A 144,179-nucleotide genomic window follows, 5' to 3' on the forward strand; every position below is an offset into this window, starting at 1 on the left:
CAAAATACCATTCTGATGGTATTATATTTATAGAATTGTTTATATTTATAAATCAACACTTATGAAATTCCATTATGATAGCTTTAATCATTTGAATTCTTCTAATAAAATCATATTTATATCTTTCTGTTAAAAAGTCTGTTGAAATTTATCTTATTGTTACTATTATATGAAAATTTGGTATCTAAAAACAAGATAATGAAAATTAGAATAAGAATAACGGAAACGTGTGCATACTTAGACTTAGAATAAGAGATAGAAAGAGAGAAAGAAGACGATAGAGATAAAGAGAACCAAAGATCACCGTAAAACAAGAACTGACATTATGAGGACTCTCAGGTCTTCCTAACCTTTGGAGAACTTGATAAAGTATACGCATCCAACGATCACACAGATTTTACGGCGATTGCCCGCTATAACAAAGTTCCACTGCGTGTTGGAGGGAATGTCAAGCCATCTCGAGGTCTGGAACGCGATCATAAAAAGCTGAATGAAAATCCATTACTTCGACATTCCTCTTCGATATCCGTGATATTCGAAGAATTAATCGGACCGTTTCATTATTTCTATCGATAATAACGACGTTCTCATCAGATTTCCTTTTTCTTCCTTCAAACACAATTAAATCGTTCTTACTTGCTGACTGCTAGCGAATGTGATTTAAGTTATCTTGTGCATAAAATTTATTGCATAATATGTATTACGAGATGCAAAAGGTTACACTAGCAGAATTAAATTTGCAGTACAGTAAAGAAAGTTTTTTAGAGCCATCCATTAATTAAGGAAGTAATCAACGAATAACGCTAAGCCGTATTAATTAAATTTTTTTATATTAAATTCTTCTTTGCTCCAAAATTAATTTATCTATTTAATACGAATAATATTAGATATTCATATTCAGGCAATGTCATATTTGCTTATCTTGAAATTCAATTTGTAAGTAATGAAAAATACTCAAGATTTAAAAGCGATGACCATTCTGAATTTTTGAACGCACTGCTTCTTGACAAAACTCTGAGACACTTTCGATCGCAAGTCGAGAGACATATTCAACAGACGCAGAATACATTGCTAGAATATAACGCGAATATCGATACCGAATGCGTTTTATGTTCTCTGAGAGATCGGGCGAAGCAACGAAATCACGTTCTGTCGTGTACATAAATAACCTTACGTGCACATTATTTCGTACCAGTTGCGCAATGCAGCTGAACTTACGGTCGTGAATTACGGGATATCCAACGGTTGAAATGGGCACTAAGACTTACTGAATTACTAGAAAGAGATGTTCAATAAGAGGCCCACTTTTCACAGCTATGTGTCTTACGTCGCTTTTCTTGCACGTAAACTCTATTGTTATAAATATATACCTTAAATTGAACAAATGTTCTATCTAAATGTTGCATCATTAATTTAAATTTAAATTTTGTAATTTCTTCCTAATGTTATGCCACAAGTCATATTTATCATCACGCTACAATTATCTTCCGAAATCTTCTAAAAATTGCATGAAACAATGTTACTGTTTTGTAACAAAATTATTTTTCTTTTAATCTTAGCGTAAATCTTAATAATAAACATTTATTTCGAGTGTCTCCATGGCTGTTTCCTTTTTAAAGTGCTATAAGCTTAGCACTGACGTAAATGTTCCCTGTTTAACGTTTCCTATTACAATCTTAATGAATACTCAGCTCCTAACTGACTCTTTCTCTCACTCTGTTATCTCTTCTATTTTCTCTTCCTTAATCCATTTTACTATTCTTAAACTTTACCGGATATCGATACTTTTTTCGCGATTTGCTATTTGCAAATTGCTATTCTTGGCATTTTGTCAGTGATAAAGCTATAGAATTTTGAATCGTGCTCTATGGAAAGATTAAATAAAGCACTGCAGAAGAATATGAAGCAATCGGTAGTTAATCTCAGAAAGTATATGTGCAAATCACACGATCAATCTCGGATAAACACAATATTGGTAAACAAATCGGACTATGCGCAGTTTCCTCGTTTAATTAACAGCGAGAATATTTGATTCTGACCTTTGTTTACAGTGCATACTATATTTGCAATCGTACCAATGAGACTAATAATCATACTGCGATATAGCAATGCAATGTACCTCGAGTGAGCACTCCTGTAATATTTCCGTCGTAAAATTATGTGACACATTTACACAAATTCCTACATTATATATAGAATATTCTCGCCTCATTACTCTGTCTAAATAGGTCATGAATATGACCTTGTACAGACGGGATTCCGATCTTTCTATTTATTCTGCACTGGCAGATAAATCGTTCATTGACTTTCTTATGTTACAGCTTTATGAAAGCAAAATGGCGAGTAGTTCGAAAAAAGTAATTAAAAGTAGAAAAAGAAGTTATATAAATAAAATAGAAGGAAAAGAAAAGTTAGATGAGCGATCGTTGTTATTGTTGCATCGCGTGCGTGCACGTACATAAAACATATAATAAAATATAAAGTACGTGAAAATGTACGCATGCAACTGATAAAGCCGAATAATACATTAACGTTGAACGTGTATGCATATTCTGCAAGCTGCGCGAAACGTGACCAATCTGTCTAATTGTGCAAAATATGAAATCAACGATATAAATCACTATGACATGTATCCACATGATGTATCTACTTTTGATAACGACAGGAATCACACAATAATTTGCTACTGCACGTTCGATATGTAATTTATGATCATTACAAAGGAAATTTAGTAGTCTATTAATAACAAATAATTTTGCATATCTGAAATATGGTATAAGGAATACCTTACTCTCGTATAAAAATAAACAAAATATTAACATAAAATTTACACTCAGAAAAATTGAAATTTTTTGTAATTTATCTATTTGTAAAAAAATAACAAAATGTTTATAAAATATAATTAATTTTTAAATATTTTAAATTATCTATTAATTATATATTTATTGTCATATAATAAAATTCTGTAAAGTTAATTGTCAAATTCGATATAATTGATGCAAATTCCAATCGTCTAAAATATTCTAAAAATTCTGATAAAAATCCGCTGATACATTAAAAGTGTAAAGCATTTTTATACAAAAATGTTTTTTTACATGTTATAACAACATTGTGATATCGTACAACATTTTTAGGCATCTATTATACATCTTTATTGGGCATGTAACATTACTTGATAGCGTGAAACTAGTGTGGTTCTCTCAGCGCTATAATAGTTTAACGTTTGCATTAATCTTTCATGAAAGTCCAACCGCGCTGTTTATTATTGACATGCATACTCGAAACGTATGCTGCCACTTTGCTGTCAGTCGTACATTTGGGATTGCAGTTAGCCTGCGTAACTGTTGATGTAGCGGAAGCTGGCAACAAAATGTCACTTACACCGAACTTTCGAGGTGACCACGGAAGATTCCACCGCAATTCTCAGGAGTGCCGAGATGTCGGGCAACTTGTAGGATTCCACATCGTGGATCCAGACATTCGCGGAAGTCTCGGCTCAACACTCCGTGCTCTCCGCCGCGAATTGCCATAATAAATTCATAAGCAATTCTTATGCGGCTGAGAAAGGAATGGAGGCCGCATGACTTTTTTATACGCGTATAAAAATTGCAGCGGTAGTTCGATTAATTTTCAGCTATTCTGAAATGTCGTATTTCCATCAGATTGTTTGTTCCAGAGAAAATTTGATTCCATCTATTTTGCTTGTTGCCTTCTTATTATAGCTATTTTATGTATTAGAGTTAAGTTTCAAACAGCTAAGTTGAAAACGAAATATATAAAGAAGTCAAAATTTTCACGTAAAATCGTAGACTTTATACTGAAAGTTTTGTTTGAAGACATTGCTTTACTTAGGTAAATGTTCAGTATTGCATTATGCATAAGAAAATCTCACGGTTCTCATTAACATCATCGTTAAATAAAATCCCTTATCTGAAATTCTTCAACCGCGTCGAACCGCGGATCTCAACATAAATTAATCATTCCCTTCTTCGCTTCACAACACATTTATCACATTTTGCGAAAGAACAGATTCTTCCCACTCAAATGTTTTTAACTCTCCCTCGAAACGACTTGCAGATTTTGTTGAAGTCTTTCCTTTTCCTTAAAAAAAACCGACTAATCTAGAAGCGCATCTTACTCTGTTCAGCTTAATTCTCTTAATTGAATTAGTAGTTAGTTCTTATTACATACATTTCTTCTTACACATACGTTGCACATAATTTTTATATATTTTATTTTTCATATTATCTGTGATTATATACATAATTATACCATGGAGACTGCTAACATAACGTCATTTTGAAATGATAATGCGGTAGCATAATGTTTTAATTGTATAATTTTTAAGAATAGTAATGTTATTGCAAATTTTTTTAGTTACGTATTTAAAAATAGCTTTTCCATGTAAAGCGTTCTCTTTTCTTGTTTTTTTTTTATATTCTACTACATGTATTTTGTTTTCTTAGGATGCACTTATCTCAATTAGATCATGAAATATTGAAATAGAACGCTAGATTTTTCGATAAAGTAGTCAAACACTATAATTTGAACAGAAAAGAATATAAAAATAATGAAAAACATTAGAAAAAGGAAGAAAAGACTGGCTCTAAAAAAAATACGACTCAAATGTTATTTAATTTGATTTAAACGCATTAATTTTATTAAAAGAAAATAAATAATTATTCTAGTACAGTTTCCATAAATTTTTAAAATAATATTCAAATTTTTTAAATAATATCATTATTTTGTATAATTTTGTAGTATAAGATAATTTGATAAGTATCATTCTCCTGCTAGCTCAGTAAACTCCATAAATTAACATATGATTAATAAATCAATTGTGCTAATGAATTAATTAGTAATTTGATTAAGTAAACAGTATATGTATACGATCAAGCAAATAAATAACTACTATTCCAATATGTAAAATATATGTAAAAATATTTGTTCCTTATTTTCTATAACTTCTCTTATTAAATAACTTCATAAATGCGAAAATATTACGTTCTATAGATTTTAGGATATTATTATTAGACAAATCGTTTATAGCTTTGATAATGAAATTATTACATGATTTCAATATTTTTATTGAAAAACTTTTTGATTGAATTAATTTTTATTTTAATAACTCGCGAAAAAAAGATATTTATTTTTTGCTTCATAATTTTTTACGTTACCAGAAGATGCGCCTCTGCTCTGTCACAGTTAGAAACGCTTCATTGTGCGGCAAACAGAAGCGTGAACGGCAAATGTGTGCGGTTACCATATGTCAGGAGATTTCGAGTGGACGTTGTACCTTCCCTTTGGGAACGACGATACAATCTGAGCTCTGCTGACAGTTTCCCTTGCTACCGACCTCCCCGCCGTGAAAACCACCCCTTGTCTGATATCTCGCAACCCCGTACAGCCTCACCATTTCCACCACCGTCCGTCATCCCTCTTCCTCGTCTTCTTCGCCGATCTCGTCCTTTCCTTCTTTCTCTTCCTTCGGTCGGTTTTTTTTTCTTTTTCTTCGGTTCCGCGACGGTACCTCTTGCCGCACGGGAATCCCCTCTGACACGCAGAATGGATGACTTGAGAATTTCATCTCGTAGCCTTTCGCTCGTGCGTTCTCGCTATCGTCGTCTCTCCACCGGCATCCTCCATTTCGTCTTTTTCTTGCAGTTTTCGCTCCTTCCTTTTTTTTCTTTCTTCCCGGCGGCTTCCACCGTTTCCACGAGCTAACGCGCTCACCGTCTTCTCCTTCTTATCGCAGGCAACGTCGATGTCCTTTGTGTCGTGATGCCGCACGCTTTGACGAACGAGTCATCCGCGTTTGGCGTTCCGGCAAATAAATAGTCGTTGTCGTCGTCGGAGCGACGCAAATTCATCGCGCGCACGCGGAAATTCGTATCGCATCCGCCGAACCGCGCGCAACCATTACAGTCGATTCTCCCAAATTCTCCTTCCGCTTCTCTCTTTTTTTCCTTTGCCTTTTTCTTTCGACGCGGACGTTAAGCGTCCGCCCCGCTTTAACGTGCACGAGATTTTCCTCGCAAGCTAAAAACGCTGCAACGTGATAAATATTTATAAATCAAACGAAGTATTCCGCGCGAGAACGTCGCGCGAGTGTACTTAGAGATTTACTGGAAATAGAGAAGAATCTTCTAGTCGCGATCTCTCACACTTAGTTTGATATTCTTAGCATTAAGCGTCTTGATATCAGTAAAGTAAATCTGTACTCAAACGAGATCGAAATTGCGTTACATGTGACATGTATACGTTACGTGAGCTGTTGTTGAATATCTCACAAACGTTGGAATAAAATTGGCGAAGTTAAGTGACATGAATTAATTGGAACTGTACGTCAAATAAACGTGAATTGGCAAAACTGTAATATAAAGCTTTCAAAACGCATGAGGATTAATGTCGCGTCGTGATACCACATAAAGATTGCTGATCACGATTGATTGATTTAAAAACAGTGAAAAGCATCCTTTTCATCACGTACAAAATGTCAATCCTGTAGCACGTACATACGTCGAACAATATATTACATATGAATTTATGAGCATAAAATTGCTATAAATCAATTCCGGAGCGTTTTCGCATTTTCTCCGATGGAAAACGACGGTCGCCCACGCGCCAAATATGCGGAACGTTTGGGCATGCCACCCCGGATTTCGTAAACGTCCTAGGTATCACGTCGGATACGAAGATACGTCGACAGTCGCATCGTTTTACGATGGAAAGTCTATGTACGTTGAATAAATATGTATGCCCGCGTAATGCAATATAAGGCGGAAAGGAAGTGGAAGAAGAAGCTTTTCTCATTTCTCCGGCTCGTTTAAAGAGAATGACATTACTGTTTATGATTCTTCCGAAGATGCACTTGTCTGCAAAGTTAAACAGAGTCGCTTGCAGTTAAACAAATCGAAAGAATCAAATCGCGGTATCAGATTAAGATGTCTCAAGTATGTATATCAATTATTGTTCACGACGGCGCCCTGTCGCGGATGAAACGCGATGAAATTGGAAAGAGATGAATTATAGACCGCGCTCATTAGATCCATGTCTGGCTTGATTAATTTATATCGCCAAATCTCATGTTGGAATCAGACGCGACTTGAGTTATATTTAATCATACAAAATCGTTTCATCCTAGTATCTGATAAGTACAAACACACTGAATATTTATAAATGATTTATAAATATTTCTCTATTTGTATTTCTGCTCGTAGAATTCAAGATTAAGATCAGAATCTTAAGATCATAAATATCTAAATGTCTAAATATAAATAGAAAGTTATCGTCAATTATTTTATATATTGATATATACACATACAAAAACTAAGAAAATCTTATAATTAGTTATATACTTTTATTTCACAAATATGTCCACATGCCTGAGGCATAAGATTTTTCTAAATCATTATAAGACTTTTCTAAAATAATTTTCTCAGTTTCTGTATGTGTATATCTATGTATAAAATGATTGTGGTTGAATTGGTAAGACGCCTGTCCCGGAAAATCGGAAGTTCCAAATTCAAATCCTGGCTGAGATATGATATTTTTTTGCAATATATTCTTTACAGATTTTCAAGATGCTTATTAGTATCAATATTAAATCGATAATCAATTTAATTTGAGATATTACACTGAAAAAAAAGATTGCTGCAGCAATTTAGATGGTAAAATATGGCATAGCATTTTTAATTGACTGCAGCAGACAATTTTTGATTGCAGCAGCCAATTTTTGGTTGCGTTAGCCTATCCGCAATGTCAATATACGATTTCGATAGGCTAACGCAACCAAAAATGCTATGCCACATTCAACCAATCTTTACTTTCAGTGTCATATTTCAACTTTAGTTTGCAATTGAAAATGATGTTTCAAATCTAACAAATCAAATCGGCGCGCAATTGGTAGAACTGAAAAATATATTTGCAAAAATTTGGAGATGAATATTATTAAGCATCAAAATTCGCTTTAACAAAAATTAAAAAATAGGATTATTTCTTTTATATTTAATACTTATATTTATTTAGAAATATCTGACTTTACATATAACAAGAAAAATTATGCAGAATTAATTAAAGAATTAATTAAAAAAACCTAAGTTTTGAAAAAATATGCGATTTATAAAAAAATATTACTTAAAAACGGTAATTCCGTTTTCCAAATTATTAGGAATTTTAGATTGTTATCGTACACTCCTTGAAGCGTGATAATTGACGATTGAACAATAACGAGTGTGTCTGTAAGCAGGAGTTTAGTTAAGCTTTGGCTTAAGCACATGCAGTTGTGCCCGTGAGCAGGTTCGTGTAACTTGTTAAATAAAGGTATTTAATGCCGCATTAGATGCAGGTGTTTGAAACAATGTTGTAGATGATATTTAAATGCATTTCGTTGCATACTTATATTTATTGCAATGAAAGTTATAATATATGAAAGTCTTGTCATATTAAATTCTAAATTTGATATAACAGTCATTAATAATTTATATACGTGCGCCATTCATTGACGCTTAATTGCGAAATAGTTTGATTAAATTATTTGTAAATGATTTGATATATTAAACTTCAGCTTCATTTTTTTATCTTCCCTGCAATATCATGAAATAGATAAGAATTTATTTGGAAAGTAATAAATCAACTTTTCCATGGATTTTCAGCCACAATTTGAAACACCGATCATCAATGCAGGTAGCCGTATCGCTTAATCGCTGTATGAAGTGATTGTTACAGTTTGATGCGCATGTGGTGTATTCTCCGATATACTATCCATAGACTAATGTTTAATTCAAACGCCAGTCTTTACTTTATGAGAGCGAGCCTGGCTTAACCTCGCTTCTACGTGAATCCCCGAAAAAACTTTCAGCAAAGTTGAATCGCCTTTTTCCCGACGCGGTTATCCACGAGGTATTAACACGGATCGTAAAGCCGAACGTGCCCGTCGGCGATATAACTGCGATACGTTTTCTGTAGAAATGAGCGAAAAGAAGAGAAGAGAAAAAAACGGTCAGGGAAACAAAAGGGAACGATCTCAGAGGGAGGAAAGGAAGAACTCACGATGCGGTGCATCTATTCGAAGGCTTAATAAACCGATTTAATTAAAGGAGCGGCGTATCGCGAGAGCGCAGGAGCACGAGAGAGAACGAGGAGAGAGACAAACAAGGAGAGAAATGCGCAATTAATGCCACGGACAGTGGAAGAGGTGAGACAGCAGTGCTCGGGTGAGTCCTTCCGTAAATACCCGCAATATTGATTCCCAATTCCTTATTCCAATGTCCATAATCCTGGACTATTACACGCGCAGCCGGCACGTAATACGTTTGCCAATCTCCATCCACAAATCCCCAGCCGAGCATTGATGACTAGGCTCGGCTTCGTATGGTAGTAGAGAGAATTAGGAATTATTATTCTCTCTCATTTAATACCTACGGCGTACGCGCTTGTGGGAATTAGCATGCCGGAATAGAATGATGGATAGGTGTACGGGAAAGATGGCGGATCAAGAAGTTGCAACGTATACAGTAAACACGATGATAACGTAACGCGTGAGAAAGGAGGGTGGATGAACAAAATTGGAAAGTGTATCTTGTACCTCAGAATTTAAGTTATCCGCCGTAATATATGAGTATATACCTAAAGTAAATTTACAACTAGCCAGACATGTAACAATAAGTGGTATGAGTCAATTTCTTCCTACATGTAGCCTCCCTCGTTGCTGTTATTACATCCCGTGTTTACATAAATCTTACCTTATCGATACATCAGCCGGGCGATTTTATAAAACAAGTTAATCGGATTCCGTCCTGCGACGGGTAGTGGCTTAATTCAAGCATAATCTATAAGGCTGCAAAAACGTTCTGATAGATGGTCGAAGCAATTTATTACTGCACGGCACGACAACTTATCACGATGGATGACGGTTTAATGACAACGCCTTTCCAGAGGCTTGCAAATGCGAGATCGATCCCCAATGTTCTTGGATCGCACTACATAAAGGGGATAGTACGCAATGCGTACGGTCAACATCTTTACACACGTGGCAAACAACTCCTATACCAGAGATTAGCGTGTAAAGTACTCGAAACTCGTATAACACCATTGCTGAATGAGATGCGCTGAGATTCTCTCACTTTGTTGCGGACTACCAGGATGCGTACTAAAGTGGGACGGCAACGAAAGGAAGGAAAGAGGATGAACGCCGGGTCTAAACAAACTTTCTGTTGTCTGCTACAAGAATGATAATGCGGATAGCGTTCGGCACGTTTTGGATTAGGTTTCGAGTACGGTACCGCGAGGGATCGAAGGAGCGAGTGAGAGTACTCGCAGGGGGAGAGAAGATAGAAGTAAGGAGATTGAGTGGGGATGAGCGAGGAAACTAACGTTTTGGCACTGTGTAAGTGTGAAATGTGGCGGGATCGAGCTTGCAGCCACGTGCGAAAGAAGGAATGCAGGACGTGCGAAAACGAGAGGGTGGTAGTGAGAAAGAGAGAGCCAAGGGGGTGAAGGGATAGCGAAGAGGTGACGCCAAGTGCGTGTGTATGAGAGAGATGGGATGGAGGAGGAGATGAAAAGAGAAAGACGGATATGGCGGGAATGATGGAAGATGGGAGAAGCGAGCATGAGTTGATATTAGGTATTTAATAGACAGCTCTAGGGAGTTGCTCGGGCGAGCGAGAACTGAACCGTAATGTTAGCACGCGGCAGGAGGGATTTCTCATAAGCTGACCTCGGCGAGCCGAGAATATAGTTGAAAGGGTGTCGGAGAGGATGGAGAGTAGAACGAGACTCGCTGACGGAGACTGAAGGCGATCCTAGCGCCGCGCTGATGCGGAAGCTGTTGGTGGTAGTAGAGCGATGGTGACGGAGGGATACGAAGAAGGGGGCGGAGGTGGCGGCGGTGCTACTACTTGCGGTAGACGAGGAAAAGAAAGAGGGATAACTTGAATCTGAGTTTTCTTCCAGTAAACCCACGGATTACCAGCCGCTTTAACTTAGCGACGCCCCTCGTTTCTCAGGTGTCGTTCTCGGGGTGTCACCATATTGGATACTTTCGGGGCGCCCGGTATGGTGCGCGGGCCACCATGCCGTTATTAGAAAGAAATTTGATATATCGTCGTAGTTGCCAGGACCCACGCGCCGGCTGCGGGCACTTACTCGATGAAGGCCGAAATCAACAGGGGAAGCGTTTTGTGCTGGATAAAGATGACAGTTCGGAGAATGAGAAAGCAAGAGAGAGAAAGCACTAGATAATGATCGCATATTCTGTAGGTCAGAAAGATGAATAATTTATTATCGCGTTGTCGAGCGGATGACGTCTAAGATTGACGACGCGCAACGCATATCTTTGTAACAATAATAAAAAAGACAAATATACGGTCGTGATAAAACTGTATTAATAGTAAATCGCTGAAACGGTGCCAATTGTCGGCTTGTAAATTTAACACCCTCCATGTCGGAAATTGAACAATGGTTTAGATAGCTAACGGATAAGCACGCCAAATATTCTATTATGATACAATTCAATAATGGATGGAATTTTCAGAATAGCACAGAAAGTATGTCTGCGCACATTTAATTTACAATATTCTCAATTGCGGATTAATTATATTGTAATTTAACAATGCTAAATTTTTCATTTTTTATTAGTGTCGCGTATTATAAGCACAAAAACTATTATGAAATCAAATATGTGCAATAATTTCTATTGATAGATGATTTATCCATTTGATTCTTTTCATTTATTGACTATGTTAAATTAAAGTAGTGATATATAAATTTTAATAATGGCTTTATTGTAATATTTCTGTATAAAATTTTAAAACGTTTCAAATTATAATATTTTGTTGAAATAACATATGTTTAAAACATTTTACAATGAATTAAATGTTTATAATTCAAAAATATGCTTTTTATTTCCATTGTTAAAACAAATGTCATTTCTTTATTCATTCTATAACATTTAACAATATTTCATATATAATTTTGAAAAATCGTATTTAAATTATTATCTTTTTAATTAAGCTGCGTCACGGATTTGAACGAATATTTACATTCCTAACTTTCCACGCAAAATTAAGCGATTCGCTACAAACAGTGGACAAACCATTTTTCCTTCTGCGCACCTTCATCGCTCTGCATTAATGAAAATTTATATTCCTTCCTGACGACTTGCGACAGCACGGGACGTTTCTTTTTCCCTCGCACTTGAAATTTTTCTCTAAGAGACGCTCTGCGCGATTCATTCCAAGACAGCCCTCCGTTCGTCACAAATCTCCCGCTTCCGAACTCACCCCACGCGCTGACGATATGCCAAATGCATATTCAATTTTGTAAATCCGCTCGCCCGTTGGATATCTTTGTACGTGACGCGGATGACGTACAACGTAAAACTTGACGATATAATCACAAACACACGACACTGTGTCTTTTGACCCAAGTGGTTGCACTGTCGAAACATCACACTGTTATATGATCCGTGAGCATCATGTCCTGATGTACTATTTCAGTATTGCCTAATTTTATCTCCGAATGAATAATTCAAGTATCTGGTAACAGAGCTATATGTAGCAGGAAAAGAGGAAGGAGAAAAAAATTTTGTATTCACATTTTAGAAACGCTTTATAAGGTATTGGAAATTGTCATAAATATTTCCTATGGACTATTAGAAATAAAAATAGCGGGGTTTTATTCTGCACAATGCGATAAAAATAATTCCTCACTTGAATACAACCCTCGTTGCCCGAATTCAAGATGTAAGGCATCTACAAGACTCTCCTGAATTTCCTTGATACGTTTCCTTTCGTCATCGCACAGCGACATGCGAGAATGCCCACGTGCCATAAGGAAGCAGCATATCAAGAATAGCTAGGCTGCATTCGTGCCATCGTTTGATAATCGGGTAAACTGCCTTACGTGTTCTCGGGCACGTCAGCGCGGTCTTCCTGAGCTGCAAGAATGTCGGGATGTATTTGCATTGTCCTCATTCTCGGCGAAACTTATTAAATCCTTTTTCTGTATCACGTATTGGAATAATGGGCGAATGCGAGAAATTTAGCTAGGATATTCCCGCTCTGCTATCGGACTGAATAGCTTGGCGTTCGCTTAATAAAATGATTTTGTCTCTGAAGAATTCATTCGAATAAGAAGACGACTGGCGGAATATGATTAGGACAAAACTACCCTCTTATCGCCCAGTATATCGTGGAGAGCACAAAAGACTGAGCAAGAAACGCTCGCCTCCCTTCGTTCGAATTATACGCGTCCATATCAGATTTTTCGGAAAATTGGGCACGGTATTCTGTGAAGAATATTTATGAAAGTATAGACATACCGGCATTGGTATTCGTATCGTAAAATAGTAAATCCTCAAAAGATATTATTTTATTAGAAATAATAATATTTTATTAAAATAGTTCTACTAAAATATTTCGAAGTATGGCGTCGACAAGAATCGAATTGCATTCGAGAACATTTTTAGGTAACTAAAATATATTCAATGTTATGAAAAATTGCAAAGAGAACACATGTATTACGATTATGTAAACTTGTAAGATATTGTATAATATGCAGAAATACGTAATATTACATTATATTCCCGTATGGAAATATGCGCATATTTATGGCACAACTATTACGCTTAATAACGACTGCAAATATGGCAAAAACTTAAAATACTGTATTTATCATCAATATATCGTCAAATATGTTGCAAGCAGTAAGCAAAACATGATGTGAATTAATATCAAGCTTAATGAGAATTAATTTCCAACGTATACTGATGCATACACGGGCATATTACTAGTAACGCATAAATTTAACTCAGGCCTTTCTTTCAGGACCATCAACGATGCAGTACGTGGAAGAAAATTACAGTCACCACGGAAGGCAACCGCTTCAAAGCCGAGCCATTGCCTTTTGTTTTTGATTAAATTATCTTAAATAGCCAAACAATCTTCGTTGCAGGCCAATGTTGTGGAAGTCCCCGCGAGGACTCGAATTTTCTCTATCGATCAGCAATGATGTCGGACGCTACTGCATCGAAGTTCCGATCATTCATAAAACATGAGTCTCCATCAGGTAGTATCCCATAAATTTTCAAGCAGGAACTACTGCGCCTCCATTTTCTTCGGCAGTCTTCGGAAAATTCGACGTGGATTCATGGTCAGATCGATAAAAAATAATTATCTCGTACTTGATTTGCGGAACGCAAATAAGTCTCATGTCAGAGATCATTCGCTCTCCATCAAAAGGTATAGATTTGGAGTGCATGGTAAATGCGCGCATTTGCATCGCGCAAATATAGTCTCTTAATCGCGAATATGTGAATTCATTGAACACGTTATTTATAGAAATGCATTTGGCGATTGCATGTTTATGTTATTGTGTATACATATTGCTATCTTTTAGAGAATTAAAATATGTTATTACTATTTTTGTGCTTTATTCAATCAAGAATTTAAAACTCACATATGTGACGAATACACGGTAATATTATTAAATTAATTTATATACCTAGCAATTATCTGAAGATGCGGTTTACGCAGCTCTGCATTAGTCTATGTAACAATTTCATCTTTCATCGATTTCACAACTAAAATTTCAGTTTAATATGCATTCAGTCGAGTCTTCCAATCTCTGTAACATCATCTCGATGCAGTGTTATCGTATCGACCCAAAGCATCGCGCTACCAATATAATACACCTTCATCAAAGAGAGCTCTAAATTGCATCGATATTTAGATCGAATAAAATGTACTTCATTATGTCGACATCTCGTTTAAAATAAGAGTAAAGTTTCCAGCTGATCGTTAAAGTTATTTCCAACAATTGATGAAGTTGGATATTTTACCTTCTGTACTGTGTACTTTCATATTTCCCTTTCTAAGACATACGTCTTTTATACGTTCAACAATAAAAGCTCGAACATAAATGCGAGCACGCAAATCGATGCGACGTTTTCCCTCTACTTTCATGTCTCATTACGCTTTTAGCGGAGTATCATTCGCTGAGAGCGACAGAATTTCAGATTAGAGCATACGTGGAACGCATTCCGGATGGCTTGAGCGTAGACGAGTAAGCGCATTAGCAAAATCTTACCCCACGACCGCGGATATGTAGAAAGGATCCTTTATGTCTACTGCCTGGCGGTGATACCCTCCGGGCAATAATAAAACTTTCCGAGCTCGAGGACCGTTCCACGCGAGGAGTAAGGGAGACACGTTCAAGCAAATACGAGGGGGAAATCGTCGGATAGTGATGGTGGTAGGAATGCCTGCGGCAAGGGGTACTCCGATTCGAGATGCTTGTTTCGCGAAGCGAAGCGCGGTGGTTCGCCAGAAAAGGCGAGTTGAAATCAAACGACATTTGCTACGAGCTTGCAATAAATCCACTCTGCGATAAATTGTAATCACCATCAGACTGCTGCCATTTGACGATATTATCACGATGTCCTGTTGAAGTGGCGATAGAATTCAATTAATTCTAAAGGTATCAACATAACGCTTATTTTATATTTTCATATATATGGAAAAGGTATCTTATGAGAGATATGTAATCTAATGTCATTTAATAAATAATTTATCGTTATTTCTCATTAAACAATTTATATAATTTATTAGAAATACTACCTTGATCAAAAAGTTCCCGGAATTACCACCAGGTGATGCTTTGAGTCAGCTGATTTGAGTTCTATTTTTTTGGTTAGGTTGCCACATCTATCATTGACATTTTCACCAAATTTTATCGCCATAGCTTGACATTTGTAAAAGTTACACCGTCTTGAGTACATCTACCTCTGCACGTGTTTTCGATTTTTTACAGTTTTAAAAATGGAATTGAATTTGCAACAACGAGTTTGTATTAAATTTTTTGACCAAGAACGAAACGAATACCATCCAACAGCCATCGAATTCACCCGATATGGCTCCCTGCGATTTTTTTCTGTTCGCTCGAGTCAAAAAACCATTACTAAGAGATAATGGAAAAATCGAAGACGACTCTGATGGCTATACCGACAATAGAGTTCCAGAAATGTTTCGAGAGCTGGATCAAGCGCTGGCATAAGTGCGTTGCAGTCGATGGGGAGTACATTGAAGGGAACAATATCACTTTTGATGAATAAACTTGTATTTTGAATTTTCTGAATGAATTCCGGGAACTTTTTGATCAAGGTATATAGTATATCTGAAATCTGATAGAATTGCTCAAAATATATAATTTCTAACATTATTAATATTCGATATTAAGATAAATTACGATTATATCGAATTACCAGTTAATTTTTAATAATTTCCCGAATATGTGTAATATAACTATATTTTTCATGTGACTACGCAGCCATGCGGAGAGTATTAATCATGCCGCAAAATAAAGGATGTGTTTAATAATCCACTTACACTAAGATATAAATCCTGGAGATGGTGCAAGATATGACGTCGAGAAAATTCAAGATACGACCTACTCTAGCGTCTACTGTCGTTACTAATATACAAGCGAAGATGGTCCGCGAAAAATAATGGTGGGCGGGAGATAAATAAGCAGCGAAGAAATAAAGCTGAGGCTGCTGCAATCCAGCCGAAAGGTACGAGAGGCAGAGCAGGCGGTGGCGGTGGTGGAGGCGGAGGAAGTGGTGGAGGCGCACCGGTGTAATAAGGTGCATCGTGCAGGCAGAATAAAAAGATCATCAATTACCACGTAGGGTCCTGGAGCCGCCTATTTTATACGACCTCGCGAGCTAGGTTGCGGAATATTATTCAGAGCATTAGGCATGCTCTCGACCGCGAAGAATTTCCATAAAACCGCTATCTGCCATCTAAGACGCCATAGTTCGCTCTCCCCGTGTCTCTGTTCGTTTCCCCTCGTCTTTGTCTTCTGCAATTCCCTTCCGACCCTGCCACCTGCATTCTCGCTTTTCTTCCCTTTCTCGCTTGTCGCTGTAAAACAGGAAGAGATGCTACTAAGAGGCGGGCGGATGCATTTCCGTAGCCATGTTACACGCCGTTTACGATCATCCTGAAACGTGAACGTCACTTACGCTACATCCTTAGATTGGTCTTTGAAAAGGCACTTCAGCATGTTTACTGATAACATAGCAAAATAGAGGCAAATATTGTGTCATATAATTTTTATATCTTGATAATATTTGACCAAGATAAATATCAAATCTTTCAAAGCTTATAAATAATTTGATCGATGAATTATATCACTTTCTGTTCATGTTTATTCTGAAAAAAAAAGACAAATAATTAGAAAAAAAACCATAATCAGAATTAAAATGATTAGGCTTTTAAATTACGAAGGTATGCAATGATATAAACTTTTGTCGTCTTGAATCTCGGTTACTTTAACCATTCACAATGAAAAATGTTTCAATTGAAAAATATTATCGTGAACAAAGGCCAAAATTATCATTTCAGATAAATTAAAAAAGAATTATTTTTCTCTTTCATGTAGCAATTTATTCGCAAAAATGGTAAATCCGCTCGCAATCAAATTGGCTAATGGAAAAGTTTATAAATTGAATTAATTTCTCATCAAAATTTGTCATATTTTAACTAATATCGAATCAGAATATTTTTTAATTTCTCAAAGAAATACATCGTATATATTATAATATTATATTTTACGCGATTTTTTTATAAAGAGGCGGTAAATTTTGCTTTGACCAGTGAATGAACAACGGAAATCGAATCAGTTTCGCTTACTTGACTGTTTCTGTATAGGAGAATGCCGTTGCCTTGGCTTAATGGCGAAAATTACCGCTTTCGATTTATATAGAGAATACGTGCTATTTTCTTCGTTCTGCGGCGTGCTTCATTACGCTCCTCTTAAAAGAAAAGCGGTTTAAGAACCCTCTTTACCTAGCCTTTCGTCCAGCGAAAAAAAAACCTGAAAGCACGAGTTTGTGTAAAGTATAAGCGGTTAATTAACACGCCCGTTGCTGTTATACCAAAAGCGGATATAAAAGGATTATAGAATGTAGATGTTGTCCTTTTTAGATGTCATTCATCCGCATCTTTTATGCCCGACAATAAGAATCACTGAACTAGATTTTTCGGTACAATGCAATAAACAATTTGCAAATTTAAGTTACGAAGGAACTCACACAATAGCTAAACAGACAAACACTGAACGTGATTTATCATATTTGTGTGACATACATCATATTTAACTTTTACCTTTGACTCATTTTGAAGATGTTTTATTACTTTAACTATAAGTATACATTTTTGACTGATTATCCCAATTTGTATTCTAAGTTATTTTACTTATTCTTATACTTATGCTGACTACGTTTTTAACTTTTTGTCTTCACATTTGAATGGTTATTCCTACTACTTGCGATGCAAATTACGGCTCTAACCAGAAATTATTCTTACGTAGTCATCTAATTGTTTGTGAGCAATTTTTTATCATTCTAAAAGTGACTTATCTGCATGGCTATTATATAGATATTATATATGTATTTATTACGTATACTGTACATTGTACATAGTGTACACACATCTTGTAGATTCTCGTTTATTATACGTTGTAATTTGAAAATGGCTCGATAATGCTATCAAAACATGTAACTTTTATTGCTAGATGTAATTTTATTTAATAGATGTAATGTGTATTTTTCAATGTATGTCATAGTTTACAACGATAATCTCATGTATTAAATTCTTTGTTCGTTTTGCGCACCTACTTCTGCACCTACTTGACTCTTACATGACCCTTTTAACTTATTGAATTTTATTATTGTTTAATATTAAGAGTCCTATTTTTTGCTTATTTACAAATTACATTCTCCAAAATAAATTATAACCAAATTAATTATATTATGCATTATTAATTCTAAATTTTCTAATCAAAATATCTCCGAAAAACGAATTTTTAAGTTATATGTTATATACATATAATGTTATGTAATGTTCAATAATTCATTTATTGATTTTATTATCTATTTTGATTTCTATGCGTTTACTATGTCTCCTCCGTAACAACGTATGCTCATCATAAAATTATTTTTCACGTTGACAAACTGTTATTTGTAAGCAGCGTTCGATAACGGGCGGAATAATTTAGTTTTGCACGGTTTATATCGCCCTTCTACGAAATCCACCGTTAATACCATCCTTTTCGTTCATATTTTTAATGACTTCGTATCTGAGTCCGTTAGACAATACCTGTAAAAAAACTGCAGTGCAATTTTCGATTTTAATTACTTTTCTGCACCTTTGAGTATAAATGTAAATGTGAGAAATTATTTTAATTTTTCAACCGACTTATTCATAGAAAGGGGACTTATACAGAGAAAGATATCACCTTTTAATTTAAGTATGTCAAGTGATTAAATTTATGTCATTAAAATATTTCATTTTTGCAGCGATTATTATATCTAAAAATTTTTATTATTATTAGATTGATAAACTCAACGTTTTATTAAGTCAAATTTATATAACTAATGTTAATTAATAGTGATTAGTTCTTTCATTCTATTATAATATTTCAAGAGATTTCATACGTGGCTGTCATCGCCTCCGTTATTTTTAATTATTACTCATTGACATTAGAAGAGCATTTTATCCTCAGCAAAGTGAGAGAACATATAAATCTTAAATCGAAGCGTAACCAAACTAACCACGTTTAGCAACATGGTCTGCCAATATGGTAGTTTTCTACGGGAAAAAGAACAAGGCTGGACAATTTATCCCTATGGTGCCGCGAGGAACAGTTACAACCGTTACGACTTGGCCAAAGATATCCCAAGCTCTCGAATAAGAGAAAGGTCGAGTTTTGCAAACGAGGCAAAAAGATTACTCAGTGAAGCGGTATGCACATAGCGTACGAAATTAAGCCGCACACAGATATTATACTCTTGTGCCGGTAGTATTTGCTATTACACGATGTTTGTAATTGATTATCTTGAGGAAAGTAAAACTAGAAAAAATAGCGCTAGTTAAAAAGTTTATTAAGTTTTATTTAATGAATTTAAATAAAAGTATTTTCTGTTATACGATGTTTTCGTAATTGATCATCTTGCGGAAAATAAAAACGACAAAAATAACGTAAATAAAAAACTTTTTGCATTTTATTCAATAAATTTAAATGGAATTAAATAAAACTATTATTAAATAAAACTATTTGTGTCTCTCATTGATCCTTCATACGATTATTCAGCAATTAATTAGTTGTAGAAATAAATCATAGATATTTCGATGAAGAATTTTAAAAAGAATCGAATCATCAAATAAAAACCAAATTTTTCTTTATTTTCAGATAGAAAATTTGTCTAATCAATTAATTTCAATTTAAAAGTAACGCAATAGATAAAATAATCTTGGTTTAGTATAACTAAAATTTTATTCAAAGAGAAAGAGGGCTGAAAATTTTTATTTAGTTCCAAAATATTTATGTATTGAAAGTAAAAATAAAAACTATTGATTGTTTATTATTATTGACTTACATCGCTATTCATATTGTGATTTACAATTAGTTGTATAATGGCTATTAGTTAAAATAGGAAAAAAAGTATCAATTTTTATTATCAAAAAGTCAAGATTTGATTAATATAAGAAAATTAAAAAGGTAAGGTAAACTTAAGAATAAAATTCGTGCTTTACTTATTACTTACTACTCTTTGAGATATTTCATAACATTGATTAACATTGAAAACGGAACGCTGCATAAATGCTCCATTTCATAACCAGTCCAATACTACTTGGTATTCGTTATGATGATAACAGGTTTGCTTTCATTCAATTAAAAACTTTTCACATCCCTTTATCTTATGGACAGAAAGGAAATGTTACGGGTTCCCGGAAGCAGCTTGTCATAATCCAGCTACTTTGACGATTTTCTTTTCCGCAAAAGACCGGAAAAAAGGAGGACTGCCTAATTAACTGATCTTAAAGAGAGTCGTGGAAAACTTCTTGGAAAAGTGGTTGCGGCGAGGGGAACGTCGAGGCGAACGTTGAGAAAAATACGTGAGTACGAGATAAAATTAGCGAACCTTGGGCGAAATATGAAAACACACCGTAGGCGATAAAAATAACAACTCGTGTTAAGGGTCTGTTCCTTCGAGCGCTTTATACCACAGTTCTGTGTACTTACGGCGATATGGACACGATGGCGATCCGAGCGTGCGAGTTTTGTGATAATACTATCGAAGAATAACACGTCGAACGTGTTTAAGGGATGTCCTTTTACAATTGTACGGATGGAGAAATCGCTACTAGATAGAACAGTGGATGAGAGGTACAGATTCTTATCATTTCCTGTTATCATTTGCATTTAGACTATGTTTCCTGAAGCAACAGCGAATAACTGAAATGTCTGCGTTAAGCTATACCGTGACTACTGGCAATCCGAATCCGAATAAAACGGTACTGCTTACAATAACGTTGCAATAGAATAAGAATATAAACAGAAAATTATACGACAATATTTTACGTTTTATAATTATTTGATGATTGTTTAAATATTATTATATGCACAGCTTGTTTATTATAATACCGCAATAAACAAAGCTTTAATAAAGTACTTTATTAATGCTTTGCTCTTTTTTATTTTTGTTAATAAAATATTTTGTAAAGTGATAACCTGATTAACTATTTATTTTAAAAAATTAATAAAAAAGATTCGCAGATGTTAAAAGCTATTTTTGCATATCCGTTTGTAAAATCTGTGCTTCGCTTGCTGAGTCACATAATTTTGTCGATAAATTTATTATAATCATCGTCGATACGGTATCGACTTTACATATGTATACAGAAAAACAGGTAACGAGCATTTTCATAAAATTACTGAAAGAAACGTACGGATTGGAAAAGTTATAACTTCGTTTTCTATCAGTAAATACATGACACCATTAATAAAACGACAAAAAAAGGAAACGATCGGATATGCTAGACGTGAAATATAAAAATAGCTACAACAGTTATAAATGTATAGAAATTGTAGCGGAACAACCGATATCCACAAGTCGCTAAAATATATAATAGGCTTACGATAAAATAGCAAGTGAGGTCATAGATATCCAGACATATTTTATTATACTATCTAATATTAGAAGACTCGTTTGTTTACAAAGCATCTAGTATCGCTCGACGTAGACGCCTTTGTTATCGCCATCTCTTTCGTTCTATAACCGTCCGAAGGGATTCGTGCCGATGATGTACGAGCTGGCTTATGGAGAAAAGCCCTTTTTTCTCCTCGTTACTCCAAAGTGCGCTGCCAAGTTCCATAATAATTCTTTCCCGAATATCATTATTATACCGTCGGGTCTTCGTTACAGTCGATCTCCCGAATTTTACGCTTCGGAATGAACCGAAGAATGTAACAAAGCGGAATGAGAGAGCTGAAGTGCCAGCGCGCAAGCTGCACACATACGCAAGTAGCTTCTCTTTGCCATTATAATTCGTTAATACTTGTATTTCATGAAATAGTGAAAGATGAAAAGAAAAAGAAAAGTTGTGAATTTATTGATAATGTGTTAACTTTTAACAATGTTAAGTACTGTCAGTTATATACCGTCTCAAAAGCTTATTTTGGTACTTTAAAGTTAAATGTTTTACTGATAACCGGATCATACAACGTATTTTTTAGTGAGAAATCTATTTCTGAAAAATAAAACTACTTTTATATTAAACTCAGGGTTGGCAAGTAACGTCGTTACCGTTACAAGTTATTTTTTTCAATAACGATTGGATAACGATGTTAAATTTTTTTCTGAGTAACGTTCATGGTAACGCAGTTACATTTTTGGAGTAATGGTAACGATTTCACTAGTTACTTTTATTGTTACTTTATTTCTGTTTACATAAAAGTGTTAATCGTAACTAGAGTATATATACATTTATCAGTTTTTGAGTTTAATTCCTCTACGAAAAAATAGAATTCTGACATCTTTTTTGTATTTACCGCAGGAATTTAATTACGCATATAATGGCGTTTTTCATTGACAAAACTAGTGCGCATTCAGTGCACTTTAAAGCTGCTGTACAATCGACGTAAAGATGTATGGTTAATAAAAATAGAAACGAGTTAAACCGCGAAATCCTCAATATTATATTATTTGATAAAATATACTTTAGGAACTTCATCAATTGAGATATCTTATTTTTATATTTAGAGTTGTGTACAACGACTTTAATGTGCACTGAGTGCGCACAAGTTCTGCCAATGAAAAACGCTATAATATTCTATTAGTCTAAGAAAAGAAAGTAACGAAAAAGTAACGACTCCTTACATTTTGAAGAACGGTAACGATAACTATTTATTTTTTAGGAAAAAGAACGGTAACAGTAACGAGTTATTTTTATGAGGTAACGTTGCCAACCCTAATTAAACTTTACTGCAATAAATCTGATACAAACTATCAAGTATCTATATATTACGCTTACACTCTGTTAAATCTGTCAAATTTAACTTGAGTCGCCACTGCTCCTACTAAATATCGGAGCAGTATGGCGACTTTAATCCTTATAAAACGTTATTTCATATTAAAATGATCATTAAATTTGACACTATATCGTGTCAACTTGACACTATTTAGTATCAAATTGACACTGTATAGTGTCAAATATAATCAAATCAATTTAGCAAGAAACTGGTAGTTTTAAACAAGCTTTTGTCAGGAATTTCCTTTCAAAGAATATTCACCACTCTCTGTAGTTCCTAAAATAGTTTATCGATTTCTTAAATATTTTGTTGAGAAGAATATAGTCAATTCAGAATCGATCGATTGGAGGAGTGAACTGTGTCTGTACCTGCCCTCTACAAGGGAAGTTTGTAAGCTATAACTACTATCGATATACTTGATACTACACGCATGGATACTATCCTGCATTTTCCCAAGGACCTTACAAAAATTATCACTTGTTGGTTTACAAAAATATCGGCTATTGATACAATAGTAATTATATATAGATGTTGTACCTGTTATTTGAAATTTATATTCAAAGGTAACTTTACATTTTTAATCACCATACAATATGTAAGAGAGAAAAAGTACTTGCTTATTATTATCTATTAGATTACTCTGTGTATATAAACTTAAAAGCTTTTTTTATTCATTATTGATTTATTATAATATTAAATAATTCAAAAATTTATCCATGCATTTGATTTCTTACTTACCTACAATTTCTATGAAGACATTCTCTATACAGATTTATCATACCTTCTTTTATCTACTATTAATAATTCTCTGTTAATAATTCTCTAATATAATAACATAAAATAAAATACTTTTATAAATATAAGTATCAATTGATATAGTTAAATAATAAAACTTTAATTCTTATAAAACGTTAAACGCAATTAATTTCAAAGAAATTTTTATGTAAAGTAAAAAATAATCAAACTATTTAATAATATATCACAAAACAATATAGCATTGAATAATCTAATGAGAAATAACTTATTGAATTTATATCGAATTGATTTTGATACGTCGATTTCGGCGTTGATTCAACATCAATTCTAATGAATTATTTCTCATTAGGAAAATCTTATTCTCAGTTCTTAAAATTAAAGTCTATTCCTATTTCTTGAAATTAAAGACTTCAAATTGATCAGATATATCATAAATGAGTGATGTGGTGAATAGGAACGGGGGGCCTGCATAACATCTTTTTATTGAAATACAGTCTTCTTTCATTCAGTCTATAATTTAACAAATTTTGCTCCGTCGTAAATCAGAAGTTTCGATGAAAAGAATGGAATGACCTACAACACAAACGTAACAATTCGCACAAAGAATTATCACGATTGTCTAACATTTATTGCCCAAGTACACGATAAGTTATACATTATATTTACACGGGAGGGAAGAGTTATTGTGACCACCAATGCAAAAACTAATATAACTTACAGCTTAGCGTATATACATGTCCCTGAGGCTTATTCTACATTATCGTACACACACTATTATTATACAATACCAATAGCTCTATGCATTGAACAAACGCGGCGTCATATAGTATAATTTATATATAATATATATATATATATATATACCGGTATCACACGTCTACGTATATGTACATAGCACATTTGGGGTCATCACAAACATACGCACCGCGAAATTGATGGGTTCATTTGGAAAGCCGAACTTGCAATTTATAATCGATTGACGAAACAAATTGATAACAAATTCGTTAGGAAATGAAATGAAAGCTCAACTGATGAATCGGTAGTATTGCTTTGACGACTGAAAATATTGCACATTCGATATTTTGTGCAAGAGCGATGTTAAATTATAATATACAGCAATTTACAGATTTATTTTTTCGCTCAACACACACTGAAAAAAATTAAACGTCTCATATAAAAAAAATTAAAATATATAGATGTTCAGAAATTATATAAAAATTGCGAATTTTAGCTTTAACTTTTTTTCAAATTTAACATTTCCATATTTTATATATATACTAATTTCATGTACAAATATATTAATTATTTGAAATAATGTTACATAAATTGTCAAAGTAACAACATAACAACATTTATACGAACATTAAACATAAAATCTTTGTCATTAGTAAAATTAATCTATAATTTTCTAATTTTTTAATGGTTTATAATTTATAGTTCAGAAAGCACTACGTTAAGATATAACACTGTTCATTAATGTATGTACTTTGTATAATAATCATCATTTATCTAAAACACTAATCACTAAATTATAGTGTACGGATGAAGAACTGATGATTTCTATAGATAAATGTTACTTATATGTACAATAAGCCTGTTATACATTACTATATTTGTATGATCTCGAGATATTTGAATAAAAAATAGTTTATTGATCGTTCCGTTGAATAACGGAAATTTTCATAAAATTATTGTCATCCTGTAACATAAACAATAATTACATTAAATCAGCATTTTTATGTGCGAAACTATAATACATAAAAAGTACTCTACATGAATTAAAAACAAATTCTAAGAAATAAAAGCGCGATCAGTAAGCAAAACTGTACTTTTTATCGTAAAGTAATGTTTTATATATGGCTTTATAAATTTATGTGTTGCTATTAACAATATCTGTATTTAAATTTGTAACAGATTAACTAAAAAATTATTGACGTAATTATCGTTTTTCTCTTCGATGTCACAATAATTAATACGCCATCAATAAAGGATATTCGATCGGATCTGATCGGATCCCTTACAAGGTGATATAGGCAGGTTTTATAAAGTATTATTACATTATCCGTACCCTTGACTACAATAAAGAACACATCCACTATCAATTTGAATAAAATGGAAAATGAAACACCTCTCTTTACAGCTATTGTATAGAGAGAGATCATTGGAATAGCCACTTATAATGTAATACGGTAGATCCGTTTTACAATTCTCCCTGTTTAAAAATTATTGCGACATATTTAAGCGAAATAAATTTCTTCTCGATGGAAATATTTCCTGTGAGGCACATTACTTTGTTTCAGCGATATAATTTATGTGTCCGAGAAACAAACAAAAGGCTGAGTAAATCAGTGAATTGTAATTCTATATTGTAAACATAATTCATAAAGTAATGATAATTTAATATATTGGCATTATTATGAAGTATTTAATATTTAAATTATCCATTTATATTCATTTTATATTAATTTCTTAATAAATAAATTTCAATCTATTATTTCAGATTTCTTATTATCCTTGCTACATATGTACAAGAGGATTTATTTATTCTTATTTTCTATATAAGACATAACTAAATTTAGCACTCTCTAACACATTTACATTTTCTATTATAATAAAAAAAGATACTGAAATTAAATTCCATATATACAAATACTTTGAAATCAGACGAAAAAGATAACTGCAAATTCTAAAAAATAATAGACAACTTTTTACATTTAAAATTATTTGAAATTATCAGCTACGCATAACACAATCACTCTCATTCTTTGTGTCCTTGTACGTTTAGACATTATTAGCAAATTGCAAGCTATGCACGCTTAATATTTTTAAATGCAAAAGTAACGATGACATATATTCACATCAACATCATTAGTTATATGAAGGGATTACTGCAGCAGTAGGTTAACCTACATTTTGCGAAAAATAAATATATTTTTCCAATCACTTTAATTTTAATTATTTATTTTCCTTGTTTTTACAAAATGTGAGTTAACTCACTATTGCAGTAAACACCCTTCATGTGTGTTTGTAAAACAAATAATACAGCATTAAATTTTTAACAAAAAAATCAAAGTGAACATTTTTAAATATAACATTAAATATAAAAATAGAAAATATGCTTGCACGAAGTAAAATTTTTTGAGTGAGCGCTGAAATATAATTTTTATGTCAATATTTGTTTTGGTAACTAATTAGAAAATGAGATTGCAAATAATATGTCCCCCTTTTTACTGGATCTACAGACTTTCTTCTTTAAGTGATGGCGAGGTCAACAGAGTTACCGCTTGAAATGGAAACGGTAAAAGCCAGCTACTCTGGCACCTTCAGCGCAAAGGGGTTAATAGATTGGTGGTTTTCTATGTCTTTAGGGAAGGAAAATCTATTAGTACACGTTCGGCTTGCAATGTGTTAATTACGCTTCTCACGAAGTACCCTGGTCACTCTGGCCTAATCAGCCAGGTATTCCGGACTCCATGTAAAAACGATTCTTCGCTCTATGCTTCGCTCTACGTTTCGCTTTATGCAAATTACATGTACAACAGGAAGAGATCTTTTACGGAGAGCAGCGATCCTACGCAGCATCATTCATATCGACATTCTTTCGTTGTGACATTCTCCACGATACCTAGTCTCGTATCTGGAGAACGCTTTCTACATTGCATTAATCTTCGCGTAACAGTTTCTACACAACGGTGGCCTACGTGGATAAACCACCGGCCAATATCACAGTCATGGTGGTTATCCCAAAATTCATAAATAAATGACGATGAAACGACGATGAGGCCGTCGCCGATTGAAAATCGATCTGCTCGTCACCAATATCGTCGCCCTTTAACATCGGCTCGTCTTTCATACCGATAGCTTTCTTCTCATGATTGTGATCGATCTTCCATGTTTTCTTCGATTCACGCCTCGAGCCTGGTTTGCGCGTTGTTGGCGGCTTATCGATCTCTGAAAATGGCGACACAATAAATTTGGTGATTAGAGTTAATGTTACCAAGTAACGTATGAAGTGTGCTTTCGATAAAAAGTGAAATAGCTTGAAGCGTGCTTTTAGTATTGCTAGTACGGACCTTTTTGCTATTTAAGAGACTAATATGTATCTTGCTATTTTCTTCCATATAGATTCTGCAGAGAGTTACTTTTCGTCTTATTTATTTTTTGAACAAGTTAGTTTTTATCTTTAGCGATCCTTTCTCATAATATGATAGTTTTTAACTAAACATTAAAATTTACTGTGTGAACATAATATCGTTAATTAATTTACTCTTAATTCCAGAAATTATTTGTTTCAAATAATATAATCGGAAAACTATTATTATCTAAAAGCAAATTTAAATAACAAATTCTTTAATTGGAGCAAATGGAATTAAATATGTGTGAATTTAAATATGTGCAATCCATTACGACAAAATAAAAACATCGCGACAAAATAAAAACAATTTCAAAGTTAATTATACAAGCTAAAAGCTTGCATTTATGTATTAGTTTAAGCCATGCTCATCTCTCGTCATGTTTACTTGCATTGGTTTTTATCAATCGGCTTCAATATAAAATTATTTGCAACAGATATCGAGATAAACACATACAGGCTTTCTATATATTAAATAGAAATATTTATAGGATGGTAACATTATAGGTGATCATGAATTTTCACAATTACGGTATCGATAAAAGTCAACGATAACGAAATAAAAAGTACATTAGTTAATTGAAGGATCAATGACGAACGTTGGCGCTTAAAAATCGGTGTGATCGTTTGAATAGAGATTGAACGTCCGTCGCAGTATGCAACACAGTAGAAAGCCGCTTTACGTCGAATAGCGTTTGAAGCGAACGGGCGTAAATGGCGAATCGAGATATCGGTAAAGCCTGTCCGCGAGTAATAACCGGAAAAATAATCGGCCAGGCGGTCGGACTTTCCGCGCGATGCTCCCCGGTTTGACGTATTGGAATGTCGTCCATACGGTGTTCCCGCAAACCCGGAGAGCTCTTGTCACTTGCACACTCCGTCGAAATGTCGAGAGTTCGGAAGCTATATTAATTCTCTCGTGCGTGCATCGACATTTCCGCACGAGACGAAAGTAGACTTTTTCTAATTAATCCGCAGGATGACAACGTGCAAGCCACACAATATACTGAGGTGACAATCGCTAACAGTTGAGACTACAAAACAAAGGTGAATATCGATGGATTGCGACAAGAACGTTGCAAATATAAGCGTAAAGACAATTGTACTTTTCCTTCATTTTTGACGTAGTGGACATATCTAGATTCATGTAAGCTGGTTGAAAGGTTACGAAAAAAAAAAGGATTTAAAAACTTATACACTGAAAAAAATACTGATTTAAATACTAAATTTTAATAAATGTTTGTCTGAATAGTTCTAAGTAAATATTTACTAAATATAAACACATATTTATTTAATACAAATCATTAATTTGATTAAATATTTATTCACTGTAAATAAATGTTTACTTAATATCTATTAAAAAATGTCTTTTTAGTATAAATTTCTTTAAGTATATACATTTATCAAATGTATTTCTGCTAATGTAATATTTTCAAATATGTTTTAATCATATAATTTTTGTGAGAGAAGAGAAGTATATTTATATAATGAATTTTTTTAAGTGTACTTACATACTTCCCTATGTTTTATCCTTTAAAGACTCTTTTGCATATTTCAGTATGAAAGTTACCTTCGTGAACAGATGTGAGCCAAACATTGTTGAAATAGTAATCAACTTTCGTTCGATGTGCAGAAGCTTATGCAACGTTGATTTCAATTCGCGAGCGACAATTGTGTTTGTACTTCTGCAAGGTCAATGCGTTTATATTTACTCGTAGTAGTTGTTTGCAAATCTCGGAAAGCGTACGGTGCACAGTGTATTCGGAAGTGCAGATGCAGAATGTGTGTTCTCGGCGATCCTGACAGTTCAACAGTGCAACAATTTAATAAATACATTAATTAATACGCTCGGACACTACGTTCCGGTTGAATATCGGAATTGTGGTCGGACCTGCGTTACCGCGCCGTTACCGAAAAGCCGTTGAAACAGCCGTTCGTCTCGAATGCTTTAAATTACGAATTTACATTTATTACCATGCCGTTATATCATCGCCTTTGATGCTCGCTGTGTCTGCGGTAATGAATATTGCGACTGTGGTTTAAGATGCTCAGAGCTCTTCCACTTTACTGCAATTAGCCAGTAACGTGTTCCACCGTAAGATCCGTAATTCTGTTCACTTCACTACTGGTGATGCCTGCCATTTTGTGATAACGCGCTTTATAGCGCCTGATGGTGAACAATGATCAACCGTAGGGCTAAAATAATTCAACTTGTCTTCTTTCCATTTATCTTTTCATCTGTCTTTCGCAAAGAATTACGAATAAAGCGAAGAATGGATATACCTTTAGAAGTTTCATTCGCACCGTCAGTTTCAAAAAGGTAAAAGCGATGGAAGGACGCAATTGGTTTACTTTTAGAACTTTATATATACTATACAATCATAGAAATTAAGAAAAACCTAATAATTCTACGCACGGCATGCGTATTGTGTCTGTATATTCAGATAATTTATCAAATATACAATTTAACGCAACTATAATTTCAGCATTGTAATATACCAAGTACATAGATAATAACAAAATAGTAATTACATTACTAATTGCTAATAACTTCTAGAAGTTACTTTACCGTATAATAGTAGCGGATATTTCGAAATCAGATTTGCTAGGCCAATTGCGACTTAATTCTTTCTCAAAGAACATCCGCTTCTACCGGCAAGCGAAGCAAAAGTGAACTAACGACCATGGCTACCAAGGCACGTTTATCGGTCACATCTATACGCGCGCGCGCGCACGCTCCCTCATCCGGCGATATAATGCAATTTGAATATAGGCCATCATGCACAGACTTTGCATGCCATGCGTGCACGTCATTGTACAGACTCGGAACGAGCGACGCGGTGGCGCAAAGTTCCTTAGTCTTCAGTCTTAGCTGCTCTTAAAGCATCCCCTTCGCGACTTGTTCTCTTTTCGCACTACGTCCGTCGATAATTCGTCCTTTCTTACCCTCCCTGCCCACCAATCCCCCTTTAGTCAAGCTCAAGTAAGATTCCCATCGAAGTTAACCGACTTTAACGGAACATGTAATCCACAGACCAGCGCACCCCCTCCTTGCAGTAATTATTGCTAATATTGTTAAACGTGTCGCGCTGCCGGAAAAAGCTCTCGATAATAGCGACAGAGAGGCATGCTAGTCAACTGACGTTTCAACGGAACGCAAGCCCGTTGAATTAAATTGCTGGGCTAATTATTGGAGAAGTGATTCGCGAGAATGGAAATTCGTGATGGTCTGTAGGCGTGCGGGCGTATCCCCGGGCTTTCCCGTCGTCGCTTCGACCGCAGCATTTTATTTGCAATTGTCGGTAATTAAGTGCCTCACTATGGCCTCTTCTCCCCCTCCCCCTTTCCGTTATCCAATCATCATGAACGGTGATTTTTGTTAAAGCCATCGTTTCCTTCCTCTCCCTTCGAACGCATCGCTTCCGTCCGATCTCGCCACCGTCGACACTCTAATTGGAGAGACGACCAATTAACATCAGCGAGATCGAACGGAACAGACGGGTCGTGCTTTACGCATTTGGCGTGCTTGCCACTTGAACCTCATGCATGAGATCCAATGAAATATAATGACGGCGAGCGGAATGGACGCGTGACGTAGTGACGCGAAGATGAGATGACATGACGTGTGACGCGACGCAATGCGATGCGACGCGATACTACGACTCGGTCTCTTAGTCCTTATGGTTGATTTGCAGCGACGATGCCTCCTAATACGCCTCCTTATTGGGGTTTATTTTCTCTTTGCTCTTCTTATATTTTTTCTCGTGAAAAAAATGGCAAAGTTAGTAATGTTGTTACCTAACGAGCAGTAACATCTTTCACGTCCTGCAAGATCGCTACTCTTTTACCCTATCAACGCGACGAGGGTAAGTGGTAGTACAAGGGTAAACAGGTACGGAGGTTGTCTAGCTTCCAAAGTTCATATGCATGGAACGATGATAGAGATCAAGTGATGGCATCGTGGAACGGCGCGGGGAACAAGGGGTATTGGTACACTGAGATTGGGGCAATTACGTCGAGTAGGCAATATCGATCGGCGATAAACCGATAAGTTATCCGTTTAAGAATCGTGCCCGCCTCTGGTTAAATTTTGAGATAGGAGAGATGTTTCGTTGCTGTTGAAATAACTTTGTCGAGATACATGTAAATTTTTTATTCATCTCGCTACGTACGCCATTACGCCATAATGAGTTTTAATCCATACATACGTTTTCATGAAACATGTTTGACTACAAAATCCGTATCGTATTTTCCAGTAATAAGCAAAACTAATTTAAATCCCTTATATAAGATTAATGCGATTAAAAATAATAAAAATAATGTAATAATATTAACGTAAGACTCGAATTTGTGTTATCCATTAAAATGTAATATTTATTATTTTTAACTATTTATATATAAAATATATGGTATGCAAGTAATTAATCCTTTTTTTGTACATGATACGCACGATGCAGGTAAAATGGGAAGTAGAGAAGCAAAAGAGAGTATAGCAACATTTACAAAATAAAATTTAATTATCAGTAAATTATTTGTATCGCGTAATTACGTCAGATAATCACTATGAATATTAAAGCAGACATACAGATAATATACGGAATAATATAATAATATACATATTATGAAAATTAAAAGAAATATTTTTAGTGCATGCAGTTTTTCGTACGTAGCACATGCAAAGTGAACAAAGGAATTAGAAATCGGCTTGAAGTAACAAACGATTAAACGTTTCTTTATGCGAAGATAAGCAAGTAATATACATAGCGCAAAAGTACGTTACGTGCAATTTATGCAAATTAATGAGTTCATAAATGTTACTCACTGTAAAGTTTTATCTTTCCATCGGTCTCTCCAAGGGAGTTCGTCGCCACGCATCGAAAGGTTCCGAAATCCTGTGCCCGTACAGATTTTATCACGAGCTTCATAAGTATTTCATATAATCCTCTAGGAATTGTTTCGACCTTATAATTTTCGTCTGAAAAGCGTTGAAAATATCGGTGTATAGATTAAGTGCGGTAAATACGCATACATCGAAATCGCAAACGCTAATTTCCATAGAGATTTACGTGATCGATCAACGCGTACATATAACATTAAATGTATAGTTTATAAAGAAACACACACTCATTATATCAAATTGTTATATCAAATGCGCGAGCCAACAAAATCAACAATAATTAATAAAATAAAGTTTGTGAAGCGCATGCATACCTAGATGAAAAATAACTCGTTCCTCCTAATCGAAGTCAATGATTCAGAAGGTTGTTAACGGGAAACGCATGACGCACAAAACCAGCTTTTTCGCGTTGATGCAATTGTACTTGTCTCTCGTTAAAAAGCTAATTCGCTTCGCGTGTTTGCCGCGAATGGAGGAGCACTAACTAGACAGGCTTCCATGGCGGCCCGGAATAACAGAAAATTCCGGATCGATGCAGCAGTAAACTTCATATTTACGTTCCAAGCCGCTTAAACATTATGGAATCGCACAAAGTACGCATGAAACAAACCATGTTATTCGTGCAAATGTCGTTTTCATTCTGGCACGTGGAAGACGACGTGAATGTCGATTTTCGTGTTATTAGTTCCAAGCTATATGACACTGTCGATGCGGAAAACAGTTATTTCAGAGGAAAGTTTACCCGCGTTCATATCGGTATATCTTGTGTTATTCGAAGCAATAAAAAAATCATGCACTTCTGTAAGAGTTTGTTCGCTGCATTCTTCGATTGTAAGAGTATACGCGATTTTATAAATATGTATTAAAAAATCTGTGTAATATGATACACGTAAAAGAAATTTTGTTGTAGAAACATTTCGTCGAGATATTTTTGATAATGAAAAAGAACACGTAAAATCTGTGCATCTATGTAATAAAAATCTATAAACTTAATATGTGTCGACTGTACATTTTAATTAATAAATTCGATTTATTATACATTTATAATATTAATAATAAAACAAAACGATTCAAGGAAAAATAAATTACCTAAAATAACACCAAAAATTTCTTCATAATAATAATAATTTTTGGTGTTATTTTAGGTAATTTATTTTTCCTTGAATCGTTTTGTTTTATTATCTGCATTTAATTAATGTCTTCCTTCGATACTTTTATTGTATTATTAAAATATTAGTTTAGTAAAACATAAAATAATATCAGCTAGTAACTTAATATTATTTATGCGTACGTATTATATTTGTACAATGTAAAGAATACAGAGTAACACTGAATTTAAAAATATCGGCTACATGCTAACAAGAATGATCTCTTTATAACTAATTGATAAAAATTTTAATGTTATATATTATATAATATTATCCATCGATTTGTGAGAAACTTTCGTCAAACGTCAATTAAACTACTAACAATCGACTTTGCGATAGTAGATAAAAATTGCCATCTGCATAAAAAGAATTTCGCGTGTTCTTAATTAATTTGCAGAGCATTCATTATAACGCTTTAAGAAAAAATTTTAGCCTGTACGAAGGGTACTGTCACGGATTAACGACCCGACACGAGATGGCACGCACATGTCTTAAGTTTTAATGTAGCTGCCCTTGCCCTTAAACCCTTGCATATCGCAAAGGTGCATGGTAGCAATTAGAGTGAAACGACCACGTTAGCGCGGTGTAATTAAGGCGAATTGCATTACAGCTGCTCGTGCGTGCATCTCCCGACATGCGCAAAAAAAGGAAAAAAAAAGAGAAGAAGAAGGAAAGAACTTATAACAATTATTTCATAAATTGGAATAAAACACGCTTTCGGTTTCATTAAAACTCTTATTTTTTTCTACTTTTGAGACAATAAGTATCATTCATGTATTCTTCAATGATAAATATTATCTTAAGAAGCAAATTTAATGTTTGTATAACTTAAGAAAGAAATAATTAAAACTTATTTTATCTCGCAATAAGTGGAAAAAACTTAAGAATGGAATTATTAGTGTCACTGTCTTAATATCTATAATAAAAATATTAATATTATTTTGCATACTTGTGCAAATTCTATTCAATTCACTCTGACTGAATTAATTTTTATTTTTGCTTAATAAGAGAATAATTTAAATATAGAAAATATAGAAAATAATTTAAAATATTTACTTTTCATAAAGTTGCCTTAATTTAATTATTCTTTTTCTGTGCACTATTTCTATATTACTGTTAATAAAAGTGAAAAGCATATTATATTTGGACAAACAGAAATATATGCTCACCATTGGCAATAGTTTCGTTCGATGGCTTCGTCCAATATGTGATAGGACTGGGATGAGCTTCGCTACGGCATTCCAACGTAACAGTTTGTCCTTCGTAACCACCCACTAGCTGATTCTCAATCCAAACCATTGGCTGAACTGTGCAAGATGATATATTTCAATAAAATATCCATTAAAACACAAAAATTACATTAATCTCAATCAAAGAAAACATTTTTTATTTTTATTTTATAAAAATTTGCTTTCTCATACTTTATCGAATTTTTTTATTGCCGTGAGATAAGAAATCACACAGTATAGCACTGACTGTATATTACTTTATTGTGTATAGCTTTACAAACAACTATTTTTAATGAACAAAGTTTAACTGACAATATAACGTTAAAATATTTGACATTAAAAACTATATAAAGCTGGGAAAACATAGTATAGAATTTAATGAAATATCCAATTTTACGAACTCATCACAAGGTATAGCATTTGACGTTTGACGTAAAAGTCTTACTAAAACTCCAGCTCCCATTTTTAAAACATGTTCCCTCGAAATAGGGCTCTTTTATTTTTTTAATCAATCCAAAAACGTCACTTGTCCTTTTAGTAAGCGACTCATTACATAGCGTAGCAAAATTACGTAGCCAGCGGCAGGAAAGATTTAACTCCGTTTTCAGGAACAATGGCCCTCGGGATCAGATATTCACCATGCCTACCCCGAGAGGCGTCATTACGCGAGATCGCTCACACCACACGCGAGTACGACAATTTAAAATATATTTTGCGACAAGCGCCCGACGCGCGTATAAGAAAGAATTTCTACTACCAGGACGGGGCAGAACTGCATAAAATATCATTCGTATGCATTTTCACAATTATATATGCGTGAAAAGCAAAGGACGGAAACGGAACAGTTAGAGTTTTGATTGAATTAAAATTTACGAACTGAAATCCTAATAATATTACATTGCGTATGGTATATTATATAACATTCTGAAAAGATTAATTCTGGAAAATTAATTCACGATGATTGTGTGAATAAATTTCGATTAATCCTCGTTTTTCCAGGAAGATTAAATAATTTCATATAATATTTTTTTCCGCCTTGCAAAACGGAGAGAAACGCATTTAATTATATTTCTCTCATCGTAATGGAAAAGCCATTTATGCAATGTATTCACCACGTTTCACGCTGCCGCTTGGCTGGAAGTGTTCCTTAGCGCTGGTCATAAAACGGAATTTAGGATCACGCAGCAAAATTACGTACAATGAACAGTGAGGAGGATCCGTTTGCTGACTGTTGGTGGCACCCCGTTGGACGCTATGCAGAGATACGGTCCCATATGGAGACGCGTGATTCGTGTTATTTCCAACTCCGGACCCACGATACTACCCGCTGTAACAGTTTACATATGTAGATGCGGGCATATAAATTCATATGGACATGGATTACGACGCATTATTATATATGCTTCGTTCAGTGAAACACACCTATGACACGATCTGACCAATTGCACATGTTAATACCGCCCCGTTAATTTTTAAGCATTCCAAATTACGAGCATATTTTTGAAATTACAAATCATAAATTTAATCATCTCGGCTTATGGTTGACATTATCTTTTATAATAAAAGATAATAATTTGAAATGTTTAATATTACGATATAATTTTCAGAATCAAATAATAAACAAAGATATGATAGAAATTATGTATTATTATAATATAAGTATATTAAACTCGTTTTTTTTTAGATTAAAAGAGAGAAGATATATTTTTATTTGAATTTTGAAAAATACATATGTATATAGCGACAAAAAAAACGTGTTTGTTCAAACACGTACATTATCATAAGATTAAAAAAATTTCAGATTATATAAATCGATCATGATCATATCTGCACGTGATTTGTGGAAAAAACAAAACTCTTTTTGCTAGCATTATATCAATAAGATAATACATTTGTTTATTAGGAATAATGAGTATATTGAAGAAAATACCCATTGTGCGACATGATATTTTTTTGTAAAAATTCTTTTCTAAAACCAGAAAGTTTCTTTAAATCTTCAGAAAGATTTTTTAGATTATTTTCGGTTATACATACATTTGATGTTTAAACTTATTGTTATCAGAAATTGTAACCGCAGTATTTAATTAGTAATAAATTTAATCAGTAATAATCAATGCAGTAGTTAATAATAAATGCAGCTTTGTCATATAAAACAATGAAATATACACGTATCCAATTTTAACAAATAACTAATAACATTTAAATAATGCTTCTTCTCATTTTCTTCGTACCTTCTTATGACATATACCGTATATAAGTACATTGCATGTAACGTATAGTGTGACCAACTAAGCGTATGCACGATAATTAAGCGGTAAGCAAGTAGCAACATGAAGTATACTTAAACTTATGTTCTGAATTTTGCAGAATATTGAAAATACGCAAATTATAATACAAATAATACAAATATGTATCCTTCTATGCATGAAAAGCAATTAAAAGATTTCGCAATATAACAATGAAAAAATGGGACGTTGATTCACTAAATGACATAATTTCGTTAGACTGCACATTGTATTAAATGGAACGTAACATAAATATTAATATGCAAAAGTGGACAAAGTAGCACTCATTACGTCAGCTGTAATTTCATATGTTGTAAATTAATATTTGCTCTCTGATATTTTCCAATAATTTCTGTTTCACATGTTGCAATACGGTCGACTAGCTTAATATTGCGAAACAATTGATTTCAAGTTTAATTAAAATGTGTATTTCCTTAATTTCGATATTATATAATTAATCGTGCTAATCGATTTGTACATTGAAATTACAATTAGTTCCGCGTCGCGAGTGTGTAATGAAGTTAAATTGACAATCTAGCACATTCATTTCGAGATTGATTATCATATAATTTACATAGTTCCTTTACAGATCAACGGCCTACCGATGTGTAGGTATACACATATCGTATTATTATCAGAATGATAGTTTCATAATTTACACAATATGAGAATTTACAACTTATTAAATAATATATTAATATATTTAAATAATACATACATACGTACATACATACATACATAATAACGTCTTATTTTAATAAAATCATCATAAAACTTATGAAAGTAGAAGTATACAAATATATGTACGTAATAAGAAAATTTTAATGTTAAATATAGTAATTAAAATTTTTCTTTGAAAAGCTCAAGTAATCTAATCAGCTTCCAATCACAATAGTATTACGTATTATATTTAATTATTAAGATATCTATAAAATATTTATAAACTGCTAAATATGTAAAATATAATTATCGTTTTTTAACGATTTTATAAAAACTATAACAACAATTTTATTGTCAATTATCACATTTACTTGAGAGTAAAATTCCATTTGTGTTCGATTTGCTTTTATCATTATTTTATTTATTGTTAGACAGCACTTTGTCAATAGCATTTAAATATGTATCGCGAAATTTGTGTGTAACAACATCTGCATATTTTGACAACAGTTTGAAAAGCGCTTTCATTCATGTACCTGTTGAGGTTTTCGAGGTAAATTCGTACTTCAAACTTTTATCATGTGCAAAAAGCAAAATCTCTTAGTATGAATTATCATACAAATAAGAAAACGTCGAACACTTTCCTCGACTATTATGGGAAGTCAAACGGAGTGCGCGGATTTCGATTACGAAAATCGTAAGACCGATAGCGCGTTGCCGAATACTCCATTCTACGGTACTTATCGTCTAATGGAATCACGACTGAATCTTTCCGCAAGACCGATGTAAGACGAAGAGACGAATAGAGGGACAGCGAGACGCGACAAATTAAAGTGGTTTCTTAAAATCGGCTTCGAAAAAATTGAAATTTCGTCTGGTGAATAAATCATCAGAAAGAAGTCGGTCACAAATCGATATTTCACTACAGGGAGACGTCTTCTCGTTTCTGACCCTTGGCACGATTTCACACGAAAGGATGAAAATATATTACGTGTGTGTTGCACGTCGGTTTGTTGGTCTTTGAGAAGTACTCCGAACTCAGTATGGACTGAGACGAATAGAAAAGGAAGGGGATGGCAGAAGAAGAGAAGAACTTTTGAAGCCGTATAAGAGAAAGAGACTAAAACGGTACTTCAGCTATCTGTCGGATGTACAATCGAAATGTCTCCAACACTTGCTTGCGCAATTAGTCAGCAAAAGGTCTAAACAATCTTGATGCGGGTGGCGCGTAAAACAGGAATGAGGTTATCATTAATCTTTTGCCTCAATCTTACAAAAATTGAAATAACCAATTGTGAAATCTGTTTGAATGTATTACCAAGCCTCGTAAAAAATTATTTAAAATATATAAATAATTAAAATATAAATATTTAAAAAATGCATCTAAATATACTGGTATATTCTTATAATTATAGAAATAAAATCTATTTATAAAAATTAAATTTTTATAATAATAGTTTCTTCAAAGATTACTTACAGAACGGTTTTTGCTAAAGTATTAAAAAATTTAATTGGATAGAGATCCGGAAATATAATTCTGTTAAACCATCAAAATAATGTAGAACACAACCTGGTTACCAGAATATCAAAACTTTTTACAGCGTTGCTCATTATACTTGAGTGTCCGATATAATTATTTTGATAGTCCAACAAAGTTTTTTTTCAGATCTGTATCTAGTTAAATTTTTAGATACTTCAGTAAAATTCTTCTTTCTGTGTAATAATCAAACTATATCTTCGTTGAAGAATTGTCATGTATTAATGGAAAGTTCTCGTTAAAATATTCTATCGAATTTGTATAACATTCCTTTTACAATAATTAAGAAATTAAATTACATGTTGATTACTAGTTCCTGCTAGATTTTACTCAAGACGGCATAACGACAGAAATTCGTTCGGAATTGTAAACAAAATTAATTTCTCACCGAATGGGTTAAGTAAATGAGTTTATATTATAAATGCTCAGCAATTTCATTTCGATGGACATTACGCCGACGGCACTTTGCTGATAATAACATCAGGAAAGAAACCATTTTGTGTAACGAATCGTTAAATTCTTTCGTCAATTGCAAAAGACTGTAGCAGGCGGAAAGATACTAAGGGAGAGACAAAGTAGAAATTACTGTTGAAAGTACTGTATCATCAATGCAATAAGGAAATAAATTGAAAATCAAAAGTTTTGTAAAAATAAAAATATATAATAAGCAAATGGACTAGTAGTACAGAATAAAATTATATTAGAGAATAAAATATATTTCTTTTACATTCTTTATGATATATAAAAGTTCATTATCGTCTATTTTGTTTAAATTTTTCTATTCATTTCTCTTTTATCTTGTTTAAAAAAATAAGAAAAATTTGTTTTGTAATTGAATCGAATGTATGCATTTGACAATATATTAGGTAGTCAAGAAAGAAATTTGCTTTGTTTTTATTTTATTTAAGATCTAGCCGATTATCAGACATGTTCAATGTACAATGAATTCAACAAAAGGCACATCCGTATCGGTTCAATGCCGTCCATCAAAACTCATTCAATGATACGATCCGAGAGCACAATAAACGTCTCGTTCAATCAGCGCGAAACGAGACGGCGAGCTTTCTGTCACTCTGTTTTGGAGTGAGATCGAGAAAAAGCCTCGGAGCTGTTCTATGAGCAGCGGGTTATGTTCAATATACGCGAAACAACGCGAGACAACGATGCTGATGGGGTTGAAAGGAGACGCGGAGATTGAGAGGAACGAGACTCTATCTAGAGTAACAACCGTCATTCGTTGTACGATGGAATACGCGACAATCGGCGACCAACGAAGCGGTGCACCGTATGGTAATAGTAGTAGTACTAACAATAGTAGTAGTAGTGGTAGCAATATGCAGGTACGTACCCTGCCAGTTCGACAAGCTGATCGTGCCACCCGCTTCACGACGCCACGTGACCGTCGGCTCCGGTGTTCCTGTTGCCGCGCATCGTAGCGTCACGTTGCTACCTTCTCGCACCACCATATCCGTGCTGGTGGGATAGTCCAGGATGTCCGGCGGCACTGAAACAATAACCACATTGCGACGAGAACGTCCCAGAGGTTACGTGGGTGCGAGCACGCGCGGGACTGTACGGGATGATCATTCGCGCGGACCAGATAGATGGTTATCTCGCGACGAGCGGATCATGCACCTCCGCCGCCCGTCGTGCAATATCCCGCGTGCATACACCGCACACGCGGGAGCACGCGCGGCACCGACGCATCCTGGGGTTCGCGCCCCATTTGTTCGCGCGGATGGCGGATTCGCTCGTAAAATCTCGATTCGCTCAGTCGATCTCGCGTTCGTTCGAATTTTTGCCGAGTCCCGGACCACGTCCGACCAGGGCTCACCCTTCGCTTCCGCCCTTCCGTAGGGAAATACCTTTTTGTTTCATTGAAAAAGCGACTTCTTTCTGTTTTCTTTTTTTTTCACCGAGGTGATCTTTTGCGCGTGACTTTTAACGGTTCGTAAAATCCACGTTACTTTTGTCCGAGCTTTTGTCGCAGCCGAAAGCTCGACGGGGGTGTAGTACAATGACGCGTAGTATTAGGGTGAATCTGGTTTTTACGGCACGTACGTGCCGTCGGGCACGAGAGCACAAGCTGTTGGATAAAATTTGGATAAGGCTTACTTATCAAGCAGATATGTAAAATTGTCATGAGCTAGATTACCATACGAAATAACTGTATATAACTATTATAATTTGTACGGCTGTGCACGCTTTAAAGCACGAAATTACAATTTTTTTCATTTATGCATACATAGGTCTTTAATATATTTACATAAATATCTGCAAAATGTATATGTTGTTTTTACAAATTTTACGGAATGTAAAGAAGTTACAATTTATTAGTTCTATAAATTATTGCACGCGAATAATATAAACAGGATCTGAACTAACTAAGAGAGCAATATAAGTGGATTACTCAAAAGGAACTACATAAGCAACTAATATATCATGCAAAGTAATTCATCACGTCGCTTTATCTGAGTTTAGTAAATGACAGCTGGATTCGATATGGCGAATTGTTTTGTACTTAGACGATATATTAGATAGTTTAGAGTTACCGTCTATTCTGAAATTCCTCTAATCTGAATAAATAAATCAACTGAAGCATCAAAATCAATGCTAATCCAGGTATTTTAGATTGAGCTCTCTTGTCTCATTTGCATCATCTTTTATATGCTAATCTGTCTCGTTTTTAACAATTTAAATTTGTTATTCGGCCATTTTACACAAAAGTGTTCTTCAAAAAGATATGATGACATAAAACGTAGAAAAAATGCATGTATTTGAAAATTAAAGCAGCTGACTACAATCGTTAAAATTTCTCTCTTGCTTTAACAAACGCAACAAAATATTTCAGAGAAAAACCACTCAGCATGATAGGAACAAAAATTTGTAGAAATCTCATCCCTCTTGCGGTTTTGTATTTGTAAAACGATTGAACGTTATTTATCCATTTGTTTTGAAATCCATTCATCAAATGAGTTTAAATGTAGAAGAATCGTATTATCGTATTCAGAATGTGCTTTAATAAAGAGAGTTTCATGAAAGGATGTAAATTCAATTATATCTTAATCTGCTGTGGCGATTACCGTATTAGTTAGTAACGCAAAAGCTGTATTTTCGGACTACGGACTACGGATTACCATATTAGTTACTAACGCAAAAGCTATATACTCGGACATTTAAATAATTAATTGAATTTTTGATAATTTAAGTATAGCTTCTCTCGTCCTCTTTCTCTTTCTCTGTTTAAAAAAAAACGTTAGTGAAGAAATATAATTGTTATAATTATATATTTAAAAACAGGAGGTTATTATAAATCTGTTTTATCTCCTTATGATTTAATTTTTACTTTATAAATCATATAAATATGAAATCTACAATCAAGTAATGATTATTATCTTATGTCTTGCATATAAATTATACATTATCTTCGGTCTTTAAATTCACTTCACGTAAAAAGTAATTAATAATATCAGTTTTACTCAATTTTTAAAAAAAATTTATTTTAACTTAACGCGAGATATTCCTTTCTCGATGTATTTAGGATGACATATTTGACTGTCTGTAATATATCTAATAAGATATGTTAATGATAAAACATTATTTTTATAAATGCGGAAATAGAGTACTTGACACTTTTTGTTATATGATTATATGATAATAATTATATGAATAATAAAAAATTTCAAAAATGCTAAGAATCTTTTTGAGTTCTTCTTTACTTACATGGAAAGAACGACTTCGAAGTATTTAAAAATTTAGCTAGACACATCTGAAAATAATTTTATTTGGACCATCAAAATAATCATGTAGAACGTTCAAACTGGTTTCTAGAATGTATTTTTATGAACCAACTAAATTATTTTCAGATCTCCGTATCTCTACCTAACTTTTTAGATACTTCAAGAAGAAACCGTTCTTTCCGTATAAATATATGTTTTACATTGAAATTCAGATGAATTAATAGCTTGCAAAATTTTTACACTAGCATCGGTATAACACGAAGATTATTCGCGTGTATATGGAAGCAATCTTTTCAAAACAATTTAGGATATAAAATAAGTTTATTATAAAATATCGTCGGCTCTTCACACACACACGATGATCGACCAACGTACTCTTTGCGAAAATAATCTTCACCGCGAATGTAAAGGCCATTGACGTGATACATTTTTCGTGGCAACAATGCGAAGAATTTCGTTATCGAGTTGCTTTCGAAACGGAATAGAGCCGAATATGGCTGGTGCACATGCAGTTTGTACACCGGAAAGACGGCTAGTCGGGAATGGTTTCCCACGGCTTACGCGGACTAAGTTCTTTCCCGGTCACGAAAGAGGCTACCTTCGTGAATAGTCCTCTCTCAGAGACCGACGTCGCGTCCCCCTGGTGAGTTACGAAAGACGTGTTCGGAAGGCAAAGAGGTTCCAAGACGAAGTTTCCGCGGATGTGAAAAAGCTACCAGCGCGAATGGTGCTTTCGTGTGCTAACGAGACGACGAGGGTGGATCTAGAGCTGCGATTGCATAACAGCGTAAATCCGAGAGGCACATTAGGAATACAAAGCTTCTCTTTACGATAATCGATAAATAATTTCTTTTTATTGCCGATAAATAAATATAATTAACGATAATTATACTATAATGATTACTTTTTTTTATAATAAATCTGAATAATTTTCCATCGTTTTCAATATACATATATTTCGATAAACATTTTTTATAATTCATCATCAAATAAATCGGTCAAATTTATTTTATATTTTAAAATATTCAATAAACATTTCAAAGTATAAAAAAATCGACAATACGCAAAACTACAGTTAAAGCAGCATCTGCAGTAACAAAGTATTTCTGCAATAAATGTTTGTGAGGTCCAACAAAGAGAAAGTCAGAATGATGTTCTCTGACGACACAGCAGGACCACGGCAGAACAGTCAAATACCGAGGGCAACCGTACGGCAACGAATTCTTCCAAAGAATTAAGCGGGCATCGGCCATCGAGCAAAAAGCAATTCCATGCTGGCATCGCTACACCCGCCGCCGTCACAGGTCACAGAGATATCACCGGGTCCGGTGCGCAATTCATTTCGCGCTTTGCCCCGACTGCGTCGGGCGCAAACGGGGCGAAAAAAAGCGCCGTATCCGCAGATAGTATATTTATTGATACGGGAAAACAATTGGGTCGAATTTATTATTTCACGCGTGCTCGTGCACCGACGCGCGCCGTTGTTTTTGTTTGCCCTCACGGGATCGCGTTTTATTCGCGCGGACTGTACACAACCACGTTTCATACCGCCGGTATCTTCGAGTGTCCTTTTGAATGGCCGCTATATTTTGCGACGGTCCGATAACGTTTGAAAAGTTCGATCGGTCGAAAGCGAGCTAGCGTTTAGACCAACGTGACACTAAATTGATGCGTACGCGCCGATCTTCGATGATCGAGTTACGCAAAGGTGCAAGCATAAACTATCAATCCTTTGCCATCTGAGATAATTTCGAGTAATGCGATGTTAAATCTTTTATTTCTATCGCTATTAACACTATATAATAGCACAATCGATATCCTTCCTCAGTTAACGTTTTACATAAAGTTCGAAAAACTTATTTTGTAAATTACATTAATTTATTTAGAAAGATGTAGATATATGTTATAAATAATAAATATCGATTATAGCAACGCGATTAATCTTCTTGATAATTTTATCACATATTTTAAAAATCAATTGTAAAAAAATTTGAAGTTTTTTGATCAATATAAATGAATGCATCAAATTAGGGGAGAAGAAAGAAAAAAAAGTAGATTTTATTATCTTTTAATGACAAAATAAATTGACTTTTTTTCTATGTAACTATAATATGCGTTTAAATCCAATCTCTCTCTCTCTCTCTCTCACTTTGAATTAAATACGTATTAAATAGTTATACATTTGTGTTGCATTCACGAATATTTTACACAATCGCGTATGCTCACGTAGCGATAATGTACAATCAAGTAATTGGTCACATAAATTAGTACATGTAACATCATACTAAGGCAAGTTGACTAAACTAGTAATTTCACTACAATAAACAATAAATTTGGTTGGTTGCAATATAAGCTCAATATTTTATATATTATATGAATATTCTATATACACTGATAAATCAAAGTAAAAGTTATGATGCACATATTAACATCCATAAACCGTTATAAATTTAAAAAAGAATTTATAAAATTAATAATAAGAAAAATATCACTTATATAATGAAGACCCGCACTCCAATTGCAATACGCATTCAGTAATTGAATTCGTGCAAAATAAAAAATAAACCGAATGATAAAATTTCTGCAAGTCAATATTTTGAACCGCGCTACGAATCTATATGCAATATTTGCTATTTCCATATTTCAGCATTTTGCTATTTTTATATTTAAAAAAAAAACTTGGAAATTGAACTCTCTCAACAAGTTTGATTATCCAAAGCTGATTATCGTAAAAGTGTACAAACAAAACGGTACAATGTTACAATTTACATGCTTGTGTAAATTTATATTCCGGCATAAGGAGAATTATGGTTATTACCGTTATAGAGTAGTTACTTTCTCTTACATTAGTATACATTTTTTTAATATTTTACGAGTTTTATTCCCATTTATGATAATTTGTTAAAAAATTAATAAAAATTGTTTACAAAATTACAACAAACTTTTCACTCACATATCGTCTAAAAAATAATATCGCTGTTTCGACGAATAACACATGCGTTCTGCGTATCAAACTTTTTATATTCTGCTTGTTGAAATCAGAAGGGACAAATTCTTATAAAAACGAATATCAGGAAGATGTACAGACAAGATCAAGGTCAAGACAAACAAAAAAAATAGAAAACTAATTTCGAAATACGAATAAATTCGGAAATCAAGTCAGAATATTTACAATTTAAAGTTGCGACATGGATAGTAAAATGTTTAGAATTATTACCAGAATTTTAGGAATGTACAATAAAGAGTAATAAGTACGTACAAATATAATTTCTATACCTACACCTTATTCCTTTCTATTAATAAATGCAAATTAGAGCAAACCATGATTGACGGCTCAATAATACAAGAGAAGGAAATAAACAACTAATTTCTTTGTTTTATTTCACCTTTATTTCATGTTTAATCAAAGCGGTTATTATTAGACAAAAGCCAATAATTCACTATTATATACCAATCATTACAAAGCATGTTTCAAAACTGTATCAAAGGCTTTGCTTTACAAATTAACAAACGAAAGATGCAAAATTAATTAATATATTGATTACGTTCCCTGACACTCATTTATATCATAATAATTTTGCGTTATTTTGCCATTTTCGTTTGTTAATTTGTAACATGCTTTTGAAACATGCTTTTCCTGTTCGAACGATGCAAATTACCGAAGAACACAATGTCCGCATATCATCCGATAAAGAAAGATAAAGCAGAATAGCCGACTCTTTTCTTTTCTCTCTTAGTCTTGGCGATATAGTCGACGATAGGACAGACCGATAAAGAAGAATCTTAACGAGGGGTTGCGGTGAAGTTAAACTATACGCTCATACGGTGGCGGTTTGCGGCGCTGTGAGGAGGCCGACCGGTTATTAGAACGAGGAGTACGAGTTGCCGGGAAGGTGTCTAATAGCCCGCCAAGAGTACAATCGCCCTCGAAGGTTTCGGGGCGCGGGGGTACGTACTTTACATATATTTGCATCCCGCCGCCACAAATCCAGCCGATCGCGAAAGGCCGAGGCTGGTAACGCGGGGAGGCGTCTCTATCTTGGCAAGCCCGAAAGGATTTGCTGAGGTGTGAAATCTTTAATCTGTTCAGCTGCTTTCTCGTCCGACAAAACGTTATTTCAGATTTCACTGCAAAATTCAACGCAACGTTGTTTTAAATTGACTATCGTAGAAAAACATCAAGCACACGCGCGTATGTGTATGAAGAGTCAACCAAGATAGACCGCAATCGATATAGTACATTTATACTACTACAAAATAATATAAATATTTTAATACTGTCCACACAGGCGCAATTGAATTTTTTATATTAAAAATTTTTTTATAAAACGTTTATTTAAAAAAATTTTTTTATATATATAAAACTTGTATTTAATCGTGATTTTGTTTTATACTTATTAATGTATAAAAATATTAAACTTGTGCTTGCGTGTACAAAGAGATGTCCCAGATAAACTGTGATCGATATTAAAATTGATTTTAAGTAACGTCTATTAAATTAATTTCTTAATTCAAGAACTTTTATTACATCGTCCTATTAATTTTTATCACGGAAGTTTTCTTTACGTAGACGAATTAAAGTTTTTCTTCAAAATGGATATTTAGCTGTACATCCGTTCATGAATGTTCGCTCGTCTTACTTAACTTCTAGTTAACGTGAGCTTTGCCATGTATCAATGGGATACTATCTGCGAGCTTGTTAAGAGATATAAATCAGTAAGCTTAGCTGAGGTATTTATGGAGATGCATTAGCTTTCCGCAAGAGTATAGAATGCCAGCATTTATTTGGTAATTTCCGGCAGTCTGATATTCATCTCTCGAATACTATTGCGCCGAAGCGCGATAGAGCCGATCAATGATCTCTAGAAATCAAGAATTGTGTCAGACCTTCGTCAAGCTAACCGATAATTAATAGCAGGGTAGATCCTTTCATTAATTTGAGAAATAAGAGATAAGCTGGTTGTATCCAATCTATTAAAAATAACAAGTCAACTGTCAAGCGTATATATAACAAAAAAATTTTAGAACGTTTAAAAAGAGAAACTGTTTTATAAAAATAATTTTAATGTATACTTACTTATAAATAAAACAATAATAATTTTACTATTTTGTTAACAAACATTACTTACGTAACAATTATTTAATGTTATGTAATATTTGGTTAGTCAATATTATAAATCAATATTTTATTAAAAAGTATTTTATCACAAAAAAGGAAATGCTATGATTATTCTAAGTTAAAACAAAAGTAAAAAGTTGCTACAAGAATAATGTAACGAAATTCATAATAATATGTTTTTCTATAAAAAATGGGTTAATTAAAATAGAGATAAGCCTGCGAACACACCACGTTATTATGTTGTACATATGTTTCCTGGGAAGCCGCGAAACAAATAATCAAGGATTGAATATCGGTGTCTTGTAGTAGCAATCACGGCTTTCTCTAGAGGTACTACGATGTCCGCTAAGACGACCGTAGTTGGCGAAGTTTGACAAGTTGGCGGTAACAGGGACGGTGGTACCAAGTGCCAAGAAAGTTCCGAGGAAGGATCAGTTGATGCATAGTCACGGGAAGAAGGATGCGCCCTGCCAGCAAAGGACGTGTTCCGCGGGACAATCGCGAGTTACGTATACATGGAAAATGCTGAATCCGCCTGTGCTTAGTCGAGTTTCGCAAGGACTAGTCAAGGATCCCGGACTTTCTGGATAGCGCGGGTTACAAATTCACGAGCAATCTCGAACGTACGATTTGCTCGCAAATATTTGTCGGCAGCGGTCTTTAAATCATTCCGAGATTCTCATTCCCCACTCAATTTTCCGCCTTTTAGACGTTATGAAAACTGAAAATTGCATGCAATAAATTTAATGCCAGTTTTAAATTATGTGTGCGTAATATATGGTAGTTTTATTTTGATTCTAAGCAGTATATACACATACCAGTTAACGATTATTTAAAAAAAAACTTACACATGTTTATACTATTATTAAATAATCAAAAATGTATAAATTAACGTTGATTATGCAAATGTAAACGTATTTATCCAAATAAATATAGTTTAAAACTATGCATTTCTATAATGACATGAAAATAATTGTCATTATATAGAATTAAAAAAAATAAGTACATGTAAATATATAAAAGTAATGAATTTGGGATTGCATTTTCCTTAAGTACCATTCTGTTGGTGTCTTTTACAATCATTTTAAAGTTAATAATCAAAATTACAAAATATAAAAATTTCATCAAATATGAATAAAAGAAACACAAAAATAAAAATAGTAATGAAATAAAATACGCAACGAGTATTTGAGTGATTTTTTTTATTAATCAAAATAATGCGTTTGAATAATTATAAATAAGTGATAGAAATTTTAGCAATAAATTTCATACAAGGTAAAATGAATGGACCGCGCAAAGTTCATACATTCAAAGCGTCGCATCTCACTGAGATTGCACGAGTTACATTTGCCAGATGTGTCAGGTGTGACGCGTTAATCTATATTGAGTGTAGAGTGGAAATTATTTGTAATTTTTCAAACAGACCATAATGAAGCTACACATGGTATTATATTCATTCAGTGTATGTGACACACGATATTCTGGGCGACGAATACGAAAATGTTCTGCTCGACAAAACTTGCAATAATTATGATTTGTCATTTGTTTAATAGGACAATAAAATATTTGGATTTAACAACGTAAATAAAAATTAATGTTACGTAATTTAATTTAATTTATATAATTTTTACATACGCAGCAGATTTATATGTCTGCTCTGTTAATGTAGTATTTATCAATATACTGTATGCATGTTTTAGAAAATCTCTCTCGTTTTTCTTGCTGTCTCTTTTTTCTTCTAACATCTTACTAATGGCTTTAATTTAATATTGTGTTAAATATTATTGAATAAATAATATTTTCTTATATTAGTATTTAATAATCTTTAATTAATAATTTTTTAATGTAATTTTAATATAATTTTTAAATATAATTTTATTGTTATCACAATGTATAAAATTGTTTATATCGCGGTAGATTAGTTCACTCTATAATTTCATTTTGCGTTCTCTCCTTATTTCTTTCGCAAGTGCAATACATTATTATCATTATATTTCGTAAGATATTAAATGATTTTATAAAATATTATATTAATTGTACAATAAAAACTATTTTTTAATTAATTATTGATTTTAACTGACTTTAGAGAAATTATTGTATTTATCGGCAAATAAAAAGTAAAAATTATTTCGATGTATGGTAATATTTTATATCACAAATATTTATGGTACGTATATAGTATTTCAATTCAGTATATTTAAATATATTTAATATATTAATATATTAATATATTAATATATTAAATACATTTAATGAGAATTTAGTTATTGCTTTCTCTTAAATTATATATGTAAATTTTATATGACATTGATTATTCTTTTGTTTATAATTATCCTTCTGTTGATTCATTGATAAAAATAATTATTTTTCAATGGTAAACATAATATAGCAAAGAGGCAATTTTTAAAGGAGAAGTAGAAGATCTGAATCTTTACCAACGACTTCGAGAAATCCAGTGATGCTGGACATCGGGTCAGTATTAACCTGGCACATGTACCAACCGCTGTCGGTCTTGCGCGTTTCTCTTATGTGAAGAGACCACGCACGATGGCCACTATGTGTCACAGCGATCCTATGATTCTTCGTAATAACGTGAGTCGCTATCGTCAGAATCGTCTGCGTATCGACTCGTAGCCACGCTACCTGTAACATAAAATCAATGATGATAGATCAATTGAATAATCTATTCAAATAAAACATTGCATACAGCTTTATACGCGTTACGCTAGTCTAAATGCCTGGTTTATATATCGAGTTTTTAGACAGTAGCATGAAAAGAATTTCAATTTAATTATAATAAATGCTAAAAATGCGACGTAATGGGAGATATGTATTAAATAAAATAGATAAATTAATTCATATTGACAGACAAATTGTTGTAAAACAAGGAAAATATCGAAAAAAATACAAAAGTAGGAACGTTATTATACAATAATAGAATTTTTATTTTAATTGGCTTCTATCAGCAGTCGGCGATGCGTACATCAACATTTTAAAAATCGTTTTTAAACATCTAGAAATATTGTTATTCCGGGATTATTTCTTTCACATTTTGAATATAACAGTTTTATTACGATCGTTATTTCAAATTGCGCTTTATTAATTCTTATCTAGAGTAATTAAGAAAATGTCATTTAAAATTTAACGAAGCGATTTCTTCAATTAAAAATAAAAATGATCATGTTTGCTAAGCGTTTTTGAGATATGCATTTCGAGAATATATGGATGGAATTAAATTTTCGAGATGCACATTCCATATCCAGCTTCCCCACAGCACTATCATATTCAGAGTGATAACAGCTAGTAGGTACTTTGTACCACTTTAGCCTGTTGCAGGCCGTTAGCAGAGTTAATAATGTACCATATCATGTTGCAAAACGGATTTACATTACAAGTTTCGTTCGATAAGAAATTAAAAAAAAAAGAAAGCATTTAGAAAAAAAATTTCAATTAATTCCGATAACCTAAATAAGTAATTAGCAATTGCGAAAAACATATTTTTCTTAAAATTTTTACCAAGTAATAATTTTGAAAAGGCAATACATAAACTTTATTTACTATCATTAACTGTTTTTTTTTCTAAAAAATAAGAATTTATTTATTATATGATAGATACATTATATCGATAAAGAAAAATAAAAAACAAATATTAATTATTAAGAACTTTTATTTTTCCGAAGCAAATTGTAAATACAATTTTTTAATATTGCAATACTGATTTTAATCTTGATATAACAAAGAAATATGTTCTTATAACTTAAGTTATATACCATGATTTTGCATTTAATTTTATCTTTACACATGTCTACATTATATATTATTTTATAAACATACAACACGAATTTCAATATTAACAAACAATAATAAAAAAGTGCCAAGCATTTTAAGTAGAATTACAGCTATATTATCCGAATTGGGATTTCATAATTGAAACAATGTGTTAAATTCCTCGCCAAAACGTTCAAGATGTTAAAGCTATAAGTATCAAAATATAAAGCTATCATACACTGAGACGGCAAATCAACGGGAATAATAATGTGTACGACCTAGTTACCGCTTCATATGTCGTGTACCATTTCCTACAAAAGCACACACAATCCTTTTATCTGATCCAATATTCGCGAAATACAGCAAATGCACTATGAAACATGTCTATCACTTTGTAGATTGCATCACGACCTAGCCAGGATCTCTCACTAAAAAAGTAAATAGTATTCTTACTCTTTGTACTTATTCTTCGTAAAAAAAAAAGATAAATCTTTCTAGGACAATGTCTCACGCGGTTTTACTTATGGATGTCCGTTGCGAGTCTTCCGTTTTCCGTGAGCCATATCCCTTCTTCCCTGTTCTCGACCATCGTCTTTCCCATCCTCGTTGCGGAAGCTGTCAACGCGTCTCATCGCCCGAGTGCTACCGACAATGTACTCGAAGCTTTATACCAACTACGCTCGTAACATAAAGAAAATGGGGATAGAGAGAGAGAGAGAGAGAGAGAGAGAGAGAGAGAGAGAGAGAAAGGGAGAAGGACAAGAAGAGAAAAAGAGAAGCGGTGTGTGTGTGTGTGTGTGTGGTGTGTGTGTGTGAGAGAGAGAGAGAGAGAGAGAGTCCGAAAGAAAAAAAACGGAAAAAGGAATTCATTGTTACGCCAAATACTCCGCGTCGTTTTAGAACACGCAACGTACATCCGCTTCTTTTCCGCAACCACGCGGCCCGTAGGCAATGTGTCGCATACTCCGGCGCGTGACGCGTGTGTGCCGTATGTGCTGGACAGGCATTGCTCCAATCACGAGGAACAGCGAAACGGGTAAAAGGGAGAACGTTTTTCAGAGAACGAAAGCGAGGGCGAGGACGAGGACGAAAGCGGAAAAGCGGTGGTTACGTCCGTCGAGAAAGAAACCCGGAAAAGAAGGTGACGGGGTGCACCAGAGCGAGCGGTGAAGAAAGCGGCGGTGAAGCGCGGACGGCGAAGGGAGAGGAGGGCAGAGAGGTGTAAATTGTGTGCTCAAGACGGGGGTGCGAGAGCTCTCGAGGTTGATAAAAGAGACGTGTGCACCGTGACCGTGCGCGCGTCTATATGCATATATATATATACTCACTCCATTTTCTTTTTCCTTCTCTCTCCGGTGGTATCGGTGCATATACACCTATTACGTACGCATGATGAGCTCTATGAACGCACGTAATGGAAGCGCATCCTCCCGCCCGGGAGCCGCCGTCGGCTGCAATTACTCAAGCTCGTGTACGACCGAAATGCAACCGCCGCGAACGTGCCGTGGTGCAGCGCGGAGCGGAACGGCACGTTTCGCTTTTACAAACGATCCGTTTCGCGGTAACGATATAATTGCGCTTGTCGCAATGTAATCTCGCCTGGTGCGTCTCGAGCGCGTCTCTGAATAAACGCCACGGAATTCTCTTCTTCCTTCTATTCTCCTTTATCTCGCATCCACAACCACCAACAGCGGAACGCTTCCGTATCCACTTCCTTTTTCTTTTCGTTTCGGCCACTGTGTTGTGTTTCCTGCCTTGGACGTGCCATGACCAACCAGTTTGCCAGTTGAAAGCGGCGAGAGGAAATCAGAACTCGGCGGCAACTCTTTATTTTCGTTTACGTCAGTCGGTTGCACGAGACGATACCTGTGTATACCTACCCTTTCTTATTCGGACTCTTTCCTTAGCACCCTAGCCTTTCCATTCCTCTCGGCAACCACCCGTTGCACCGTTCCTCTCTCGCCTCATCTCTTTTAGTTGCGGTAAGTACGGAAGGTATATCCGCGGGTAGTTCTTTAATTTCGCGAAATATCTTCCCGAGAGGTACGGTCGTGCTTTCGCGACTCGAACTTGCGCGGTGAAAAATGACTCGGGTAAGTTTGCCTCGAGGGTGTACCATGTCCTGGCCCTCGGACGATCGCTCATTCTTTCTCCTTCGATTTCTCTTCCGTTCGCCCGCGCTCGCGCAATCGTCGCCGGATGTAAGTGACGATGGAGAACGCCGTGCGATGAATACGCCGAGCCGATGAATAAGCGACGGTAAATGCCGAGATCTCGATATATGTTCCAATAACCTTTAGAGTGTGAATATTTTTTACACGACATCCTTACAATTTTGAAGCATTCTGTATTGGATTAACAAGATTTATCGGTTCTCTTAATTATTGTCAAGTATCGCTTCTAGTGATGGCGCTAGTTGACGTAATTCTATTTATTTAACAAATTGGATGACACAGAATCGTGTTCGCGTTACCACGAGTGCTTTTAAATAATTAGATTACACATGTATACACACGTATTCATATGCACTAATACCCTGCGGCAAAGCTAGTACATATCTCAAAAATGTTTCGCTCGTTTTAAGCGGACATTATTTAAAATTACGTTTTCCAAATATACAAGTTAATTTTACTTACTAGCACTGTTATTGCGATTAGAGTTTGTAAAACATTTAAAAGGAGTACAAATGTGGCAAAAAGAGGCAACATAAACATGTAACTCGTAATGTTACACACACATATATCTGCAATACACAGTGAGAAATTAAAACTACATTACGAGTTATATACGAGCACCTCTTATATACGACACATCGCTTGAATATCGTTATATCTTTAGATGTGCGCAACGTCGTACGTGGTATGAATAAGAAATAGTATTTTTTTCCGCCAACGCTATGTGTACTGTGCCTACATAGCGGCGTAATTACTCTTAGCTGGCGACCGATGGCTTACGAAGAAAAACGAAAAGACAGTGATTCGTATTTACCTGTCTGTGCAGCTCGAAGGTGCTCAAATATTTTAACAAGATACGAGCGCGGCCAAGCGATTTTCCGATATAATAACTTATCCAAGAGAGGGAACTGCATTCGACGCGCTGCTTCGACTACGACCTCGAAGGTATCGCGTGAAATTTTCAACGTAGCTTAATAGCCGAGCATTGTGCTTTATCTAATTTAACGATGTTAATCAGTTAAAGATAATATCTACCTTATCTGATACAGCAATTAAAATTTAAAGAAAATTGCTAAATCAGTGTTTTATTATCATTTAAATAAAAAACTTTGTTACACATTATTTGCACCTTCAAAATATTTTGTTGATTAGTAATCGGAAAGTGTCAGAAGAGAAATAATTTGATAATGAATTTATATTCTATAATCAACGAATTCAAATAAAATTTTTGCATTTGAATGTAAATCATGGATGTTACTCGTGCGCTGCAAAACAAATTTCAATCATTTACGGATAATGTAATTACAGCATTTTACTTTTTTCAATGTGAAATAAATAAAATAAATAAATGAAAAATTTCAGTTGCTTCCTTTTTGAAGCAAGTGATATATACTATTGTGTACATAGCATGAGAGGGAGATTTACTGTTTGTCATATCACGACGTACGACAATGTATGTCATGTTGCTAATTCGTAAAACAAAGCGTCATTGAACGAAAATCGGCCAGCTTGCGTGGAGGCGTGTTTGCGTTTATTAAAGGCAAATATATTAAACGTAACCCAGCAACAAAACAAGTATTGGTTATTCAAGTTTTCTAGCAGCATGCCGAAAAACGTTGAATATTCTGTGTATAAATATTGGAAAATTCTAAGCGTGGCAGCGGTTACCAGTGAACGGCCATGATATGGTAATAATCACGCCTGTATAATGCTTGCGGTTGAAACATCTAACGCACGTCATTCACTCTTCGATCGTTGTATACATATACGATCGTACTGAAAATTAAAAAAAAAAGTGATGTCTGTAACGAGGAAAATGTTCGCTACGAAAACTAAAGCGCGAATATAGCGCGCATAATTTATAGCGACAAAATCATTTTTTATTTTCTTGCCTATATTTTCCACGAAACAAAAGTACGCTGCTGATTACATTTAGGAATAAATTAAGATACACATACATATGCGATTTTAATTTTTCTAATAATATATTTTGATAAACTCATACACAATATTTTCTGTATTATAGTCAGTGTTTGTGTTCCATTTGGTTTCTAATTCTATTAATTTATTTAATAAAGAAAATTTCAGAATTGTTTTAATACACAAAACTCGCTCATGTTATATTCAATATGTTTTATTACACTGAATAAGCATTGTTCTGTTAAAAAGGATTTCATTAATTTCCAAGCTAATAATTACCGTATTCACACGAAGGACAAATTCAATTAATATTTTGTTTTACCTTGTGTTACAATTAAAAATTTATTTTTCCGTGAATCTTTTACAGTAATATTGGTACTTAACTGCATTTAAAATTATGTTGCATGTATGAATTACCCTAGAATTGTTTATATTTTAATAAAAAAATGATTATAAAATATGCACAATCTTATACAGTCGTTTTCAAGGTTCATATATTATCAGATATGTTGAATATATAGAAATTATAAGTAATTACGATAAAGTTTGACAAATAAAATTTCAACGATGTAAATTAACGATAAAAAAGATTTTATTGCCTGTTTAATTTTAAACAGATTTTTGTTAATGTAATTTGGAAGTTATTACTAATCATTTACTTAAAACTGAAGATTGGGAAATAGACAATTTGCCAAGAATTTTTACTGTAGAAAAATTTAGTTCTATTGCATAAAATAAAATATGGCTTGACAGAAAGGTATTGTTTTAATTTAATTAAAATATCGTTTATTAAATTGCATTTGTTTCAGAAACGATGTTTACGATATGCGCAAGGAAAAACAAATGCAGCAGACTCATCCAGATTTTAAACGTAACTCGCTATGAAACAATCACGATATTTTACCTTTGTGAAATATATACTTTATGCATGATTATAGACCTGTTGCTATGATATTCACACAACAGGAATCTAATCCTATATACGGTATCGGATTACAAGTTGATACCATCGCATTATCAGAGAACGCAAAGATAAGCATCTGTTCGCAGCATCAAAGTTTGCTGTGGACAGAGGACGAAATAGTCGGTAAATTCAATGCAAGTTGTACAGACGGATAATTAGTCCCCAGTGGTACAATTGGCATAATTATTGTTCACTGCGGCTTACCCCCGCACACTTTCCTCTGGGAGTGCTTCACTCTGATGTACATTCCTCTCTCTTTCTCTCTTTCTCATACCTTTCCATCACTCTGTCTCTACTCTGTACTCTCTTTGGTTCGACATTTTACAATCACCATCAAACGCTCCAACCACCGACAAAACACACGATCGTATTAATGAGCCCAACAAGAGCCGATTGAACCGGTTTTGCCTAAACAAGGAATGCTCGGTTAATTGTAATCGCTCGTCAACCACGGACGCGCTAATTACAAAGGCAATCATCGTAACGAATGTCAAATACAGATAACGGTATCCCCGGTCGTTTGTGTTCCTATGGACGGACAGATACGTAATTCCTAAAGCCCGCGTTCTACGACTTTATTTGTCCAGCGCATTACCATTAACCTAGTTATATGCAATAAGAAGTGCCTCCCACTTACGTATAAGCTGTAATGTGCACCTCCTGTCAACTGCTGTGCTGATTACGAAAACAATCGTTGTAACAAATGGCACATGTATAATCCGTTGAATGTCTTCTTAGGATTAAATACGACACAAAAATCTCTCGTATGCGGCCGCGTATTTTTTGGAATTGTTACGAATTATTAGATTTGTTTCCTGTAGTTAAACCAGTATATACTTTTGAAACTTAAAGTAAAATAGATACATGTTTGGTATTTGGCGAAAGCAAGAAAGAAAGTTGTAGTGCAGTCTAGTACAGAAAATAGAAAAAAATAGATTTATAGTGCAATCTACTTGCTTTTTATTTCAATACCACAAACATATAGAAACAAGGAGAGTATATTGTTTATAAAAATAAACAAAACAAATCCACTTTATTTTTTATAAATTTTGACATCTTTGTTCTATTTAGAAACTGAATTTGATAAAGAGTTTTAGAGTAAAAAAGTATACATATATTAATAAATATTAATATATCTATAAAATACGATAGGTCAGTCAATGAGCAACCTTAATTCTACCCTTATCAATTAAGGCGGTAAAAATGAAGGTTACTGACTTTCTCATTGATTCTCATCCACATATATATTAAGGACTTTCTATATTTAAATAGATTTTATTCATTCCGCTTTGTGGACTCTATTTAGTTTAACTTGTCGCGATCTATTAAAAGCATTTGATACCCTGAACCATGTATTCATCATAAGTTGCGTACTTAAGTTACTCTCTTATAACTCGAAAGCTTCTGCTTGTTTACAACAAATTTGTAGTTTTGCACTAAATTCTAAACTGCTTCATTATTCAAAACAAACAATCCTTTCATCGGAGATTGCATTACTTTGCGCTAAAGCGATCGAAACTTATCAGCTTCGAAAATAAACGCACTTCCGATATTGTTGGCTGTTAAGTTAAGTAGGTCAGTAATAGCCTATGGTGTATTCTTGTTACTTTCAAAACTGATAAGTTATAAGTTGTCGTGAAGTGACGTTAACATATATTTTACACGTATCTACTCAATTACGTCTTTTCATAAGAAAAGATCACATATGGCACGTAATTAAAGAATAGCTTGTCATTTGTCAGAATGAAAACAACTAAGAATGCCGTTATATCGCAAATACTGTTGGACATGCTATATCTAAAATTGTCAGTTTTCTGTTCGTTAGTTCTCTTGTATTAAAAAAACAACCTGCTAGTATTTATCGATTAAAAGCTAGCTAGTCTACCACGAACGACAAAAAACAATCGGTACATAAAGAAACTGTGCACACATGTTATCCATGTCGCACAGATTGCCAGGTTTTCCTTTCACTAAAAAAATACGAGTGGCAGTACAGTTTCGATCGACAATATAAAATTGTGAGAAATTCTAGTGACCACTATGTAAATCATACAGTTGTCCTCCAAATAAAACAATTTTACTCAGAGATATTTGGAAAAAAAAAAAAAGAAATAACCTTAGGGATTTCATTTGTGCGTTTTCGTCTATGATAAATTTTTTAAGTCTGTTGATTGGCTATAAGAAAAAGAGATCCGAAAACCTCTCTGTCCTGCAGTCATTTGTCGTACAATAAAAACGTACAAATGAAATCCCATCCTTAAGGTAAAAATAATTTTATTTAGCATCTTATAAGATACTCTGAATAATGTAACTTTACATTTTAATCAGACTTATTTAATATTTAGTGTATCGTTTACCGACTTGGGTTTTTATCACCATTACGTAACATGAGGCGAAACGAAGAGCTTCTTCGGAGATTGTTCGAAAAGGATACGAGAGGAAAACCTTCCTTTTCGTTAGTAAATAAAAAAAGGATTGGCGGAAATAAAAATCGGATCAATTTCATCATGCAACGTTCGGTTGTCTCGCTAGCTGATGTATCGAGACTAATACACGCTCGCTGCTTATGCGCCCTTTACATGAACTCACAGACATCGCAACACGTTCGCGGGCTAGCGCGTCAAGATATCTGTCAAACATCCCTCGGCAGAAAGAGTCCTATAACGCGTATTCTTCCCCATCTTCTTCTTCACTTCCCCCATTCTCCGTCAGACATCATTTTTCATATCTCGACCTCCAAGAATATCCGCCGACGGGTGACGTCCTCCAACCTCTGACGTCGACAATGTGCTGCGTTGATTGAATCGTCGAACGTCAAGGCGTTTCCCGCTCCGACCTCTGCCTCCTTTTCTCTCCTCCTTCCGTTCTATCTTCCCTTTTCCTTAGTCATACTACAACTTCTCTCTCTCTCTCTCTCTCTCTCTCTCTCTCTCTCTCTCTCTCTTGTTCCAGTCCATTGCCTTATTTCTAACCGAGATTCAACCTCGTGGCAAGATCCTTAGTGAAATCCGCTTAGTAATTCACGCGGCGCAACCGCTCGTGTAACGTCAATTGCTTTGATACGCCGAAGACTGCGCGGTCAATCCGGATATTTGCCGCATACCAATGTTGCCGACCCCATCGCCGTAAAACGCTTTCCAATTTCAACTTCGACGTTGACGCAGTAGTGAACATCGTAGTTTTGGTCTGGGTCAGACACGGTGTTGATTATCTTTGCAGCATCGACGGACGTGTTTGTACGTGTATGAACGCGATATTTAATAAAATTAAGTATGCAAAAAGCAATATCGAATATGTGAAATACGAAATATTTACAAAATACGTAATTGCGTGGTTGGAAATTATATTTTTATTAGCGAGAATTTTTTTTAATAAAGATAAAATTTGATTTTACTCTTTGTTCTACTTTTTCCTTCATATTTTTTATTTTATTTGTACGATTATGTTATTATTATTATTATAACAATATGAAGCACACAGTTGGAAAATTTGTGTTAAATTTAATACGTTTCATATGTCCCAAACTCAGTTTACTCAAATATATTAATTTAACACAAGATGAATATGTTAAAAAGTAATACAAGTGTTATGTAAAAAATTAACACAAAAAATGTAACAGACACAATTTATAAATCATATTTCTTCATCAAAATTAACATTTATAATAATATGTTAAATTAACATGTTTCAATAAATTTAACATTTATACATATATTAAATTAACACATTTTATTTATTTTAGAATTTACATTTTAATAAACATTTTTATATTACTTGTTTACTTACTCATAAATTGTGTTATTTTAACACTAAGAGATGTTGAGTATTAATTTAACACGAAATATTCAACCAACACAAAACTTGACACAAAATTTTAATAGCTTGAGTGGATCGTTTCTAACACAAATACAGAACGTTTTTTACTATACAAGATAAATTTAGTTATAAATCTTTTTATTATTTTGTTCGTTTTGTAATGTAATAAAACAATGTATTTTTTTATATAACGACATTCACTTCGAAGACCGTATGAGAAATTCAAGAAATTCGTGCATATATATCTTTTGTGGGGTGTCTACATTAATTTTCTCTTTTGACCAGAAAAGGCAAGCTTTACGACGTATTACTGAAGAACCAGTTAAGTTGACCAGTTGAGTTTGGATCTGCCGCGCCGGTACGTTGCGTGGTCTGTCTTTGTCAGAAGGAAGCATTAATGTCTAAGTCCGCGCGGGCATTCTTCTAGATTTTGATTCTATAGTGGAGCGTTAAGCGTTTAATAATTTGTAATCATGTGCGCGCGGGACGCTGCATTATGTAGCGGAAAGTCTGGTAGACATAAAAATATATCCGCTCTTATTCCGTTTTGCTTTGAACGTAGGTAAACTCGCCGTGCAAGCACTGCAGTCGAGCGGTTTAGCACAGGAGAAATTCAAAGGAAATACTTAAAAGCGGTGAAAACTGACGCTAATGGAATTTCGTTGTAACTGACACTTTTTTTGCGCCTTTGTAGTGCGGCGACTGTACTCAGAATTATGAACCAGATCGGGTTTTGCGGTCGAAATAAAAACTCTGCGAGTAATATTCCAGTTAAGTGAGACAGCAGGAGAGACATTTTTTTTTATTAATACAATATTCACAGTACAATACAATATATTGACTACACTTTGTAAATTTTAAATTTGCCGACTTTGATGAGTGCTGTTTATTTTATTTATTAAATATTATTTTAAAGTATCATGAAGGAGGCTATAATGATATGTGAGACTATCTTAAAGATATCTAACATGAATAAAACTCATCACGACTGTATAATGCTATATATTGACTACACCTTTGGAAATTTGCTGACTTTTATGACTTTTACATTATTTATTTCATTTATTAAAATCTTGTTTTAAAGTGAAGTAGCATGAAAGTGATACGCGAGATTACTTTAAAAAGATTTAACATAAATATAAAACTCATAAAGATTATAATGTCAGTTATATAAGGAGTTGTCATTCCGCGAGCAGAAATAAAAATACATAAGTAATAAAAATTATTTAATATGTATTTACAAATTATGAATAAAGTGGCATGCAAATTTCCCTTTATAGCAACCACGAAAGCTAATGAAATATACGCATATGTAAATCAGCATGTTTTCTTTGAAACGAGTGCATGCCGTACACGAAGTTCCTTTGGCGTTATTCTAGTTTAATGATGTATGAGTAGAAAAAACTGGCATCGCGCGCGCTGGTGGACCATTTGGTGCACTCTTAATTTGTCTCTCGCGTAGACGAGTTAGAACGCGACGGTGACGCGCAAAATTTCACAAGGAGACGGCAATTACTGCTAGCATGGTTAATAGCTAGTACATTCGTCGTTGACTTATTTTATTTTCATTAAAAAATTAGGTTTATAATTTTATGGAATGTAATCAAATTTATCCAGATAAGAACTGTATGTTATTTTTTTTGCTTGTTTCGACGAACAAAATTAATATCGGCAGATAATTCTTGATAAAAGCGTTTACATTGCATTAGTATTTATTTTTCCTCCGTTTGTTATTACAAGTGTCCATTGCACCATATATTTAATATTGTTAATTGTGTACTTTTAAAGATAATTTCAGTGCTAACTTGATTCATTTAACTTTTGCAAAATTTTGATAAAAATTGTTTTAAATATTATAATAAAAGAAGGAAGAAAAAGAGAAAAAAAGAGAAAAATTATAAAGGATAAAATAAAAGCAAATTATATTTCTAAAATTTTTTAAACGCAAATTTGGACTAAGCTATAAGATTTAATGATCGAGATGACAAAACAAAAATTCTTAATACGTGATTTACATTTGTATGACTCTGAGTATGACTAATAATGCAAAACTGAGTCAGCAATAATGCACTTGTCTATACATAATAGAATTCTTTTATTTTTAGAACTAATTAAGATTCTTTAATCTTTCTTTTTTAATTCAAATGCGTCGTCAAAGTGCACTGTTAGAAAAAATGTGTCAAATTTAACATAAATCGCATGTCCATTCAAATTTTTGGGTTAATTTAATACAAGATGAATATATTAGATGGTTACATTAATTATATATGTAAGAGTAGAAAATAAATACAAAAAGGTAATATCAACACAGTTTGTAAACAAACAGTAGAAGCATATTTTTTAGTAAAATTAACATTTATGATATGTTAAATTAATATTTTATTCTCAAATTTTATTTATTCATCTTACAATTTACGTTTCAAAATATTTTATTTTCATGTTGTTTGTTCACTTACTCATAAATTACGTCTTTTTGACAATAAGAAATGTTGAATATTAATATGACACAAAATCTTTAAATAATGTAATCACATTATGTTATAACTGACACTCGACATATTAAAAAATCTAATACAATAATACTATCAACAACAAAGTGAGTGAACCAAATACACGATGTCTTTTATTGTGTAAATGCATTAAAACGTATTTGACAGCAAATCATATTGATTATTCTCGTCACGTAATTATCTTTATTATATTTCCATTTGAAATTCGTACTCGGTCGTTTTCCAAAACTGCCGCTTATAAATAGTAATGTTCAATAATTCATTAGATCGTCGCTGACGGATAATTATCGAAACTCTACTTAATGTTTTAGTTGCGTTCTTCGTGTTTCGTGTTCCTATCGAACTTTCATTTTATCGTTCGCTCGCTTCTCGGTGGGATCTCAATGAGCATATGACAAGTCGCGACAATGACATTTTACTTTACTCGCTGGCTCGTTGTCTTGCCATTTCACCCACAAAATGTCACCCGCAACTCCGACGCGCCGTGCGACGAGAAGCTTACGAAAATGTCATACCTTCGTCTCAAAGTCCCTACCGCGCCATCCCAGCCAATGTCGTTTCGCATTTTTCGAGCTCACTACGCTTCAGCCTGGGTTTATTTTCAGGCGCGGTTGCATACGTCTTTTACGAAGGTATGCCGCCGGCATGATGCACTTGCATCCAAAAGGAGACAGAAAATAAACGGTAGAAGAGTTTCAGATATTTGCTTTCTCATAGGACAAAAGGCAACAACCAGTGGCTCGCGTATTAACATGTGAATTATTACAATGAAGCAAATGGAAAGAATTTTCATTAAGCTTTTTGTAGGCGTTACGTTCGATAAAAGAAACGATCAAGTCATGATGTAAAAAAGTTAAATCCATACATTCATATATAATATAATATTTTAAAATATAAAACTAATAATAAATATTTTTTGCAATCTCTTCTTTTCTGCATGCAATTACCTTAATCAAAATTGATCGTAATAAAATGTGGTCAAATTAAAAAATTTCTTATTTTATAAAATTACAATCGTTTAATTGTAATATAAAGTTTAACTAATTGTAACAAATAAGTACATTTTATTATATATAAGTAGATAATGTCAATTAGCATATTAAATTTTGTAAGACATGACGGTCTGTATTCAGAACACGCTTATAACGATGTTACCTCTTATTCAGCATATTGTTTACGTTACGTATATACTATATATTATAAAATTTCAGAGATAAAAAGTGCATTTATCGCTAAAAACGTGTTCTGAATACGATTTACGTTAAAAAAAAGTATTTTATAAAAAATACATGCATAAAAATTTCTCCTAAATTTGAATCAGTATTTAATATTAAAATGCAAATTTAAATAATAAGCCAGACTTTTATAAGCTTGATTTTTCTTGTCGAAAAGCACTAATGATAATGACAACTGACAGAGTACATACTTATTCAAATGCTTCAACAAATAGTGCAATTCACCATCATTTCGAGCTTTATCGATTTTTCTATAAGCACATCTACGGTCTTCAGAGTGACGATAAATTAATGTGAGCTGCAATTCCAAACGGTACCGTTAATCCTCCTTATGACGAAGTCGGAGAATGCATTCATTTGGGAACGTCAGAAAAATTATGAAGTTTCTTAATGTGGAAGCTTGGCGCAGTGACCTGCGGATGATATTACAATTTGCTCATAGTGATGCCGTTTATTTCGCCGACCGATAACCATATTTTATACGTATGCGACGCGGTATAGTTAATGGCGGAATCATTAATCAAGCGATTATGACGTATAGAATGAACCAATCTGACAGAGTAATTTATTCTCTCTCTACTGAGTTTCCTTACTTATACACAGGCAAATTTTAAATAGCGAGCTAATGAACCTCCGTCTTCCTGAATATGTTCTAAATGCCTGTTCTTACCGGAGAATTCATTACGTTAACTGAAATTTATGCTTCTGTCTCATTTACACTTATTTCAACTACAATTTGTTACGACAGCTAAATATATGTTATTTTGATTCTTATTCTTACTTAACCTACCCTTAACTAGACCCTTAACTTTGTTCATTATGTGCATGTAATAGTGTAAGAACAGCGTGTGAAGCTTACGATATAACTCGTTTTCTTTCGTTACTTTTTTTATCACAACGAAGTAATAACGACTAGACGATTCTTTACCCCATCAACCATGTATCCATTACCCAATATTTTTCATGGACATTTATCTTGCAGTTTCTTGATCGCTCATTATTCATGCGTAGTTCGACCAGAGAAACATTACACGCACGCACCCTTTCTGTCTAAAGATTTATTCCTCACGCGAATCTTTCCTAATCTTTTTAGCCTCGGCAAAATAATTACCGATGAAATTGTAATAATACCAACAGTCTCCATGGCTAATTTGTCTTGAAATATCAATAAATACAAAAAAGTATATAAAAATTTATATCAGATTATTGCCGAGAAATATACGCAAAACTTACTATACATTATATTAATCTGTTTATTTCATTGTAATATAATGTCTATTTTTTGTTATACGTAATATGTTTAAAACATGTTTTTTCAGTAGAGGAGAAGGTGGTATTATGGCAAGCCAGTTACATTTTACACAATAACTTTGTTAATAATCAATATTTAAGTTTAAAACTTGATAATTACATTCGTTAAAATGTTGTTGTTGAATCGATTCTGGACTTAAAGTTACGAAATATTTATTACTTAGGATACTATTAATAAAAATGTGACGACATTGCATAATGACTCGAAGAAAAAAAATGGGTGGTAATGTGGCCTTCCATAAAAATAACCTTAAAATATTAATTTTGTTTAGAAAACAGTATTTGGTTACAAAATTAACAAAAAAATAAAATATTTTAAAATGTATGCAAATGAATGTATATACATTCACATAACTTCTGCATATAAGCTGCTCAGTACTAAAGATAATATACCTACTCGTAATATAAAAAAAGCTATAGATTAACAGTACAGCTACAATCGATTATCAAATAATTATTTTGATATGAAAACTTCAAAATCGGCAATTAGGCAATTTTATTCGTAGTTAATAATCAGAATTATATTGCTCGACTACTAATTTTATACTTTATGTATTTCAATACTATTATATAAGAATATTAGTTAAAATACAAGCAGTTTATTAGAAAAAAAATGGTATAATAAAGATTCCTTGAAAAAACTGTGTTTGATGCTATTGGTATTTTAACGTATAAATAGAAAAGCTGCCGTTTATAATTTGTAGCATCTTTATCATCTATCTGACCATTATTGCGAGAAATAAAAGTAAGCTAATAAAGTACTGACCATTTTTTAATTTTGTAATGTCATTGTGCAAATAGTGCAGAAGTAAACCAATTGCTTATATTTAGAATAGCTATGTATAATCTTATGATAACGAGAAAAACTTATTTATAACTGTTTTAATACTGTTACAGTGCGCCTTTACACGAGAATTGAAAATTGATTCTTGAAAAAGTACTCTCTAAAAATACTAATCAGCGACTTCAGTGCTATACTTATAACTGATGTAATATTATTAATAAATATTTATTGTTTTTTAATAATAATATACTGATTCACTTTTAGAAAGAGATAGTGTTGATTATACTGTCTTGTTTATATTGTTTTTGAATATAAATTTAAATTATAGATATTTAAATTTTTTTATTAATTTTAATAATAATAATTAATAATTCGGTATCCTCTCATAATGCGAGTTAATATATTGGCGCAACGATTAAGAAACTAGAAAATAACAAAAGATCATTGCGATACCTGTATTGAGATTTTATCTGTATTGAGCTAACATTGGACAAGACCAAATTTTTTTACGATCTTTAAAAAAACTCTCACCGGTCGTGCAATAAAATGGCAGAAAAGCTGCATCCATCGCGGATGAATATAACTGGTCTATTGATAGATAAACCACATTCAATCGATTCTATCGTTCATCCACGCGATCCGAAACTAAACAACTGTGAAGTAATTTCGTCGAACCGAATCGTTTGACGTGATAAAGTTCAATTAACTCCGGGCGATAGCTGCGAGCACGTGGTTTTACGACAGCGTAGTTGCTTCAAATTGAAGCGTATTTGGGGACAAGAGCGGCACGGAGATTCCTGGCATGGCTAGGAGAGAGTAAGAGAGGCAGGGAAAAACAGTAAGCGGGATGAAAGGTCGGAAATGGGGTAAGCTTCCTTCCGGAGCCAGTACCTGTTTTCGTACAAACAGCGACTGCTTTGCACGTGTGCAGGCGCGTGTGCAGAAACTATGTGTATATAGATTTGCGTCGAGGAAACGATACCCCACTTTCCTTGACTACTTCCGCGCTTCATCTTCACCCTTCGATTCTCACGGTTCTCCGCTCCTAGATTACAAGCTGCAGTTGCCGTTGCTGCTGTTGCAGCGACTGCTGCATCGTAATGCACGAGAGAGAAAGGAGAGAGAGAGAGAGAGAAAGAGAGAGAGAGCAATACCGAATGAAATTGAAGCGCGTATCCTATCACGTGCACTCGTGGGAGGTGGGAGCAGGAGGAGGGAGGATAGAGGAGGAGGAGGAAGGGAAAGATGAAAAAGAGGGCAAATTGATAACGCGAGTTTCTTCAAATATTTCGCATCGATAATATCATTCCGTCGTAATAAATACGGTTGCATCAAGTGCGGCCAATCTTGTCGAGCATGTTCAACGATGCATGAGTCCATTAGCAGAGGATTGCTAGTGTCCGCTTCGTTTGACTGAAGTATCAGAAATCTTTTTCGTGTAACCCGAAGCTCTCAAGAGGTACCGAAAAAGTTACCGAGACCTAGAAATGGATCGGGAGACCTGAAAACCTATTTCGTGAAGTATATTTTTGTTTGATAATTTAATATTTTAACATCTCCGAGACACTTTTTGTATCTAGACTAGGGTCTCTTTTTCTGCGATCGGAATCGATTATATCTATTTTAACGAATTCCAGAATTTCTCATTCATTTGTGATAAGTATTCTGTTATTCTCGGCCCACATCATGCCGCCCACATCAAAATTTGTAATAGCATGAAACAATAAAAAGTTGTTTTCAAAACAGGCAGAAAAAGCCTGTGAATACAAATAGACTGATGTAAGGCAGGACGACAAATCCTAGAAAAAGAAATCGATGAAGCGATTCCCAAGAAAGAAAACAAATATAACGTAATATAACGTAAAAATGTCCGACCAGTGTTAAATTGGCGAAAAAATATATAAAAATTAAGTAGATGTTTATAATATCTCTCTAAAATATAAAGAGTATTATTTAATACTTATTTAATATTTATAGAATGTAAAAGAATATTGTTTAATATTTATTTATTTGTTATTACTATTGTTTTATTATATTATAATTTAATAGTAAAGCACTCTGTAATTTATTTATCTTTTTTTAAAAATACCGAATAGCTCAAAAACGTGTAGACGTTATTATTATATAAGATTACGTGAAGATAAGAAAGAAGAACATTCGCCTTTCAACATAAGAAACAAAACCTATATTATATCCTAGCTATACGTACAATACTTGAAACAGTTACTTCAGATGACCGATCGTATAAAAGTACGATCTCTTTCAAGCAGCTATACACGAGATTTGAACTTTACAAGTGCCATCTCACACACCCATACATACACACAACATCTGTTGGCGAGAGCCAAGAAGAAAGCGCCGCCGTCTTTTTCGATTTTGTACACGACTATTGCAGAGATAAGTGAGACTTTCAAAATGCATTCTGCAGAATATTAGCCATATACGTTTCTCTCTCATAATCTATGGCAAGAATCTGCGACATTTTTCCGAATATCACGACAAATAATGGAATTATTTTGTTATGCTAGCTTTTTAATCTAGTTCTATAAAATAAGTATTCATATTTTGCGTTAAACAGACACTATATGTCCTACCTAAGCTTTGTGATTTATTTTTAATTTTTTGCTAAGTCCAAAATTGAAAACTAATGGTGAAATTTAAAAGAGAAAACATTTCTGTATATTAAACAAAAATATAAGCCATTTTCCAACATTTACAAGAGTGCAATGAAATGCGACTGCTAGTTTTCGTTGCCAATATTACAAAGAAAATATTAATAATAACGTAAATTCCGTATCGCAATATTTAACATCCAATTTAACTGTATTATGCTAACGGACATTATATATTTTGGTATGCTAGCTCGATTAAGCGCGTATTACGGGCGTGTCGACTTTATTGCACTTTTATGTAGCGTATTCTTGTACGTAGCAAGTATTCCAAGCATCACGATAGTAGCACACCAACAATGCTCCTGAATCTAAGGGCAAATTCAAATTTGCATCTCAGACCGGTATCCGTAAGCGGAAGGAAACGCGTTTCCGATCTCGCCCACTTATAATCCAGTCCAAATATAATGGTTTCCTCGATCAATGGCGTAACACACAACGTGCATGTAACGCAAAGAGCATCTCAGAATCTCACTCCGCGAATTTCACGTATTTGGCTGAAACAATTATAGTGCTCTCGCGATATTAATAGTCAGTGACCTGCCTTCGTGCAGCAGAGAGTATCAAACTGAAGGAATGCAGAATCGTTGTGTGATGCGGTAAGCTTGAAAAGCAAGGAAAAATAGCAAGTAAGAGAGAGGTAATTAAACCTAACTAGAATTCTGTATCGGTCATTCTCGCTTATTCCGCTCGCGTGGGATTAAATCATCATTGGACTATCACACTAGCTATTCGCCATATAAGACTTCTAACTTGCGCAAATAAGTTTACTGCAAATTTACTCATTCAGTGTCGCAAAAACTTATCGCAAAAAAGCGACAATGACTACATTGAATCATCGAAAGAGGTGCATGCACGAAGTGTGAAGAATGAGCGGACGAGGTAAAAGTTCATGTTTGTACATGTGCATCGGAGAAAATAGAGCTGGTAATAGGTGAAAGGATCGAAATAGAATCGGCGACCCTGACCATTGATGCGTTACTCTCGAGCGGAAATCACAGCCGACTCGTGTAACGTCGTATCCTCCCTCGGGATTCAGATATTATCATCGACAAGATCGTAACTCCTGCAACATCGGCTTCTTAGTAGGATATCCGGCCTAGGCTGCCCCGTTCAATGCAACCGCCGGTATCAAGAATAATTAATACTGCGGTTTGTTTGCACGAACAATCACAGAGGAAAGCATGAACATGGTTCCTCTCTCCCGTGTTCGTATCAGCATCGGCTTTCTCTTTCCAACTATTGACCGTGAGAGAGACGTCAGCATTCTCTAAATGTTAAGCACCTTGATCCAAAATCCGTCATATTAGAGCCGACGTCAGATATATACAGGAAATCGCGCGTCATGTCGGTAAGGACTAGCGAGTAATCAAGGATCGTCAAGGGATTGTGGAATATTCCGCGTTAGCGTGCCTCTTATGGATGCGCAATTTACCGATTGCTACAGCAAGGAAGTACACAATACCTTTGCAACGGGCCGTAATGATTTCGAGTTTGCTCTCTCGAGAGAATATTAGTCATAAACGTTGCATTACTTGACGCGCGAAACAGTCCGTATAAGATCGCAAGTTCAATGTCTTATTGTAATGAAAAGCGGAAATTAAGGATATTATACATTTTTTATCGAAGTACAAAATTTTGAAAGACTTTTCAAATCGAATCGTATATACATATTTTCTATTAATTCTACGTAATTCGTATATTTTATTATATTAGTTATTATAAATGTGTAATTTTATTTGATGTAAATACTGGCTCCACAGAAAATTATGCTTATTTCCAACATCTAATTTCGAAGGAAATAAAATTTTGTCTGGAAAATCAAATTTGTTCGCAGTGTAGCAATAGATGGCACATGATGGTGTATAACCATTTGGCAGCCTCGGTTGGCTCTTGCGAGATCAAACTCGTAATCTGATGGGGCAGTTGCAAACATTCACAATATAACATAGACGTTTTGCCAATAGATACAAACAAAAGTTGAAGTAAAAGTTATGCAACGAGGCAATTATAGAAAGTTGCAAAATACACAAATTGCCTCGACATAATAATATTAACTTTTTTTTTATTAATATCAACAGAATATAACTTTTAGAAGTTGACAATTTTTAAAAATCTGTTCAAGATACAAATGAGTCATTAATTTTCGTATTTTAGATACAGTTGTTGTTCAGTTCAAATGCCATTTCGTATATTATATCGCATATATATATATATATATATATACGAGCGCTAATCTCCACGAAATCCAACGAGTTTTAAGGACTAAGCTTCAATTAGGTTTAGGACCGTAAAAATACTTTTCTGGGGTGCCTCCTTTCCTTACTGGTTACACTTCCGCAGGAAGTAATTTCGGTCCTTTAATAAAATTTTAAAATTTGCCGGAGAGTCGGGATAATACATAAATCGTTTTATTCCTAAAGCACGCTTATTTCCGCACTTCATAAGGCGTGGTAGAAATGAAAATATTATAGCTGGAAGCACATTGAAGTTCTTCTTTTGCGATAAGATTTTGGAAAAAATATATTATTTCTTACGGAAAAAAGATAATTAAGTTTATTTTGTTAACTTAATTTTAAATATGTTTATTAATAAACCAATTAATTTTCTAATTTCTTAATATTTTGAAATTACTCGTATAATAAAATTATAATTTAATAAATTATAATAAAAATTATATTATAAAAGTATATATACGTAACCAATTGCAAGATATCACATCAGAATACCTTTTATAAAATTTATATAACTTTTCTTCAATAAAAATTTGTTTAAAAGTATTTCTAAGCACTAGATATATTTTCCTGAATATTCGATATATTAATTGAGATTTTTTACGTCTAAAATTTTGTATAAATTAATACTGTTTAAATAAAAAGTAAAAATTAGCAGTAACTTATACTACATAGGCTGCATAATAAGCAAAATTTATCATAATGGATCACTGACGAGCTGTGTGCATGATTAATTCTGAAACATCGAGTTTGAATAAAAAGTTTGCAACGATTTTTTAATTATAATCAACTAGGCGACATATATATAGTACGTTCACGTCAAGATTTTATTTTTACTTTGCAATTTTATGTAAATTTCATTATTTCTAAAATAAATTTTGATACACTTCTTAAAATATTTATTTTCCAATTGTTCTCTAGAAATAATACTTATTTATGTGTTGTTAAAAATTAGAAAATTTTTTATATTTCAACAATTAATTAAATATATTAATTTAACGTATCAATAAATATAACGTTAATATTTATATAATGTTAATATTTATAAAATATTTTAATTATTTATATTTTTTCTTTATATTCTTCTTTATCTTATATTTCAGGAATAAAATATTGCCGGAACTTTAATTTCTAAAATTTATTCAGCTGATATTGGGAACGTGCATAAATTAGTGCATAAATAACAATAACTGGAGGATGACAATAATGCAAAAAGATATAAGACGTAACGTATAAATGGCATGTTTGTTGCTAATTAGCAGAATTCGTGCCATCATATACTACATAACACGGCGCAAATTCTAACACCTTGCGAGTCGTAATAAGACGCTTTATTATTTCAAAGCATCAGAGAATATCTGAGGTGCTTCTTCCCTCTCTCAGGAGTCACTGTACATAAAATTCACCATTACTCATGTTGCAGCTTGAAATATAAATAAACTACTCGATGTCAGCAACGTCGTTGCATTAACGTACGTTCTCTTCGCGTCTTTACTGTTTGAAGATATATTTACGTTTCTCTCTCTCTCTCTCTCTCTCTCTCTCTCTCTCTCTCTCTCTCTCTCTCTCTCTCTCTGTCGAAATGACAATACTACGAGCGCGCTTCACTTAATCGCGTGTCCTATCAGAGGAAATTAATAACTTATTATTAGCGATGCGAAAGGATTGCGATACCGTCGGTACAAAAAACCAATCACGCGATATCGGTTATAGCCGCGCCGTATGCGACTGCCATGTGCTAAAACGAGTTACGCTAAAAAGCGTTAATTCCGTGGCGACCGTCGTCGGCATCGATTATCGAAAGCGCGCCCCTTTGTGTCCCGTCCGAGCAAAGTGGCATGCGCTTTTTATTATTTTTACCGAACGCTTTTCACGAGTATCGCGGCGGCCAACGTGACTCGCCGTTTTCATTTCCGCAGAGGTGCCGTTGACCAACCGCGTAAGGATAATGCATCGATTCCGTTCGAACGTGCGCAAACGAACGCCTATATATACATATATACACGCATTTATACGCACACATGTATTCCTGCGATGCCATAAAACAATTTTGCGCATTTTTATCGCGAAAACATTTCCACGGTCGCGAGGTCGGCGCTATCTATAAAACTATAACTTCTCCGTGCGTGGTTTGAGCGCGGCCTGGTGAAAGAGCAAAAGAGAATCGAAAAGAGTATTTCCACGAGAAACGCCCGATCTCTCGCTGAGAGGAGAGATGGGAAACAAGTAGAAAACGAGAGAGGAGAGACAGACAAACGACAGGGAAACGAATCGACCAGAAGGCGACGGATGAGAGAGAGGAGCCGCTTAACAAACTGCTGAACTCACACCCCGCGGGGTTTTATTTCTACTTAAATGGAGTTGCCCAGATACGCACTGTGATCCTCGTACTCCAATCCTTCGCTTTGAATTTATTTGTCCTGTTCGTTAACTTCCCCATCCCTGTAGAACTTTGCCGACGTAGTTCAGTAATGACGACGCGCCGCGCCGCTCAAAGCGTCTTAGTACCAATTTTCTAAATCGCAAATTACAGCATGTATCTATGTGTTGGCGTAAGAGTAAACGACGTGATTTCGTAATTTAGAGATAAAGATCTGTATTTGCATAATAAACTTACTGGAAACTCTCGCTAGAAACTATCTGATTTTCATCTTGTATTTAGATATCAGAGTCGGAAAATATCCAAATAGCAAAATATAAACCGCTCCTATTAAATTCACATCAATCACGAATTGCATAAAATATATTGGAAATGAATTTATAAATTATTTCCTTTTTTGTGAAAGTGAAATTAATAAAAACTTGAAATAAAAAGTTAACATGAATTCGTGATAGAGTTATTATAAAATTGACACGATAAAAGTTTTCAACGATCTTATTATATTTTTGAATAAAAAAGGGGATTGTTTCCATTAGCAGATAATACTGTTTTATAATTTGTCACGAGTGTATAATGAAATTTGCACGGTCTAATGTCACTTATCAAAACCAGTCCCAATCATACAGGGAGACATCAGTGCGCGTAACGTGGCGTGGAATTGCAATAGCAGCACGGCAGCTGCAACCGCGCGTGGAAATAGGATGGCCGGGACTATGATGTTGTGTCTCACCTTGTATGGTCCGAGATCCTCGACGATGCAGGTGAAAATGGCTTCGCGACCCACCGAGACTGTGAGATTGTTCAACGGTTTGCCAAACCTGGGTAAATCTGTAACACGTGAACGTCCCCGACTTAAGTATCACGCTATCGCGCGAATGCTCTACGTATAAACGACGGTATACATACTCTTACTTACTTACTTACTAGTACTTATACTTATAGCCCACCTATGTACGCGCCGAAGTTTGCAAAGTACTCGAGAAACTCGGCAGTGAATAGCGCGAGTTAACGTAAGCGGGTCAAGCAAGGACTAAGCCTGGCACTTTATAATTCTACAATGTTCTTGTGTGTTCTCGATTTTAAAAAAGAAAAGTCATTTGAAATCATTGCACGCCGTTATATCGTTGCGCTGCAATAAAATTTGAAGTGCAATTAAACGTTTATCAAGTAATTCTTATTAGAAGTCAGCTGTAAAGATTCAAGCAGTTGAAGCAGTCGTTTCTACATAATAATTCCGAAGATTCAAAATACAAAAGAACGAACAAATTCATCTCCCTTTATATTTCGTCGGAAAATAATTTCAGTGATATAATAATATTTTATAATAACGCATATAATAAGGATTATGTAACAGATGTAGTGATTTTTACTGGTTTTCTTACATCAGCTTTTAAAATATTTTGCGGTGAAATTTATTACAGTAATGAAGTAAACGTTATTGTAAGAGTGACAAGATTGTTTGTACAATATATAACAAAATTCCTTTCATTAAGCTCAGCTTTATAGACGGCCCGCTCATCAAGCTTAGAAACTTCTAAGAGGCCATTAATAAGCAAGCCAATTACTACTTCAAAGAAAATTTTCGAGACGAAGTAGTGTACTTACGAAACTACGCGTGATGATACGAAATAAGTTAGCAAGAGTTTATAGCATGGTACGTGCATCATCACACTGTTATAGTCCGGAATTTAATGTGTACTCAAGTATTTCTCTCACCTAAACAGAATCGATGTTGTCCCATGCGACATTTGCATATTCAATTTCGCGCCAAATACTTGTTTCTATCGGATTTTCGGAAAACAGCTCGAAATCCGGAGAGAGAGACGTGGTAAATGAATTGTTAATAGTTTTACACCACATCCAGTCGTTCACAAATCTCTCATGCTCTTATTTTTCCTTCCTTTATCATACTCTCTTTTATGGTACTTTCTTATATTATTCATTACGTTCTCTTATATTTCCGAACAGCAGCTTTTAAAGTAATCCGATTATATCTTTTTTTTCTTACACGCTCGCTGTGTCATATTGGCGCTACCGCAATTTGAAATCCTATTTTTCTGCTGCTCTATGCAAATTTAATAATCTCAAAAATATACCATCGAATAACTACACTGTTGCAACTTGAAAATGAAATATTCTGATTTGAAATAGCAGATGTGCATTGAAATGGTTGACACATAATCAGAAATACAATATCGTTCGATTTCCAAATGTATATTGCTTTTCTTAAAAAAAAAATCTCTTTGCTAATTGCTGTACCTTATAATTGTGTATGACTACATCTTTTTTCGATAATAAGCTACAGTAAATACATACCGAAGTCCATTTGCGAGCGCATATTCATGGTTTAAGCTTCATTAAGCTTGGTATAAGTTTCATCGTACAAGATGTATGTATATATATGAATATATATATATACATATACATACATCTTATTCGTCATATATTCGTCGAAGAGAGATCTGCCCAATTATTGCGAACTGATTCATAATCCGCGATAAGCGGTCGTTTACAATACAGACCCTTTAATCAGAGACATTGCGTACGTCATGCGTCAGTGCAATGAGTGCCCTCATGCATCGCCTGACACCGCTGCTCATTTAAGAATACCACGTAAAACAGTATCTTAATCTCGCTTGTCTAACAGACAAAATGTAATTGTTATTGTAGTAAATAAATTCCCGTAGAATAAATCACATTATAATCTTATAATTAAAAATCGTTATTTATCTATTCGTAGATATTTAAAATATTGAAAAAGTGGATAAAAGAAAAGTATATTTAATAGATAGATATGATTCAAAATTTTTTGGTAAAATATTTCAAATATTCAATATCTCAACGACAATCATGTTTATAATTGTTGTTACAGATATAGATTAAATTAATAAAGTAATGTATTACTCTCTCTCTCTCTCTCTCTCTCTCTCTCTCTTATGTTAAAAATCGATTATAAATTTTTTAAATGTAATCACGAAATCGTAATACGGCGAAGTTCTAATTTCTTCTGTGGGCCTAATTCTAATCTATCCTTTATTAATAAATAATGTATTTACAATCCGTTTAAAATTGGAATTAACTTTTTAGTTATGTGATAACACGCACAACTAAATTATTTCATCAATGTAATTATCAGGAAATAATAAAAGTCACAGATCTATAAGTAATTGCAGAATTTTCTCAATAAATTTGAAATCAAAGTAGAATATTCCTCATTTAATTAGATTGAAGTCAATTTTTTATGCAGTAAAAGTATGATTAACACAAATTAAATTTTTGCATTTAAATTTTCTACATCTTATTATTTATATAATAAAGTCTATAAATTAATCATATATTAATTAGTATTATCTTGTTTTTCAACAATTAATATGTGATAATTAAATAAAAATTTTACTAAAGTGATATTTAATTAAAAGTAATACATGTATATACATCCCAGTTACAACGTTCGGCTAACGTAGTTGCCGAAATATCTTGCTTACGAGGATATATGTATATATATGTAATATAATATACCGTTTAAGATTTATCTAGTTAATGTTTAATTTATAAGTTTTGCAATTACTCAAACATAAATATAAGCAATATCCTTTTATAAGAATTATTAATTAAATACATCTCAGCGGTATATTGACATATTATAAACGAGAGGCTAATTTATGTAATAATAAGTCAATTAACGGTTATTTTACAACGACTTTATGAAACATATAAAAGAAATTAAAATATATTTAATATTATTTAAATACAATTACAATACTTTATTTTTTTGTGGAAGTGCTTAACTTTCATATTTCATAAAGTAATCTTTCAAGTGCATCGCAAACCGCTAAAGACTAAATTGAAGTTATAAATCATGTGTTAATATAACCTGATTCACGAAGAACTAAAATGAAAAATAATGAGCACACTCCCTCCCTTAAACAGCAATCTAATCTGATTTCTGGTTACCGCGAATAAATGGAAAATAAAGATCAGCACGCAAAGATGTTATGAATCAATAATATCTCGGTAATCGAAGCTATAATTATACCGGTTGCAAACAGATACAAAATATATCATAAGTCGACAAAATTACTTAAAATATGCAGTGTACAGCGTAATATCACTTAAATATAAAATTTTAATTGAGTAATTTTAATTGAACTTAAATTTCTCCTTCACGATGACTGCATTCAACTTTGTACAACAAAATGATGTTGCTTACAAATAATATGCTTTCTTTTGAACTTTGCTATATATCCTGAAAAACTTCATGTAAATCGATAGAACCTTTTTTTAAAGATTCGTAAGAAAATTATAATTAATTATTTTTACCAAAATGCATACGCTCTAAATATAAAAAAAATATTGCAGTTGTTAATAAATCGTAGTTCGTAATATTTATACCTGGAATAGGAATCGAATAAAGGACAGTATTTAAGGATACGTCAATACGATAGTCAAATTTTATGAGAAATATATAAAATTAGATTTGTCTATATCGATTTCGACTCCAATATGAAAACTCATCCCATGATCTTTCATTTTTATCTATAATTTTTCTTTACCTATTTTCTACCGTTTTCTTTTAAGATCAAGTCTAAAATCATATGTCTAAAATCAGTCGCGAGTCCTTTTTCTCCTTTTCCTATTTCTAATTCTTTAATATAATTCGTATATATACTGTTATAACATATTCTATTTAAGTCGAGCGTTGTACTCAAAAACTATATTTGAGAGCATGTGAATTTTTGGTTTGCCCTCATACGCAGACTGGCAAAGTCCGACGTATTTGAACGTGTAATCTTCAGTCCGACCCGAGATCTATGTAAATCCAGATGGGGAGATTCGAACGCGCGAAAAGGGCAAGAGAGATAAACAGAGGAACGTACAGAGGAGAACAGGTACAGCGAGGAAACGATAGTGGAAAACGAGTTCCGAATCCTCGCACGTTCGCGTATTACCATTGATAGAGGCATCAGGGCTTTTCCTGAAAATAAACGTAACGATCCCATCCGAGATCGAAGGATCAATATCAGTCGCGATGACCCGTGAAACGGTTACACCTAACGCGCACAACCAAATCGTTTCCAGAATTATACTCATGAACAATGCAAACGTCGGCGGTCTCTAATCGAAGAAGTAAGCAAGCAGGCAGGCAAGCAAGCACACAGCGCGTATACGCGACTTCACCCAAGCTGAGTGACAGCTTTCGGTATCTCTTATTTCGGGCACAATATCCAACTACGAAGCTCATCAATCCTGCGCGTCGGCGTAGGTACCAGAGCCAGAGTTGCACACGTATGAGACAAACTTGCACGTATCTGATAACTGGAAATTTCACGATACTATCTATCATTCCTTCATCCTACCGTAAAAAGAATACCAGATTCCGTGTATTTCGAGAATGTAATATGGACTTTCTCCTCTGCGTCGCTCGAACAGGATTAAAGTCGTTCTTTTATTTCTATTCTACGTAGATAAACGTTTATTGAATTATGAATCAATCAATTTTGATCGATTTGTATGTACGTGTAATTGTACATATATACTGTAAGTATGAATCATACACACACACACACACACACACACACACACACACACACACACAAATCATTAATTTTACACCGAAGATGCTACCGTGCCTCCTGATGTATACAGGACTGCAGTGAATGCTACTTATTAGTAGCTAGACAGGTATAAACAGTGGAAGCTGATTAATTTTATGCTACTTCATTTCCACTGTACAAGAAACAAGAGAATGGATAGATAATAAAAATTGAAAAATTGAATGCTTCAACTTTGCGTGAATTTGATATGGAAACTGGTTTCAGATACAACAGAAAAATTTCAAAACTTGTGCAACTCTGGCTATATTGCAACATCCCGCTTTGAGATTAAAGTGAGATCATTCTGAATCAAGCATCTATTCTCATCTATTTGTCTTTTTAAATTTAACTATTAAACTTTTATTTATGAAGTTGGCATGTTTAGCTCATTGGACAAACTAATTATAATATAGTAAAATTATTTAAACTTCTATATAAATTAATTTTTGCGAGTCTTTTTAAAGTCATTTCTAAAATCCATTTTGACTTTTAGAAGAAACAGGATAAATACAGGATAATCTGTAAAATAACTTAATCAATTATTTGTACTGGAATATCAGATTAAATTGAAATATAATCCTTTTAATAATTTGATACCCCGTACATTATATATAACTTATAGAATTAGAATACATATATGTATGCAATGAATTCTAGATTAATTAAATTTAAAATAGAGTTAACAGATCTAAAATGAAGTTTATAAGGAACTAGGGCAACAGTTATGGAAGAAATTCAACTCTCCTGACTATATTCAAAGTATACTTAATAATAATATTAAGTGATATACATTCCTACGTTAAACTAGATAAGAATATGAATTTAAACTTTCCTGAAAATCAAATGTCAAATTGTGTAAAATATTTTATACGCCACTTTATTTCATTGCAAAAACCATTTCCTAAATGCGGACATTACTCTGGTTTTACATTTTATAAAACAATTAAGTATGATGAAAACATTTTATCATTAAATTACAGTGTCGCGTCTGTAACAGTATTCATATGGGTGCGATGGAAATTCCTATTTTATCGTGATAAAAGTATTCATATTTCAATGGAGTAAATTTGACCGACCAGCAGTATGAAGCAACGCATAGATTGTGGTCATTGTGTACACATCGCTAATAGTAATGCCATTAACATTTGCACGTAAAGTACATTTCGTCGTTCTCGTCCAATTATATGTTACAGATCTTGGCTGGCTATTGTAGAGTTATGTGGGCGTGTTCATGTGCATGCACACGTGCATGTGTGTGTAATTCATGCATGTACATTTGACGCTAAATGTTAATGTGATAGACTGAAACATGACTATCATCAACTTTTTTCGTCTTAATAATTTCGAATTATTTACTTTGTAATATACAAACATAATTTATGTAATTAAAAACTAAAACATCGATCTCCATCAATTTTTGATGTTTAACTTTTTCTAAATCCCTCTCTCCATTTTTGTCTCTCCCTATCTCTATTTCTATCTTTCTTTATTTGAGTAATTTAAAATAGAAGTTGTTTTTTTAGTCACTTGAATTATTTATTACCTAAAGAAATCGGTAACTTATATATCGGTACGATACTACGATACTACGATATCGGTACGATACTACGATACTACGATTATACGCGAGTTTAAACACCAAATAAAATATGCAATTTTAGTTGAAAATGCAGAAGGAACAAAAATACTTCGACCAAATGTGTGTGTGTGTGTGAATTAACATTGATTTGAAGCAGTTTTTATAAATTAAGTATAATTACTTCTCAGCAAGTCACCAGCACGTTTTAAAGAAAATATTCTCTTTTATGCAAAACTTTTCTTAAAAAATTTTTTTTAAGATAGATTCAGTGTTGAAAATATAATAAAAAAAGTATGAAGAGACAAATTGTTTTATACATGTATCTATATATAGTCTCTTTTACTACGATGCAAACTTATACTAATGCAATTTAACTCCATATATCCAAATATCGTTTAGTTGTTTAAATATGTATGTAGTTTAAATATGTATATTTAAATTAACTTGCATGGTAGCAATTGGCAATAGTTTAGCGCTGAAGGAAATAATTCTCGACGCTGAACGATTGCTATAATAGTAATGAGCAACGATGAATATATCGGATATATCTCATGAATAATGAAATTGGAGTTAACCAAGTATTTTCTTGGATGTTAAATGATACTACAATATTTATTTACTATGACGTAAATTCCGCTGGCGCGAAGTAGCTTTATATTACGATACGCTATTAAACTTTGCGACGATGATAAATAGCACAACGGATATTTGAAAAATGTAGAAAGCGACGCAATAACAGTTTGCTTAAAAAATAAAAAACTCGTAAAAGTAGAATTATATTTCAAAATTAGATTCTATAATTTATGTTTTGTTAAACGTTCAATCCAACGCGTTTCTGTGAAAATTGCTACAATTTTAACACAAAACTTTTAAGGATAACGATGATTCGTTTGACAAAATTTTACAGTAGTTCAAAGGTGATCCCCGTCGGGGATTTTTGAGATGGCTCCCGTTTATCAATGTGGATATAAAAACCGTTTAGTATCAATAATATTGTTACGATTTCGACGATCGCTCAGAGAACAAGCATAGATACTTCACTTTGTTGTTTGCCCCTGGGGCTATTAGGATTCTATGGAGGTTTACACACTCACCGCGATCACGAACTGTTATATAAATCGTATCTCTCAAATTGAAAAACAATCTCAGTCGGCGTGATTCCTTCACTCTACGGTAAAACCGCGTTTTCGAGAAGTACTCGGAGAGAAGATGAAGTAGTCGCGCACTCGCTTGCATGGAGTGTACTGCTCGTCTCGCTGGTCTCGTAACATCGTGGAAAATATCTCAAAAATATATGTACCAACACGAAAATTGCGAATGAAATTTGATCGCATGGAGGTTATATGGATATTGAGCGATATTGTATGTTACACGAAATTGTTGCACAGATCGTACTGATCAACATATGAGAGAGAATCAATTGCAACTAATATTACAGCCAATATTTATTAGTTTATACCGCGATTATTAAAATGAATTATTTTTTAATATATTATAATGAAAATACAATAAGTACACGTATTGCAAAACACAAAACTTTTAAATTGTTATTAATAAATTAAATTTAATTAAATATTGTATAAAAATTTTAGAATTTTAAATAAATTAATAAATTTACAAAAATATCAAGAATATATAATAAATAAAAGAATATTGTATACTCTTTTATTCTTTCATATAAATTCCTTTTATTCTATCACATAACATGATTAAAATATAAAATATTAATTAATTTAAATATTCAATTTGAAAAACGTATTTCTTTATTCCAGGACGTAACGTATCATAAGTAAAATAGTAAAAAATGTCAAACTAATAAAAAAAAACATAATAGATGTGCAAAATGCAAAAAATATTATCATTTACATTTCGCGTAAATTATAATCGTAACCTTTCTCATTGTATTATTCAAATCGTAACGTAAATGTTCGAGCGATTTCCTTAATGAAGTTAAACATGTCTAGATCTCCACGTGTTAAAGTCAACGATCCCTTCACCTCGACTCTCTCTCATTAAAGCAATTGGCTATTCACTGCAATCTCCGATAGCTCTCACTTCCATTCGTACATCACTTCTTTATAATGATTTTATTACGCCTTTCTCTCAAATCCTTGTTTAATTCCTCATGTTACCTTCTAATTCCTCGATAACGGAGGAAGCATCGGGCTCCTTCTCGGAATAACAATGGGCATTCCCCCTTCGCCTTCGCACCAAAGCACGTTCCATGGTTTAATTATTTCCAAGTGCGAGATCCTCGCTGCCGGTAGAAAAATCGGAGAGGAACAAAGACACGCCGAAAATTTACACACACACTTGCTGCATATAGCAAGGCACATTAAACGGTTAACGATTCTTAGGAATATCATATATACGCAAAATTGTCTCCACTCTTGCGTGTCCTCCTATAATGCTTCCTATTATCTCGCAATCGTAGCAGTTTCGAGCAGCCGTGGGTTCCCGAAGTTATCGTCACGCGAAAATAAATCATTTACTTACTTTCTTCGTCGGTAAATTCTATTAATGCTTCAATATTTTATGAAGTGTTCTGTCACATTAACGATTGCAATGATACGATACCAACTTTATCTTCGTTTTTATTTCTATCGATTATTATAGTTCAAAAAGCAAATCGAAAAATATTTATAAACGTTAACACTTAAAAATATTTCAAACGTGCTGCTTAGTTCTTTTTCTTTTGAAGTATGTATAAAAACATTTCTCTAAAATTCAACTCGTTTAAAATAAAAATCAGGAAATTAAAATCAGGAATAATAAATTTGGTACGATCGAATTGTAAGTTTAGTGTTTTACGTGATAATTATAATAAAAATTAAATCTCTAAAAGACAAATAATGTAATCAGTTTTTATTTATAAGATTATTTTTTCTAACATCTACTTATATTTTTATTTCCTCCAGTCTGAGTTGATCAAATTGTAATTACGTTCTACGTGACAATTGGAATACAATTAAGTCACTAAGAGTAAAAAATGTGATTAGTTTTTATTAATCAGATTATATTATCTAAGATCTATTTCTATTTTTATTTCTCCGTTCTGAATCGATTGAATCTTTTTGTAATTTTGGTAAGAAAAAATAGAATATATCTAGTAAATGATATAATTAATAATGTGCAATGCGTCACTAAAATCTGACAACGATTCTAAGGTTTCGTGATTATATTATCAACCTCTTCGAGCGACGCTCCTCCATCACGAGACACTTAGCGCTATTATGAAGTGACGTCTGATAATTTCTCCTGGTAATTAGCAGCGAATAATTTATGTATCTTGGTACTGCACACCCAAATGAAATGTCTACTTAGGTAGATAAAAAAATATATCAGAGATTTTCAACGTAATACGGTCGCATATAGCAGGAAGTCACGAAGCGGTTTCATCATGGTGTTGATTCGCCACAAATGGATGAAACGGCGTGAGGAAAGATCCCGTATTACCCAACACGACGGTATAAAATGGAAATGTGTACTCGCGCGTTGACAGCGATTCGCAACGGCAGCGTGTGTGTATCGTGTATACGGAAATCAGATTAATTACCGAGTAGACGCGTGTGCACGGAAGTGAGCGAGAATTAACGAATCCATACACGAATTCTCCGACTTTGATAAGGTCGTTTGTGCCGGTCCGAGAGATCGTAACGCGAATGATCGAAATACGAATCGGAGAGACGGCCGCGGGAGAGAGTGAGAGTGGGTAGAACGCACGCCGAGAACCTCAAGGTATTAAACCAGACATCTCGCGTCCCATAAACCCTGGGCTTTGATCCTAATCCCAACTAGAACCTGAGCTGTCGTCTGCTTAATCGAGTTTAGCCGCTTCGGATCCACTGCGTAATCGGCGCGCGAAACTCATACCTGATTATGCTGCCAGCTATTCGCAACGTTGTTACCCACAGAATAGTGTAATAAACTTGGCAACGTGAATAGTTTGAATCGTTGACGGTCGTTGACTGAACATGACGGTGCTGATAAACGGGACCGATGACGTTCTACGTATTTGCTGCTAGTAATCAGGGTAGGACTTTAAGAAGACGCACGGCACTTGACCGTAGACAAGATGATTTTGATGATTTTGTCAGCGCCAACAGTTTTGATATAAATTATTCAACGAGTTTAATAATTTGTAATTGATATACATAAAGTTCCAATTTATACATTTAATTAATTAAATTAATTTTTTTCATATTAATGATCATGTATTATCTATATGGCCATATTATAAAATAATTAAAGATATCTGCATAACAGTATTGTATACCGTGTTGGTATTTTTAATTATGATAGTCGAATTTATTCTTCTCTTTCTCTTTCTCTTTCTTTCTCTCTCTCTCTCTCTCTCTCTCTCTCTCTCTCTCTCAACAAATTTATCCACAAATATTATTATATTAATTATACACGAGCATTTACTTGTATAATTCTATCACCTATTTTATATGATATATATATATATATACATGATACGATATACGTTACATATACATGATTCCAATTAAAGGACTCGACGCGCAATAACATGATATACAATATGCATTCTTGGTTTATTTATTCTATTACACACTTGCGTAAAACGAAATGCAATGTGTGTCTATTTGGTAGGTCAGTCAAAACATGTTGATATTTTAAATAAAATTATGAGCTAAGCTGCAGATACTGTTGGCCCACTTTGTGAATATCGATTTTGGCTACGTTTCTTTTTTTATTTCCTGTTTCATACTTCTGAAATATTGAGACTAATTACCGTAAAAATCAATAAGCGATTCCTATAAAAAGAATCATTGCTTGCTTTGGTATCACGTAAATTAACCAGCAGTAATCAACTAAATTTGTTTTGCTGGGAGGAGGAGGGGGGCACTATAGTTTTAATAATAAAATATTCTGTATAAAACGTGTGTTGATCCGCCATTCGATAAACTTCTGCAGATTCTCAATTATTTTGTTATAAAAGAAAACCACTTTTTTTTCACCCAATACCGCAAAAGGTGCTAGTGGAACGAATAAACAGAGGCAGTGACATAGCGTGTCGCGTCCGCCGGCGTCAAAAGTATGTCAACGTCGTCACTTCGTTCAGCATTGTTCTCCGTAGCGCTGATAGACGTCGTAACCATAATCTATAACACTCCAAGAATACGCTAATTAACATCGGAATGGGCAGGGAAGCGCGGCTGGCGGGTGCGTTTTCGTTGCGCTAGCAATAAATCCAGGAAGCAGATAAGCGTTATCGCGGTCTTTCGCCAGCACCTATCTACAGCAGTCGTGGTTTCCCTATTCTCGAACAGACACACGAAGACCATACCACGTAACGTGGTCGCCATCGCGGCCATGATAGACGATTCATCGATCGGTGGCTTACCAAGATCGAAACGATCGAAGACTACCGGTTACGTGCAATAGCGATATCACGGAGTTAGACGAGTTTGTGAATTGAGCATCTTTTACCTCAGTGCCAATTTACTTCCGATGGGTAGCTTTAATACCTTGCACTGAAAACTCTCTGACGGTTAAGTAAGTAGGTCGTTTTTCTTTTTACGTGCAAGGAACAGCATGAAGAAAATGCGTTTTTATTTAGTGTAACAAAAATTTATTTTTATATTTAATTTATACTATATTGACGATCTGTGGCCATAGATTTTATTTGTAAGAAAAATAAATGGATAACGTGGATCATGCGTAAGTTGCTTGAACAAGTCTTCCACATTCTGTTACATTTTAATATGCTAAAATTTTCGTTACCTCATATCTTACAGGTTAAGTAAAGAAAGTACTATACCAGCAGAATTATCAGACTTAGTGATTCCACTAGTCTGATGATTCTGCACAAAAGAGTACATTCATCTACTAAATGTACTCTTTCAATAATTAATTTTTATCTTATTATATTATTTATAAGTCTTGGAAACTTCTTAATCTTACCAAAAATGTATGATATATACATATAATGTTAGTAGACACAGTATTGCGAGAAAAATCACTTGTCAAAGGCAAAATTGCGATGAATTTTTCTAATTAATGGAATCTCCATTTTGAATATATATTGACATGCCAGATAAAAGTTTATACATAAATTGCTGCGTATTTAATTTGGCTATAAAATCGTAGAATCTAATCAAATATTTGAACACTGAAAAAGCAATTTATGTTATTTCTTTTAATATAATCCAAAACACATTGATACGTTTGAAAAAAAAATTTCTCAGAAATATATTTTGTAATGGTGTTGAACTTCATATAATATTAATTTAAAGTTCCGACATTGGATAATTAAAAATTTATAATTCAGTTTTATTATTAAACTATTCAATGTAAATGGAAATGTTTATAGCTTTGCATCCGCGCCAGTATTCAATAACTTTAATCTTATAAAGAGACCATTTTATAAAATCAATACAGCGCTATATGAAAATAACATTCAATAAAAAAGTATGATACGAATCTGAACGAATGGGATCAAAAATAAGAAAGATGAGAATTTGACACGATTCGCGATACCTGGTAAATGTGTCGTTGGTTTCGTCGAATTATTCACATTAATGGTTGTTATAAATTATAAATTCCGTATTACATAAAGCTTATTATTAAATGTTTATATTAATCTTATTTAAATTATTAGTATTTTGCAAATTCAACGCACAAGTGAGAGTGTGTGCCGCGAATATTAACATCAGGAGTACAGCCATTGTATTTATATTATTACATTATTCACGATTTATAAATTTAAAATTTGAAGTAACGTCGACGCGATGTTTATACGTATAAAATGATGAGTGTAACACTTTTTAGAAAAATAACTTGACAGTGCCTTTTACATAGATCCCTTGCAATCACGATTGGCAAGTGCAATCAGGATAAGGATGCTTTCAGAATTGACCCATCACGATACGAGGCTTAATTGTTGGCGAAATGAATTAACTGAGTGCATGCAATGCGCTTTAATTTATTCACCATTTATCCACGTACAACTATTTCCGGTGCAGCGACTATAAAGTATGTTGCTTCAGAATGAACGATACAACACGCGCTCATATATACATCATGCGCGTGCTCCTCATCGAAATGCTTAGGTATTACTAATGCAATTACGTAATTTACTAATGAATATCGAGGTCTATTGTTTATCAGTAAATCTCGCTTCGCATAGTGCACCGAGAACTTGTATATACCAAACGGTAGAATATTCAAGGAGAAAAGTTTCGTCGTTACACAGAACAACTCTACTCGCGCTGCAAATTATATGGTTCCCGAACCAACTATAATAAAACGAGATCGAACGAAAATTATTCCTATAATAATTTTATTGCAAATATATCAATGAAATTGAATGTCGAAACAAAATTTTCGTGTATCCAAAGAAATATACAAGCACTTGTAACACGATAAAGAAATATTCAAATTTCGCATAATTTTTCCGAAAAACAATTTGTTTTTAAAAAGACAATTGATGGCAACTTTATTTACAAGATCTTAGTTATTTTCTTTTAACGAAACTATTTCTTTTGATGAAACAATTATTTTTAAACTTGCTCACATATTTAATATTTTTAATTTTCCTGAAACTGTGCATCACTTTTGTTTAGTAAAAAATTAATTATTTAATAAAGATAGATTGTGACAAGTTTATGTCAATAGCATTTCTGGACAGAAAATTGATGAGAAAACGAATTGAGGCTATTTCGTTGCATTTTCTATCATCTATGTTGAATTTACCGAACATAACTTTAACGACATAACCGAGACAGAATAAGATGTTTCTCTTCGCTATCTGGCACTAAAATTGTCAGTGGACAAAAAAAATTTATGTTTAGACAATACAAGCGTAACGGCCTCATGCGACGCGACCGACGAACGTCAACGACAATAACGACGTATTCAAATTTAAGTGATGTGCCTGTACTGACGAAATTGTCGCGAGATTAAATCCTCTACGATTGTCGTAATCAGATCCAGGTAATAAACTTTCTATCTATAAATCCCCCGCACGTTGCCTCTTTTTGCATAGTGTTTCTCTCCGCTTCACGTTTGTACCCAACACACAATTTCGTGCTGTTGCGTCCATTCTCATACATTCTCCCTTCTCAGAACAATTACTGCACATTTTAATTAAAAATTCTATTAATTCGCCGCGGTTTCATACGAACGATGCCGTTCCGAAGTATTAAAAGATAGTTTTAAGGCCGCAGAACCGTTCCCGTGTAATTCCCGTAAGGGAGAACCCCCCCTCTAGCTGTACTTCGCGGAAAACGCTTTCTCATTTTCTTTTTAATTTCTCCGGCTCTTTAACAAAGTGCTAATTCCGCAGGGATTCGAGGCAATGAACGGGAAGTTGTCGGAGTTTCGACCAATTGCGTTCGTGAATACGAAAATGCAACGATACGGAAAACTTTGCAATCCATCTTGCTTAGGAATTTTTCTCAGTCAAAATTAGACGCTAACCATAATTTCCATTAAAATTAGGTCACACGATGAATCGTCGAACAACGAAACTGAAGCTATCTATTATATCTTAGAATATCTGTTAGGCTAAAAATTTATGATGCGTGATATGGCGCAATGAAATTACATGTACGGACGAACAAATATCCTTATCCGCGTGAAATATAGCTTAATTAGCAATTAGCTTGCAAAGTGCATCCGTAACAAAATACGGTCACATCTGAATATCTAATTTACGTATTGATGTATGGGATCGTCAAAGCGCCGACGTAATGTAGATATGAATAATAATTAATCGCCACGTCGGAGAACTATACTGAAACTTAATGCATCTCATTATTGTAGATACTCGCGCACGTCACGCTGCCAAAGAAACGTCCGCGCGCTCCAGCTTGTATACATGCCGCCAAACGTTTATGTATACGCGTATATAAATACGATGTCACCCGGTTCGGGATTTGTAAAGGGGAACATCCTGGCGGCACACTTAGCACGGATAACAGCGCTGTAAGATCCTGGATGGAGAACGACGTAAAGTTTGAGCTTAAAACACAATTTAGCGACAGCGTGTCGTCTATATCCATGGCGGAATAGGTAAGATAGTTTGCGGAAACAGGTGGAGCGAGGAAACTCGTTCAGCAGAGCATCCTTTTCGCCTTGAGAATTCTACCTGGAGAAAAATGTTCCTCGGAGAAAAATTTTGCTCATCGGTGCATAGCAATTAACAGGCACTTATACTCCGCGTCGTGACATCTTAATAAATCATTTTGCGAGCATAGAATTTTTTTCGTTACTTTTTATATTTTTAAATATTTCTCGTTCACCAATATATCGTTTTCGTACATGGAAGATAATCTTTAAGAGGGGGAGGAGCTACCGGATTAAAAAAGTCTTATAAAGGTTTAAAGTTTCGTGAAATAATTACTTATACGCGAATAGAACGATTTTGCTAAAGTTATCTAAAGTTAGTTAAATACAGATTTAAAAATAATTTTATTTGGACCATCAAAATAATTATATATAGGACACTTAAACGAGTTGTTAGAATGTTAAAACTTTTTGCAGATTGTCATCAACGCTTAAGCGTCCTATACTACATAATTACTTTAATAGTAACAACAAAATTATTTGTATCTCGCTACATTTTTAGATACTTCAACAAAACCGTTTTTTATAAGTATAATAATTAAAATTTGTAGAAGATATAAAATAAATGAGATTATACTGTGCATAAAACTTTAAAGAGATGTTGAATGTAAAAACTATTCTATAAGTGACCATATAAAATATCGAATCAATACAGAATCTTTTCTTTTATGTGAATCAATTTTAATATAGTCTTTTAATATGACCTTTTAATACGGCCAAATAACAGTTTATTTAAATGATGAAATAAGACGGGTCGTAATTACGCGACGCTTAGACAGTGTTTTTGCCAGATTAAACTTACTGTGATTTCACTTGCATGAAATTACGGTCGCTAAGATAAACGGGAGTTATAACGAAAGTTTGGCTAAAATGATATGAGATTGAATCTAATTCATCGAACTGCGAGACATTACAATAACTTTAGGCATAATTATTCAACATCTCACCTCATTATTGAATTACAATTTCTAATTGTCAATTAAGCATTATTTGAGCATAAAGATAAAAAGTTTTACAAATTTTGCATTTTATCATTAGAATATTGTAATCATATATAAATTCTAAAAAAAGACACAAGAAATTAAAATATCTTCTAAAAGAATATAAAATATCTCTAGAAATTAAACAATTCTTCTAGAAATTAGACAATTTTTTTGTTAAGATTGAAAAATAGTTTATTCTTCGTAATTAAATAAATTATAATTATTTGTGACGTATCTTCTGCAATTTATCTATAAATTATAACATAGAGATTTAGATAGAAATTCACAGCAATATGTGGGATTTGCCGAAATTATCTTCCTTGTACGGAAATGTTATTGAAAGCAGAAGGTTCTGGGAAACTACACATCATGCCTCATATTCTGTAAAAGTCCGTTAACGTACGTCAACATGCGCGAATTGAACTTTGCTATATCGTGCGCGGGGCACGTCTATCTTCTAATTTCCACGATCGCGAATGAACTTCGAGCAGCGTGTATTTTAGGCGTCCATTGTTTGGCTTACCATCATCGGCGGAAGGGCATCAGTGCGCATTGCGCACCGTGCGATGAGCCAGCAGCCGTGCGCGACCGAGGGAAATCCGAACGTCCAACGAAAATCGATTTGGCGAGCCGGTGTGGGAGGAAGGCCGCGATACCGGTAATTTGTGACACGCGATCTCGCACCGAATGAAAACTTGATGCCGTCACGTGGATGTGGCTGGCGCCACGCAGACGTTCCGGTTATTTCATCGAGTTCTCTACGGTTTCCATACATGCGCATACCTGCTGTTTTTCATTTTTTTTTTGTACCCTATCCACACCCTCGGCGAATCAGAATCTTATATGTGCTTTCGTGCTGACTTTATATCAAAGATTGATGTGTTAGCTATAATATCTTGCATGATACTCTTCAAATCTATATCCTTGATCTTTATGTTTCTGTCAAAAATGATTGTCAAAAAAGATAAAAGGGATTAATAATGTCGATATCAGCATAATTAACTCTTAACGCTAGAAGTACCAAGCAGTCATTATTAACCGTATTATATTTTTTATATAAAAGATGGAATTTTTTCTGAAACTTTTTGATTTTATAATAATTACGTTTCTTATACTGATGAAATATTTGACTTTTTATTACTTTCTTTTCAATAGGTTATTTGCTTGGCCCTTTTAGTAAATAAGAAACATTGTATTATTTCTAGTGTTAAAAGCTTTTTCGGTATAGTATATTTTACGGCTTTTTTCAATGCTTTTCCGATGTTTTTTCCACTGCGTATAACTTTTTTGCTAATAAAGTTGCATACATGTCTGGCATTTCAATTTAAAAAAAAATTACAATATATTTGTTCTTATGAAAGTTATAAGCAATCGAATTGAGTTGGATATGCCATACATCAGTGTCGTTTTCGTAGTGTGTGTGAGTCATGTAAAGATAATATAAAAATATATAGGTATATGTATGTATATAATGTAATCGTCAAGTCTCTCAATAAATGTAATCCGTGAACTTAGTAATTGATAATCATATTTATAATTTTTCGCTAAAGAAAGTCATCGATGCTAACTAAAAATTAATTAAAATTTTAAATGCAAATGTTCATTGAAGAGCAACGTCAACATTGAAATCTAGTCTCGCGTCAAATCAAGTCTATAGGATAATTTGTATATTTCTGCACTGAGAAAAATTTCTAATTGAAAATGAGAACGAACTAAAAGATTTTGATCATATTAATCAAAATTCTAATTATTTTACAATTAGAATTATAATAGGTTCAACCAGAAAATTTTGATTTGTCCATTTTCAACCGGAATTTCAATTAATGCGACTCTTTTTCCATTGTTTTAAGCCACTACGTATCTCGATTAAATAAAGAAGAAGTTTCAGAAGAACGTTCACAACATCGCAAGACGTGATTTTACGCACCAGGCTGCCTCAGGTAACTGGTAACGAATCACCGTAGGTGTGTACGACGCGTTATACAAGAGCAGATGTATTGCGGCCGACCGGGCCGACAGTCGCATGCTCACACAAAGGATCCCATTAGACGGCACGAGCACGCAGATCCTGCCCTTTGAACGTACGCAAATCAGTGACAAGTCGCGTACGAGCAGGCACTCGAGGAACGGACTCTGCTGCGGGTACATCAAGGCTCTAGACATGTCCAACGTTCCTATTCGCCAATCTCCTGGAAACGCTCGTCTTGCCCCCCCAAGAGAAACGACCGACGGTGACACGGTGAAAATGGGTTTTCGATCGCTTCGGCAAGCGAGCACGTGGCCCGCGCGACCTCGTAAGAACGAAGAATCCGCTGGAACAGATCTGCGTTAATGACCGACAAGTTTAATTGGCGGATAATAGGGACGATAACACACATACACACACACTACGCTGTTTCAGTTCGACACGTCTATTTCTACTTCGAGGAACACATCGGATTTCTTCATTTCTATAATAACGTTGATAATATTCGCGATTAAACGCGTGAAATCGACGATTTCGCTCCCCTGATGAATAATTTTTAATTCTGCATGAAGGATACTCCACATGACATGACACAGATAAAACATACCAATCTATTGGTATCAATCAATATTAAAAGGGTAACAATGATCAATCAAACGATTGATACCCAAAGGAATTCGTTTGTGTTATGGTGCAGGTTACTATAATATTAATTATTCGCGCGCGCCAGCATAAAAGCGTGGCAAATTCAGATTTGGAGCTGAACAAATGTCGCATTTATAGCAATGTTTGACAATTAACTGCGGCGGTTATACGCGAGAATGGTCGCTTTTCGTATAACAATGATATTCCAGAAATAAGTCACATACGTACCGCTTGAGAAATAATATGCCTCTAATTGATATACGTCCCTTTCATAAGAAGAGACATGAGATTCTCTGTAATGCAATCGAAGTTTAATTAAAGGATAATGACGTACAATATTGTTTAATGTAATTTCCATAAAAACAACAAGAGATAGGTTTATTATTTCTTAAAAGTGATTTTATCAAATGCGTTTAAACGTATTTTCGAGTGAATTTATTTAGTATTATGAGAAAATGATTACAAAGTTTATTTTGTATTTTATCTTTTAACTTGATAGACATTTCTACATATATAAAATATTTAAACAGGCAATTAAGTAAATCTGAAACTTTAGTGGGTAATTGGATAAATACTTAAGGGATATATATAAATTTCCCGAGGTAAATAAATCGTTTCACTTCATGGTAAATTGAAATCCGGCGGATATCGTCTGTTAATGCGGTGTCGCATAATATCCAGTCACGAAATTAGACTTTAAGGACGAGAACGTCGCTCTCGCAAGCCCAGAAATCTCGTTTCAAGAAAAAGTGGACGGTCTGTGACAGTGGAAAATGGGATTTCGATCGTTCGCGGGACACCAAGCTGCCGCTGAAGAACGAGCTGTGGCCAGCTGCGGTAGATCGTAAAGTAGAACGGGTGGACCAATCGGAATGAGAGAAGAAGACAAAGACCTTCTTCCCCCATGTAATATTAAGCCAGGATATTAAACGTCCACAACATTGAGGCGTTTTCCGGACGGACTTGTCCTTTTTTTCCAAAGAAATAAACGAAAGTCATATACATCAAGACACAGCACCGCCGTAGAATTTAGAGTGACCCGCTTCATGACGTAAGCTTCGTAACTTGTAGCAGGACAACACGATGAGAGGCCGTCTCGCGAGAATGGTATACGTAATCTTTAAAGGAGGGACTTCGTGAGACAATTTCTCATCTTCAAAGTAAGATGCGAAATAACCCTTTTAATGGTCTACTTTGACTGGATGATATAAACTCTCGGACAATCTCTGTATAAAAGGTACCGTCTGCTGTGTAAAGAATAACTGCCGATGCTTCACTTCTCTGTGAGTTTTACTGTTTTGAGTAGGGAAGGAGAGAAAGAAGAAAAACTAGAAAACGCAAAAAAAAAATCGGCCGCTCGGAACACTCGAGAATAAACTTCCGGAATCTTGCTAACGACCGCGACGCTTGGCGCGACTTTCAGTGGCGCGCGCGTCTCGATTTCCAAACGACGACGAAGGCGGCAGTCACGGATAACAGTTTTATACATACATGTATATATGGGTATACATGTATATACGTATCTACGGCACGTACGGCCAGGGATATCGCGGGGGATTAAATGGGGCGAGGATATCGTGAAGCCGGTCGGGCGAGATCGAAGAAAACGCCGGCTGCGATTATTTGCGAGAGACACCGTTCAGACTCGAGTGCCACATACATACGTATCTTCACAGAGAGAGGGAAATAAGAAAACCCGAGCGAGCGTTTCGGGGAGATAGCCGGTGAGTTTCATGACGATAATCAAATGGCACGGCGTACGGGAGGAGGCGATGCTGGAAATATATAGAGCATTGGCAGTGAAGGAAAAAGGGAACCGACTTTCCGGAATGTCGTAAAGTCGCGCGCGAGGCGTGCGAGAGTTAGGAGCGTAACGCGAAAAACGATTCGAGGAGTATCAAAGAGAAGTGAGTGAATCGAAGAATACGACAGAGAAACGAGTAGACTGGTTCACTGGTTGATGGAGGCATACACACGCACGCACACGTATTGAAATCTTTTGGGCAATCAGGTTTTTAAAGAATTAATCAGGGGGAAATCTTTTTTTCTTTCATTACCCACGCTTTGACACAAGAAAAAAAGATCTCGGGTTACTATGTAATCCGCTTTGCTTCGTTAATGAAAGTAACGGACCGTTAGTCCGTATTGTAGTCAGAGATAGAAAACGGAACGTAATCGATCGAGACGATGGCTTGTATACAGATGCGTTCAGACAAGCAAATGTGAGACTCAGTATTGGCAGTTCTCCGTTAATTTCCAAAGGAGACGTAATAATTTATTGGCCACAAAAGAAACTAATCTCATCGACGGTTAATTACGAATAGACGACAATAGACTGTCGTATCAAACATGTAATTTACATTAATGTCGTCGACGTTCTGTTAACCAGACGACAATAATTTTGCGGTAAACAACGGTCATCCGTGTTTCCTGCGACATGACCTCGATAGTTCCAAACACACACCTCAAATGAATTAATTTATAGTTTACAAAGGACAATCTATATGCAAACTAATAAAGCTCGAACTCTGTAGAATAATTATACTGAATTATTTAGTACCTATCGGTTTTTCAAAGTCACGCGGGAGAGTTATATTGAGATAGCTTTTAAAATTGTGAAGTACATAGAAGTGGACGATAATCTATTTATTATGTAACTATTAGGTCAGAACAAAAGTTCATAGTGCTACGAACTTCAAAATTCAAGCAGCTGTAACTTCGTTAAAAATGAACGAAATTTAAATTAAAAGAAAAGAGTTTTATAATTTAAAATTTATATTTTCAAAGTTAGTGTGTTTTTTGAGTTTCTGTGAGTTTGATAATTTTTACATATAGAAAACGACAAGCTGAACAAAATGAGTCTTCGTACTTTGTGAGCTTGTCAAGTGCCCAAAAAAATTTGCGAAAATTTTTGACTTTCTAATGTGAAAGCTTAAAGTTTTCTCTATAAAGTCTTTTTTTAAAATGTTTTAAAGTTTCCTCTATAAAGTCTTTTTTTTAAATGTTTCTAAGCTTTTTTGTTACTGAGTTTTTTCATGGATTAAATAAAAGAAGCATTTTGATTTTGATTGCTTATAACTCCGTTAATAATTATCGTACCGCAATTAAAAGAAGAGATTCTTAAAGTTGAAATTTTGCTCTATTGAATGATAGATAATTGCCAATTTTTAAAAAAAATATAAGACATATATATATATATCGTATAAATGAATTGGCACTTTTGTTTCGACCCAAAGTTTCTTCCGTTTATATAGATTCATCTAATTTGGGTTGCTGTAATTACATCAAAATATTACTATGAAACATATTCGTAAGCTTAATAGAGGAAAAACTAAAAAGTAGTAGTCTGTAGTAAAGGAATACTATTTCTTTAGAATAACTCGTTCATATAGTTAGAGATAATCACCAAAGTTAGAGATAATCCAGCTTGAATAGGAGACTTTGTATGAGCCACCTTATTCAGTTATCTCTCTGGATTAGCATTTATTTCTGGCCCTTAATAATAATCTGCATAGAAAAGTGTTTAAAAATGACAGGTACTGGTACTGGTCTCACCACAAAAACTTTCTTTTGTTCAGAAAATAAGGACTCCTATAAAAAGATGTTTATAAGCTATTTAAAAAAAAGGATATTGAATTGAATGGAAACCTTCTAAAAATGAAATAATTATTTTTAATATGAATAATAAAATTATTTTTAATATATATATATATATATAAATTATTCTCTTTTTTGCGAATATCAAGAATAATAAAAAGTTTTGCAATTATCTGATATAAGGATGTCTTTCGAAAAAGGAATCGGACAAGTAATTAAAAAGAATCGAAGACTCCAGCTGGCTCTCTATTACCGCCAACATTTCCCGTCACGTCGACAAGTACATTCGACGATTAGCCGCAGTGAAATATGATCGCGCCGGAAATTTACAGACAAGTGGAACAAAAATAAGCCAGGTGCGAGACCGTTTGCGAACGTCGGAGTGATAATCCGTAACGAAGTAGCCTGATACGGACAGCACGCGGCGCGAACGTAACGATTGTTCCAAGCGAGCGTAGAGTGTAGCTAGAGGAAAAGTTGCGACGGCATGCGGATAGACTAATTAATTGGGGTTAAATAACTGACTGTAAAATACTTGGCGTGTCGAGATTGCGCGCGCGCACGACCCCGCGAGAATCGGGAATGAGTTGGCGGGCAGCCTTGGTAGTAGCTGAGAGTTTAGCCCGAGTCGGGTGAACGACTACGGAGGGTAAGTAGGTACCTTTAATGAGGTTGATAATAGGTGGTTATATAGTCCTCCTTCCCCTCTTTGCCTTCTCTCTGTCTCGGCCCAATAGTTCGCTCACCGGTTTGTTCACCTTTCTTCCTGCCGTTACTCATTGATTTCGCGGTGCAGCAGGGTTAATCGGGAATTTCGTATTTCAGCGGGTTTTCAGCCTTCACTCGAGTTTAAACACTTGCCCAGGAAGAGTGCCGTTAATTGGATATCCCGATTTTACCTCTGCGGTACGCCGACACACTGGAGAACCACCTCACCGGGCGGCAAACGATTTCACTTCCACATAACGGTTCTGGGGAAGTGATAGCGATTCTACCGTGCGCCGTGATCGTGAACGAAGTCATTCCGTGCTCAAGATAATCTTCGATTCTGCCCAACTGTCGTTCGAAATTCTATGATCTGGGAACAGAGGAAGGAGGGGAGGCTGAGGATGAGGGCAGAAGGACAATAGAACTGGGTCGAGTAAACTCGGGAAGGACGCACGGTATAGCTTTGTTTAAATAGTCATCGTGTTTGGTTAAGCAATTATCGCAGACGCTTTTGCCCGCGACCCACTTGTAAAAACACTCTTCGCGCGCCAAGACTTTCTTAAGATGCGACACCGTGTCTGACACGCGCGCGTTAGGAATGAATAATCGAGTCTTCTTCATTCGCACGCCTGCCCTACGCGCAAAGGGTGTAATGCGCCGTGACTAAAGCGCGACGAGAGACTCATGTCGCGGAAGACGCGTAAACAGCGGCGGTAGTAGCGTTAAATGTTGAAGAAAACAAAGCCTCGCCCCGTCGTGTTGACTAGCACGAACAAATTCATTTGCAAACGGCACCGCGGGGCACGCGGTCATTAGGATCCGCGCGAATTGTCAAATCGATCGTAATGCAAGCATAAAGGCGAACTTCCCACTCGGAATCAACACAGATTCGGCAAGTTCGAGTTCCATGCTGGAGCAACAACAATTTGAGAATAATTCACCGACGACGAGGATACAATCCAAGTTCGTTCGAGCATAAATGTGCGGCGTTAGCCGTCGTGAAAGTTGTCCGCATCTCGATCATCTCACGAACGTCACGTATTCAAGGCATGCAAACGTCGACACAGAGAACGGAATGTAGGCGAATTTTTGTATTGACACTGAAAGAACCGTAAAGATGCGCATCGGTTACGCGTGTACTGTTCTATCACCCGTATCCGAAAAATCCAAACTATGTAAAAAAAAAATCGAGTGATCCGGATCACGATCGTGCGCGCTTTCGAAAGCTATCGCGATCACGTGCCCGTCTCGGTCGGTGGTCGAGCGCGCGTGTGGATCTTTCATAACTCGGTTTTGTGATTTATTGCGACCTCGGTGATTTTTCATCGAGCAGCCTACGAAATAAAGTGATTGATTGCGTGCGAGAAGGAGCGATGGTAAAAGCGGCTGACCAAGGGAGAGAGAGAGAGAGAGAGAGAGAGAGAAAGAGTAGAGATATATTTGTCAAGATCTCACTCTGGGTGGATCGTTAATTTACGATTGTTAATTCGCGAAAGAGTTACCACGCTGCGGGAACAGCGAAGATGAGTTCAGTTCGGACAAGCAATAAATTTGCGTGATATACGATGTAGTTATTACTGTTTTGTTAATCAGCAGTAAGGGTCGTAGTTACAATCGCTTCGCTTTGCTGTTAATGAGTTAACAGCAAACATTGAATAAAGCAGAGGAAAATATAGCTGTTGTACATGAATAATATAATTAAGAAAAGAAGACCGTATTTGATCAAAGCGGATCTTGGTGCCTAATAATAATAGATATTTTTACATAAATCTTATAATTTTTAGTTCAAGCAAACTGCAGCGTGCCGATTATTTGTCGGTCTTAAAACGGTTCTAAACTGAATAAACAATTTTTATATGCATTCTTTAAGTACTTGTTCGCTAGCATGTGACATATTGCATAATTTAACAATTTGTTTTTCTCAGTCTTTATTTTTAGATATAATTTAAGAAATATATTTAATCTTATTGGGTAAGAGAAGTTCAGTCTTCGTGTACTTATGACATGAAAGATATTTACTATATAGAATTAAATCGCGTTTGTGAGAGGATTTTGTTAAGATAATAAGATTCAGACAACATAAACAATACAATTTATTTTAAAAATATCTGTTAACTCAGAATACTTCTTTTTGTAGTTAATTTTAATCATCACTATAAAATATAATAACAATAAGAATCGTGAAACTAGTTATTTAAAGTAAACATTTGCATTTGCAATATTAGTAAACACAAAAAGTTATGTATAATAAATAAAAAAACTATCGCACTTGCTTTCATAATAAATATAACTCTGAACAATTTTAAAATAAATGTTTTGCTCGACAAAAGTATTATAATGTTAATAACTTTTATATAATAGTTTTTATTTTTACAATTGCATATATATGGGAACATTCATAGACTTTTTCAAACTAAATAAATTATTTGTATAAAAATATTTTTTATTTTTGAAGATAAATTGTATTTTATCGCTCAATATTAAATTCATGTTTTCTAAAAAAATAACAATAAAAAAAAACAACATTCAAATTTGGCTTCTTAAAATATTATTTTCAAAATACGATCTATTTTTAAAATGATTTATTAATCAAATCGTTACAGATTTAATGTATGAAGTAACTTGGGATAAATCTGCTATAAAAGAAAACATTAAAATTTAATACTAAAGTATCAAGAATAATCATCAAGACGACAATAATGTAATTAGTGTAACTTAGACAAAGTGTAACTAGTGTTTTTTTTATAGATTAGTCATTTCTCTGACATGAAAGCCGTATATGTGTAGGAAATGAAACAACGATACAATTACATCAAAATTATGAAGCGACATTATGTTGTAGGCCGACGATGAAAATATGGCAGTGATAAATGTTCCTTTTTTTCTTCGACGAACGTCGTTAGCGTTACCGTACGATTTATCATTGGTAATTAGCTATGAAATTTTTGCAACGCGCGAGTGCTTAACATGATGTAAAGAGTATGAAGAATTACACACGTAACCCAGAACATGACATTGAAAAAATGGATAAGAGGAAAGATACGGCAAAGAAATTCTACCACATTAAGCTTGTAAGCAATCAGGTTGCAGTTAACGTCATAATATATCTGTCATATTTGTTAAAGGAAAATCAGAAATTCGCAAGTCAGCACAAGAAGTCATATTGACTTTTGAATTGATTTTAAACGTAAAATTTCGTGTTTTTTTTTACACATTTTGATTTAACCTTTTCTCTGTATACAGAGATGCAAACACACCCCAGGCTAATAAAATAAATTAAATTTTAAAATTGTTTTATATCTATCTTCTCAAAAATCAATACAATTTCACAAAGATTTACATAGCCAAAGTTTTCTCTCTATATTTTGCATTTTTCCGAACATGGGGTGTAATTACATACCTGTACACGGTTAACGTTAAAATATTTGTACATAGAGAAAAGGTTAAACATTCTGATTTGATTCCGTTTATCTTTATGTCTAGCGTTTCAAATAAATACATGTATCTATATGTATATTAAAAATCGCTATATTAATTTTGTGATATCATATTTCTAAAATATTTAAATAAATGTTGCAGAAACATTTTTCCAAATTTTTCATGATAAAAAGCCCTTATATCAATCAACCTGCTCTAAAGATATTAATTATTTTATCTAAGGAAAAAAAGCATAAAAAATATATTTCGATATCTTATTAAAAACGTTATTTAAGTATTTAAATAGACGTTTAAAGAATACGTTTAATAAAATTATTCAATAGTCATGGTCTATATACATAAGTTAATTTGTAACATTTTATGCATGTATGCCAGGTAAATCGATATGTATAACGCGGACATATATTGCATCGATCGAGATTAATAAGCATATTAAAAGTGTACGGTAGACAGATGCGTGTAGTTTAACAAAATATGAGAAATACGATAGGTATATATGATTCATGTCAATGAGAAGTTAATGAGAAATATAATACATGAGATTAATACAAAGACATATATGTATACATATGTATATCCGAATTGACATATTGTTACAATAAATAAACATCGTTACGAAGATATGATAAAATTGATGATCGCGATAACAGGGATTCGTAAAGGTCGCGGAACCGTAAAATTGAATTAAAATCGATGACAACGATTCGCTTCGCCAGATTCCCAATAATGTTACTGTTAATACGTTGTGCATTATTTTCGTCTGTCTGATGAAATGATTCAATTTCGTCATGTTCCTCGGCGCGTGAGTCGATCGTAGGAGACAAGCATGCAACCGCACGTGCACAACGGTCGTTTGCGTGACAATTAGAAGGAGACAAATGCAAAGAGTCAATACCGGAGGAGCACACGAGTGCGTGTAATTCATTTTGCCGTCGTCGTCATCGTCGAAAAGCACGCATCGCGACACACAGGCAGATCCGCCGCTGCGGAGAAGTTAAAAGGTCGTTAGTTGAATTCGCGGCAGCGAACTCAAAACGTTGCCATAATTTACCCGGTCGTATCCCACTCGACCCCGTCGTGAGATCGTATCACCTCGCAGGTGTCTAGCCTGCATTCTCGCGAAGGGACATGCACATGCAAGCACGGAAACGCTGTTTAACAATTCCATTCTTGCCGCGAGAAAACGTTTCGCTTAACCCCCCGTCGGTTCTCTGTGAGGCCAACTCCCACGTGAGTTTATGGAGGAGAGTAAGTCTTCAATTCTCGCGCTCGCATACCGCGCTGTTTATACCTGTATACCTAGCTAATTTTTGTCCCACAATATCCCTATAAAGGAAGAAATTTCTTTAGAGACATTTCTCAGTAGAAATGGATTTTTCTATATTCAAATCTAAGTATGATTAAAAGGTATATTGAATACAAATTAATTAATCAGTTTCGAATAATAGTTATAAATAAAAAATAACAATTTTTATATTTCTAATATTATTTATGCCGATCTAAAAACGCGAATGAAAAAAATCTGTTAAAATTAAAAGTTGACGTTAAAAATTAATTTTACAATGAGCTTGGTAACGTCATTATATTAAAGGAGCATAAAAGGAGCAGAATATTACATCGACCAATGGCTTATTTAAGTCATTAGAAATGTAAGCGCACTCGTATGATGCACCTACGCTTAGAGCGCGAAAGAAATTAATTTCGCGATGGCATCGAGCTAATTGTGAATTGTACTTTGAAGTCGCCTTCGATATATCACTAGGCTCCGAATGCATAAACGTATCGCTGCTTTCTATCCTAATGAGTTTCCCGGCCACTGTATATTTTACCGTTGCATTGTGCCTACATTCTTAGCACATACATTTACGAAACATTTGAAAAATGTATGAGAATTCGTATTAGAATGTTAGTATCTTTAATGGTTGACTTTATACTATTATTTACAAAACCGTACGCGGAAAGAACAATTTTGCTGAAGCGTTCAAATATTTCAGGAAGATCATTCGTAGCTAGATACAATTAGCTAGATATGGTACAAATAGAAACAACTGATTATTAGAATATTAAAATCTGCAGCATTGTTGTCCAGCACTCAATAAATTATTTTCGGATCTGTATCTAGTTAGTGTACATTTTTAGATACTTCATTAAAGCTGTTCTTTCCATATGGCTATGCTTAATTTGATGCATGAAATTCTGTATACGTAAAAGCTCTAAAACGTATAGGATTCAAGAAGTTCACATATTACTCTGCAATTTGAATAAAACTTCACTTAATAATAGCATTAAAATATGATAAGTCGCAAAAGTTAAGCAGCTTCAAAAATAATACCGCGCTCGCGCGCGCGCGAAAAGTACCTCACTCAACTTTAATGACGAGCTAGACGAGGATAAAATAATTAAAAGGCTTTATACGCCAAAACTTCTTGTTGAAATTTAAGATAAACTTTTATAGTCCCATAATAAAAATAATATTTCAGTATACATATTAATTTTTTTTTTAATATTTCACGAAATGTCACGTTACTTTCTGACAAGCGAAAACATCTCATAAAGCTTAAACTGGATTATTTTTTATGTCGGCAAGTTAAGAATATATTCTGTACGTATTTATAATATATTCAATCCTAATAGTGCATTCGTAGTCGTAAATGAAAAGGGTGGAAAACACGTTTTAATATTAAAAGTAGGAGAAACATAACTTGAAGCTTATCGTCGTCTTTAGAAAGTGCTTCAATCGTAAGCGAATAGCGTTGATGCACTTTGGTGCAGTGGACCGCGCGCACGTGTCATTATACATTCCTCTTTGCTCATGCCAAAGGTGGATGTACGAGAAATAGCGATGCGTGGAACGGAAAAAACAAAACTGAGAACCGCACACGTACTGAAGATAGGATGTGCAAAAGCGTATTTATATATATATATATATATATGTGCTGGCTGCGCGCATATTTATCTAACGTACGCGTTCGTATTTCGTTACTACGGAGATTTCGGAGCACGAGGCACGGAATTGCCAGTTTAATACCGATTCTGCGTGCAAATACACACTCGGGGATGTGTCGACGGTGGTTTGCTGTTTGCGAATTAGGTGCAATCAAATGCAAAATCACACTGGCAAATATTACACGATTTACCAATCACAGATTCCTACAATTAATTGCTCGACGCGATACGTTATTAGCAAAGATTGTTTCACTGTGTTGAGAAAATTTGCAGAAACCCTTGAAGATATCATAATTATACACATCTCGAGATTGAATTTTATCATATCTCCGTTACTTCGTAATAAAGACATTTTTGTTAAGATTATTCATTGATATCGCTGCTGTATTTAATGAATTATTATATTTCATACGCGATGCACAAAAATATAAGCAAACAGATAAAAAATTAATAAATATACGGTTTATACTCATACTTGTCTTTTAGATAAATATCTCTTTACTTATACTTTAATTGAACTTTTCTTGTAATAAAAAATATGTTGAACATAAAATATGTTGCAACATTGATATAACTTTTTAATTTTCAATATTAAAAGTTTATAATTAAGTTTCAAATTAAATTATTTGCTCAATTAAATGATTAGATCAAAAATTAATCAAAAAGTGAAGTTTTTGAAATCTCTTTGTAAGATATTTATTTAATTGAAGTAGTTATTAAGATATTGAATTTCTATATAAATAATCTTTTATTAGATAGTATAGTTTTAGTAATAAAAATGATTTTAGAAGTCTCATTAAAAAGACTCATTAAGAAGTCAATTACAGTTAATGTAGTAGAAACTATAGCGCGTATTAATCAAAGCAGTGGTAGTAAAAGAAAAAAGTTACAGCTGTGTGTGTAAGTCGTTTCCAGTGTGAATAAAATACAGCCCGTGCGTCAATCATGCGCCGTCAGCCATCATCCCAAAATAGGAAATGTACGATAATTGTTCCGCTCGTTCGAGTTATGTACTTAACAAATCAAATTGCTTCTTCGGTGAATTGACGTTCAGCCTTTAAGGAGCACTTATTTCAGCTATTAATTTAATCACTCCTTTATCGAATTACTCGTTGCGTATATCGGGAGTTACGATGAAGTATCACATTATACTTGTACAATTAATATAGACTATGAATAAAAGTGATATAATAACCGGTTAAATACACGTAATGTCGCTCGTTAAACATAATCGTGATAAATATGATCACGGAAAAGCCTGTAGAGTTATCAGATAATTTGTTTATATTATCATTTGTTTATATTATTTTTTTTTGCAAAAACACAATACAAAAGATATTTCTCATATCCTGACTTTAAATTTTAAATGATAGCACGCCGTAAACACATTCATCTAAAATAGCAACGACAGTATAGGCCAGATGAATAACATGACACTACATGAATAGTAAACATGATACGACTTAAAAAGATACTTTGAAAAAAGTATTGTTATTTGCAAGTAAGTATAGTTTTGCGAGTAATTTATACCGTTTTATTAATCAAAACAGTTCGCATATAATGAAATTTGAATAGCATGGTTATTGTGTGAAGACATACAAATAACAAATTTAATTTTACAGTAGAGCCAGAACATTTTTTTTGCTTTTCTGATTGTTTAAACTCTCAGTCCTTTTAATAATTTTGTTTCATCCATTAATCCTCTGTAATGTACAGTTACAAGAACAAAATATTATTAACACATAAATAATAATTTTCATGATAAGGAAATAAAATAGAAACTAATTCTCTCTCTCTCTCTCTCTCTCTCTCTCTCTTACATATTAATACAATTAATAAATCTTACATTTATTAGTATAATTAAAGTTTATATATATATAAAATATATACATATATACAAGGTGTAACTGAAATAACGCCCACTAATTATATAGTGCTATTCCTAATAAAAAACTGAGACGAGAAAAGTCCGGTACCATTTTTTTTGCAATTTTTGCAATATTTTTTTTTATTACCCAATGAGCAAAATGTCTAAAATTGACATATAAGACAGCTTTAAGATATCTTTGAGAGTTCTCTAAGAAAAATCTTCAAAATATTTCACAAAGAACACAGAAAGATATCTCAAAATTGTCTTATATATCGATTTTATCCGTTTATTTGGCAATATTTAGAAATTAATATCTCGTTAACCATTCCAAAAATTGTAAAATGGTACAGGACATTTCGACTTAGTTTTTTTTTTTATTAAGAATAGCACTATATATAGAGAATTTTTTCTTAGAATTTACCCCGAAAATATAATAGTCATGGGACAATATTGTATTTCGAAGAATTTTAATGTAAATCTCTCTCATTCATTAATAAAACCACAATAAAGTATAAAATAAGTTTGATTAATTTTATTGAAGTGCATGGTAAAAATTTTTTAAATGTCGTATTGTACCACAACTACCACATTTTCAGGGTAAATTTTAAAAGAAAATTCTCTCCATGTATGATTAGTGAACATTATTTCAATTACACTCTGTATATTTTTGTAAAATAGTATATTTTAAGTGAGGCAAATGATATTTTTAATCATTTAAATTAAGTTTTACCAAATAAATCAGGTTATAACACTTTCAAAGATATATAAATTTAATTAAATGTCGGACAATCTATCTAAAAACGTATTAAAAATAGATAGCAAATAGTCGAGAGCGTTCAAAGATGTTGGATAATACATATTCACGCAAATAGCACTCGAAAAACCGTGCTAATTTACAAAATGCATGAAATATATTCGGAACCAGACTGTCTGTTCTATTCGTGCGAGATAAAAAATTCCATGTCGGCGCGTCATGCATGAATTAGGACTGTAACAATTGTAAAAATTGTAAGTCACGATTTCTAGCACGCGCGGCTTTCACCGATACCTCTTTGCAAGAGGCATTCCGGCGTATGTAACTCACGTGACGACTAGATTAAGCGAGCGAGTGTTTATTACAGCCTTATCGAGGTGCATATCGAAGTGACGCGACTCGAGAACGCGGATTAAAAACCATCAAATCTCTCCTTTCAATCGGGTGTCGAGCGGGATTCGCAACTAATGCGGGACTAATTCGGGCGGTAAGAGGCGGGCAATTACGAACGGGTGAAGTCAAGTGGATTTACGGAGCCTTCGGTCGACGGCGTGATAATTCGACGTTAAGTCATTAGCCCCGCACGATTACAGCGCAGGGCGCGTTATAATGGCGCCGGCGTATTTCACTGGCACCTAATCCCGCTGGCGTACCACGTGCCGACGCGTGGCGGTGTCACGCCGTGTCCGGAAATCTCGCGATTACCTCCCTTTCTGCCGTTTGTCTCGGCATCGCGAGACGTACGAATAATCGCGCTTGGGGCGTGAATAAACGGAACGATCACCGGGGCAAGATCTACGAAGGTGTCCCGTCCGACGGGCTAAAGAACCCATTTCCCAGCCGACTGGCCGAGAAAGAGAGAGTAATTATTATCACGCGAAAGGATAAGGCGGAGTTTGCTGGACTAACTTCCGCTGTGATAATTTATACTTGCCACGATTCGCTATAGGACGATTGCAGCGGGTGGTTGGCGCGGCCAACAGAAAGGAAATGGAAAAGAAGAAGGACCGACGTGTACGCTAAAAAAAAAAACAAAACAGATAGTGAGATGGCACAACGCCGAACTTATGAGTTCCCATTTACATGAAATTTTGCGTTTATCGTTTACGACAAATACTAGCTGGTTAAGAGATGACCGTCCGAGATTTCAATCGATGTGAGGAAAACTTTAGAAATCGGGAGACTTTTCGTTCCATCAGTAATGTTGATTTGAAAGATCAATGCCAATAACAATGAAGAAAATTGAGCGAGAAGCCTCGACTGTTTGTGGTTCTGGGCTCATCGCAGAGAATTTTACGATCGGACAGCGTATCCCACAATCACGATCAACGGAATAACGTAAATTCGCTTTGCGATACCCTATTATGATCGTACCCGCGGGATCGGAGCAGAGCTCCTGGCGACGAAGCGACGCGACGCGACGCTACTCGAAGCGATGCGGTGGGATAGGTGACTCGATCGTGGCCAATCTCGTTCGCTTAAATTACGACCGGCTCGTAATCACCTACTGACTTTTATCATCCACGTAATAAACAAACCGCGATCGTAAAAGCCAACCGTAAAATTCTCTCGAAGGAAAGACCCTCGAAGGAAAAAAAGAGAGAGAGGAACAGAAAAGGAGAAAAAGAGCGCGCGGTTAAATACGCAGACCTCGTGCAGAAAAGTCGTAAAAACGATGCAATGAGTCACCCTTTTTTTCCCCCTCTCTTACGACGATCTCAATCATAAGAACTCTTCGATCGCGAACGATGGTCAACCGCGACGGTTTTTGTGTCTTAGTGAAGGGGGGTCGCAAATTACGATCGCAGCAGCAATCGGGGGCTAAGATGGAATTCATGGGGAGGGGAATGTATGTTGCATAATTGCATAAAGTGCGTAACGCTGTTCGGATCGTGCAGAGCGGTGCGGGAAAGTTGTGCGTCTGCCGGGGTTGCTCGGTGAATTATTTTACCTGATGACGGATCGTTCAGCGCGGATACCCATGTCGCGACGCAGAACACCGGGATCGCGAGAACGGGGAGCATGTTGCTACGTCGACGACGCGGCTACGTCAACTGAGGAGTAAAACGCCGGGCGCCGCGACGCTTACCGCCGCGACGCGGTTCCGCTTTGCCGCCAACCACGCGGGCGCCTGCGTGCTGCATCGTGCCGTGCGTCCGCGACTTACGCGGCTCGTCGTCCGGGCTACGACGAGACGCGAAGATATCTCTGTTTACCATCGAGCACGATTCAAAGCGAGAGCGCGACGAAGCGCAAACGCGATGCAATTGCGTTTTACGCATACACTTGTTCGGCGAAGGGGAGAATTGTACGTGCAGTCATATACGCGGGATCCATCGAAATGCAAGAAGCACGATCTCGTTATTACTTTCTTCAAGAACTTTGAAAGATATTGAGACTTTCTCAAATCGGAAACATCTACTTACCTTTTTCTAAGATATATATGCATGTTGAGAATATTTTTATTATCGTAACCTATAATAATTTTGAAAAGAATTTGCTCACGTATTTCAAAGCGATACAGTTGAGCCTCTTATTTTCAGAAGACGAACTAATTGAACTCATAAAATAAAAGATAGAAATATTTCGTATGATCATAAATATATTCTATATCAGTTGACTCTTACGAGACTGTTTCACGGAAAAAATTTAAACGGTCTTTTTAAATAAAATATCTATTTAAATACTTAATATCAATTCAAACTAAATATAGCTAGAGTTAAAATTTTACTTGTTCTTTTTATCGTTTTCCTTATAAATTAGGAATTAATAAATTATCTTTTCTTACAAAATAGAGTTTTTAACTATTAATAAATTAATTAAGACTGTTAATGCATTTGTGATTAATACCAAATTTATTTTTTCCTAATTTGTATAAAGACATACGCAAGAAACAAAACTTGTCTAATTGTAAATCTACTCTGATTAACGAGGACGCCTGTCGAAAAAGCCGAGAAAAGCGAGTTTGCAGGTAATTACTTTCGCAATAATTACATTGCCTTGTAATCATTCTAATGATCTTATTTCGTTCTGCATCTGCTTTTTATTTAGCACGGATGAATTTTAAAACATTTTGATATATTCATTCCACGACGGATTTCAATTATCGCTTTCAATACATTTATTAAATTTTAATTAATTAGGAACCTTCGGGTACATTTGTACATTTTCCACAGTTATGAAGTATTACTGTTCTTACCGAATGTACGTATATCCCCTACTTTTAATTATCAATATCGTTGACAGTTATTGGAAAACCGACAAATAAGCTATTTCTGTTAGCCTAGTGATAGCGACGACTTCTAACTTCAAACATTCGATAAACAGACTGTTTGAAATAAGTCTATCATTTAGGAGAGAATGAGAGAACTCTCTGTGAATACCTAAGGGAAAAGGTAACTAAGGCCGATGATAATTATTTATCAAATGGTAGAAGCCTTCATTCAAAGGGTATTTCAGTTATCTAACTTTAAATAATTAATATATATATTTCATTTTTATCACCAATATGAACGTTAATTTCAAACAAAAAAACATTTTTACTGTTCAGAATTATATATACCGTCGCCACGCGAGGCAATGCCGAATCGGTTTTATTTTTTGTTTCAAATTACAGTTTATATTAATAATACATATAGATGTTAATTATCGTAATTTAAAGTCAAATATTCTTTGCATAAAGACTCTTATAATTGATAAATAATCAGTTTTATTTAACTTTTCGCTTAGGTATTTGTAATTCCTCCATTCTTCTCTACATAAACTTATCAAAAACATGTAATGGTATTTACCTAAATAGCATGTGCGTTCTGTATTCACATGTTATGGTACAACACTAAGCGTATATCAGACTGTCACTGAATGTGAAAAATAAGAGGTTATCACTACTTTAATATACTGCAATAATATCGTTTGCGTGTGCATTGTTTGCAATTCCTCGGATCTCTCCTACGTGTAGTGTTATCTACGGTGAATTAAGAAATCGTTATAAAACTCTGACTGTACTATCAAAAAGACTACAAAGCAACGATTGATGAAGTACAAAGCAGTTTATCGACGCATTGTTACGGAAAACAATCATTTGTTTTCGCTGCTTCTCGTAACTTTCTATGCTTCGATGCATCAGCGAATTGTATTCACTTTATCACCCGTAGCGTGATACATACGCAATATTGCTTTTTTTTTCATGTCCATATAGTTTTTTGTCACCATTTTTGCCGGGTCGGTTCACGATGCACGCTCATGCAGCAAAAATCTCCTCGCGAAGTTCCCATGCGTTCGATCGTGGCAGAAAATTTTTGTTTTTGCATGATTGCATGTAGCTGCAAGTTCCGATACACGCGATGGTGTTTTATCTACGCGAGAAATGGATCAACAAGCGCTAAATAGTAAATAAACATCGAAAACGAGCAGGACACCTTGCGGCATGGAGAGCGTAGCCCTCCCTGCAATCCCTATCAACGATTTATCCCTCGAAGAATCGCGATGGAAGTGGCTCGCGTGATAATTCATGCTCGCCGCGGATACTATTTCGAGCACGCGTGCCACTTGATTCCCGTAGGTATACGGATCTGGCGGGAGCGCGCCGAGAAACTCTTTCTTCTGTTTCTCTCGAACGTGGCTTGAGAAAATATTTCATTCGTGAGTCTAACAAGATTGAAATTTTCAATTTGATGTTGCGCGAGTACTCGACGGGAATTTCATCCATAACGTAATTTGCGCGCAGTAATTTTCGCATGGAAAAAGTCGTTTTATGGACGCGCGTAGGACGAAAGAATAATTAATGTGCATACATAGAGATATATATATATATATATAATAAAGTATATATGTATGTATATACTTTGCTTGTAACGTCATCATTTAAAATATTTAGCTGTTTATATTAAGTATCTTCGATATCCGGGATATCGAAGATTTTTTTTAAATAAATATTTATAAGCTGTGTTACGAATAGCTATGTGTCGATTTTGTATCAAAAATGATCAGGAGCTAGTCAATTCTTCTGACAAAGACATGCGATGTAAGAACGTGCGATCGAGTCACTTTGCGTGTCAGTGATTTCATTGTAAAAGCAACTTTACCTTCATGATCTTGGCACCGCGTGCCACGACTCGTGAGACACGCCATACCATCATTAATGCTCCATAATGCATTATTTTATTCGCATGATCGCGTACACGCGTTGACTCGTCACTTCGGAACGAATAACCAGTATAATCTGAAGTTTACGAAAGTACTTTGTGAAAATATCCTTCCCCATTATTTACATTCCCCATTGTTGAGATCGTATTTGCTTTACTTTATAACGCGTCATGTCTGAAATATTACAATTTGACTATATTACAGTTTGATATCACGTTCCGCAAACTGTCATTAAATGAGAAATATCGCTACATTCCGAATGAGAGTGTTAAAAATCTACGTCATAAATCATCTAAATTGCAATAATTTAAATAATCTGCGGCCTAATTATATTTTCCCTGACAGCGGAATACATGTGTTCAATCATTTGAGTGTTATCGGAACGGTGAAGTTTGATCTTCCATTCGAGCCCCTATCCGTTCCTCTTTCCGATTATTCCGGAAAACCAGGTTGCAATGAGTGTGACCGAACTCATTCGGGCGCAATTGTCGCGTGCACCCTTGTACTAGGTACTCCATCGCGGCTACATGCCGGGCGAGCGGCAGATGGAAGCGGATATATTTGCGCCAATCGTCGAGGCAGCAACGATCGATGCGGAACGGCCGAGGATCGATTTCAATTTAGCGACCGTTTAACCGTGCACGCTCGTGGCTAACGAGCTTTCGAAAGTCGTAGATATCCGACAAGTTGGCCTACGGGGCCAGTCTCGCCGCGGCTCACAACCACCCGCCAGAAACTTACCGCAGTCAGGCGGCGTAAGTACCCGCGAGCATACATGTAACATGACACCGTTAACTCCCTTAACACCGTACTTGCACCGTACAGATATTACACAGGCTCATGGACACGCGCGCGGTTTCACCCGGCAGACGTTTATGTGGCGCCTGGGATCGTAGTGGTAGGCATTGTTAACGTCTGAAAAGGATAAGAACGGCGCGAGCGATGGAGGCCGGCTGACGGACTGTTTTACTGCTTTTCCAGCGCGCTGCAATGGAGGAGTCGATGGGGATGGCGTGTGGTTCCCATTGTGGAGATTAGAGAGACCGGCATATGCACCTGAGGAACGGATTTACGTTCGGCAGCTAAATTACACATTACGCCGCTTTCTTTCTGCGAATCGCTTTCGTGCAAGAGAAAGTTTCTTTTTTTCGTTAATATTTCTTGAAGGATCGATGTCACTGTAATAGAATGTAAGCACAGAAGCGGATCGAATATTGCGTCGCTTTCAATCGTTTGTATGAGAACTGTTTTAAAAATACATGAAAATATTGAATTCTGAATTGATTAATCGGACTGTCCGTTATAATGAAATAAGAGTACAGTTCGCACGATGAAAAGTGACAATGTGTGAAATTTTTATTGCTTCTGAACAAAATTATGATCTTCGTTTGTTATATATGGCATTAAATTACAGTTAATGAGTTAGTCTCGAATACATTTAATTAATTATTGTGGTTTTCTGGACCATAAAGACATCTAAAATATATTTGCAGAAGATTGTCAAAGACTTTCTTATAACACAGAGGTTTTGTAGTAACGTCTTTAATTAATTCCTTCCAGTTAAAGAAAATTTTCACAAACAGTCTACAAAGGATTGCAACAATGGGATCTCCGTTTCTCTCTCTTTCGAGACATTCTAATAAGCACGTTTTCATTATAATATTTGTACGACATAAAAGATTGGGTTCAATAAATAATGTACACCCCTGTTAGAAAACCATTTTATTTATTTACGTATATATAACATCTCTTTTCAGATAGTATAGAACAATTTAAAAATATCGTTGTACAGGCACGCGTTTTTGGACGCTGCAGTATGCGCGAGCAAAGCTGCAGTTTCGAGATTTTACAAATCAGATTTTACAATCACATCCCTGTTATAATCTTACCCTGCCCTAAGTTGAGCATAACAAATGCAATTACGATCGCACTAGAAGTAATGTGCAACGTCGAATTTTCGTAAACATTTATACAATTTCATTGGATTCTCGTCATTCATGACGCCGAGATAATCGTAACTGTTGTGCAATAAAATGAAACAAACGTTTCGCAGTGACAAAATAAAATACATTCGAGAAAATAAATTCTATCGATGTATATCTCGTGGTTATTTATAAAACTATAAAATATATTAGAAACGCAGAGCGGCATGACAAAATTTAATAAATTGAATATTTCTCTAAACTCCTCTTATTGCTCTAAAAAGAATTGTGAGATTATTTTCTATAGAAAAGATTCAACATGAAATAAAATATTGCTTACGGTAGATTGATTTGTTTGTCGTCGCGTACGGCCAATTGATAATACATTGTTATGCATTACGTATAGTAGAAAGAAACGTGTACAAATGTGTGGATTACATTTGCAGACAAATTTCGTTACCTTTTCGTTCTTTCTTTATTCTGCTTTCTCGGATTTTCGTTCCTATCGTTTTTGAGACTGTGCATCGAACTGAAATCTCTGTTGCAATTTGTTTACGAAAAGGAACAATAGTATGCGGAATATTAACGCACCACCGAGTAACGGCTAACCAGAAACACATAACATTCGTCACAAACGCGTACCGGTTTCGCTGAGTTTGGCAAGACCGTAGTATTGTCACTGCATGCGTTACAGAAAATGTGTCCGCAATTGCGACAATGGTGCTGTAACATAAATAATATCAAACATTTATTATTAATTCATATCAATTGTTAAATTTAACGTTATCGATAAAAAAAATTACTGTGTTATTGATATAAAGCTGATATCATAAAACACATAATATAGTTAGTTTGATTTGTTGTACGGAAACATAATATATTTATATTATAGTATAAAAATTAATATTTTGTCAATATTTGTTCGTTTATACAACATATTTACATATTAAATTTATAAATATAAAAATAGGAATATCAAATCATATTCATTTCATTTTATGTTCAAATAAATATAAATATATCCACATATTTTTTTCCCTATATTCACTTATATGTAAAAATAACGGCATTAGATCTCTTTTTCAAATTATTTGAGTAATAAAATTATGTAATAAATTGACATCAGTTATAATAATATGTAAGCGCATTATTAGTACAGCAAAATATAAATATTAATTTACGTTTGCTCTTATTTTAAAAAACGGCAAAATGGTTACTTTTGACAATGAGCTTTATATTCGTTCTAATAGTGAAGCTATATTTGTAACGTAAAATTTCATATTTCAAGAATCTAAAATAAATATTCTATGCATATAACATATTAATACTTCGTTAAGTTTACAATTTATATTGCAACTTTACTTGCGGAGCGGTAAATTGATAATACGACGAACTGACGTTTAACTTCAACTATTGAGTTCAACTAATTTCACTCCAGATGAAAATCGACAATAATTCATAAGATATCTCGACTGTCTCGGGGCAACGTAAATATAGTACGTTTTAAATCTCGTAGATATAGTTTAGGATTTCAACCGAAACGTCCAAACCAATCATAACTTCGCGGCGTATAATGGCGATGAGTTTGCCTGCCTCAGGTCTACACGCTGAAAAGTAAAAAGCTCTGTAGCGTAGTTCGCAGTTACGGATTACGTGTGCTCGTTACGTTCGAGTCAAAAAAAGTGCATGCTCGTACCTGAAGCTGGCACGCGGACAACGGCTGAAGCTTTTTGCACTCGGCACCAGGGATACTATTGTCCGCGCGTCAACTTCAGGTAAGAGAGCGCTTAATACTTTTTTGCGGTGTTTCTTGCACAGGTCATTTCCATGTGAGAGTCGTTAGATTGTTAAAGTATAGACAGACATGGAACAGGACTGACTGGCAAAGCTGTTGAAAGTGACAAACGAGAAACAGCGAAAATAAGGATAAATAGATGAAACAAATTCGTGTTAATCGCATCGATTATGCAGAATGTCTCAATCGCGTTTGACTTTTTATAGTCTCTCCAGAATTACAGATATGCTAAAAGATAAATAGAGATACTAAAAATATTATAAGTTAAGTAACATATGTGGAAGTCCGTATTCTGGGTCATATAACGGAATTTTTTTTTAACAGCGTATCTCTTATCCAAAGTTAGCGCAAGAAATTTAACGTCGTTTAATCATACGAGGAATTCGTATTTTTGCAAGTCGCGATGAAAAGAACGCACAATATTCACGCCTTTGATCTTAGCGTTTATTTCGCATCTCTCTACTCGCGCCCTTTCTCTATTATCCGGTAATCTTTATTTTCGGACCATTACCGCCGGTCTATTATAATAAGAATTCGTGGTATTCGCAGTATTCGCGTATTCCGAAAGCCAAAAGAGAAGCGTAACTGAGACGACGATTCTAAATTTTACATCTAAATTGAATCCCCTAAGTGAGACGGTCGGATCGTCGTTCTCTCTTGGCGCGAGGGTGGTGAGGGTGCGGGAGAGTGGTTGCCCGGTTATTACCGGGAGAAGTAAGAGCCCGAATAATATCGTCCCGATAACCGATTTCCTCGCGAAGTTAATTATTGAACCGTCATCATGACTTACGACCGAAACGTAGTAGATTGGTGCCCGTAACTCCATAACCGGCGTGCCTCAAGCACGTCTTATCTTAACCGTGATAGATACCTACTTACAGATACTTTCCAAGACGAATAAATCAGACAGAGATCAGATCCGAGAGATACTGTCGAGCAAATGATCGACCGTAGCGATCTATAAATTCCTCGCAAGATGACTCAACTCTTGGCGCGGACGCGAAGTCTTGGTAAACCGTGGAGACCATCTCGCGGCTTACCTCGCTCGCCTTTGTAGCGCGTAACATCGGGCAAACTCACTTTTATGCAATCGCATGAGCAAGGAAATGAGTTTTCGTCTCTAAAGTTAAGAGTTAAAAAGACGCAAATGCCGTTGCACGCTTATTTATCTTCGTGGATAAAACGGCGAACGGAAATTCTATTTTTCTTTTTTTTTTTGTAATCGTGGTCGCTTTCATCGGTCTCATAACCAATGTATTCATTGTGTTAATGTATTCCAAACAAACTTATCCAGTTAGCTTTATCAAAATTAAAGACACCACGTGATAGAGAATTAAGATGGTTACATCGTCGTAAAGTTCGCCTTAACTTGGAACAAAGTGTGAAGAGTTCTAAGAGATTTCAGAGAAATTAATTATGATTTTGAAATATGCATATTCATCGTCTGTAAGATACGTCCTTTAGCTTCGCTTCAAGTTTAAGCAACACATACGAACATTCCCAGTGCATCTTTTACGACGACATTCTACCACATCAACACGAGTATAGCAGCGAATGGTGTTCACTTTTCAGCATATGTACCACTTGATATTGCTCATAATGGGCGCATCCGGGGAGGAGGAGGTCCAAAATTCCCCGAAATTTATGATTAAAAGCTATAATGTTACTATAATATATTATATCATATATTATATATCAATGTATAACGCAAAGCAGCAGTTTCGCTAACACCTCGCCTTTTATTGATACAATAAATTATTATTAAAATTGACAAAACCTAATATTTTCTTCATTCAAAATCAGGAATGAAAAAGAGATATTTTATACTCTAAAAAAATAAAAAAAAATAATTTATTAACGAGAAAATTTATTAACGTAATAAAATCTATAATAAAAACTGTTTATGTGATAATAGAATTAATAATCCCCCTTTCCCCAAAAATAAATCTTACGCCTATGCTTATGGTGCTCCAATATCACAAGTATCATTGCTTTTTTACGTAATAATTCCATATCATGCTTTATAATAAGTTGTTGTTTTATCAAATATATGGCAAGTACCAATAAAAAAGAAAGAAAGTTGCTTTGCACTTGTAAAAAGACGTACAATAATTTCTCGATGAAAATATTGTTTATCCTTACACATTAATATATAATTTCACGATACGTAGAAATTCAAATAAATATCTACATACATTTTACACACATTAAGCTATTGCCTCAACCATATCCGTTAGAAAATATTTACATGTTGTTACAAGATGAAACTTGGCTGTCGCAATTTACAATTACTGGAAGCAAATTAAAGCGTCCAGCGACGCGTAAAATACACAGGAAAAGTTTTGCACATACCGTCTCGTTAACATCTCGCCGCGGAATCCAAATTCCGCACAATTCGCGGGAACTGTGTCAAGTGCGCATACAAAAGCAATCGTCGATGTACCACGTGCGCTGGACAATACCGTGCGGCATCGTGCATTTAAAAAACCAGCAGGGGTGAGTTTACAATATGTCTTAACGTGGTCAACCGCACCATTGCACCGGAATTATTGTTTTACTCGCTTTTGCCCGCGTGAAAGCTTGCGGCCATCCCGTATTTTTTCCGCCCGCAACAAGCCTGTATCTTTCGAAGGTCTCGCGCCTTTTCCCGCACGGCTTCTCTGTTGCGCACCTACCAACGGAACGGCTTGCCCACTGGCACGATTTCCACCCACACAGCTGGTCGTGCCATGGGTGGCCTATTCTATATTAAACAGTATGGTAATACACCTACCGGGCGAAAAATGAGTAACAAGGATACCCGAGCACTGCCTTGTTATTATGCAATAACTTACCACCCTTTCCTACGCCCTCCTTTCAACCCTCCCCGTAACCCATTCCTCTCTCGCGCGAGAACAACGTATATTCCTTGCTGGCTACGTAAAGCAAAGAAGAGAATACGGTCTAATGTATTTTATGGGGCAAGCAACATCTCTATCATATTGTCGACTGAATATGCATGCGGGCCATGCATGCACAACGCGTAATCATGAATGTATGTCGGATGATGATGCAAATAATGTAATTCGACATTCTGTAAAAAAGCGAGGAACGCTGTTCTGCAAACATAGTCACAGGCTTAAGGCTAAAGGCAGGGCTTTTTGCTGGTACTCTCACAATAGTTAGTGTTTTAAGTGTCGTGCATTGAAAAAAGAGTCTGATAATAGTTATCGAAGGTTGAGTGAAATAATTCAGTCAAATGCTCGGTTAACATTGTCGCTAAAAGTAATTTTACTTTCCTAAATATTTAGTAAGTATTACCAAACAGTTGATTATTATGTTTAATACTTTTGATTAAAATTATTTCACTCAACATTTGGTAACTATTACTAGAGTCTATGTTTTCAGTGTGGGTATTTTAATTTGCTCCTAGTAATTGCAATTTGCAATTACTAGGAGCAAATTACAGTCAAAGGGGTCCGCACTTCTTATAAAGAGTCAAATTGAATAAATTCTTGATATGTGGTTGTTTTTATGATGTTGATTTCAAAGGACATGATCTCAGAAAGGTTCAACCGTTATGATTACTACTTAATGATCTGGATATAATAATGTATAGGGATCATTAAAAAACTATTAGTGGCTGTCTTTTAGATTAGGTTCTTTTAGGTTTTGCTTTGCTAAAAAGATCCGAAAGAAGATTGGAAAGTTATTACAGAAAAGATCTAAAAAAATACAAAAGAGAAATTAGTAATCTTATGTAGAAAAAACACAATCAATTTTAATAAAATACACAACTTTGAGCTATTTAGGGCTAACCGTAAAAGTTTTTCTGAGGTCATGTTCATTGAAATTTTGGATCAACATTATAAAAGCAATCACATATTAAAAATTTAGCCAAAAGCCGGTTTCTTCATAAGAAGTGTATGGGATTGCTTTATTTTGAAACATGTAGACGCGCAAGGTTAATTGTTACGACAATCATTGATGACCAAACGAGATGCCCTATGATGCACGCGATTCCTTCAGAAGATCTTCGCGAGCGAGTTATCCCGCAGCGATTAGCGTTGACAGCCAACACCAAAGAAACTATTATTTATCGCAGACGTCCGCGTAATTTCGATAAACTCTCGACCGCGCGTAAATCCTGCTACAGAATTTATCCATATGACGAATGCACGAATACACTTGCTCGTTGTTAGTGCGCCGCGTGCTTCTCTTATCGATGCACGCAACTGCAACGAACGAAACGATCAAGATCTCCGCGCGAATACTTTAAGCGCCCATGTCGTGCCGGCACGTGTGATTTGCACTCGAAAAATGGAAGTTAACCGGCGTAAGGAGTTCTCTGAGCTTCGTTGCGCGACCCGGGGAATCGCTCGCTTTTACCGTGTAACGCGACACGTCTCTCACTCCTTTAATGAGCGAATTAAAAAGCGTTACGGACGCGTGGTCGACGTATTCGCGCGGCAGGTGCTTAACAATTGCCGCTCGAGAACTTGTTTAAGCCGGTAATCCCTCAGTCGGCTCTTATCTATCCACAAATTCCGGCCCTCATTACGGCCTATCGCGATTTAATAAAGGGGGAAGTTAGGTAAACGAAAGCCTTTAAGTGTAATTGCCGGCTCGGGCAACGCGATAGCCCGCTATCTCTAATAATACGACTGTCGTGCATCAAAGTTGTTGCGCACGAGAAGCGATTTCGATCTCGAGGGATCCTGACGACCTGACGAGCGCCTAGCCCTATGCGCCATCAGATCGTCGAGGGTAAGTGTATCTCGTGGTAATGTCAAGACTATCCTACCACGACTTGAACGATCCTGGTCATTTAACGCGGGCTTACTTTGCCTTGTCTCCTTCGTTGAGTCCGACGGTTGGAATCCGCATCAGAGTAAGCAGTAATTTCTCGAACGGCGGGGATAATTGAACAATTACGTACGGTGCGCCCCGCTTTCAGCCGAGCTCTTCGCGCGCGCGAATCGTCTCTGCGAATAGATCGAATAAGCGAAAGAGGAAGGCAAGGAGAGAGAGGCGAAGATGATTTCAACGAAGAAGCCGGAGAAATCGAGAGTTGGGGCGGAAAGTTAGAGGGAGACAGAGAGAGAAAAGGAAAAAAGAGAGAAAGAGTGAGAGAGAGGGAGAGAGTTACGAAGGCGTGAGAGCAATTAAAAAGTTTGATTACCTTGCGACGAGTCATGTTGAACTCACGACTGCATCCCTTGCATTGGGTGACCATCCGATCATTTGCCCAGGTTACCAAACCCTCTTGCAATGCCGACTGCTGCTGCTGCTGAGCGTTGTCAGCGGCCTCGCGCAATTCGACGGCCGCTAATTTGGCAGTGCTCAATTGTCCCCCAAGTTCCTCCAGAGTTCGTTCCTGTTCACCGCACACCTCCTTTAGAGCGTAATACTCTTCCTGCAGCGTCAAGTATCTCTGGAACAATCATAATTGTGATTATCTAGCAAGTATATATTCATTGTCGCGAAGTATAAATCGGTTCGCTGCTAAAATGGGACTTGAATGTGGATGTAAAAATATGAAAAAAAATTATTTTACTAAAATTCATAAAAATTTAGCTAGATACAGATTTGAAAATAATTTTATTGCACTAGCAAATAATTATATAGAATGCATGAACATGATGACAATGCTGCAAAAAGTTTCCATAATATCTATTTAAATCGATATTCAAAATATGCATGCAAAATTTAAATAAGTTTTATTCTTCTTTAATATGTTTTTATGTTCGGTCAAAGGGGTCTTATGCCTATAATAATATTTTCGTGTAAATTTTACAATCTCCAACTCAAGCAAACTGCGCGCAGATTATTTGTCGGTCCTTTTAAATTATCTTTTCAAATTCATTTTAATTATTCTTGTATGTTATAAAGAAATAAGGAATATGTTCTTGTATGTTTGATATATATCCGGGAAAATCTTACTTTATTCTACAACAGCTTAGCACACTGTTTGACTTGTAATTTTGTATTCAACGTCATTGAGAATATCTATTAATTTTATGTTTCATATATTAACCACGCGATCATTACAATTAAATATACACCCAGTGAATGTCATTATCTCACGTTCGAATTATAAAGACAAGAGTGAAAATTAACTTGTTTTTATCACAGAACTGTCAAATAACCCGTGATACTTTAGGAATCTACAGAAATGAAAATTCAGTAGTTGAAATAAATTCCATTAATCTATTCCAGGATGGCAGCGCCGCGCCGTCGCACTTACTGTCGGTTCTATTATCGAAAGGCAGATAAATCTCCGTTCCAGTGTGCCGAATTGAATTAGGTACGGACTTATAAGGTTTCGGGGATGAGATTTAAATAGAAAGATCGGATCGCGCCGTTCCGTGAGGCTCACCGTTGTCTGAACTTACGAGTCGGCGCGACGATAACGGCGATATCGTGAGATTTATTCGCCACAGGTACGCTTAAAAGGCAATACAGATCGCACGTGGATACGTACCTCGGACACCCGTTTCAGCTGATCGATCTCCTGGTGTAATTGAGAGATCTTCTCCGTGTTACAGATCGATGTTTCCTGCAAGGAGGTTCTCCACTCGCGCTCAAGTTGCAATTCCCTCTCGACCCCATTCGTCCGCGCTTCCCGCTCGGCAACCACGGCACCCAGAATCTTCACCTTCTCCTCTGCCCCCGATCTGACACCATCCATCTCCTTGCACCTGATTAAGTCAAATCGGTGGTACTTAAACGTCGAAGACATAAAACTCGTGTCTACACTGTTCGAAACTATTTTATTCAATTGGTTCAACAATCTTTAACTCGTATCTCGCTCCAGGATTAACTCGAGATTTTTAAATGGGTGTAATGACGTGTGATGGTTATATCTAGATGAAGACCCTGTTCGCTTATTAAAAAGCATCGAATGATATGAATAGTCTCACATATCATATTTATTGCCAAAGAAATGATTTAAATTGTGATTCGTTATTTATTCGTTTTGCCTACTTATTAGTAAAGAAAATAAGATAATAATTGTATCCATATTATGATTTGTTGAATTAAACTTAAATACAAAAAATACGTATTTATTATTTAATTAAGAATTATATTAGGCATATCGTGTAAATATATTATAAGTAAATAAAAGTGTATTCTCAAAACGCGTATTTAAGGAACTGTTTTACGATTGTATTACAAAAAAAATAGGAAAAGATTAATGCAGACTCACATAAAATGGTAAAATTATTTCCTATTTTATTTCGAGAAATAGAACGAAAGACATAAAAGTATCAAATATCAATAAATCTATAAATGTAATCAAATATCAGAACAAGATTACAAAAGTGTTAATTCAGAAAATTTCCATTTTATTAATATTACATTTTAATTGTTACAATTACGCTTAATTGTAACATAAGTGTGTGTGTGTATTCATACGTATGTATTGCATTAACCACGTATTTACCAACGTAAAAATGTATATTATACCTTTATATTCTTAATATACAAATAAGTTGATTAAAACAATAAGGCTGTTGCATTTATATAATTTACTTGATAATATTGTAATGCATACAATTGCTAAATACATATAACTTACCTCATGTTATCATATGAATAATAATTATACAACAATAGAAAAAAGGAGAAAACTTTATTCAGCAATGTAAAAAATCACAAAAATTTTATTCAATCGTGGCACTTTATTACAATTTAATTGGCGATGACTCTGGGATAAACAAACTCACACTCTCTTCTGTCATAAATTTATTTTCGAAGTGTTGGTACAAGCACACGTAGTGTCAGAGTGCGTTATAATTTCCACTGCGCGAGGCTTATATAAATACGTAAGTATATCAATAATATGGATATGGCACGTTTAATTATTCACCATCGAGCATTTTACTTCCAATAAGAAAGTAACGCTATCATCTTGGAAAAATGTCTTGCATGTGTAAGTGTATCGATTACAGATGTCATAATATAATAACTTATTTAAGGTAAAGCTAATTTCATATGTGAATGTTGAATAAAGAAGGAATGATTCGGTGATAAGAACGATCGTGAATCAGTTCCTTAAAGACGATTATCATAAGTAAGAGTAAGCGTTTTATTTTAAATTACAAAGAAATATACAGAAATTTATATCTTTCCAAGAAATAATGTCAGATGAAAATTCTTCGACAATGAGAAGTTAATTTTTATTCATCTGAAAATCATAAGCATGGAGAGATAATAAATGAAATCGATGAAATGTTCGTTAATATTACTTTTCCCATTTGACAGCATTAATGAAGTTTATTATTATAATTATTTGATAATATATATAAATTTATTGATTATTGCAAAAGATTTTAAAATATGTCTTGTCAATATTAACAACTACGTATTGATATAGCTATTTGTAGAGTAGCCATTTAATGAAGTTTGCTAATATCCCCGTGACGATAAGATTTCGTTTAATCCTAGAGCTTTGCGAGTCTTTAATCTATTCTACCTAAATTCGATCGCGTCCGCGACATCTAAGTAAAAAATAAATTATCTGCAGCTACAGCTGTCCATTTATTTGCGTGCGTGCTTCATTTAAATATTGGTATGACCATTCGCATACCAAAATTCTGTATAACGACAGCTGATAGATTATGAAAATCTTTTCATAACGACTACATTTGTACGTAAATAATGCCTGCTAAAATAGTTTAGTAATATAAAGACATTTTCAATACTTCTTTAAGAAATATTAGCATTACACGAGAAGTTTAATGGAAAAAAATGGTCAAGTATTTACGCATCTCAAATGTAACATTTTGCTGAACAATATTGATTCAACTAAAATTTTAAAGCGTATAAGAAATACGAATATTAGCCCTTTTTTATTTTTACAATGATAAATGTAGACTTTTGTAATTAGAAAAAGCTACGCTTTTTTACCCGCTAAATTTTAAATCTATATAGACTGAAGATGGAACAACAAAATTCTTTAAATATATATATCAAAAAAGTTTTGTATAATTTAAATATTCGACATGTTAAAAAAAAATTGCTGATTACAATGATTATTAACAGAGAATAAAATATTTTGAAATAGAAAAATAACTTATTTACAATAAAGAATGTAGGGCCGTTTCCTAAAATATACATGCATTTTCACTGTTTTATAAATGAAACGAAAATAAACTTTTGCTGAATTTTTGATAACAAACACATAACATTTTTGCACGAAAAACGATGACATTAAAGCACCAATAGATATATATATAAAGCAGTATTGATCAAACTAACCCCGCCACCTCATTCATCACATAGAAATCCTACATTAGAAATCCATGATCCTGTGAAACGAGAAACTAGCTTATCAATATTCCTTTCAATTAATTAATCAGATAAGATGCTTAGTAAAAAATATGTTAACGCCTTAGTACAAAAACTCAAGATAATAAAGAGCAAAACATTTTTTTGATGCGTAGTTATTATATTAAAGTCTACGCGCTACTTTTAGTCCCGAGTATGCGCGTGATTAAATTGCACTTATAAGTTAATTAACACTAATGAAAGACAAATAAAACATACTTCTCATCCATTTTCTGGATGGTCTCACTCATCGACAGCGTTTTAGCTTCCAGCTTTGTAATCAGTTCTGTCTTATGCTTAAGTGAACCTTCGCACTCCTGAAATAAATATTTATTGAGTACAGGCGAAAGAGACACACAATTATGATATTGTCCAAATTTCTAAGTCAACCTGTAATAGCAATGATATATATTGAATTGAAAATAATTTCCGCAATAATTAGGCATATGATGATAAGAGTTTAATATAATGACGCATTTTCTCGAAACTTGTAATTTATCATATATAGAATGTGATATTTTCGCAAATATGATGTAACGAAATGTTTGGAATCTCCAGATTTAAGAAATCTATATGTAAATAAATTTGTCTTGTATTTATAATATCATCAATGATGGGAGACTATACATAACAAATTTATATATTTTAAAAATATTAGATTTTAAATTTACATTATAATTTTTAATAAGTTTCTTATTACAGTAACAAATAAAGAATTTATATCAAATTATGTTACGGAAAATTGTCTTTTCTCTCTTTACACATTAATATTGCAAATATATTGACAAATTTTTCAAAAACGCTCCATATATCACAATCAAAATTAATTAATTAGAAAATTATGATCGATTATTTCTTTAAATAATAATATGAGTGTATATATATATATGTATATATAGCAGCTGCCCAAAATTTGCAGGCCAATGAGTAGTTTTATTGCTCAGATAAAGAATCTTTAAAAATAAAGCTCTAGTATACAAGTACCTTGAATACATTCTAGTGTTTAAAATATCATGTACTTAAGTTGATTAAAATGAGAACTTCATTAACTTAACATACAAATTGGAAAACAGATTGACAAAAATTATCATAAAATTATAAGTTGGCTGAAAGCGTTTGGCAGCCATTGTATACTTTATAATGTAATATTGCAGAAATTTCTATAAGAATTATTGTCTTAAATGTAACAGCCTGTATCGGATTAAAGTGTCGGCAACTCGATTCAGTGCCTCAGAAAAGTCTGCTAAATCATTTCGTTACATCATAGTAAATATTGCATCATAGTAATTACTGCATTTGTTAACATAACGTCAATTAATCTTCGAAAGTGGCACTGAATAAGTATGTACGACAATATGCTATGCGCAAAACACAGGTGGAAATCTGGCAAAGTAATTTTGCACGACTCTGTAGGGTGTACGTATAAAAAATGTACGCCTCGCGTGCAACACTGAATAGCCGCGATATCCGAAGTGTCAAGATCCGTTGTGAAATTAATCGTTTAAGGGTAGGCTATCTCTATTCTTTCGCAGCTTGCTCGGTCGTTGAACTATTCATGGAAATCTCGGAGGTAGAGCGACTTTGTTTCAATTTGTCATTAGAGGCTGTCGCCGGCTGCTCGTCAAGAGAGCGTTGATGATCGACCATCGACCGGGAGGTCGCATTCTCCGTGGGTGGGCAACCACCCCTCGGGGAAATGGGGTTAGTCTTATTAAGAATAGATTTCGATACGCCACCCGGAGTGATGGGGCTCCGTATACCTTCGCCATCCTTCATCAAATGATTATACTTCTCGAGATTGTTAAGGATCTTGCCGATCTGATTAGTCTTCGCGTGAAGACGACTCACCATCTCGCCCTTCTGTGTCAGTTCATGCTCACACTCCTACAAGGGAAATACGTCCAGAAACGGAGAATTTACGTCGAATTTACGCCGAAATCTTCTCCGAAAAGAAAAGATACCGGCGAAATAAAAATTCCCACCATTGTCAGCTCATCCATAAAAAAAGCACCTAAATACGGCTAATGTAATAACAACCTATTTCGCATAAAGGATAATTTAGCTATTCTTTTAGGTTGCAATATTAATAAATAGGAAAAATATCAATAAAATGCGGAAAAATATAAAGCAGATTATTTTGTTTCCGCGCTACAACTAATGATCCTATTTAAGAGTAAATCCTATGATTAAAAATTTTAGAAACAGTAAATTAATATAAAGAAATCACGTTCCGCGATACAGTATACTTGTCTACATCAAATATCACATATATTTTGAACAAGAAATATTATTTATGAAAGCATATATAAACAATTTCATTATAAGTGATTAAATAAATGATTAAATATTTCCTAATTGAGACAAAACAAATTTACTAAAAGAAAATTATTATATAACATATTATAAACACGTTTTCTTTTTCTCTCCTTTCTTACATAAAGTTTAATAAAATAATTAATTGGATAAAGTACAAGTAGACTATATCACGGGATTAAAAAATTATACAAGAATAGAGTTGCAAATTACACCACCTGCAGCTTTTTGTACATTTCCAAGTTGATTAATTTGATATCCTCCAGCTGACGCCTTAAAGATATTATAGTATCCTGTTTCTCGTGTATATCCTTCTCTAACAACTTCATAGCTACTTCCATTTCGGATTTCATGCTAATCTGTATAAAAAAAGATAAAAATACTTATCACAATCGCTATTTTTCTTTACTTAACTTTATAAATCTATATCATATTGTAGGAAAGTATTAAGAATTGTAATATTCTATTTGTGTAAAGATACAGAAAGACGTATAAAATAATACGAGTTCTTATTAACCTGCAATTCTAGTTCTTTCTCTAGATCTTGTCGTGATTTTTTTTCAGATTCTATTCTGCATCTAAGTTCTTCAATTTCAGCAGTCGTTTCTGTTATTTTAAGAGGTATCTTTCCATTCTAAAATTAAATCGATCATTCTTAGTAACACGTCAATCTATACGTAACATTTGTACGTAAATTTTGACTACATCAATACCTCGTTTGCATCTTTAACTTCAATACCAAGTTCTTTTTTTAATTGTCTATTCTCTTCTTGAAGCGATAAAATATTATTCTTAGCAATAGCAAGATCTTCTTTCATAAGAGCATTTGTTGTCGTCAGAGATTCTACTTTGGTTTGGAGATTTGTTACCGTTGCGCTAAAAATGACAGAAGAAATGTCAAAAAATCGTATAATAATACTTGTATGTATGCGCAGTATTTTGTTTGAAATTTGCGAAATAAATATTTACTTTAAATGTCGGTTGAGTTCTTCGATATAATTCTTTTGATCAAGCACTGTGGTCATATTGTCGTTTTCGAGTTCATCATCTGGCGATTCGCCAGGTATATGATTACTATTGCGTAGATATAGTGAAAAGTCAATTACGCCCTGTTGGCAATCGAGGTCTTCTTCCTGTCGCAACAGTTACAATCGATCTTGAGTTAACGTCATTATCACTTTAATTAAATACAATCATGCATACTTTCACGTACGTGAAAGACGCGACAATAATCCAAACTGACCTTTACGCAGAAGTTGCAATCAATCACATTTAATCCCACTAACAAACCCATTACTACGATTGCCTCTTCGCTCATCATCAGAGCATCTGGTTCAAAATATTCGGACAAAATATCATCTTTGTGATCTATCAGAACTTTGAGATAATCTGCTAATTTCTTTTGCATCAATGCCATACGCAGCCAAGCGCGCGCCCTACCCATAGCCGTCCTAAAAATGGTAGCGATTTCAAAATATTATATCCCAGACTTGGTAATTACAAAAAAAATCGATAAAATGTCAAATTAATTTAAATTCTAAAATAATAAATATAATTATATTGCTAAAGAAGCAAAAATATAAAAATAATTTTAATAACAAGAAACTCTTTAAAAAATTCTAAAAAAAATTCTTTGAGAAAGTCTAAACGCTCCATCATTGATTAATATAAACTGTACTGATAACGTTTTAACAAAAAATCCTAACATAAAATATTACATGCACATTTCATTTTACCGCAAATAAAATACAAGATGTATCTTGTTAATTAATCATGTAATTAATCGGGCAAGTTCAAGCAGATAGATATGAATCGCATTCTCAGAATAAAAATATGCAGTACCTAACAGTAGGTAAATCACGAATGCTGGACGTAATATCTTGTGCTTCAGGACAATATTTCTCTACGAGCTGAAGAATATCCCACAGCTCCTTTTTGGGTCCGAGAAGACCCTGAAATCGGAGACCTGTTAGTATCAGGTTGTAAAAACTACTCCTTTGTCCGCACGACGGCATTAAATTTTACCTTCTTCGGCCGTAAACCATGCCTAAGCACATGTTCAAGGACGATGAAAAAATGTTGCAATGGCATATGATCAGAATCGAGCATACGACCATATTTCAAAGATGTTTCGATCAGCTCCTTGACGATTAGTTTTGAAATGTTCACGAGATTACTCCTCTCGATGATGACTGGATCTCGTGCTGCAAAAACAATACGTGTGTGTTCTAACTTGCAGTATGATCTCAATTAATTTCCCTCGTTAAAAATAACTTCAAATTTGACGGCAAGTATCTAATCCTGAATATATAAATATTCTTAATTAAAATCACACTGGAATTTAAACGACGTAAAAGTGATTGCATAGCACTTGTGCGTTAATTTTATTGATTTCATACTTTCTATAATAAATAAAATATAAATAAAGAAGTGTAAAACAGTAAGCGAAGATTTGCAACGGTTTGGCTATTAAAGAAATGCATTCCAACCAAAGCATCCACGGTAAAGCGTGACAAAGAGGAAGAAATATGTTTTCCATTATAAGCAAGAAAAGCGAAACTTATTTCCGTATGTCACAACACAATAAATTAAATCTCGCTGTGCGAAAAAAAAAACTGATTCAATATCCTTGAATGTATCCCGATAATTAAAACGGGCGAGTGCAGTAACATCCAGTACAGACACAAGCTGGAGACGTGCTGCAATGGCGGTGGACTTGGTGGCATTATATCGCGAAGCTCTCGCTGTTCGGGAAGCTGTTGCTGATGGTGATGATGATGATGATGATGATCATGATGATGATTAATACCACTGAGAGCAAGCGGTGGTGAAGGTGACCGCTGCATCGAATCTTGGAGTGAGAATTCGACATCCTGAAGCTCCTTTAAACAGAGCCACTCGCCATCTACCGACACTCGAAAATTGCACAGATATATTGTGTCCTGGGCACCAGCCATATCTTCCTCCAGCATGACCCCGCCGTGATGTACACCACCGTGATCGCCCGGCGGCCGCAATTTAAGACCAGTCAGGGATTCCTGCCGCATAGAAGACGATTCCTCTATCGCCGCTGTCTCAATCGATCTTGGAGATTTATGCGATATCTTTCAACGCTCGTTCACTATTACATAGACGATTGATTTGCCCAGATTTTTATTTCCTTCAGTAATAATTTTCGTAGATTGGAACAGCTCGTTTTGTTTGAGCTAAATCTTTTCTTCGTTATTAAAATAACGAATTGATCAGAATTAATAAGCGTCGATTTGTTCTTCCAATATCTTTTTTTAGTCCATACCCTATTGCTTCACAATATTAACTTGTTCAATGGTGTATAGTAGAGAATCTTCTTCTTCTGTTACATCGATCAGCTGATAGAAAAATGTGTCGCAATGGATGAGTCACCAGTAAATGATGATATATATTGCAGTCAGATTTTACGTAGTTGGCAACAACGTAAAAAATTGGTATATATTAATTGTATTGCTGTTTCTTATTATTTTTTCAGATATTACCCTTCGATTACTACTACTTGTCTCTTGGAGGCAAGTAGATGCTTGCTTTAATAAGCGGTGCTCCAGTTAAACTTGCAGGTACCGTAGAAACGGCAAATAGAATCTCAGCTTAGGTGAAGAAGAAATGGTGAACGCGCACTAATGCGACTACATCGTAGTACGATGATATGATTATTTGCTCACGAAACGGCGCGTGTTCAGGAATCAGCGCACTCGTAGAAACAACTTAGAAATCGTACGGAATGTCGAGCGAGGAAAATTTCACGTCGAAAATAGCGAGAGCACCGGCAAAATGTGGATATTGATTTTCCCGCTGACTTTGTCTCCATCTACGATAATCAATACGAGTGTCGCTGCGCATTGCTATGTGGTGCTGCCATCACTTTTCTGTATTGCTTTACCGGTATAACAGCACGCAACAATAAGAATAAAATTTGCAAAAAATCTCACAGATAAGAGTAGGATAGTAAAACGAGAATAAAAAGGCTAATTTCCATGTTTCAAGATTTTATTTAGATATTCCGGAAAGATCAATATTCCAATATACATAATTATAAATGATTAGTATTTTAAACTACCTTTTAACATTATTTCATTTGAACTATAATTTTCAACATGTATTCATTATGTCACATAAAACTAAAGCAGCTGTAAATACGGGTTTCTTATGTAGAAAATTTAACAATGTAAATAACTTAATTATAATTTCCATATCAATTAATTATAAAAAAGAAACAGCATTAAAAATATCAGACATTGTATTAAAATAACACTAATGTCAACGTGCGAAGTATATTACATTGTGTTTAGTCTTCTCTTTTCTTTTCACATAATTACTCACATGATAGATAACCATATCGAGAATACTGTAAGAGATCATTGCTCTCGACAATACACTATCACTTGATATATATAATTGAAGTCCGCATTCCATAAAAATAGATGAATTAAAGAAGCTGATAATAATGTACTGATACTAATGTACATAATAATGTACATAGCAATGTACTGATAAAAAAGTACAATTAATCTTACAGTAAAATTGATTACATTAATTCAGTAAATTTGATTAAATTTGTTATATGTATATAAAAATGCTTTCGTATAAAGAAAGATTTATAAATCTTGATACAATCTAATTGTAAGTTAAAATAAAAATTGAAAATCAACATTTAACTAAAATGAGTCTGATTATATATTTAAATAAATATTAATCTTTATTGCAAGTGTTATATAGTTTGAATAGTATATGAACATTTATGATTTTCACTCATATCAATTTGTATGTCCTCGTTAATATAAATTTTAATTTATATTAGAAAAAAATAAATAAAATATAGATTCCCGGGATTACTATTTTCACTCACATTCTTCAAATTCTTCAAATTAACATTTTATAAAATCAAAACACATACAAGACGAAAGTCAGAATCGAATTCGCCGATTGATTAAGTTGATCTCACACGGAGCTTCACGTCATACTTCAATCATTTTATTTTATATCATTTATACAATATATTTTTTATATTATTTGTAAATATTTGTTGTTATATCCCAACATAGCATAAATAGACACGAGATAGAATTTGCGTGTGTGTTACGTGTTTCGACAAATAAAAGCACAAATAATTTAAAATAGTTACAGAAGTTCTTAAAACGTATACGTGCCAGTCAGTATTTTATAAGTTTTTCATAGCGTTTATATCTTTTAACAAATAATAATTGTAAGAAATTAAAAAATAATCGAAAACTTTATGCTTGAAATCAGGACAAAAATCAATTTTTTTTTATTTAATTTTTTTATTTACTCCTTTTCTCTATCTTTAAAAACTTATATCGTTTTGTTAAATTAACATTGTTTGAAGCGCGTTATTTAAAGTCACGATTCAAATTCTTAAATCATATTATACAAAATTATAAAAATATTTACAACACAATAAAAACTAAGTCTCTAATACAAATTTGTAATTTAATATGATCACACAAAAGGAAAATTTTACAATACTATAATCCGTGCAATAAGAAAAGTGCAGTTGCGCTTGCAGCTTCATTGTCATATATATCTGACACAATTATGTAATTAATGTGAAACATGTGTTACCTATAGAGTTTATACAACGTCTCCAGCTGACAGAACGATCGTCAATAAAGAAACAACAATGATGGCGAGACACGTGGGCGCATAGTACGACAACGCGCGCTTAACACGCGGGCGCCAAGCTGAGCCCGCGAGCGCCGGACTTTTAAAAAACGCGCCGAATCATGGAACCATGCAACCATCGGGCTGTGTACTCACGTCTCGGCAACCACCAGGCATCGAGTTTTCTGGGTCTGGACACGACGAGATCGGGCCACTTGTCCTCCCGTATGGAATAACTTGACGGTGAACGTGAGACACTTTTTTCATTTTCGTCGGACGCGAGGCTACCGGTGAGCGATTTCTCGGACGGGGATATTGGCAAACCGTCGCCACTCTCTGCGGCCATGTTTACGTTCCCACTGCCGACTAACGGCGCATTCACCCACACAGAAACATTCACGTATGTATACGCGTGCGTAAATGTGCTCATGTGCTCGTATCTCTCTGTCATGGCGGCGAGTACGCCGAGTAGGCCACGCGTCATTCCTTTTGCCAACACGTGGTAAGAATTCCCGTCACGCACGCGTGCAGCACACGCACGCCTACATCAGACTCTGCCGGATAATCAACATGGAATTCGGAGTAACGTGACAGAATTGAAACAAATGTAGCGACAAATGAAGTCTGCCATTGAGCTTCTTGGACTCTTGCTGAATGCTCGAGAATATTAAGGGGATCCTAAAGCCGCCTGTATTACCGACTAAATCATATAATTTTTGTATAACAAATATTTTCTTCTCTCTCACAGATTCTCTCTCTCGAAAATCCTTTTCCAGGATTAAAGTATACGCATTAATATGTGTTTGTGAGGTGAAGTTTATGCCGAGACAACCAAAAATTTCGAAATTGATATATTTTTTATCATTTCTTAGTGTAACATGGCGTCTCAAGCTGTCAAGTCGTGACAACATTTGCTTCATACGAAAGTTTTGAAATCTGTACTGACGAAATAGTGATCTACGTAGTTTGCACGAACAAATAACATCGAGAATTAGTCTTTTCTAAGAATTAATCTTAGACGCTTTATCGCGGCGAATTTGTTATACGAAAATTGACACGAACGTGCGATTGAATGTATCATAGGTTGCGTGAGATATTGGTGTGGTAGTATATAAAGACATGTCAGTGCACTGAAAAAGTAGCGATATCTAATGACTTTGTCGGAGTTCGAGCTTCGCTTTAGGATGCCCTTAAGGTTTACAATTGAATCAAGAGATGATGATAAAAATTACGATATAATCGTAACTTTGTATTGACTTTTGACGAAGTAAAAATCTAATGCGCGAATGGAGATAAATATTTGATCAATTTCCGTTTTCTGAAAATAATAGATGTTTTATACGACTTTCACTGGCGTTACCTCTTAAAATGTACTTCTTTATACGTATATGCGGAAACGAATATATAAATTCTTGTTCTATTTCTTTCATATCTTTCAGTTATAAAGAATCTTTCTCACACACTCCGCTTATTTAATTTTAACTCTCCGTCTGTAATCTTGGTTATTTTTGATAAAAGTAAAATTTAGTTCACTCTCAAATTTCTCTGAAATAATAAAGATAGAAGTTTGGTTTTTTAATGCTAAGTTATACATTTTTTAACAAATTTCTATTTTTTCTCATTTTTGCTCAATTTTCAATTTTTATTAAATTAAGGTTTTAACATTTAAAAAACCTGGATTACAGATAGAGGGAGTAAAAATATGATTGTAAAAATATGGAAGATTAAGGAAGTATCTCGAAATCACGGCTCTTTTTGACAGAGAATATATTGACAAAATATATTTATATATGTAAGTTTATATAATTTCTCCTATAATAAAATTGAGATGTTTTAAATCGATAGTCGAATTCATTGTTGCCCCTTTTCCACGATGCGAATTGGTTGTCTCGATCGTATCGCGTGCGTAATTTCGTGTCGCGATTAAAACACAATTGGAAAAATTATTTATGTATTTTCTGACGTGATTAATAATTTTAAGAACACCTGTATTCTTAAGCAATATGTCTTTATGTATTCTTTCGGAAACAAATTTATTGTAATATATTAAAATGTAAATATTAATAAAAAGAATCTTTTAATTATTCAAAATATAATTAATAAATCACCCTCTAGAAACTAAACGTAAATAATTTTAACATGTATCAAATAATTGCGAGCTAAAATTTATTTTTTGAAACATTCAGGATAAACGCCTCCGTAAAACAGCAATAAAGTCTGCGCACACGCATCGCGTAGGTACATCTCTCCAATCCATCCTTGTTAGCTTGAGTAACCCTCAAGCCACAGTCGAAACAGGATCTATCGCACATCATTCAACTTCCCTCTCTTCACTGCAGGGAGTCTATTGTTTAAATGACACTGAGTACCATGGTTGTGATTCTAATGGCGCGAAACTTGTCTTCCGAACGTCGCGATTACAATGGAGCTAGATAATACGAAGGATTTTGGTTTATTAGTGTTGTAAGATTGCGAAAAAACGTTTTGCAAATCGAATATTTCCGTTATTTAATTTAATTAACAAACGGTTAAAGTAAAGTGAAATTCGTGTTCGTCAAGATGTACGGGATGTTACTGGAAAGTGTGCAATATTTCGTACAGGTTGGTAAAGCACAAACAAATCATAGAATTTATATTGTATATTTGACTAACTTAAGATATATACAGCTTATTTGGGACACATGTACTTGGATAACGATTGAGTTTGAATTAAAAGTTTATTTTTTCTTTGTTTTTCTTTACGTACTATACATAAGCAGTTTACTATATAATTTCTTAAAATTTGTTTTCCCTTGTATATTATGGCAAAAATTAAAAATTATCTTATTATTGAAAAAACTCTTTAATTTTTATTATACATTACTACACTACTATTTGAAAAAAATAAATGATTTAGTCATTTATGTTATAAATCGTTCATGTATTAATTGAAATATGTTGTTAATAATGAAATTTAAAGAAGTAAAGAAACATTATTTATAATGTTTTTTGATTTTTTCAATTTTGGTAAATAAAAATTTATGTATTATAAAATCGTAAGTAATATAATTTTACAATTTATAAGTATTGTAAATTAGCACACATTTTTTATTAATTTACTTCATTATTAAAATTGTTTTCTGTTTATTCTTTCTTCACAAAATAATTTAATAAGTAGCACATATTTTTTATTAATTTACTTAATTATTAAAATTGTTTTTTGATTATTCTTTCTTCACGAAATAATTTAACATTTCTTTAATATTTGTAATTAAATCATTTAACTATAAACTGCATTTATATATATAAAAATTTAAAAAAGATGATTTATTAAATTTGGCATGAGTTTGGAAATCTTATTTTAATGCTCTTTTTATATTTCAAAATTCTAGTTCTGTTTATTGTGAACAACATAGAGAACCGCTAAATAAATTTAATAAGATTATAGTGGCGCAGCTGCTCTTGGAAATATTCAATTTAAGAAGTTTGAGATTGTGAATGTTGTACTGATGAAGAACAAGTTTCTTTTGTTCTTTATAAAGCAATTTAAAAAAAAATATTAAAACTATTTCTCAGACAAATTCTTTTACTTAACTATTATATTACTTAATATTTGAATACTTAATATTTGATTACTTTTCTCCTTTTATTAATAACATTAAAGGCAATTTCTCCTTCACGTGTTTTACGTTAAATAAATGTGATCGAATTTTTTTATGCAAAGGATATTTATCTCCTAGCTGCGCAGATTTTAATGAATCCTATCATGTTTCTTGACATGTTCTCTTTTTCCACGATAGACATTTCATTTTCAGAGAAAAGATATATTATACTTATTTATATAATTAAAAAAAAATTACAATAAATTCATGTAACAGTTAAAAATTTCATAAATTAAAACTGATGTCAATTTAAGTTATTTTCTATCATACAATAAAAAATAAGATTAAATTTTTATAGGAAATTCAGTGCTTTTACTATATTTGTCAAGTACATAAATGCAGTTCTATATGTATATTATATATTCTTTTATTATATTAGTTTATTTATATTTCATTAAAATTGTTATAAATTTTTATTTAAAAAAATGGTGAAAAAATAAATATAAAGTATAAATTGTATTATAATTAAAATTTGTATCGACTTACTAATAAGTTCGACAAATCTATATTAATTGCACGTTCGTCAGCATTCATTTTAATGAACTGTATATATACTCACCGGATATTTAATTGCAGAGTTAAGGTCGAATACATTTATCTTTAAGCTATATTTGCAATTTTCGTTATGATGTCTTTTTGTAGAGACAAACAAACAGAATCAAAATTAAACTCATTCATCAATCTGTCTAATTCTTTACGAAGTTTAAAGCAAGATTTAATGATATTCGTAAAAACATTATTTTATGTTATTGTTAGTTACATACAATAATTAATATTATTACATTATCATAATAATTAATTAACTTAATATGTTTTATTTGTTTCTTGAAAATTATTCTGAAAATTTTGATCTACGTACTTATAATGTATGCCACGTACTTGCGAAGGAAACGCTTTATAGATATGTAATAAGCGAGGTACTTGAATATGAATGGATTTATCACTACTTCCTTTTAATCTCCGATGTTTTAATTGTACAAAGTTTTAAAAATAGAATCTCCTTTTTATCAACATGTAAGGCCGATTATATTAATTTGTTTTTGATAATATCTTCCTTGCTTTCCTCTTATACTTTCTTATACTTTCTTTTAATTACTTGTAATTATATAGGTTATCTCTTAATGATACTTCTATGTATTTTACATGATGTGCTTCTGTGTATTTTATTCATATAAAATATAACTTCAATTGCATTGATACATTTCTTTACTATTTTTATTCTTTTTTATTATTTTTAGTATTTTATATTTATAGTATATACACAATACATAAATAATGACAATATTATAAATTTTAATAATATGGTAAAAATAGTGATTATTAATTATAATGCATTATGTGTACTATATCATTAAGCATTAACAATTTTATTTATTTTTATGTATCTTTAGTAAATCCATTTTTTTAAATCAATTTATTCCTTTTTTAAATTTTTAAAAATATCTTTGTACAATTAAAAATGTTTAAAATATTAAATTATTTCTTAGTTGTTTATTAGATCCTTTCAATTTGTAAATTTGTGTATTCATTTACGATATGGCTCCTGAGAGCTTTCCTCATTGAAGATCACATATTCATTTTCGTGACCACCTCTCATTCTAATAAAAGAAAGATTAATTAACATAGGGGAACCGGGAAATTGGTTTGATTATCTAAATCGACTTATAATTGATCCATGAAATCTATTATCAGACGTAACAAAGATATTATTGCAAATACTTATCTTTACCAAATAATATTCTACGTTCCATTTATATGAGTTATTTGTTTTACATTTACATTGAATTTTAACTATTTTAATGAAGTCATAATTAAAGAGAGAGGAGAATTACAACTTATTATTTTAATATATTATAGCTTTTATTACAGCTTTTTTCATATGTTCGACCACTCTGTCCACTCTGTTCACTTCGGACATCTACGTTATATAAATTAGAAGATAAAATATTAAATTAAAATATTAAATACAAAATTAAAGTGTTAAATATAAAAATATGAAATATTTGACATAAATATTAAAAATATTTTTTACAGTTAGAATTTGGCGAAGAAGTATGGCTTCGAATTTTAGAAAAAGCTGATTGCAAACATATAGTTTTTAATACAAGACAAATATATCCAGATGTGCTAATGACTAATTTAGCAATGGCTCTTGCCGAGTATACTGGTGATTCTATGGATAACATTATGCAATTTTTTGGGAAGTGTTTTGTTAGATTTTTTAGCAATTTAGGGTAAGTTATGTGTATTTAAAAAATGTACACAAGTTTAACTTTAAAATATGTTGAGACAATTCTATATAATTTTTAAAATATAATTAACTGTATAGAAACTGCATAATCAATTTCACGCACACAAATAATAATTATAAAATACATTTCCAATTCTAATTTTATTTCCGTTTCTTTTTGTTTAGATCATCATATTATCTTTTCACTCTACACTTTCGGATTTAACAGGATTCTCGCCTCGAACCTATGAATTTGTTATTAATGATACTTATATCCTTGACCTTTTGGAGCTTACTTTATGACGTGATGAAAAAAGAGTTACATTTTATAATATATTGCGTTCTTTCATTTAGCAGTTGATACGGTCTCTTATTTCCTTTATAATTTATATTTATTATGTTTGTTATTATACGTAATGCTGTCTCTTTTAGAGCTTGGACTTTCAGTTTATTGTTAGACTTTTTACCATGTTCTATGACTTCTACGTAGATTTTTATTACTTTCAATACTGTTTCCAAAACTTCGAATGTTCTTTCCTTTTAATTATATGTAATTTACGATCATCGAAAGTTGAAGCGATAGAAACTACACATATAAGAATGCAAAATATTTCCTTTAAAAATTTCACAAACTTTAAGAAAAAGAAATGTGTGTAGAAGTTTATACACGTTAATATAATAAATTAATTTAATTAGAATTGCTTATATGTACATATTGTATATTTTGAAAAATATTATACTTATACTTACAAAAAAATTAATAAAATATTTGCACATAATACATAACTTATTTTTTTAGGTATGATTGTACTATAAAAGCAACTGGTCGTTATTTTTGTGATTTTTTGCAAAGTGTAGACAATATTCACATGCAAATGAGATTCACGTATCCAAAAATGAAGAGTCCATCTATGTATACAACGCATGTCGATCCACAAGGTGTTGTTTTAGTTTACAGAAGTACTCGGCAAGGTTTTACGCATTACCTTATGGGTAAGAATTTATTCTTTTGTCTTATATCATAAATATTGAATATAAAAAAATTATACTACTATATTGAATATTGAATATACAAAAATTATACTATATTATCAAAACATTCATACAAGTATATGTATGAAAAAAAGAAAGATACAAATATAAGTATCTAAAGTAAATTTTCAGTTCAATTATATTTTCTATTACATATAAAATATTCTTCTTTTTGTAGGACAATTATTTCAAATAGCGGAAGACTTGTATAATACAGAACTGGATATCAAAGTATTAGAAAGTTCAAATAGTATTCCAGGATCTCGAAGCGTAATGATTAAATTTCGTATTAATTTCGATAACCAACAATATGTGAGTTTTAAATTGAGATTATATCGTACCTTTTGTTTCGAAAAGACGAAAGAAGATTATTATAAAATATACATATATATACATATAATAAGTTATTATTAACATATACAGTGCTGTTTAAAAGTTTCAAAAAATAGCAAAATTTTTAGAATAAACAAACAAAAAATAGAAAAAACGTTTAATGCAAAATGTTTTCACATTCTGCATTTTTAAAGAATCTAGATAGAATCTAGATAGAATTAATTAACAATATGTATACCATTGCAGTACTACATTATGCTTTTAATTTTTTTGTTATTGCGTTTATTATTAGTTAAATCTTTATTAAACTACAATTATATGTATATTATTTATAATACATTTATAACATTCATTTTTTAACGTTTTATACAATTTACATTGGGAATTAGATTGCGAAGAACAATAGAATGAATACTCCATTAGGCCGTGAATTACCACCGATAAGTTGCACATTTTTCTTACGCCTTTTTCCATTTGGTGTCATCATGAACAAGGTCATGCGAATACTAGGGGTTGGTGATAAATTGCTTCAAGCTTGGGGCGGTACCACGTCCATTTTAAACATGCATGTTTCAGAAATATTCAAATTAAGAAGACCGAAAGGAGTTCCGTTTACATGGGGGAACGTAAGTAATACAAATTATATATACCTTGAAGGTTGTAATATTAGTTTTATAAATTAAGGTAATACTTCTAATTGTAATATAGATTATACACATACATATGCATGAACACAACATTCAGATACACATAAATGTTTCATTTTTAGATAATGTACTTGCATTCAGTGATATTCGAATTGGAACTAATTAGAGCAAATAATTATTTTATGATAAATTCAGATAATGTGCCAAGCACAAGTAGTGCTTTAGATAGACGTGGGAGTCAAGGTTCGAGAAGTATCTTGTTGAAGGGTCAAATGAGATATATCGAGGATATTAAAGCTATTATATTTCTCTGTAGTCCTTTGTAAGTTCTTAATGTTACCATAAATTACATTTTCCATAAGATAACTGATTTCTAATAGGTTATTTTATTGCAATAGGATCAACAGTTTAGACGAACTTCTTAACATGGGTCTGTATTTAAATGACCTAAATCCTCACGGTATGAGCAAAGAATTGGTGTTGGCAGGATGGCAGCATTGTGGAAGGTCGTTATTCTTAAATAATAGAAAAAACGATTTCATCTAAAATTGAATACATCACATAAAATTTTTCGGATATATAATTTAATATTATTCGTAGGTTGGAAATGATGTTTGAGAGAGCAGAGCAAAGATCAACGGAATTAGAAAACAGCTATGTGTTACTGGATCAATGGAAAAATAAGAGCGATGAGCTACTATATTCTATGATTCCACAAACGGTAGCAGACCGATTGCGAGCCGGAGCCAGTTCATTGAGCACTTGCGAGGTGTGCAAATATACTTCACAATCTTAATCAAGATCTTTTGGATAATAATTACTTAAATCTAATAATTACTTAAAAATGTTTTATTTACAGTCATTTGAATCAATAACGGTTCTTTTCTGCGAATTATGCGACTTTGATTATTCAACCATCGAAGGAGCGATGGACATCGTTTTATCAATGAACGCCGTTTTTTCCTGTTTCGATACATTGATGGATCAGTTTAATGTGTACAAAGTAAGATTAATCATTTTATTGGAAGTATCCTATGTATCATTTTGTTTGAGATAATGCAGTATTTAATAATATATGTATATATCCTGAAATAATACAATACGTGACCCGTTAAAAGTTATCTTGGCTAAAACCAAATATTTCTCTTGCTCAGTTAAATTTATCTTGACTTGATCGAAAACACTAATGTCTTGAGTTTAAAAAAAAAATAAAGAGTTAGGTAAACCGAGATTAAATTTAAGTTGGTAGAAACAGATATAAAATATCTTAATAACATAAAATTACATAACATGTGATCCGTTATCCTGACCATACGTCACTGAAACATTTCTATATATTATTAAGTCACGAAGATAGTTTATCTGAGCTACTGTATGATATCGTTGATCACATTATACATTGTATTTGCCACATCATGTTGTGACAGGTTGAGACTGTTGGTAGCGTGTATATGGCAGCTAGCGGTGCACCGGACAGACGGACTAGATATACGAATCCGCATAGGTAACAACCCTGCATACAGCCATCCAACTTCTTGGACGTAATATGTATTTTTGTAGCTCTTGGAGTATGGCTTCGTTTTCTCGATATTTCGAATAATTTTATCCTCGTAAGAACTAACTATTGTCTATCGTATGTAACTAATTATCGTATAGCGATAGATGACGAATACACGAAGAAATTAATTTAATTAATTGAGATAATAGTATTTATGAAACTTTTTAGGGATTCATTCTGGACCAGCAGTTGCCGGAGTGGTCGGCATCAAAGTGCCGAGATATTGTTTCTTTGGAGATACTGTTAACACGGCCTCCAGAATGCAGACTTCTAGTCTGGTAATGCAGTTATCTTAACTTTTCCTAACATAAGTGATATTAAACGCTAATAAATCTAAATATAATATACAGTCCATATTAAAACATTTCATTTGGTAGATAAAGATTTTAGGATCATAGATTGATAAAGATTTCACAATCAATCCAATCTCGCGCTGTACATCACGCGTGTGTTTTTAGTGATAAAACACTAACGTTTCGTGTCTCCTAATTTTTATTCCTATGTTAAATTAATTTTGTCATAAAAGATAATGACCAAAGAGGTTAATCTATAATTAAATTATTTTTTATAAACGAACACCGAATATTTAAATTGCACATGCAATAAGTAAATCTAAATTGATAATGTAATTTCAAGAAACCACAGTTCAAGAGGTATATCAATTATGTATAATTACGTAAATTACTTATATCATGACAGTTTGAATTAATTAAAAACAAATTTATTACCTTACAAATCTGTTGTATTCTTTCTTTTGAATTCTAATATTTTCACACTATTTA

The 144,179-nt window shown here is 33.9% G+C and overlaps 3 protein-coding genes across 4 annotated transcripts in view; 1 reads left to right on the forward strand and 2 right to left on the reverse strand.

Moving 5' to 3' along the window:
• Positions 1–27,307: 27,307 nt before the first annotated feature.
• On the reverse strand, positions 27,308–109,847 carry LOC108724622 (neurotrimin). The gene is made up of 8 exons (XM_018451074.1): positions 109,769–109,847; positions 75,375–75,472; positions 51,315–51,522; positions 41,369–41,524; positions 36,740–36,868; positions 35,482–35,619; positions 33,090–33,242; positions 27,308–28,086 (listed from the first exon to the last, which is right to left on the reverse strand). Exons 1-8 carry the CDS (start codon positions 109,839–109,841, stop codon positions 27,833–27,835), a joined length of 1,209 nt encoding a protein of 402 aa, XP_018306576.1. The 5' UTR covers positions 109,842–109,847; the 3' UTR covers positions 27,308–27,832.
• Positions 109,848–115,075: 5,228 nt separating this feature from the next.
• On the reverse strand, positions 115,076–134,326 carry LOC108724747 (RUN and FYVE domain-containing protein 2). 2 transcript variants are annotated; one of them, XM_018451346.1, is made up of 14 exons: positions 134,113–134,326; positions 130,988–131,374; positions 130,330–130,508; positions 130,147–130,256; positions 129,548–129,755; positions 129,274–129,437; positions 129,018–129,180; positions 128,822–128,938; positions 128,523–128,663; positions 127,525–127,875; positions 126,211–126,308; positions 123,143–123,359; positions 121,841–122,092; positions 115,076–115,607 (listed from the first exon to the last, which is right to left on the reverse strand). In XM_018451346.1, exons 1-14 carry the CDS (start codon positions 134,300–134,302, stop codon positions 115,467–115,469), a joined length of 2,718 nt encoding a protein of 905 aa, XP_018306848.1. In that variant the 5' UTR covers positions 134,303–134,326; the 3' UTR covers positions 115,076–115,466. The 2 variants fall into 2 exon arrangements, with proteins under 2 accessions (XP_018306848.1, XP_018306847.1); XM_018451345.1 differs by lacking the exons at positions 127,525–127,875; positions 134,113–134,326 and having other exon boundaries at positions 130,988–131,351.
• Positions 134,327–136,515: 2,189 nt separating this feature from the next.
• The window catches only part of LOC108724645 (soluble guanylate cyclase 89Da), a 7,981-nt gene continuing 317 nt past the window's right edge, over positions 136,516–144,179 (forward strand). The window contains 12 exon segments of the mRNA XM_018451103.1: positions 136,516–136,557; positions 139,632–139,831; positions 140,627–140,820; positions 141,038–141,171; positions 141,582–141,818; positions 141,962–142,161; positions 142,238–142,345; positions 142,440–142,608; positions 142,699–142,842; positions 143,267–143,317; positions 143,319–143,343; positions 143,566–143,675. Of these exon segments, the coding sequence (XP_018306605.1) occupies positions 136,516–136,557; positions 139,632–139,831; positions 140,627–140,820; positions 141,038–141,171; positions 141,582–141,818; positions 141,962–142,161; positions 142,238–142,345; positions 142,440–142,608; positions 142,699–142,842; positions 143,267–143,317; positions 143,319–143,343; positions 143,566–143,675 (1,614 nt within the window).

This window comes from Mycetomoellerius zeteki, unplaced genomic scaffold, assembly GCF_001594055.1.
Source record: "Mycetomoellerius zeteki isolate Tzet28-1 unplaced genomic scaffold, Tzet1.0 scaffold31, whole genome shotgun sequence".
NCBI lineage: Eukaryota > Metazoa > Arthropoda > Insecta > Hymenoptera > Formicidae > Mycetomoellerius > Mycetomoellerius zeteki.

Excerpts from the sequence above, each read along its gene's own strand:
- LOC108724622 (XM_018451074.1), bottom strand. The coding sequence starts at position 109,841 with ATGCTCCCCGTTCTCGCGATCCCGGTGTTCTGCGTCGCGACATGGGTA. Across the intron at positions 75,473-109,768 it reads GCTGAACGATCCGTCATCAG|ATTTACCCAGGTTTGGCAAA; the intron begins GTAAAATAATTC and ends CACGTGTTACAG. Across the intron at positions 33,243-35,481 it reads GAACGAAACTATTGCCAATG|ACGAAAATTATAAGGTCGAA; the intron begins GTGAGCATATAT and ends AACGCTTTTCAG.
- LOC108724747 (XM_018451346.1), bottom strand. The coding sequence starts at position 134,302 with ATGGCCGCAGAGAGTGGCGACGGTTTGCCAATATCCCCGTCCGAGAAA. Across the intron at positions 129,756-130,146 it reads CGTGATTTACCTACTGTTAG|GACGGCTATGGGTAGGGCGC; the intron begins GTACTGCATATT and ends TACCATTTTTAG. Across the intron at positions 126,309-127,524 it reads ATAGTTCAACGACCGAGCAA|GAGTGCGAAGGTTCACTTAA; the intron begins GCTGCGAAAGAA and ends TATTTATTTCAG.